Source organism: Haliotis asinina, chromosome 12 (genome assembly GCF_037392515.1).
Source record: "Haliotis asinina isolate JCU_RB_2024 chromosome 12, JCU_Hal_asi_v2, whole genome shotgun sequence".
In the NCBI taxonomy this organism is placed as follows: domain Eukaryota; kingdom Metazoa; phylum Mollusca; class Gastropoda; order Lepetellida; family Haliotidae; genus Haliotis; species Haliotis asinina.
The window spans coordinates 610623-754801 of NC_090291.1; the positions used below are offsets into that span (position 1 = coordinate 610623).

The 144179-nt window shown below is 41.2% G+C and overlaps 5 protein-coding genes across 5 annotated transcripts in view; 1 reads left to right on the plus strand and 4 right to left on the minus strand.

Moving 5' to 3' along the window:
• Positions 1-20194: 20194 nt before the first annotated feature.
• On the minus strand, positions 20195-39676 carry LOC137257595 (sodium- and chloride-dependent glycine transporter 2-like). The gene is made up of 13 exons (XM_067794912.1): positions 39472-39676; positions 34185-34316; positions 33205-33532; positions 32593-32725; positions 30113-30247; positions 29795-29898; positions 26490-26614; positions 26235-26347; positions 24642-24773; positions 23897-23996; positions 23224-23324; positions 20910-21077; positions 20195-20320 (listed from the first exon to the last, which is right to left on the minus strand). The coding sequence occupies exons 1-13, from the start codon at positions 39674-39676 to the stop codon at positions 20195-20197; spliced, it is 1902 nt and encodes a 633-aa protein (XP_067651013.1).
• A 4165-nt stretch (positions 39677-43841) lies between these two features.
• On the minus strand, positions 43842-92835 carry LOC137257596 (pseudouridylate synthase RPUSD2-like). Its single transcript, XM_067794914.1, has 11 exons — positions 92345-92835; positions 91907-92027; positions 86421-86542; positions 63986-64086; positions 59037-59203; positions 49258-49399; positions 48483-48619; positions 47890-47943; positions 45898-45989; positions 44994-45365; positions 43842-44648 (listed from the first exon to the last, which is right to left on the minus strand). Exons 1-11 carry the CDS (start codon positions 92657-92659, stop codon positions 44583-44585), a joined length of 1689 nt encoding a protein of 562 aa, XP_067651015.1. The 5' UTR covers positions 92660-92835; the 3' UTR covers positions 43842-44582.
• An 8147-nt stretch (positions 92836-100982) lies between these two features.
• LOC137257782 (E3 ubiquitin-protein ligase RNF166-like) lies at positions 100983-113738 on the minus strand. The gene is made up of 6 exons (XM_067795214.1): positions 113550-113738; positions 110789-110945; positions 108031-108134; positions 107199-107313; positions 106161-106268; positions 100983-104998 (listed from the first exon to the last, which is right to left on the minus strand). The coding sequence occupies exons 1-6, from the start codon at positions 113648-113650 to the stop codon at positions 104933-104935; spliced, it is 651 nt and encodes a 216-aa protein (XP_067651315.1). The 5' UTR covers positions 113651-113738; the 3' UTR covers positions 100983-104932.
• A 6354-nt stretch (positions 113739-120092) lies between these two features.
• Positions 120093-128865, plus strand: LOC137257783 (twisted gastrulation protein homolog 1-A-like). The gene is made up of 4 exons (XM_067795215.1): positions 120093-120220; positions 120446-120664; positions 123607-123816; positions 125117-128865. The coding sequence occupies exons 2-4, from the start codon at positions 120448-120450 to the stop codon at positions 125443-125445; spliced, it is 756 nt and encodes a 251-aa protein (XP_067651316.1). The 5' UTR covers positions 120093-120220; positions 120446-120447; the 3' UTR covers positions 125446-128865.
• A 13451-nt stretch (positions 128866-142316) lies between these two features.
• LOC137258717 (uncharacterized) overlaps positions 142317-144179 on the minus strand; it is a 3974-nt gene continuing 2111 nt past the window's right edge. The window contains exon 2 of the mRNA XM_067796410.1: positions 142317-144179. This exon is cut by the window's right edge and continues 587 nt beyond it. Within this exon, the coding sequence (XP_067652511.1) occupies positions 143639-144179 (541 nt within the window). The 3' untranslated portion in view covers positions 142317-143638.

Here is a 144179-nt window from a genome sequence, read left to right on the forward strand (position 1 = left end):
ATCGTGTCGGCGTATCGCAATGTCGTTTCGTGCTATCGCTTTGTCGTGATGTCGCCTTGATTTTGCTGGGCGATAAAGCGATGGCCCGAATCAGCCACCATACAACACTATATAGCGATATAGCGATATTGCGATACGGCCAGAAAACGAAATAGCGAAAACACGACACGATATAGCGATAACACGACACGAAATGGCGATATCACGACACGAAATGGCGATTACAAGACACGAAATAGCGATAACTAGACACGAAATGGCGATAAAACTGGGCGACATTGCGATATGGCGATAACGCGAAAAGGCGACAATGCGATATAGAGACACGATATGGCGATACAGCGACATTGCGACATAGCGATACAGCGACATTGCGATATTGCTTCCTTTCTATTTATGAAATATGGAAAAGTATGGTGACTGATTCGGGCCATCGCTTTATCGCCCTGTAAAATCAAGGCGACATTGCGACAAAGCGAAAGCACGACACGACATTGCGATACGCCGACACGATATAGCGATATTGCGATAAGGCCAGAAAACGAAATAGCGAAAACCCGACACGATATAGCGATAACACGACACGAAATGGCGATATCACGACACGAAATGGCGATAACAAGACACGAAATGGCGATATCAGGACACGATATGGCGATAAAACTGGGCGACATTGCGATATGGCGATAACGCGAAAAGGCGACATTGCGATATAGAGACACGATATGGCGATACAGCGACATTGCGACATAGCGATACAGCGACATTGCGATATTGTGATATTGCTTCCTTTCCATTGATTCAGTTTTAGGATCTGATAGGTGGAGTATGTGAGATAAACGCATTTGTAAAACCATCCAGTTTACAGAAATAGCTATAGCTCATCCAAAAGCACGATGAGTGATGACATATTTCAAACTGTGATAGTTGTGCAGGCCATGGTCATGCTAATTTTGTACTCTATAGGATTTCACCAGAACGGACTTGGCATCATACGTGCCTTTTTTCTTCTTCTTTACGAAATGATCATAAAGAAAAGTTGTAGAAGACTTTTTATTCTTGTATCTATAAATAAGAAAATATTACATTGTACGCTGAATTAATTTCAGTAAGTATAGTAAGTCACTCTCAGAATTTAAAGAATTTAAAGCAAAATACACTGACCCAAAAAAGAAACGCATAGCTGAAATCTCATTTTTAAAGTAGATTTTTTCGGAAAATATGGAATGGATTGACAATTAATGTAAATATTAAGTGTTTTTATAGTCAATACAACCAAAACAGACAAACAAACACAACCTCTGGTGATTATTCGCCACACCACAGCACCTTGAAAACGCTTTGTATAATCTGCACGTGGGAAAATCTGAAAGCATTATGCACGTGCAAATGCAGGATCTCAATCTTGATTATGATGGCTATAAGAGGGGACAGGTCCTGTTGCGATTCATTCTTCGAATTTCTTTCTATGCGACGCGAAAAATGCCAAGGTTAAATGAAGAAAATAGAAATAGAGCCATTGGACGTCTGGAAGCTGGGGAAAGTCAGTCATCAGTTGCCAGACGTCTGAATGTGAGGCAGAGCACGATTTCCCGTCTCTGGCAACGATACACGCAACACAACTCGACCAGAGACCGTCCAAGGAGTGGGAGACCAAGGGTGACAACTCCAGCACAAGACCGCTACATCCGGGTGCTTCATCTGCGTAATCGGGCCGTCACTGCTACGTATACCGCTGATCACGTTCCTGGGCTGCGTAGAGTCTCTCCACAAACCATCAGGAATCGCCTAAGAGAGCATGGAATTCGACCTATGCGACCTCATGCAGGACCTGTTCTGCATCCCCATCACCGTCGTGCACGTCTTCAGTGGTGCAGGAACGTTCGGGCATGGAACCTCTTGAATTGGAGGAGGATCTGGTTCAGCGATGAGTCACGTTTTCTGCTGTACAGACATGATGGAAGGATGCGTGTTTACAGACGTCGAAATGAGAGATATGCTCGACAGTGCGTTCGTGAGGTCAACAGACACGGTGGTGGAGGTGTAATGATGTGGGGAGGCATATCTATGAACGGCAGGACACAGTGGGTGCATGTGCAAGGGAATCTCAATGCTGTACGCTACCGGGATGAAATTCTGAACCGTCATGTTGTTCCTACAATTGACGCTAGAAGGGAAATTTTCCAGCACGACAATGCAAGACCGCACACAGCACGCATTACCACGGATTTCCTTGCCAACAACAACATTACAGTTCTTCCATGGCCCTCAAAATCGCCGGATTTGAACCCAATTGAACATTTATGGGACCAATTGGGTAAACGGTTACGACGTCGACAGCCGCAGCCACAGACACGTCTACAGTTGGTGAATGCGTTGCGAGATGAGTGGAGAAGAATCCCACAAAGGCGGATACGACGTCTTATACAGTCAATGCCCAGGCGATGCAGAGCAGTGATTGATGCCCGTGGTGGTCACACCAGATACTGACTTTCTCACTATGCCATGGAAAATAGAGACGCTTAATACCACTGTGAATGATTGTATATGTCTTGACACACATTTGTTAATACCCGTGTGAATTATCATTGCTCAAGTTCCATTACTTTTTGTGCAATTTAAGTTAATAAATCATCTCTCATAACATTGGATTTTCACCTATGCGTTTCTTTTTTGGGCCAGTGTATATTTGACGCCGAATACAGTATTGTGGACCCACTGATGACCTTCAGCGTTTGAGGAGACAGCCCAATTGAACAGTCCGAGATACAATATTACACATGATTAGATTAAACAATTTGATACAAAATTGGATGGAACTGACTTTAGTTTAGGTTTGTTGAGGCTAGAGCAATAGACTTTTACTGGAAAGGTACATGTACGGGGATGTAAATGTTTTTGGGGTGAAACATCTAGTTAACAAAATACAATGTATATGATTAATGCACATGGGTTTCAATCTATCTCTACAGATATTTATAGATTAAGAAAGTGTAGGTCTTGTAGTTGTTATAGCATGATCCCTCTGGTAAACGATTTGGAAACAAACAGATAAAAACATGTTTGTTTGTTTGTTTGTTTGTTTGTTTGCTTGCTTTCTGACCATGTCAATGTTGTATTTGAATGGTGGGGTGGTTATTACTATTTAAGCCGTACCTCTTATCTCTTATCTCTTACCATCTGTGTAACTGCGGCGTCATATTACCACTAACTAAAGAATAATGGAACAACGTCGACACAATGTTCCATATATAAGGACAAAACATATTACACTAAATGTAGAAATGTTTGAGATATTTACCGATTTTCTCTAAATAGACATTAGCAGGGTTGGGTGTTACCAAAATGTTCGTATAGCGATGTTTTGTGATATACGTTGGCGTACTGCAATATGTATTGCAATACATTGTGAAAGTGGAACACATGGTTTAAGGTCATGAAATTACTGTTTCATTTCTTTTGAAGCAATGCCACTAGCCAGTTAGGAATCAGGTGTGATTGTAGGAGAGATCAAATGAACATGTTTCTGAATGCTTTGCTCTAATGTTTGGAACTCGAGAAAAAGCGTCTGCAACAGGGTCCACCATTTCGGTTTGTTTATCCCCACAACAAGTGCTCTACCAATCTATTTTCTTTAGTTCACATGGTTTAAAATTCATGCTAGTACAATCACATGACCAATAAACATTTTCGAAACTAAAAATATGCGGTTTAAACAGTATTTATTAAAAAAAGAAAAGACATCAGAAAGACAACAGAGAATCCACAAAAAGGAATGGCAAACAGATCGAACAAGGCCTGTATTGATGCCTCTCCCAAGAGAAAACAGCTTAAACGAATTAAACACGATTAAGAGATTGTAAAAGGATGTATAATTCAATGAGGCAATTTTCAAAACCAAGAAAACGAGTTTATGTGTTATTTAACCATACGTTTGGTGTTGAATTATGAAATGATAAATGGATGTAAGAAGTAATTCTGCATGAATATTGGATACGTTATCTTTGCCACAGATTATTTCTTCAACAGAGAATCTATTGCGGTAGAAGTACTGGTTATATTATGTCTGATGTGACGAAATACAGGGCAAAAAATGAAGTACGGGGTATCTTCTGTTAAAAAGCCACATTGGTATGAACTGTTTTCTTTTATATGTCTTTCGAAATGGTGTAAGTTTAAAACATTACACCCAGTCTCAGTTTGGACATGATATTTTGGAAAAAAACGCGTGGCAATAATTAAAGTATTTATAGCTCTGAAAATGAGAGTGTAATAAGTAAGATATGATTTAAATTTAGACAATAACTTTGCCGATTTACATATTCGTCCAGATTATTGTAGCCTTGTATGACTAATGGAAGAAGAGAGTGTTATAGTGTTAAACTCGTCCAGTTGTTTTTGTTCTGGCTGTCTTGAGCATCTTTGGCATTATGAAGGAAATAGTGAGTATTTTTACCGACTTCTTGTGGAGCTGATCTTGTTAAGTACTCTGGCGTTAAACATGTACCATCTTATAAAAATAAACAATTTATGATTCTTTCTCCTTTGAAAGAGAGATGGCATACATGTTTCTTCGTCATTTGTTTAATGACTGATACCCATGATGGCCTCGCTTAAGGTACGATGAGCATCAAGGTGTAATCTTTCTAGTACTGATCCTTGTTCTTGGGATCAGTTGTCCCAAATGAAGTCACAGTATTCAAAGACAGGAAGGAGGAATGATATATACAGTCTATCTGTTTAGTTTATTAGTTCATATTTAGTGAGTGAGTGAGTTTAGTTTTACGCCGCACTCAGCAATATTCCAGCTATATGGCGGCGGTCTGTAAGTAATCGAGTCTAGACCAGACAATCCAGTGATCAGCAACATGAGCATCGATCTGTGCAATTGGGAACCGATGACATGTGCCAACCAAGTCAGCTAGCCTGACCACCCGATCCCGTTAGTCGCCTCTTACGACAAGCTGAGTCGCCTTTTATGGCAAGCATGGGTTCCTGAAGGCCTATTCTACCCCGTGACCTTCACGGGGTTAGTTCATATTTAAGACTCCAAAAGCAATATATTATAGGACTAGTTTCTTTACTTGATATTCGATTTGCACATTGTATATACCATTGCTTTGAAATCGTAGCCCTAAATGTTTATGATAGTCATCCATCATTAAATCTGTTTTCGCTCTAGGTATTGCCTTTCAGTGAATAACGTTGTCACTGGTTTGGGGGGAGGGGGACTATACGACACCTGGAATTCATTTCTTCATTCGGACAGATTAGCAAGATCACTGTTCAATACTCGTGGTGCATCGGTGGGGTTACGTATGATTATGTAAAGGGAGGCATCATCAGCAAATAAAAGTATGTTGCTTGATACCAATAAGTGATTCATTTATCTAAACAAGGAACATAAGAGGACTCAACACGGAGTGTATTAATATATAATGATATAAAGGAAATACGATAAAGGTTCTGATTTTAAATAAATAAATAAATAAATAAATAAATAAATAAATAAATAAATAAATAAATAAATAAATAAATAAATAAATAAATAAACATGAGATATTACTAGAATGCGCACGTAAACCACGTTCTTCATCCAGTATATACCAGTCGACGGCAGGATGATGTTCTGTGAACGAGCCTAGCACATTGAGATATACTAGTATAATTGCACTTTGTGCATTATGAACTGATAAAAATCATGACATTACTACTAAACATTAACTTGACACGGCAAGACGTAGACTTTCGGAAAACGGGATATCAGCTTCATTAATCCTTTCGTGCACATTACCATGGCCACACATAATTTTAACTGTTTGTTTCCAAATCGTCTTCCACAGGCATCATGCAATAACAACTACAAGACCCAGACTTTCTTAATCTATAAATATCTGTAGAGATAGACTGAAACCCATGAACATTAATCATGCAAATTATGTTTTATTAACTAGATGTTTAATCCCATACTCCACATATTAGATTCTAAAAGTGAATAAACGTATCCATTTTTCCACATTTCACAAATGGAAAGGGAGCAATATCGTCATATCGCAATATCGCTGTGTCGCTATATCGCAATGTCGCTGTATCGCTTTATCGCAACATCGCTGTATCGTCATATCGTGTCTCTATATCGCAATGTCGCCTTTTCGCGTTATCGCAATATCGCTGTATCGCCATATCGTGTCTCTATATCGCAATGTCGCCTTTTCGCGGTATCGCCATATCGCAATGTCGTCCAGTTTTATCGCCATTTCGTGTCGTGATATCGCCATTTCGTGTCTAGTTATCGCCATTTCGTGTCTAGTTATCGCCATTTCGTGTCTTGTTATCGCCATTTCGTGTCGTGTTATCGCCATTTCGTGTCGTGTTATCGCTATATCGTGTCGGGTTTTCGCTATTTCGTTTTCTGGCCGTATCGCAATATCGCTATATCGTGTCGGCGTATCGCAATGTCGTGTCGTGCTATCGCTTTGTCGCAATGTCGCCTTGATTTTACAGGGCGATAAAGCGATGGCCCGAATCAGCCACCAAACAACACGAAATGACGATAACAAGACACGATATAGCGATAACAAAACACGAAATTGCAACAACTCGACACGAAATTGCGATAACTAGACACGAAATGGCGATATCACGACACGAAATGGCGATAACGCGAAAAGGCAACGTTGCGATATAGAGACACGATATAGCGATACAGCGATATTGCGATAAAGCGATACAGCGACATTGCGATACAGCGATATAGCGATACAGCGACAATGCGATTTGGGGATGCATCGACATTGCGATATGGCGATATTGTTCCCTTTCCATTTGTGAAATGTGAAAAAGTGGATAAGTTTATTCAGTTTTAGAATCTAATATGTGGAGTATGGGATTAAACATATAGTTAATAAAACATAATTTACATGATTAATGTTCATGGGTTTCAGTCTACAGTATCTCTACAGGTATTTATAGATTAAGAAAGTCTGGGTCTTGTAGTTGTTATTGCATGATGCCTGTGGAAGACGATTTGGAAACAAACAGTTAAAATCATGTGTGGCCATGGTAATGTGCACAAAAGGATTAATGAAGCTGATTTCCCGTTTTCCGAAAGTCTACGTCTTGCCGTGTCAAGTTAATGTTTAGTAGTAATGTCATGATTTTTATCAGTTCATAATGCACAAAGTGCAATTTTGAAATATACTCGTATAGTCCCCCCAAACCAGTGACAACGTTATTCACTGAAAGGCAATACCTAGAGCGAAAACAGATTTAATGATGGATGACTATCATAAACATTTAGGGCTACGATTTCAAAGCAATGGTATATGGAATATGCAAATCAAATATCAAGTAAAGAAACTAGTCCTATAATATATTGCTTTTGGAGTCTTAAATATGAACTAATAAACTAATCAGAAAGACTGCATATATCATTCCTCCTTCCTGTCTTTGAATACTGTGACTTCATTTGGGACAACTGATCCCAAGAACAAGGATCAGAAAGATTACACCTTGATGCTCATCGTACCTTAAGTGAGGCCATCATGGGTATCAGACATTAAACAAATGACGAAGAAACATGTATGCCACCTCTCTTTCAAAGGAGAAAGAATCATAAATTGTTTATTTTTTATAAGATGGTACATGTTTAACGCCAGAGTACTTAACAAGATAAGCTCCACAAGAAGTGGGCAAAAATACTCACTATTGCCTTCATAATGCCAAGGATGCTCAAGACAGCCAGAACAAAAACAACTAGACGAGTTTAACACTATAACACCCTCTTCTTCCATTAGTCATACAAGGCTACAATAATCTGGACGAATATGTAAATCGGCAGAGTTTTTGTCTAAATTTAAATTATATCTTATTACACTCTCATTTTCAGAGCTATAAATACTTTAATCATTACCACGCGCTTTTTCCAAAATATCATGTCCAAACTGAGACTGGGTGTAATGTTTTAAACTTACACCATTTCGAAAGACATATAAAAGAAAACAGTTCATACCAATGTGGCTTTTTAACAGAAGATACCCCGTACTTCATTTTTGCCCTGTATTTCGTCATATCAGACATAATATAACCAGTACTTCTACCGCAATAGATTCTCTGTTGAAGAAATAATCTGTGGCAAAGATAACGCATCCAATATTCATGCAGAATTACTTCTTACATCCATTTATCATTTCATAATTAACTCCAAACTTATGGTTAAACAACACATAAACTCGTTTTCTTGGTTTTGAAAATTGCCTCATTGAATTATACATCCTTTTACAATCTCTTAATCGTGTTTAATTCGGTTAAGTTGTTTTCTCTTGGGACAGGCATCAATACAGGCCTTGTTCGGTCTATTTTCCATTCCTTTTTGTGGGTTCTCTGTTGTCTTTCTGATGTCTTTTCTTTATTTTGAATAAATACTGTTTAAACCGCATATTTTTAGTTTCGAAAATGTTTGTTGGTCATATGATTGTACTAGCATGAATTTTAAACCATGTGAATTTAAGAAAATAGATTTGTAGGGCACTTGTTGTGAGGATAAACAATCCGAAATGGTGGACCCTGCTGCAGACGCTTTTTCTCGAGTTTCAAACATGAGAGCAAAGCAACCAGAAACATGTTCATTTGATCTCTCCTACGATCACACCTGATTCCTAACTGGCTAGTGGCATTGTTTCAAAAGAAATGAAACAGTAATTTCATGACCTTAAACCATGTGTTCCACTTTCACAACGTATTGCTAAACATATTGCAGTACGCCAACGTATATCACAAAACATCGCAATACGAAAATTTTGGGAACACCCAACCCTGCTAATGACCATTTAGAGAAAATCGGTAAATATCTGAAACATTTCTACATTTAGTGTAATATGTTTTGTCCTTATATATGGAACATTGTGTCGACGTTGTTCCATTATTCTTTAGTTAGTGGTAATATGACGCCGCAGTTACACAGATGGTAAGAGATAAGAGATAAGAGGTACGTTTGAAATAGTAATAACCACCCCACCATTCAGATACAACACTGACATGGTCAGAAAGCAAACATACATGTTTTTATCTGTTTGTTTCCAAACCGTTTCCCAGAGGGATCATGCTAAACAACTACAAGACCTACACTTTCTTAATCTATAAATATCTGTTGACTGAAACCCATATGCATTAATCATATACATTGTGTTTTATTAACTAGATGTTTCATCCCAAAAACATTTAAATCCCCGTACATGTACCTTTCCAGTAAAATTCTATTGCTCTAGCCTCAACGAACCTAAAATAAAGTCAGTTCCACCCAATTTTGTTTCAGATTGTTTAATCTAATCATGTGTAATATTGTACTACTGTAATACTGGTGAAATCCTATAGCCTACAAAGTTAGCATGACCATGGCCTGCACAACTACCACAGTTTGAAATATGTCATCACTCATCGTGCTTTTGGATGAGCTATAGCTATTTCTGTAAACTGGATGGTTTTACAAATGCGTTTATCTCACATACTCCACATATCAGAATCAGCTTATCCGCTTTTCCATATTTCATAAATGGAAAGGAAGCAATATCGCAATATCGCAATGTCGCTGTATCGCCATATCGTGTCTCTATATCGCAATATCGCCCAGTTTTATCGCCATTTCGTGCCGTGATATTGCCATTTCGTGTCTAGTTATCGCCATTTCGTGTCGTGTTATCGCTATATCGTGTCGGGTTTTCGCTATTTCGTTTTCTGGCCATATGGCAATATTGCTATATCGTGTCGGCGTATCGCAATGTCGTGTCGTGCTATCGCTTTGTCGCAATGTCGTCTTGATTTTACAGGGCGATAAAGCGATGGCCTGAATCAGCCACCATAGCTATATGCAACCAAAATCGTACATCGTTCCATAGATGCGCCGTCTGCAAAACGGAACACTGTACGAAGGATCGAGAAAGAAACCATCTGTGCACCGAAGACACATTGGGAATCTATACACGTGGACCACCCAATATTCGGAATATTCGTAGCAAAAGTGGATGTCTCGGAAATATTTTATCTTACTTGGTCAAATATCTTGTGTATCTTTACTTACCTGCACTACTAACAAATCCTGTCAACATCTTGTCTTCGTGTTAATGCAATGAGCATAAATACAAGTGCGAATTACTAGGGAAGCTGTATAAGTCACTAAATAATCGGCTGTAGTTTCCTATCATCTATGTGTATTATTATGTGTGAAATTATGATTTATGATCCTCAGTTTTCTGTTGGTGAAATATGTAGGTTAGAATACACTATCGTGTCAGGAATAGGTTAGTGATGTCAGGAATAGGTTAGTGATGTCAGGAATAGGTTAGTGATGTCAGGAACGGGTGTCGCATGTTAGATTTCTCGACCGACACAACACCAAAACATCTCATTTCATCACTAATTGAAGCATTCAGATAAGATAAGCATCGCTCTACATATTTGGGTTGTAATTACTTGTACCAACCAAGACAACGAGCATGTCCACCCGATCATGTCAGTCACCTTGAGCAGGCATGGTGGTTTTTATAGATATTTTTTTTTCTGGAACAGACAATAACACAATATCTGTGGAAATCACCGTCTACAGGACACAATCCAGGCAGTATGGAATCGTGTTAATAAGAAGTCTTCAAGAAGGTGACACCAATTAAACGTAAAAAAGGGTCACCTTAATATATACCATTCAAAACAGTAGTGGATGTTTTGCGAGCATACCACTGGCCAATGTCAATGCATCTAAGAAAAATGAGTATTTATGAAACATTTCTAACGGAACGGAACAAATTGTCACATTTTCCCTTCATTTCTCTTCATCATCTATTTCATTCTTAACTTCAGCATTTGCATAATATCAGTCTTGTAAATCAAGTATCGAATATAGTATTCCCAGAAATTATTGAGAATCATGTTGCGTCATGTAACTCATTACGTTTATTAACTTCTGGCGTTTTACTTACATAAACATGTTAAAACATCATCCTTTTACAGTCTCAGTCTTGTTTTAGTACTTTGTTAGACCTTCTCGCTCAGCAATGCATGCCTGAATACGCCTAGGCACACTACCCATCAAAGTTTGTAGGTATTCGTGTGACAGGGTATCCCAATATTGGACCACCTCGGCCTTCATATCTTCAATATTTCTCAGTCCCTTTTGGTTTATTCTGTCCTTCATGACTCCCCACACATTCTCAATTGGGTTTAGGCCTGGGCTGTAACTGGGCCAATCTAAAACTTGAACATTTTCGCCCGACAACCACTATTTGTGTAGCGCGAAGTGTGTTTTGGGTCATTATCATGCTGGAAAATCCAATCATCTTCATACAATGTTTGTGCTGTCGGAAGAAGGTGACCATTTAGAATGTCAACGTATCTTTCTTTTGTCAAGTTTCCCGTGAAAACACACAACGGCGTCACTCCGCGAGCCGATATGCCACCCCACATGTGAAACTTCGGGCTATGTTTTGGTCGCTGGTAGATAGGTTTGACAGTATCTTTGGTCCACATTTTCACACAGTTAGGGAAAAGCCAAACAGAACTTTCATCCGAAAAGAAAACATTATCCCAATCTTGATTTTCATGAGTCCGACACCAGTTTAAACGTTTTTCCTTTTGTGCATCTTTCATCAACGGCGAGTTAATTCCACGTTTTTCACCCAATTAAGTCTCTCTAATTCCTGCCTAACTGTTTCATTGCATACCTGAGGACTTCCTCTGCTAATCATTTCATTTCTGATGTTCTCAACACTTTTCAATTTGCCCTTACTCACAATCTGCCCAAGTCTTCGGCGATCCACAACACTGAATTTCCTAGGCCGACCTGCCCCTGCTTTGTGCTCTATCCCGGTTCCTGTTTGAATATTCTTCAAAGTTCTGTATACTGTAGACAGAGGAATACCATGTCTACAAGCTAACACTTTAGCATCAGCCTCACCCCTTTCAAAATCATCTAGAATGAGCTTTCTTTTCTCTCTTGCTGTAAATTCTGCCATGTCAACACAGGAAGCCATCTGCTCAGACAAGGGACATAACTCTTGACGTAATGAGCTGCCTTCTAAGCCTTCAAGAGTTGTCTCCCTTATTTAGTATGCTGAGTGCATAGTGAAAGCCCTTTTTCCAATCTTAGCATCATTAGAAAAAAACAAAGATTTTCTCAATAATTTCTGGGAACACTGTTTACCTCTAGTTCAACAAATGAAATCAAAACATCTTTATCAGTATTTAGAATGGGCAATAAATGAGTTAAGTTATCATTTTAAGATTATAGCTCACAACATCTTCATTACTGCACATAGGTATATTTTCAAAGTATTTAACATGCAATTCTTACATGTACTGAACATCTATATAGAAAAAACCCTCATTCTATACCGGACATTTATATAGAAAATGATATCCATTCTATACTGCATATTTATATAGAAAATGATATCCATTCTATAATGGACATGTGTATAGAAAACGGTTTTCATTTTCAGCATAATTTGATTATTTTTACATGATTGACGTTGAATATCATCTCGTCAAACTTGTTTTCATAAATGGGTTGCTAACCAATATTATCGGTAATAGTATTTTAGTGGCACGCCTTTAAGGTAGTGCTTTTAGAGGTGTCTCCCTTTGGTGTGTTTTTGACTGTTGGTAAACACGAGGCCGATCGCGAAGGTTCCATACTTCGCTGGAATGCTAAAGAATCAATAGCTGTGTATATAAAGGCTTGCTGTTGTGTAGACGGCACACACACATGGATTTACAAAGTAATACAGGAGTTGTGTCATCATTCGGCCTGTCTACATCTGTGTGCCTCTTTGTCAAGCCTGACCTACATTCAAGATCGCCTGCTGTAGGAGATTTAGAAGAACTGTTTCTCACCGAAACCAAGACTTTGGTGAGTTGATATTATATTTGTGACACATTATTTTAGATTTGTCTCAGTGGCATAGTAAAAGAAACCTCTATTGTGAATCACTGTATCTTGCTATTTGGTCAATACATAATATTAAATATTTTAGACATGTCAGTGTTATATTTTGCTGGTTTTGAGGGGATTTCGAACACCTCTTGTCACGGCAAATGACAAACCGTAACAAACAGTGTCATGAGTTCAGCTTTCAGTCACTTTCTTTTCCGAGAGTTACCTCCCTTTGAGAATGTGTGACTGAGAGTGTCTGGCCGAGAAAATTCTACGTTAACGGCAATGGTCGTATTGTGCTCGAATGTTCAGGAATCAGTGCCTTTGTATATAAAGACTGGTTGTGTTGACTGACGACACGGTCACACATAGGTTAACTGGAGTACACTAAACTGCCTGCCTTTGTCAACGTTCGACCTACATAACCGCCGCCTGACCGGTCGTCTTGTTACATTCCAAATCAACCCTTTGCTGAGTTCATATTATATTTGTGACCCATTACTTAAGACATGATTCAGTTGCATTGTACATGAAACCTCTATTGTGTACCTTTGTATCTTTGTCTTGTATGCTGAATACATATTACAGAACATGTCAAACCTCTCAGTGTTATATTTTATATTTTGAGGGGATTTCTTATACCTTTTGTCACGGCAAATTATTAACCATAACACTTGGCTTCGTCACGTGTAGGGCGAGAACAACGGTTTTTTCTTCAATTTGCCTAAATGCACAAAGTGATTTTATCGTGCGCGGGACAACTGGGTCGTTGTTGAATTGTTACATGATTCAGTAACTCCCAGAACCATCGATAGTGACCAGAACATCTGGTAACGTTATTCTGCACGTTCAGTAGTGTCCCCCTGTATTAAAGAAGCACTGATCCAACAATTACCTATCTGCCAAGAACCATCGATAGTGACCAGAATATCTGGTAACGTTATTCCGCACGTTCAGTAGTGTCCCCTTGTATTAAAGAAGCACTGATCCAACAATTACCTATCTGCCAAGAACCATCGATAGTGACCAGAACATCTGGTAACGTTATTCCGCACGTTCAGTAGTGTCCCCTTGTATTAAAGAAGCACTGATCCAACAATTACCTATCTGCCAAGAACCATCGATAGTGACCAGAACATCTGGTAACGTTATTCCGCACGTTCAGTAGTGTCCCCTTGTATTAAAGAAGCACTGATCCAACAATTACCTATCTGCCAAGAACCATCGATAGTGACCAGAACATCTGGTAACGTTATTCTGCACGTTCAGTAGTGTCCCCTTGTATTAAAGAAGCACTGATCCAACAATTACCTATCTGCCAAGAACCATCGATAGTGACCAGAACATCTGGTAACGTTATTCTGCACGTTCAGTAGTGTCCCCTTGTATTAAAGAAGCACTCATCCAACAATTACCTATCTGCCAAGAACCATCGATAGTGACCAGAACATCTGGTAACGTTATTCTGCACGTTCAGTAGTGTCCCCTTGTATTAAAGAAGCACTGATCCAACAATTACCTATCTGCCAAGAACCATCGATAGTGACCAGAACATCTGGTAACGTTATTCTGCACGTTCAGTAGTGTCCCCTTGTATTAAAGAAGCACTCATCCAACAATTACCTATCTGCCAAGAACCATCGATAGTGACCAGAACATCTGGTAACGTTATTCTGCACGTTCAGTAGTGTCCCCTTGTATTAAAGAAGCACTCATCCAACAATTACCTATCTGCCAAGAACCATCGATAGTGACCAGAACATCTGGTAACGTTATTCTGCACGTTCAGTAGTGTCCCCTTGTATTAAAGAAGCACTCATCCAACAATTACCTATCTGCCAAGAACCATCGATAGTGACCAGAACATCTGGTAACGTTATTCTGCACGTTCAGTAGTGTCCCCTTGTATTAAAGAAGCACTCATCCAACAATTACCTATCTGCCAAGAACCATCGATAGTGACCAGAACATCTGGTAACGTTATTCTGCACGTTCAGTAGTGTCCCCTTGTATTAAAGAAGCACTGATCCAACAATTACCTATCTGCCAAGAACCATCGATAGTGACCAGAACATCTGGTAACGTTATTCTGCACGTTCAGTAGTGTCCCCTTGTATTAAAGAAGCACTGATCCAACAATTACCTATCTGCCAAGAACCATCGATAGTGACCAGAACATCTGGTAACGTTATTCTGCACGTTCAGTAGTGTCCCCTTGTATTAAAGAAGCACTCATCCAACAACTACCTATCTGCCAAGAACCATCGATAGTGACCAGAACATCTGGTAACGTTATTCTGCACGTTCAGTAGTGTCCCCTTGTATTAAAGAAGCACTCATCCAACAATTACCTATCTGCCAAGAACCATCGATAGTGACCAGAACATCTGGTAACGTTATTCCGCACGTTCAGTAGTGTCCCCTTGTATTAAAGAAGCACTCATCCAACAATTACCTATCTGCCAAGAACCATCGATAGTGACCAGAACATCTGGTGACGTTATTCTGCACGTTCAGTAGTGTCCCCTTGTATTAAAGAAGCACTGATCCAACAATTACCTATCTGCCAAGAACCATCGATAGTGACCAGAACATCTGGTAACGTTATTCCGCACGTTCAGTAGTGTCCCCTTGTATTAAAGAAGCACTCATCCAACAATTACCTATCTGCCAAGAACCATCGATAGTGACCAGAACATCTGGTAACGTTATTCTGCACGTTCAGTAGTGTCCCCTTGTATTAAAGAAGCACTGATCCAACAATTACCTATCTGCCAAGAACCATCGATAGTGACCAGAACATCTGGTAACGTTGTTCTGCACGTTCAGTAGTGTCCCCTTGTATTAAAGAAGCACTGATCCAACAATTACCTATCTGCCAAGAACCATCGATAGTGACCAGAACATCTGGTAACGTTATTCTGCACGTTCAGTAGTGTCCCCTTGTATTAAAGAAGCACTGATCCAACAATTACCTATCTGCCAAGAACCATCGATAGTGACCAGAAAATCTGGTAACGTTATTCTGCACGTTCAGTAGTGTCCCCTTGTATTAAAGAAGCACTCATCCAACAATTACCTATCTGCCAAGAACCATCGATAGTGACCAGAACATCTGGTAACGTTATTCTGCACGTTCAGTAGTGTCCCCTTGTATTAAAGAAGCACTCATCCAACAATTACCTATCTGCCAAGAACCATCGATAGTGACCAGAACATCTGGTAACGTTATTCTGCACGTTCAGTAGTGTCCCCTTGTATTAAAGAAGCACTCATCCAACAATTACCTATCTGCCAAGAACCATCGATAGTGACCAGAACATCTGGTAACGTTATTCCGCACGTTCAGTAGTGTCCCCTTGTATTAAAGAAGCACTGATCCAACAATTACCTATCTGCCAAGAACCATCGATAGTGACCAGAACATCTGGTAACGTTATTCCGCACATTCAGTAGTGTCCCCTTGTATTAAAGAAGCACTCATCCAACAACTACCTATCTGCCAAGAACCATCGATAGTGACCAGAACATCTGGTAACGTTATTCTGCACGTTCAGTAGTGTCCCCTTGTATTAAAGAAGCACTCATCCAACAATTACCTATCTGCCAAGAACCATCGATAGTGACCAGAACATCTGGTAACGTTATTCTGCACGTTCAGTAGTGTCCCCTTGTATTAAAGAAGCACTGATCCAACAATTACCTATCTGCCAAGAACCATCGATAGTGACCAGAACATCTGGTAACGTTATTCTGCACGTTCAGTAGTGTCCCCTTGTATTAAAGAAGCACTCATCCAACAATTACCTATCTGCCAAGAACCATCGATAGTGACCAGAACATCTGGTAACGTTATTCCGCACGTTCAGTAGTGTCCCCTTGTATTAAAGAAGCACTGATCCAACAATTACCTATCTGCCAAGAACCATCGATAGTGACCAGAACATCTGGTAACGTTATTCTGCACGTTCAGTAGTGTCCCCTTGTATTAAAGAAGCACTCATCCAACAATTACCTATCTGCCAAGAACCATCGATAGTGACCAGAACATCTGGTAACGTTGTTCTGCACGTTCAGTAGTGTCCCCTTGTATTAAAGAAGCACTCATCCAACAATTACCTATCTGCCAAGAACCATCGATAGTGACCAGAACATCTGGTAACGTTATTCTGCACGTTCAGTAGTGTCCCCTTGTATTAAAGAAGCACTCATCCAACAATTACCTATCTGCCAAGAACCATCGATAGTGACCAGAACATCTGGTAACGTTATTCTGCACGTTCAGTAGTGTCCCCTTGTATTAAAGAAGCACTCATCCAACAATTACCTATCTGCCAAGAACCATCGATAGTGACCAGAACATCTGGTAACGTTGTTCTGCACGTTCAGTAGTGTCCCCTTGTATTAAAGAAGCACTGATCCAACAATTACCTATCTGCCAAGAACCATCGATAGTGACCAGAACATCTGGTAACGTTATTCTGCACGTTCAGTAGTGTCCCCTTGTATTAAAGAAGCACTGATCCAACAATTACCTATCTGCCAAGAACCATCGATAGTGACCAGAACATCTGGTAACGTTATTCTGCACGTTCAGTAGTGTCCCCTTGTATTAAAGAAGCACTCATCCAAAAATTACCTATCTGCCAAGCAATCAGCCCCTGCTCACAAATACGGGGACTGTGCAACCGTCCACTCTGGCAGAACGTCTTCAAACAAATCAATGGGGCAATAAAAACGGCGGAGGACGACCAGATGCCGTTATGTGAATTTATCCCCGGTATTTTCTTCATATGATTAACCACCAATACGTTGAATGATTGCTCATTGTTGTCTAACCGAATTACTTTCAAAAGAATGGTGGACATCATGCCATTAGTTACATGTGTGTCATTCTGAATGACCAGTGTTACAGTACTATCAATGGAGAATATCTGAAACAGTCACGTGACCAGTCACGAAACGTTATTACTACTTTTAATGGTACTTAGAAGCTGGTATGGTAAACATGAAAGACATTTTTATGGTTAGACAACTTCTTTATTGAAACTGTTGCGACGCTTCCTAAAATGTATACGGTCCGTTTTAGCGAGTTTATATCGTGACTGTAATACTAAGACATGTCATATATTGCCTACGTGAATCATCTCTCCAACACAGGCCCTAAGTGCGACCTTCAGTATGCTGTCTGTCCTATCTAACCTGATGGCGCGGATTGATTACGTTACGATGCTACAACAAATAGATAAAAACAAAATATACTCTTCAAAAATTGGATAGGATGTGTAAACGTTAACGTTAACAAACGTTTCAAGGACAGACATCTTATGAACGCATCACCATTTCCCTTTATTACCACCCCTAAACACAACGCATGATATGTAGGTACACATCGTAGTAGCCCCATACACGTGCATGGGGTCCCATTCTTGATTTTGACGTTGTTTCAAGGTGGAGAAATCATTTAGTGCATGAATTTTGACATTCATCTTGCATCACACATTTGTTAGTGTTTGTTTCTAGTCGTTTATTTTAAAATGTAAATCGTGTACATGCAAGTTACATGCCATCCACCAATCATCTTCCAAAAGCGACTACATATCAACATTGATTGACTCCAATAAATCTCCTAAATAATTTTAATCGTAAATAAAAAAAATAAAGATCCCCAACCTTTCCTTGAAGAGTATATACAAATGACAATTAAAACCGACTAACGTGACAGTAGCGATCTCAGGCTGCTACCTTGTTCGAGGAATGGATCCGTCAATATCCGCATAAAGGAACGATATGCGGTAATCTGTAACTGACAAAGAAACCTGTTCTGTGTTGCGTGTCCAATGACACGCTAATATGCAAGACAAAATGTATATCGTCACGTCAGGTGATGTGATTTTTTTATGGAGAGACTTCTTTATTGCAATCGACGCAACGCTTCTGTGCCGATGCTAAGTGCTAGATCACGGCGTTAGCTATGTGACCTATCTTCTCTGTGAATTGATAAAAGTGACCCTATCTATAATAATATTACATATCTGGTGAAAACATAAATGTAATAATATAAGACAATACACGTCTTACGCGGTGTCAAATATTCGGAAGACAAACATCGTTCAGCAGATGAAGTGTGATTTCATGTGTTCACACGCAGCCGAATAAGGGATATAAATGACCATTCACTGATTAGGTGTTTGCAGGATTGAGGAATGTTCTGACCACGTTTTGTGTTCTGGCTCAGTCTGTCAATTTCTACTGAGGCTATTACCCGCTAACTTCCCTGCACTCTATGTCCATTTAGTGTAATCCCGGCCTGTAGCTGCCCACTGTTCATCATCAACACCATGTAACTGTTGAGCGATGGACTCCATTCAGCGCTAATTACTGTTCAGTGTTGGTTTCCATTTGTCCTGTGCCACTCACAATTTCAACGCCAGTTAATTGTTGGCTTCCACTTTTTAGTCTGCATCTTTGTTATCGTATTACGTTTGGTATTCTTACCCGTGCATATATATGCTCTCTGCCCTCCACTCACACGATGAAAGTGAAGAAATCAGAATACTCCTCTCCAACGTCACACAACCCCTACCCGCTATTTACTGGGTTACGTCTCATTATGACTTATAAAGGACACGTTCACATGAAAATTATCCTTTTATACTTGCCTTTTATTATCAAGAAAAGTGTTTGACAAGTACGTTTATAACCAAACCAGTACAATTACCATATGTAACTGATTTAGTTTTTGCATTATAGCGATTCATACTTTCCACATTAACTCAGAGTTCTATGTCCACAATGAACACACAATGGGTTATGTCCTTTGAAAATGACGCCATTGCTGTCAAAATGATAAGCGAATGACGTCGTTAGACCCGATTAGACCTAATTGACTTGGTTCATGTATTGGTGCGGTTCTAGATCGGTTTTAAACCACGTTTCGCTTGGTTGTAATTTGGCACTGATGCACGGTGTGGAGACGTGACGGAATTGTATAAACTTCAACCTTGGAGTACTCATCAGTATGTATTTCCGCTACCATTTGTATATCCTGAAGGGATTCCTCCAGGACGGTTCCTCAGCTATCTTGGAATACTAATCAGTATGTATTTCCCCTACCATTTGTATATCCTGAAGGGATTCCTCCAGGACGGTTCCTCAGCTATCTTGGAATACTAATCAGTATGTATTTCCGCTACCATTTGTATATCCTGAAGGAGTTCCTCCAGAACGATCCCTCAACAGGTTTGGAATACTCATCAGTATGTATTTCCCCTACCATTTGTATATCCTGAAGGAGTTCCTCCAGGACAATTCCTCAACAGTCTTGGAATACTCAGCACGGTGCCTCCTAGAGACTGGCCCCCAAGTGGAGTCAGGATTCAGGCAGGTGCGCAGTCGCTGCCAAAAAAAAGAATATGCAATAGGAGTGACCTGAACCAAAATGACTGGCAGTGATTATGAACACATATATACACATCCAAAATGAGTGTTATTTTCGTGCACCTACCATTCAGAATTTAAGCAGTTAAGCTGATCAGTTGGAAGCAACATTCAAGGAGACGGCCTTTGTGCGGCCATATTGGTACTGCTGTTATATTAGTTATAGGACAGTTATTACAAGCCATAGTATACACATTTGGCATTTATACCCTGTATGAGTTTCAAATGTTGCTTGTGACAGCGGTGTGCATTCCTAAAGAACTCTAGTTGGATGACAATTGAAGGGCTGTTTGCTATGCCGGTTAAGGAGAAGTGGAAGATGGCATATTATGCCATGGGGACTCACAATACTCTGGCTACCTTCGTGGACCCTAGCTGGATTTATCCCCTCCCTTCGGCCATTGGCTATGGTGTTGACAGTTAGCCATAATAAGACAAGAAATACGCTGCGATTATAAAAAAGTGTGTAGAGCTTAAAGACTTTGAAAGTTTCATTGAATTTAACTCAAGCAGCAGTTACTGTGTAATAATCAATTTAATGCCTCACCCCAACAAACGTTCCCTTTGCCTTTAGTAATTCTTGTGCCATACAAATTGGTACTGGTACTATTGTAGCCAGGCCAATGACGAACCCAATAGCAAGGCCATATGCTGGGTACACGTAGTCGCCAAAGGTTGGAGCGTCGTAGTGAACGACCGTCAATACAAGGGTTACCTGAAACACAACTGATAACGTTTACTTAGTTTTGGGCATTGGGTAAGTTCAAATAAATTCTACTTTGTCAAATATTTCAGAGCTAAATGATTGAAAAGTCTTTTATGACTGATTGATAGACACGATTTATTATCCACGGAGGATAAATGAGATTGGTTTGCATTCACAAGAGATCTGTATGGCATCTAACGGGCATAAAATATTACACTGACAATATTAAAACACAAGAGAAATATTCAAATTAAAATAAAACTTTGATAATGTAAATATTATTCTTCTAACTACACTTTCACTTTCTGTTACTTAGGTTTCTGTCTGTGTACAGGAACAAGGTGAATAGCGTTATTGTCACATTGACCTAAAGGTAGGGACAAGGTGAATAGCGTTATTGTCACATTGACCTAAAGGTAGGAACAAGGTGAATAGCGTTATTGTCACATTGACCTAAAGGTAGGGACAAGGTGAATAGGGTTATTGTCACATTGACCTAAAGGTAGGGACAAGGTGAATAGCGTTATTGTCACATTGGCCTAAAGGTAGGGACAAGGTGAATAGCGTTATTGTCACATTGACCTAAAGGTAAGGACAAGGTGAATAGCGTTATTGTCACATTGACCTAAAGGTAAGGACAAGGTGAATAGCGTTATTGTCACATTGGCTTAAAGGTGGTTTTACGTCAGAGTGGAACGTCTCCTTTATGTTCTCAGCTGATCAACTGTTTTATTCTTGCGAGATATGCATGTGAGGTACTGAAAATAGTTAGATAACGCTTGTCTAAAGACATTCACTGAAATATTCATTGAATCAGCTGATATGATTTCAAGGTAGCTTTTGGGTGTACATAGACAACTGTTACAAACGCCTGACCTACTCCCTTGGTAAAACAACAGCCTCAAAGAAATAGCAGCTCAATGTCCACAGTACACAATCTATCCTTCATATCTTAATTAATGCAGTACTTTTCACAAATAGAGATATAGACCACCGCTAGTCTTTTACCAGTCATGCAGTGGCGGAGGCGTTAAACGGTCACCACTTTAGTCGAATAACGACGCCCTGATGGATTGGTGAATATGAATAGAAGAAAAACGATTGGATGGGATGGACGGCTGGATGATGGTACGGTGTGGTATGGTGTGGTATGGGAAGGGATAGGATGGGTGTTTTATTGATAATCAATACAAATATTCAAGATACCATAAAAATGGGACGGGTGGTTGAATGATGGGATTGAATGGCATGGAACGGAATGCGGTGTGATGAGATATAAATGAATGATATGGTATGAGATTGGATGGGTCTCCTATTAATAATTAAAGGGCACATGCAACCAAAAAATCAAACATATAAGTAAAACACAATTATCATGTGTTCATGATATATAAGGTGCATTGATGGTTGTCGAAAAACAATGAAACAGAATTATAAGCGTATAATCAAAAGTGCAATATTTTGTACTACGGTTTTCCTCCCTCGAAACGAAGCAGCCGCGATACCGAACCCAGTCAGTGCCGCTGAGTGTACAGTCAAGTTTAACGTGGCCTTCTCATTGGCCACTGGTTCATTTGCCGATACGCTTATCCGGCTCTTTGTCTATGGTTTATAAGTCCGATAAGCGTTAATTTCAAATTGCAAATGGTCATCAATTGAAGTTTTGCATTGCATATTGTCATCAGGCAGGCAGGCAGGCAAACATATCAGTGTCAATAAACCAGACATTGTGTTTTCTTTCTGTCAAAGTCTGCTTATCACAATCAGCATGTTTTTGTAACGAGTAAATTATTTACTTGTTTATGTACATAACCAAGATTAGACTACTGATCACGACCCATAGTATGCAGGCATATTGCTTCAAGCTCCGTGAACCTACTCCCTGTGCATGCGTTATGAGCGCAGCGCGGCATGGTTGTTGAAACCTCTGCGCTGGGGGATATTAGTGAATCGTATGAACTCCGATTTCGCGGGCTTTTTTTCATCGCGTCTTTTCAACTTTATAGATTGAATTGACATTTTTGATGAGATGTTTCGGAAAGTGCACACCAAAAGGCATCAGAATCTGCAAAGTTGTGCTTTACGTTGCATGTGACCCTCAACACAAACATTAAAATGACCGTAAAATGAATAGGAAATAAATCCATCAACTTACAGTCATGAGAAATGGAGATATAAAACACCAGAATATTTTCATGTACACAGGGGGTCTCCGTCCAAGCATTATCTCAATGTCTCTACTGAACCTGTCCGCACCTGATATTACCATAAAAGTAAAATATGAGGGTAGGTGAGTGAAGGAATAGGTAGGTATAATCCATAATCCATAAGCTGACTGCATCTGTGGACAAAAACACATCGGCAAAAATGCAAGACCAGTCAACACCACACGTATACATACAAATCGGACTAGAACTCTATGAACATGCACAGAACAACCCACTCATCAAATCAGCTAGACAGACTAGAAAATACTGGCAGCCAGCCAACCGAACTTCACCAAACGAAAATTAACCGAAGCCATCCACATCAAACGATCTACCCCTGATTAATAGAGATGAAGGTTACTTTATCCCCTCTGTGTACAATGAACAACTCACCAACCAATCCCTATTTTCTGTATTTACAACACACATGTCTGTCACATGAGACTCGGCCGAAAAAAGTCTAGAATTGTGAGAGGAAGGAATATGACACCCGTATAAAATACAACGAGTTGACATCGACTAAACTTTTCCTGTCAGATTCACTTTTCTGCGACTTAAAACATGAGTGTATATATACTGAAGTGTGTCCGTGAGTGTATTTGATATGTCCGACTGTCATACCGTATATCCAGCCGAGGATGGCGCACTCCATGATTGCCACAACAAGCAGACTGAAGGTTGCTACATACCAGTCGATCAACACGAACACGTAGATACCACCCTTTAAAATACATATACAGCAAACAAATGAGTTGAGTTAATTGTATCATCTTAACAAGAAACAAAATAACAACAAAAGTAACATTCCAACTCGCATACTCCCCGCCCCCTAAACTCCTCCCTACACCCTCGCCCGCACAAAGTATACAAGTAAACATCGAAAAGAATATCAAGGAAGAGTGTACCGTCAAAAAGTTTTAATTGGAAAATGTATGATTGCCATCAGTCGTTATATACAAGTATCCGTGTGCAATATTCTTTTTTATACTGAACAGTAAAAGAAACACAACTCTTTTGTCAAAGCGTTTAAAACAGAAGACATAAGAGTGGACGCTTACTTTTCTGAGATTTATTTTTTCCTAACTTGCGTTTCTTGTACTGGTCAGTATGTTACACAAACAGGAATAATTGTGGGCTAACCAAATATGGGGACGCCGAATCCACGGTGATAGGTTTCTGGAAGCTAAGGTGACAGCACTACATGTAAGTGACATTGTTTACGGCATCTCGTGCGTTCACTATAGTCTTGTATACATACAGTCATGGCAATATCAAAGTTACCATCCTACATACTATTCTCTTATGAAGGATTTCTTAGAAGGAAAAGCTGAAATATTTGAAGAGTTGTAGCAATACAGCTCAATACCTTTGTAGCTAGAACGAGGCCAACGATGAAACAGAAGATACATGCTATTCCGGTCACCAAGCTTCGTCTTTTATTAAGATGGTGTGGAAATGTGTCTATGAGTGCTGTCACTGCAGTTTCAAAAGTGGCGAACTGAAAATACAAACACACAACACATGGAACAAATGGCAATATTCGGCACCGCGGAGGACTCAAGACACATGTCAACCAAGTGTCCTAAGAGAGGACGAAGTCGCCGCTAGGTTGGGTAAGTCTACTGGCATTCACGTTCAAAACACAGACATTCCCGCAATATGTGCGAGGCAAGGAACAGCGCACTAACGCTGTCGAAATAAACGGACAGGACATGGTTACATAAAAAAATACACACTTACGAGAGCAAACGAAATCGGCTGCTTCTTACGGGTGTTTTTACTAATTGTTGAACTGATTAAATTTGCACATGGTTAAGCGCATGTTTCCCCCAGCACATACAGTCATGTACTGCTCTTGGGGATATCTGTGTCTGTGACGGCATTGTGACAAAGTCAGTACCTGGTGATACAGCCACGAACATCGATCACTGCTCTGCACCGCCTGGGCATGAAGTGAATGAGTTGTCGAATATGGCATTGGAGAATCCTTCTCCTCTCATCCTGCAATGCATGTCTCAGCTGTTGGAGCGTCTGTAGTTGAGGCAGTCGGCATCGCCCACGTCTGTCTAACACATCCCCAAAATGTTCAATATGGTTGAGATCCGACGATCTGGATGGCCATGGCAGCACCTTCACATTGTTCCTGGCAACATAGTACGTGGTGACACGTGCAGTATGCGCTCTGGCGTTGTCTTGGTGGAAAATCTCTCTTCTGGCGTCAGTGGCAGAAATAAGGTGACTCTGGGGGATTTCATCACAGTAGCGTACATATGTACGTGCACCAGATCTCTTTCATCGCCGTATCTATCAACTTCAGGAATACCGTTTCTCAGTGATCACATGTAGAGTGGTGGAGTCTGCAGCAGTGCTACAGACGGGAGGTAGTACACTGCCTCACGTTGAAGTTCCTGGCTACTGATGAATGACTTTCTCCAGCCTCTAGACGCCCACTGGCTTTGTTTCTACAGTCTTCGTTCAGTCTTGGCATCTTGAGGGTCACAAATACGGAGCAGCTTAGTGTAATTCGCAATGGGACTGTCACAGTTTTATACCCATCGGTATGAAGTTTTAGTACCCGTATATTTGCACGTGCAACATGCTTACAGCGATTTCCCTAAGTTTTAAATCAAGGTGTTGTATTTTGGCGACAGTTCCCCAAATGTTGCGTTCGTGTGCAATTAATTAGTGTACGGGATGTATTCACAGTTAGCAAATGACATTTATACTGATTTCAGGCATTTTTATTAAAACATTCTACTCTGAAAAACAGATTAGCAAAACGTTTCTTATTTTGCCCAGTATATATTATTTTGATAGAAACAAAACAGTGTCATATAATTTGAAAAGGAGAGTTCGAGTACATCTGCATTTGCACTGCAGAAAGGGCTGTGTGGAAGAGCAATTATGCGGTTATTTGAGGACAGACTAGGACAAGACAGAGTACGTGAATTCAGATTACCTCGGAGTCGACCCCAACTGTGACAAGCATGATGAAGAAGATGACCGCCCACAACTGTGGCAACGGAAGCTGTGCAAGGGCGTCTGGGTAGGTCACGAAGCCAAGGCCAGGACCTGAAGAAACATATACACTCGCAAACTGCCATGAGGAACATACATCTGTTCAATAGAATAAAAAAGATGATACCGAATCTCTTTCTTTCGTGTTCTTGCCTTGAAGGTGCAGTTCATGGTGTGCTATGGTTAATACTCTGACCTGCTTTGACGACTTCTGACTCGTGCACCCCCTTGTTCTCTGCCATGAATCCAAGAACGGAGAATATGGCGAAGCCTGCGTAGAAACTGGTGCCCTCGCTGAGGAACGTGATGATAACAGTATCCCTAGAGATCGATTCAGACAAACGTAACGAATATTGTCGAAAACAGATAACAACAGTTTTTTCTTCATTTATGTCTACAATTTATGTAATTAATGAAATATCTGTCAAACTAAGTTTGGCCTAACAACAGCCTCAATGGTAGGGAAAGAGGAAACGTAAAATAAGGACTTCACTGAGGTAACATTAGTGCACAAATGAGCACTGTTGTTTCAAGGCGACTTACAGTGGACGTCCGACGTCTGAATTATCCGACAGCTTTCTTCTACATCATTTAAATATTGAATTATCCGACATCTGTACATTCCGAATTCCGACATCATTTTCAGGTCTCAATGACACTATCAACCTGGACAATCCACCTGTCAATGGCCAACTGACAACTAACATCCGGTAACTGGTAATTTCTTTGGCCTCAGCCCTTGCTGATTGGGAGTTAGATGTAAGGGCATGTGAGGAGTCATTTTCTGTCAAGCATTGGATCAATGAGCTGAGAAAAAGGATAAATTAATTTGGTGAGATCAATTTAAATTTTACCAATTAGAAGTTGGTGTCAACTTGAATTGTCACTGTCAGCATTAAATAGCTAGCCACACTGTAGACATTGTGATAGCGCCACATGTACCATGTATAAATATTTTACACTGAAGATAATAAATTCATTGTACATATAAGTACAGAATTTGTTTTCTTTTCACGTTATTTAGCAACAACAAAACCATGAAGCATTGACCTCATTATGTAAGTCAGTTACAATGTATATATGATACAAATGTATTGTTTGGAAAGTATTTAAGCAAGGGGGCATTGGATTACCCAACTCTTCATAACAATCTAGAAAGGAAGCACCAAAGATGCAAATAATTTTCGAGGAAATTAAATAATAAACGTTATTCGCAAAATCTTTACTTATATTCTGAACAAACGTCTAGAATTTGTCATGGAACTCAACAACCGTGTAGGAGAAAGCTAAGGAGGAGTCAGGAAACATCACTCCACAACTTTCATGTTAGAATGCCTCTTATATCACCAAGAAGAAAGGGAACCTCTATATACTGTGCTTTCATTAACTTCAGCGAAGCGTTCGACCTGGTTAACAGGAACTTTCTTCTGTATGAACTACTGCAAAATGGAACTCATGGAAAATTCTTTAATTTTTTAAAGAGTATGTACAATGACACAAAAGCAACAGTATTTGTAGAATGGGGTGTTCGAGAGGGGTGTTCGAGAGGGGTGTTCGTTGTGTCCAGGCGATTTTCACGATCTTTATTGAATTACACAAACAGGAAAATGAAAAGTTTGAAGATCGAATTTATGCATCAAAGGAAATGTTGAATATAAGTGCACTGTTATTTGCTGACGATCTCATGCTTGTTTCTGGCTCTGTGTTACAACGAAGACTGGATGCACTATCTGATTACTCCTCAAGGTGAGGAATAGAAAGGCAATTTTATGGTTTTCAAAATGTGTGGACATCTCTCTAAATCCAAGTGGCATTTTGAAGGGAAACCTTTAAGAGTTTTTAATGTTTATAAGTACCTCGGACGTATGGCCACGTATGAGCGTATCTGGACTAAAGCATGTAGAACATGAACGAGCCAAGCCAGTAAAGCGCTGTTTCAACTTAAAGCTCTTGTTAGACGGCTGAATACACCCGTCAATGAAGATCTCTATATATTTGACCTGAAAAATGTGCCTATTCTTACACATGGAACGGAAACATGGATCTTCGATCAGTGTGATGATATTCATCTTGTGCAAAGAAAATTCTACAAATACGAATTAGGACAAGGTTATAAATCTTCAAACTGTGTAGCACATGGAGAATGTGGGAGAAACTCTCTATGGAGTGTTTATAAATGCGAAAGTGTAAAGTATTGGCCACGTTTAATAACATTGCCCCCGAACACATGTTATAACACCCAACAGTATAACACCCAACAGTACAACACCCAACAGTATAACACCTAGAAGTTTGTAATGAGGAACAATTTATGAACATCTTCAAACAACGTTTATTGGATACCTCAGCCGAAACGACGATCCGTCGTCATACCTGACTGAGCGACCCAAATGCAGTCTATAGTCTGGTCTATTGTTTTCAACAGCTATACGTGTGCGGCGTAAAGGTAAACTCTCAAAGTCTTACGATTACCTACCAAACAGTAGCGGGTGTTATAATGATAAAAAGCATCCCACAAACGACTGGAAAACATGACAAATTAAATTCAACATGGTGGATTCTGTTGCGACAGTTTTCGTGTTGCGTTTGTTGTGGCAAAGGTCAGCCACTTACCAAATTGGCTTCTTTCGTTTAACCACTTAGTCCGATGTAACAACACCATATGGAGTTCTGTATGTTTAATTTTCTTCCATCTTATACTCTGTTATTTATTTTGTATATCCATGCTTGCAATCATCAGTCTGGCTTCATGTACGTGACTTGTATATATATCCTGTATAACTGTCAGTCAGTATTCACCAGAAGAAGGTGAAAGGAATAGTCCAGAAACGCTGTGTAAACAATAAAGAATAAGTTCACATCCATAACATTTTGTCTCAACCCTACATGCAGGTTTATGTTTCAAGAGAAAAAACAGGGATTGGCAGACGACCCCGATGGGCGTATATCAATGCCTCTCCCGAAAATGTACATGGTTACGGAAGTTATTTACAAGCGATCAATTGTCAGTGAAGTAGTAGAATTTGTTGGTACAACACAATGCTGGCACATGCTATATAATTGTTGAACTTTATAAATAATGACATTAAATCCTTAAATCCTTGAAAACTGGATGAAATAGTGAGCCGAAGAGATCAATTTTTTTTAGATTAGTTTCAATTACCATGTAATACTGAATTTATGTCGTATCCATGTTGATAAAAGTACACTGAGAACCGTCACACATTATACAACAGACAGGTGAAGAAGTAGTGAATATTGTCTTCTGTCGACAGACCGCACTGGCAGACCCGCTTTGAAGAGATGTTTCTCTCGAACGTAAGTCGCTATAACCCGACCCTGAGTTGTACATGCATTACGTGACATTGTCTGTTACCGATATAGGTGTAAAAGAAATACGAGATGCCTTTACGAGCAGATATTAAACGTTTGAAATGGGCGTGGTTAATACAGATGTAGATGTATTTATGTGACAGCAAATGTTACATGTTCGTAACAGACCTGTAGCAGTTGTTGGAGAACTTGTTGTAGCTCGCCATGGTGTGGAGTCCGCCCCAGGTGACGCCGAGAGAGTAGAACATCTGCAGCATCGCCTCCAACCACACCTGGGGAATAGACGTTTCATATTTACTCCGCATTTGGCAATGTCCCTAGAAATATCACTTCGGGGAACACTAGAAGTGGGCTTCATGAATTGTACACATGTGGGGAATGGATCCAGGGGCTTTGGCGTGTGATGAGGACGACGACGACGATGACGATGATGATGATGGTGGTGATGATGATGATGGTGATGAAGAAGAAGAAGAAGAAGCACACCTGGACGTCAGTAAGTCGGCTGAAGTCTGGCTTAATGTAGTAGATGATCCCTTGCACAGCTCCCGGAAGCGTGACTGCCCGGATGAGGATCAGTGTGAGGAGTAAATAAGGTAGGATTGCAGTCACATACACCACCTGGGAAAAAGTCACGCAGAGTGACCATTGAGAAACAGCTCTCGGAATCGTTGCGAACCTATTATGTTTATATAAACCGATGCACTGCCCGTCAGCTTCGAGAATGCAAGGTAAGATTCAAGCTATGTCACTGGATATGATGAGTCACATTCGTCTTCAGATTCAAGTGTAAACTGTACTAGGTTCAAGTGTAAACTGTACTAGGTTCAAGTGTAAACTGTACTAGGTTCAAGTGTAAACTGTACTAGGTTCAAGTGTAAACTGTACTAGGTTCAAGTGGGAACATAAGAGTCATGTGAAAAGAACAAATTATTTGGTACTGGTACTGTCCACTGGTATTGCGGATGGAATGGCAGGATGAATGAGTATATTGCCATAGGTTAAACACTTGTATCTGAAGTGATTCCTGAGAAATCGAGTGTCGATAAAGGTGTAAATGACTAATGCCAAATATATGAGTAATAACTGCATTGAAAGGTTAATGCAGTCAGGTTAAATGTCTCTCTTTACAACGGCCCTGTGCACACAGACATGATTGTGTGACGCGACAACGGATTGACGCAAATTGTCACATGCAGGTGCTCACTGACATTCATAAAGTCTCGCGAGGACCTACTTCCGGATCCCGGCTCCCTTTGCGATATGTGAGACAGGGCCTAGCTAACTTCCGGTACCAAATTACTGGTGACAAGGGTATATACAAGAACCAGTTCTAGTTCCAAATTGGGCGAACGACATAAATGACCTTACTAGACCGGACCAAGTGTACGTTGTTTGTCACAGGGACCTATAACATAGCTATGGAAAGTAAGTGAGAGAGTGAGTAAGTATGGGTTTACGCCACTTTTAGCAATAATTATTATATCAGCACTGTAACGGCAGGGGACACCGGAAATGGGCTTCACGCGAGACGCGAAAACGTTTCCGCTAGGCTACACCGCCGCCCCGCCCATCAGTAGTTAACGCCACATACAGTATGGTTCATAATTATTGAGAATAGCTAAAGCATTTCATATTATTAAACGAGAACAAATCAGATAAAATTGAATGTATTGTGAAAGTGAACTGACCTTTTCATGTTGTGTAGGTAACAATTTAATATTTTGTCAAGTCTCCTTGAGCTTCACGGCACAGTCTAAGACGGGTAGGCGTACTTCCTATCAGAGAGGTTAGTGTCTCGTGAGTTATGCTGTCCCAGTATCGGACCACTTCTCTCTTCATGTCTCCAATTTTTGTCAACCCCTTTTGATTCACACATTCCTTCATCATCCCCCAAAATGTTCTCAATGGGATTTAAGTCAGGACTATATGCAGGAAATGGTAATGCAGTCACATTTTTCTCCTGAAACCACTGCTTGGCATGTTTTGCGGTGTGTTTAGGATCATTATCTTGCTGCAAAATCCAGTCATTTCCATAAAACACATGTGCACTTGGAAGGAGAAAATTATCTAATATGTTAGTGTAGCGTTGACTTGTCAGATTTCCCTCAAACACACACAGCGGGGTCGTTCCTAATAAGGATATCCCTCCCCATACATGAAACTTTGGGCTGTATTTAGGTCGTCGATACAACGGTGCTGACGCAGACTGTGTCCATATTTTCACATTATTGGGATATACCTATATTGAGCTTTCATCAGTAAAAATCACATTTTCCCAGTCAAAGTTTTCATGTGCCAAACACCACTCAACACGCCTGTCTTTATGTTCTTGTTTCATGAGAAGAGAAGGAATTCCAGTCTTTTTCTCCCATCCAAGATCAATCAAATTTCTTCTAACTGTAGATTTTGATACAACTGTTGATCCCCTTTCTATCATTTCATACCTGATGTTGGAGATGCTTGCCCTTTGCTTTTTAGACGCTAAAATTCCCAGCCGGACGCGATCTGAGAAGTCCAATTTTCTGGGTCTCCCTGCTCCTTTCTGGTGCCCAAAATCCTTTCCCTCTTTAAAATTCTTCCTAATCCTATACACAGTAGAAAGAGGAGTTCCTGTTCTCTCTGCCAATGTATTTACATCATCAATTCCTTGATTACACAACTCAAAAATCAACCTTCTTTTATCTTCAGCAGACATTGTTGACAGTGCTGAGGAAAATGACGTCTGCTACAAATTCAGGGGAGGTAACTCTAATTGTACTATACTCAGTAGGCCAAGATGAGTTACCTCCCTTATACCATTACTTAGTTTTAAGTATCAGTGAATCAGTCGAGGTGTTAGGATAGCTCAAAGTAAGAAGAAAAATTCTCAATAATTATGAACCAGACTATATATTTACGTCCCAGTCGAAATCTCAACATTTGAACTTTCTGCTTCAACCCATTCGTGTGAACCTTAGTCTAACCTTTCCGACAGATTTGACACCTCTTATCAAACAGAGAAATATAAGGAGCCATGCAGCAAACAATGCGAGAGCCATATGCCACTGTATTCCGCCCATGTCGTGCAGTCCTGCAGAAACACGCAATGTGTTGTACCTGAAACAATATACTGATATGATTCAGGATGACCGCAGCTGGAAAACAAAGGGTATTATCACGTGCACGTTGTACATGTAGAAAGTTCAGAGCCTTGCAGTCTGTTGTGAGAGGACAAAACAGCATCCGTCGTATGTTGCAAGTGAAACATAAAACACATAAACGCTTACTTTAAAGAGATTTCACTTTTTCGAAACGTGGGTTTCCTTTGTGGTTCGGGTTATGTTACGTATTTCTATCTCAGCTACTCTTGTAAACACATACAGTAATTTAGGAAGACAGTCTCGGATTTCAGTTTCAATACATTTTCTCAGTTTGTTCCGACAACCAGACACTTGATATGCAGTCTGCTTTGAAAAAATGTTATGTTAACAAATTAGTAAGCTTTTACAAAAGCGAAGGAAAACGTGTTGTGGCAGCAGAATTCACGGATTGCTCTATTGCTCTGGCATTACAATTCTAATGGTTTCAGAACTTACATCCAGAACTCCTCTGCTGCTGAACTTGAAACATTGGAGCTGCTGCTGCTGCTGCTGCTGCTAGGGTGTGTGCTGATGGTCCAGTACGTCGTCAGAGCATCAACCTGGCTGACGTTGTATACAACGCTGGTATTGGCCGTCGTCGTGTTGACGGAGACAGCTTCTGAGTCCCAGGTGGTACATGCGGGTGTGTTCCACCAGTTAGAGCAGGTAGTCCAGGGCAGGACAGGGTAGAAGGACATTGCCAGGTAGTACAGGACCCAGGCTATGATCAGGTTGAAGTAGAACGAACATATGAAGGAGGCGATGCTCATCACATAGCCCAACCCTGGAAATGGTATCACGTCACTTTATCATTGATCACTTGCGCAATGGAGATGATTTTACAGATATGATTTTACAAATGTTTTCCTGCGTACTTGAGAAGGTGAAATATCATTTTACTATTGATTCCATACGTAGTTGAAATTGTAACATCACCGTTACCATTGATTCCATACGTACTTGAAATTGTAACATCACCAATACCATCGATTTCATGCCTACTGCAGAAGGTAAAATATCAGTTTACCACCGATTGATTCTGTACTCGAGATAGTTAAAGTTCCACCGAGCAACGGTGGCCTGTGACGTAGACAAAGAAAACATGTAGATGTAAAGTATCAAGTCCATACACGTAATGGTGACTATATGTCGTACAATAATATCACAATTGTCGTGTTTTGAAGATACTAACTCGTGGGGGTGTATATTGTAGTTCCATAAACTATAAATATAAGACCATATGTCATTACCTATTATCAGATATATTCGGATACTTTCATATAAGATCTTTCCAGAACAAACTCATTTCCCTGTACACGTATAAGAGATTTATACCTTCAGAGTCTATTATAAGATATCAATTATGGCATAAGCAAATTGTAAACAAGTCAATATATGCATGTAATGACAAATATCCAATAGATTCATCAACTTACCTTTGAACAGTGGGCAAATGCTCCACACATGTAATGCCCCGCGTCCAGAAAACTGACCAATGGCTATCTCCAAGAAGAACAGTGGCAGGCCTACCAGGACTAGGCAGACCAGATATGGGATCAGGAATGCTCCTATTGAAGACAAATTTTGTGTGAGGTTTTAGTAATCTGTTCCATACACAAACACACTAAACTCGCTCCATTTTAGCATCGAATACATAGGTTGATGGCTCAAGATATCATTACAGCATTGATCATAACACAACGGAGAATAGGGAGAATTAATAGCCTGCATGGTACTCCTACACCATATGAACCTCCACAAAATTAGGTTCACCATATAATATCTGCTAGTGCGTGAGTGAGTGAGTGTGGTTTACGTCGCTTTTAGCAGTATTTCAGCAATATCACAGATGGGGACATTAGAAAAACTCTCCACGCATTTTGCTCATGCGTGGAATCGAACCCAGGTCATCGGCATGTAATTTACACACTTGATAAGTCCTTTCCTTACAAAGCAAGTCTACTTATCTTCCCGGGTTAATTAATTGATTCTGTAAACAATAACCTTCTTAATTCCTTAATCTTGATAGTTGATGGATAAACCTCTGTATTTAGAATTAATTAGAAGTCTATGTAATATGTCAGTTCTTGATGTTGATAATGTCTGTGTCAATTCTTGTTGATAACAACCTTTAATCCTTTGTTTAGATGTAGTATTTATGAAGTTTGGAATATCGCCGACATCTTGTAACGAATCCTAACGAATCCTAAACCATCCTGGAAAAGACGCTCTCTTATATGAGTGTTCTATGTTCTATTAAGTCCAGGTTAAACATCATGGTACAAATCTGTTGTCTGCTTGACGACAGTATCTTACACCAGTATTTAAGACATTTTGTGTGATAGACGACGTGTAATGCCACAGTCGCCAAGAGCCGCAGCGTTAGAGACGTGATTTCCGGATGAAAGAATGAATTTACAGAAACGTGAATGGAAATTTCTGATGATATATCTTCTTTCACACACCCATATTTCTGATCCATACAAAACTTATCAGTATGATCTGAACGTCGAATATCTTACAAGCGATATTTGTTGTTATGTTTTTCAGTTGTCCCTGGAGTGTTTTCACGCTGAACATTGCTTTGCTTTCCTTGGGTCTTAGTACATCTAAAGCCTTGCTCCATGATAATTTCGATTAAAACATCAGACCTAGATGATTATAATAAGTAGAGATCTTTATATCGACTTCGCCATGTTTCCGTTTTTCTGTTTCTTTAATGATGCCTCCATTTCTGAAAATTATCATCTCTGTTTTTTTCTAAGTTTACTTCCAGGCCCCATTTGAGACAAAACGTCTTTGATATTTCAATCTTCAGTTGCATTCCTGTTACTATATCATCAAATATACATAAATAATCGGCAAAGAATAATTAAAGAATTTCTGAAAAGTCTTGTGGAACAAATATCCCTCTCAGTTCCGAGTCTTGTATCATGTGTTCCAGTTCCACAATGTATAACGAGAAAAAGATAGCAGCCTTGTCTCACTCCACTCACAGTGTCCAAATAGTCAGTACTAGATGAATTAGTCGTCTTAATTACCGATTTTACCTTGGGATACTTTTGTAAGAATCCTATAAAATATGCAAGAATTGTCCGTGAATAACTTTCTTTAGTATCATTAACCATAACACCTTTCTGTTCACACAGTCAATGCCTTGTTTACAAAGTTTACAAATAGACAGTAGAATCGCACTTATCGAAAGGTATTTCTGTGCTCAATCCTGGAGACAGAACATATTATCCACTTTACTGAAACAGCCTGTGATCCTTGAATCTTCTCATACAATCTTCTCAAAAACTGGAATCTTCTCAGACACTTCTGAACGCCTTTGTAACCGTTTATTTAATATGTGCGTATTCATTACTCCTTACACGTCTATTCTTACACGTCTGGCAATGATTCTGCCAAATCAGTATCCGAACCAGTAATCGGCAATTTACCTAAAGCTTAGTGTTTATTTTGTTTCATCATTCGACACTGTTCGTCATACCACGTCCTGGTTACAAATTGTTTGGATCGATAGGTTCTTTTTATTCCACATATAGCGTCTGACGACGTTCCCATTTAGCATAACGTATTTGAAGCAGCGTTGATATTCGTGTTAACATCTCTTGTGCATAGTACAATGTCATAATCTTCCATATACTCATGAACTACACCAAGAAACATGTCAATTGATTCCTCCATCCATATATAACTATCAACATTTCATCATTTCGAATTTTCACCATTTCCATAATTTAAATCTGGTTTTTCATAGAAAATTGTATTGTAAATGATCGGATTCACTGTGTGTTGAAACAATCAAGATCGAATTTTAACATATTCGAAATGCAAGGACACAGATCGATGAAATTAGTTCCCTCCCATGAATAACACGTAAGATCACCCAGGGGTCACTGATGTTTCTCCCATTTATCATGTTAAACACAATGTTTTACATAGTTCAGTATGATCAATTTGCATATGAATTCACGTAATCGTTGCTGTTTCTCGATATATGAATATATTGTCGACGTAGTTCATATCCTAAAGTGATGATGTATAGTTTGAACTGTCACTTTCCATGTAATCTTGTATATGTCCACATCTGGCATTGAAATCTCGAAAAATGATCATTGACGTGTACAGTGGATAAGAAGCAGTGTTCCTGCAAATCAGTCACTACTTGAAGCCTACTATCACTCTCCCTGATGAACTGAAGGAATGCATGAACAGAAATCCAAGGAGTATATGCTGTGATGTGCCCATAAAACCTTTATCCACGAGATGAAATATGCAATCAGAGAACTATAAATATGTATCAGACATAGTTATGTCGTAGAATGTTCTTCTGACGGGATATTTTGTTCAAGAACCCGTGTCCAATATTTTTCATAGTAAGCCGGAGATCCGGGACAAAGGGACATCTAACCTCGCCCTGAAATGCGAATATAGTTATCCAGCCCGGGTTTCGGGTTTCATACAAGATGACAGAACTATGTGAATGCTGTGTGGGTGGTGCTATAAAAAATGTATCAGCACGAGGCAGAAGAAAGTTACTCAAACCAGTTAGACAGGTCTTGGTCTGGTAGCTTCACTAGCTCAAACGATGTTGGTAATTAAAGTGTGATAAATGGGATCGCCAGGTTTCGTATTGGTGTCAATGGAGAGTCACCCGAAAGGAAACACTTCCTACTGTGCCCCCGGACACATCTCCAAAGTTTCCCTTTGTAAAAGCAGGGATACTCTACAACAGGGATATACAGGTCACTCGCTTGCTTTCTTTACCATTTGTACGTGTGCCTCGTCATTCTCCAACGCACACAGTGACTTGGCTCGTTCCTAGCGCAACTTTAGTTGTGTTTAACAGAACTTCAGCCAGTTTATTGTATCAGTCGGAATTTTACAATGAATGAATGAATGAATTATAGTAATAATTAAGAGCACAAATTGTGTGAATCAATGAAAGAAATAAAGAAAAAGAATAAAAGAAAGAAGTACACATGTGAATGAATGAAAGAATAAATGTTACACCGCGGTCTTCCCCCCCCCCAAACATGTTAAAGAACGCAAAAGTATCGCAAGGAAACGTGTTAACATCAGCTGTCCTTTTTAAAAAATCTACTTTGAGACATTTTGCTTACATTAATGATGAATTCAGATATCTTATTGCATGTGGGGAATGGAAAGGACATTAACAAAATGTTACCCGACATTGTCACACTGTCCTCAAAAATAAAGTGTAAAACTGTCAGAAAGCGTTCTAAAACACCTTTCCACTTTTGTCAAATAATAAGATCCACAAGAAAGAAAGAAGTTATGGAACTATAACCCTCAAGCATCAATAGCGAATCAGATCAGATCGGCGATATGTCATAATTTTCACACACCTCAAATACATTTTGTTTTAGGTTATAAAACTATCACTATTACTTGCAAACACATTTCACCTGATAGTATACTCCCCTCATAATAATTAAAGGTGTATGTGAAAGATGTTTTTGAAGTAATAACTAGAAACACTCTCAACAGTTGGGCGAAATGTCATTTTTCACACACCTCAATTACACTCTAACAATTTTTAAGGTCATAGAACTGTCACTATTACTTACAAATACAACCTGTCTTACAATTACTCAGAGACAGGAACATGCATCCTTGAAGCCTTGTTTGTTATGACCGATTATCAAAACATTAACGTTTCAACATTATGTCCATAACAAAATATGAATTATGAAACGATGTGACTTTATACCCATGGTCATGATGAAACCTGTAAACTGATCTCAGCTGTATGTTTTATGGGTCAGATTTGAAAGTAGGGAATCGTTTTGAGAATTTAATGATCGTTCACAGTCTGAATTGTATATGCTTAATATATTGACCGACCATAGCGGATTTTAAAATTTCATTAATATCATTGCTAAAACATACAGTACATTAATAACAGACAACAGAGTACATCATTGCTAAAACATACAGTACATTAATAACAGACAACAGAATACATCATTGCTAAAACATACAGTGCATTAATAACAGACAGCAGAATACATTATTGCTAAAACATACAGTGCATTAATAACAGACAGCAGAATACATTATTGCTAAAACATACAGTGCATTAATAACAGACAACAGAATACATTAGGGTGAAAGACAACAAAGACTATCCCTGATCCACTTGAAATGTATAAACATGGAAACATGACTATTCACAGCTCTACAAAAGGAAACTGAGGTTTAGATCACCTGCTGCTAAAAAGGTCAATTTTAAGCCACCACACTCGAGGACATGTGCACTGAACAATGAAGGAAAGGATAATTGAATGAATAACTGATTGAATGAACACAATCAATCAACCCTTAACCCGTGGCCCATTAACAGGTAGACTTACTTCTATGGTGTTGTGCATTTTCGACATAGCATCTGGATATGTATTTCTGCCATTTGTGAAAGTGTCACTACTGCAACTAGAAACTGATTATGTCACCGTGTATATTCAGAACAACGTTGGAGATTTAGATAAACAGACACTTCCTCTCACGATTAAAAGATAGTTGCTTTAGAGACAATTGCTGTAAGAATAATGCCATGTAACAGTACTGAAATATTCAACTAGCTCTCCATACTTTGTCATCTATGGTCATCCGGGATGAAGTTCTACGAGTTCGTGAGTCAAGACTCAACATAAAGAACTACATTCTGTCCTCAGATATATCAATGTGTGTTCTTACCTCCGCCATTTCTGTTACAGAAGTAGGGGAATCTCCACAAATTCCCCACACCAACACTATACCCAGCCAAAGACAGAAAAAAGTCCATCTGGTTGGACCAGCTGCTTCTTTCATTTTCGGCTTCGGTCGGGGTGTCGTCGCAGCTGTTCTTGGCGTTCATGTGCAACATAGGGATCTCCCCCTCAGTATCGAACGTCTGATCCATTTTGCCTTGTGTTGTTGTCTGCGGAGTGGATGACGTACTCATTCCATGTTTGGACTGGGTTAGTAACGCCTAGTTGAACAGGTGACCCAGTTGCAGCTATGGGCAGCGTTTGCGTACCTGAGAATGTACCTGAGCCTTTATGACTGGGCCTCCAAATCTGAGGCACGACGCATCCATGTCTATAGTATAACACCACTACATATCACTTGGTACACTGTTTGTGAAATCGTGTATTGAGGGCCACATCATGGGTGCACCGGAACTAACAAGGTAAGAAAAACTCTCATGCTATTATAGTTCATTCCGTATTGCTGTTCAAACAGCCTTACAATGCTATTTCACCATACAGGTATGTTCAAATACTGCCTCAGTGCATAGATATATTTCTGAAAGCACGTAATGCCAAGCACTACATAAAGCAGTTATAAATTATGAAAGTACGTACGCCTTGTCGTATACCGCCAGTTTCCTATTTTCTCTACCTAAACCTGGCTACCCCGGGTTATCAACGAGGAAGACCTTTTCATTGTAAGGTGATCACACTCGAGTGTCCGCGGTGAGATTTTTCCCAACGCATGCCTCAGACTCTTATAATGAAACGTAATCCAAACAGCTTTTACCAGCACACTCCCTGACCATACCACACCAGCTTTCATGGCAAAACTAAAGACTTTGTCTGGGCGATATTTTACATATTGTTTTCTTTTCTGGAAACCGGAGTAGTCCCTGTAGTCAGCGATTGGCGACGTTTATGCGATGCGAAGACACAGACCTAACCTGTTATAAAAGAACGACAGTGTCACTGATGATAACTATGACAGTTGCAACTGAGGTGTGAGCTGGAGTCCAAAACATTGACACTAATTTCTAAATATCCTAAAAAAATCTAAGATACCAATTTTCCATTTCAAGATAAAGTTTGTTCAAGGTAATACATTTTATGACTTAGCAATGTTACTGCATTTACATTCTACATACAGTACCTTGATATACACCGCGGAGCCTTCCTACACATTTTCTATACAACCATGGAGCCTATATAGAGTATCCCTGATACAACTAAATGAAAATCGTTCCTTCTGTGACGTCACTGCAGGGCTCTGGCGACAGAGTTACATAACCTGTCTATGGTTTCGTTTGCGGGCGAGAGAGCAGATGGCTTTTGAGCAGCTTTTGAGTGCTTGATATTAATTAACCGCAAGTTTTTTGTTTTTGTATTGTTTTTTTGTTTTAAAAAATGGTGTTCCGTTTATGACTAACCAGAAGTCTTTCATATGCAGTGATAAAAAGAGTAAAAAATGAGTTTATTCGTTCTTTAACTCCCATTTAACTCTGCACTAAGGCCCTGGACCATACTCCATAATGCATGGCTGAAACAGCTGGCATTCGTGGCATGGAATAAAAAATCAAAAGTTTCTATCATCAGAATGAGTAAAGAATAACTGACAAAATAGATGCTATGTATAAGTTGACTGAAATCCGTCAGAAACACAACAGGTTTCGTACATAGGTATGTTTCGTTCATAATGAAACAGGCCACCAAGAAGAGATGAGAGGGTGGCACGATTAATCCATAACACCGGTACAGCTTAACCGGTGAAGCAAATGTAGCTCTACGTTCGCACCATGAAAGAGTTGAACAAGGTTTATTCGTTTGTTGTTTAAAAATCGCACTCAGATTTATGTCCCTTGTATGACTGCAGTCTGTAAATATCCCAGTCTGTTACTAGTCCAGTTGTGAACACTATGAGTGTCTTCTCAAATGGGCTGTCAAACTAGCAACAGCCCTGCCGGGCCACTGGTTGAACAAGGAACTCTCTTGTCAACTGTATTTCAACAAGGAACTCTCCTGTCAAGTGTAGTGAAGCAAGAAACACTCTTCTCAAGTGTGGTTGAACATTGAACTCTCTTGTCAAGTGTATTTGAACAAGGTCCCCTCTTGTCAAGTGTAGTTGAAGAAGGAAGTCTAATTTTGTGGGGAACTGTAGTCCGTTTGGCTAAAGGCGGAACGATGACTTGCAATCTAACTCGAAAACTAATAAACATAAAATACTCAATGAAACCCTGATCATAATGGAAACTTGATGCCAACTCTGTGGGATTTTTGCGAATATTGTTTTCAAAAAGTAAAAAAAAAGTTGTTTAACAAAATATCATTAAAATATTGACACATTTCACTATTTGTTACCAGGAAGGAGTGCAGAGAAAGGGACAGCCAGATGTGCGACACAGGAAAGGTTAAGAAAGAGTAGCTTTGTTGGCACTTGTGCACCAGGTTCTTGAACATCCGTCTGTCTCTCCCTCCCTGCACCTGTCTCCCCACTCCCTCGCAACTAACAGTGAAATGTGTCAATATTTTAAGGATAGTTTGTCAAGCAACTCTTCTGCTTTTAGGACAAAAAGTCTGAAAACAAGAGTTTTTTTATGGATGACAACTTCTTCATTGTGAAGGGTCACTACGTTTTGAAGCATGTTCTTACTTCTCCATCTGGAAAAAAACACACACAGCTGGTATAATGTTTTGATCATATCAGGATTTCATTAAGTATTTTATGTCATTGATTTTGCACATAACACACAGGGTTGGTGTGTGTGCGTGTGTGTGTGCGTGCGTGCGTGCGTGCGTGGTGTGGATGTGGGGGTATTGTGGTCTTCACTCTATACATCAATTCTAGGGGAATGGATCACTGACACTGTCCACTCTTCTTCATAACAATCACCCCCACCCACCCATAAACGGGTCCCTATTAACGTAGTTTACTGTCTATGATAACGACATTCCCGGCGTTTATATATTTTCTGAGATTCTAACTGATTTTAACAAATTAACGTCTTTAACATATATATTTGGGATACCACTTTCTTCATGACAGTCGATTGCTGATTGTGCGTGCTGTTTGTGAGATGCCTTACTTTAAGGGTTCGAATCCTGGATGAAATTCAGCGAATGAGTTATGCACAAAATACCATGGCACGCGTTGTGGTCCAAAGGTAAATCACTCCCAAATTATTAGTTAACTTAACATCATTTCAACAGCGTATCAGAAATATTACTGTGATTTGGCTCTGGGTTAAGAAACATTCAAAACGATGGAGTGAGTTTACTTTTACGCAGATTGAGCAATATTCCAGCAACAACGATTAACATGTTACATGAAAGCGCAATGGCAGTAACGCAAACCACAATATTGTCTTTTAGAAGTGATAACTTTGAGGTTTCTCTTACAGGTTGATGAATGTTTACACGTAACTGCCCCGGAATCAACAATTTGCATTAATTTCCGAGTCCATTTTGCCTATCAAATACACCATCATATTTAACACTAACTTTAACAGATAATACTATTGTACGTAAACATGTCAATTCATGTCTCAACATTATTCTATCAAGAAATGTTAAATGGACAGAGGGCCTTGAGTGAGAGATCATTTGCTCCAGCTGCAGCCTTTAGTCTCTGAATATATACAACTTTGATAGAAACAAACGAATCCATTTATACTGTAAAGGGGTACAGCAAGTAAGAGAGAATCAGAACCCTAGGACTTGCTTTGTTTAGTGGTTTATTATAATAATGGGCTTGCAGGTGATATGAGTGCATGGACTGTGAGACAAACAAAAAGTAGTCCTACTTCCACAATCTTCCAATCTATGCCCCCATGATGTTTCTTATTAGGGTTCTGCAGATAGATGTGTGTGTCTGTGTGTGTGTCTCTCTCTCTCTGTATGGATGTGTGCGTGTCCCTGTCCATGTCAGTGTCACCTTGTCCTGAGCAGGTGGCTTGTTTATAATGCTTTCAGAAATTAAGGATTTGTCATCATTATGTACCTGGGTAATTATTTTGTACTTTTGTTGGTTGAACATCTTCTGTTAGGTGTAAGGGGGGAGGGGGCTAGGAGTGTTGAGTGTGCAGTGAGAGGTCATGAAAATGACAATGCCAAGGCAGGGTGTGCGTTGTTTCAAATATAAAATTAGCATGGCTTCAGGACATGCCAGGTATTGCAGGGAGAGTGATGTCAGGAGAAACTCTACATATACACCAGCATGGACAACAACAAACCCACCTCTCAGAAACACACGAAAAATGTCCCCGTTAGGGATAAATGTTGGGATTAAGATAACCAAACCAGTTATTATGAGTCTTTCTTTCATTACCATAACAATGCTAGAGAATGAATATGTTGTTTGTTTATTTCACTTCATTTGGTGCAGATTATATACATGTGGAGGCTTACATGCCAATCTTACATCAGACACACAGAGACACATCATGTCCATCTTACATCAGACACACACATACAACATGTCAATCTTACATCAGACACACAGACATACCATGCCCATCTTACATCAGACTCACAGAGACACACCATGCCCATCTTACATCAGACACACAGACACACACACACTTGCAACAGACAGACACATCACATCTGGACACATGCCATGTCTGTCTGACATCAGAAACAAGAAGATGCAGATACACACATCCTTCACACACAAGTTGTGTCATACAATGTCAATGACATATGACACATGACGTCTTACACATCACATCCATCTTATGCACACCACATCCATATGACATCAGGAACAAGCAAATGTACACACACACACGCACACACCAAATCAGTTTGGTATTAGACATAAGCAGACGAACATAAACCACATACATCACTGACAAATGGACACATACCATGTCTTGCAGACATCAGCTGCATGAAGTAGATGCACACCAACACACATCATAGTCACTGGGCACAAGTAGATACACACATATCACATCTAACATCAGATAAAAATTAGACACACACACACAATGTCTGTCTGACATCATACCCACATAGACACACATATCTATCTGAAACAAGACACAAACAGATGCACACAACCTAAAAGTGATGGTATCAGTGATCCTGCCAGTCTTCCTTAGCCCAGTCTGGTAATGGTGTGCTGTATTCCCAGCCAGGACCCTGGAACAAAAACAACATGGAAAACTGAGTCAGAACGGATAATCTGCTCATACACAAAATATTCTTAGAATGCTACTTGCAAAAATTCCATTTTCCTCTACATCAAGCCACTCAATCCCTCTACATCATGACCCTCAATCCCCTACTCGTAACTGGACTTCCCTTTGAAATAGAATTGTCATTACTTGTGAAATCTTCTCGGTGCACCTTTCACCAAAGGATGGGTGACAAAATCATAGCAACATGTCCTTCATCATGGAGGGAGATATCAGCTTTGAAGTGTTGCAAAGTCTGCAACGCTGGGTCTTGTACTATTTCTGAAGATGCCTAATGTAAACCACTCACAGCATACTTGAGAGCGTGCAGGTACATGACCAGCTCCTCTTCCCGGGGGTCAACATACTTCAGCCGACAACTGGAACAGTTTGGATCTGGGATCCACTTCTTCCTGTCAAAGGGTGGAATGTCAGGACAAGGGGCCTCATCAGTTCTTGATCTCTTGACCGGAGGTTCCTTAACCTGTTCACCAACAGCCTCGCTCCCAGCAACACCACTACAGCCTGCCCCTTCAGTGCCTGACTTGCAGGTACTACAGTCCGCAGTCTCTCCTTCCAGCTTGGAGGCATCAGCTATTTCCTTCAGTCTCTCTTCAAACAGAGGATTTGCACCATCTGTCCAGTGGCCTATGTTGTGAAGCTCCAGCATTCTATCCGATACCTGAACATGATTCAAAACCGTACAAGCACCTTAAGATGATTCACAAGCACAAAGGCACCTGACAATGAGTCGCTAACAAATGAACACCTGATGATGATTCACTAACATCACTGACTTTCTTGCTGATATCTCATGACAAATATTAGTTAATTTCTCATGAAAAATTACATTATGGTACTTGCATGAGACTATAAGACAAGTGGCTAATCTTTGTTCTGTTGGACGAAACAACAACAGCACTAGCATGATTCTAAGCCTATGGACAGTCGATTGGAGCTGGTAGGGGTAGAGGTTAAGATTCATTAAATGACAATTGGAACCCTCGTGAAAATAGGTGCCAATGAACTATGCAACCCCTCCATCCCACCATTCACAAACCCCCTGAACACCCGCCTTTTAAGACATCTGGAGTTTATGACCTCCTTCGACATGAGATTGCTTTGTATAGTGTCACCCTAAGATAGACCTATAACCAGCTGATCCTCACAGCAAAGGGATGCAACTCCGCACAGCCCCTGATATCCACACTGACCTCCTGATCTGTCCGCTCCATCATGCCTCCCTTGTTCTTGTTAGGACCCCAGGCCTCGCTGTTGTAGAACGGGTCATTTATGATAGGATGACCTGGACACGACAATATGGGGAACATAACTGTCAAGATCACAAATGTTTCTGTTGATTATATTGTTTGTGATACTTTAAAGGTCACATGCAATAAAAAAATCAAACATAATTAAAACACAATTATCACTTATTCATGACATCTATTATACATTGCTGCTTGTTAAAAAACAAATAAACAAAATTATAAGCATAAAGCAGGACTTGAAAGAGTTTGCACCAGTTTCCGTCAAATCTATTCATCCGAAAAAATTGATGTAGTTTGTTTGCAACCCACAGACATAAAAACCTGTCATGTGCACAAGTATCACATCTGCCTAATTACATAATGTAGCAGAGACAGGACTCTCTTAGTTTGTTTATGGTGTATAGCCTGATAGGTGTTAAGTTCAAACTGCATGTGGTCAATGATTGAAGCTGTCTATTGTATATTGCCTTTAGCAGACAGGCAGGCAGACATACAGGTGTCAATAAACCAGACATTCAGCTTACTCTGTGACAGAGGCTACTTACTACAATCAACAAGCTTGTTTATGTAACGAGTAGACTATTCACTTGTTTGTGTACACAACCAAGATTAGACTACTGCTCACGACCTCATACTCCGAGCATGCATACTGTTTCAAGCTCAGCGAACCTATTCACTGCGCATGCGTTATGGGCGCAGCGCAGCGCAGCACAGCTGTTGAAACCAGTTTGCCCCCAGCGCTGTGGGGAATTTAGTGAATCGTTTGAACTCCGATTTCGCAGGCTTTTTTGTCATCACGTTTTTTTCAACTTTATAGACTGAATTGGCACTTTTCATGATTTGTTTCGGTAAGTGCATACCTAAAGGTATCAGATTCTGCAAAGCTGTGTTTTACGTTGCATGTGACCTTTAAATAGATGTAGTATTGTATTATTACAGTGTTTATTATACTTTGCATGGTTGTTGTTAGATTATATATATATATATATCTGGTAATACTATAGAGTTGTATTAAGGGAAGCAGAACCAAGTATGGCCAGATAGCTGGGGAGCGGATTGAAGGTGTAGAGTAGCTTGGGTATGGGAGGTCAGGAGAAATAGTGAGAGGGGGTAGTAATCTATACAGTCAGCCAGAATCTCCATTCTGTTCACCTGCATGGATTCAAGCACTAATATTGTGTCATATCTCATGCTGGCTGGAGTAAGTGTTTATTCCTCTTATTATTACTACTTTCTACATGAAGGAGTACATATAGAGAGAGGTTTTTCAATGGATGGACTATTTCTAGACATATGTATGGATAAATACCTTTTATAACCACGTAATGAATATAAAGTTACTGTTCCACCTACCGTTCCATTTTCAAAAATGTAAATGGGAGTAAAGTGTTAGCTAATGACACATGCCTTTAGAAGTAACCGTAGTTACATGTATTGTATTGTAGTGTAGTGTCCTGGAACTGGCCGCTTATCCCTAAAGTAAAGGAGAGATGAAGGAGACAAGGGTCTGTGCTGGTGCACAAGGAGACAAGGGACAACTGCTTGCCCAGCCCACTTACTCTGTGTACCTCTCTGACAAGAGACAGGTGGCAGCACTACCCAACTACCCATGCTCAGGCTATGACTACACTATATGTTTTAGAAAGTGGGCTACTACAAGATGTGCTATTACTTGGGATTACACTTTCTCAGAAAAGAACAGATTATAGTACTCTTGGGGTAGGGGGTACGATCGTGGTGTTTAATCCAATTCTCATGGAAAGGCTGCCAACAAAACATGACTCATTACTACTGCATCTCTCTAACTTATCTGAGCAGGAATATCTTCCACGTAACTATGCCTGGGTTGACTAGAAGTTGAATATTTTTTGTCACATCACACTATTTTGAAGATGTTGAAACAGATGCACTGTCTGTACGTGTCATGTGACCTACCTTCGAACTGAAGGTGTACTCGGATCTGATGGGTCCGGCCTGTGTGAGGCACACCTGCAACATTCATTTGACTGTTCCACATTCATCATACAGAAGTGATAGCAATAGCATTCTACCTATACAGCACTCAGATGAGCTCATGATGCTCAAGGTCATTTATCATTACCAGTTTGGTGAGTGGATTAGTGGACTTGAGAAGATTCGGGTTAGAATTGAACTTCAGCAACCAATGCTTGTCATAAGAAACGACTGATGTTGACATATGTCACCGTATCCAAATTGCACAGATCGATGCTCATGCTGTTGGTTGTTGGATTGTCTGGTCTGGAATATTGCTGAGTGCAGCATTACACAAAAAAACCAACCAACAACAGTGGATGAGAGTGAAATTCCCCACATGGAGGCTAACACTCCACAGTACCTGCTGATTCTACCATGTACTCATTCATGGCTCACCCTACTCTTCTGTCCCAGTACCAACCACAGAGTCATATATTACTCTGTTCGTCATTTTACAGACTGAGTCATCATTTCTAGACAAGTGCACAGTAGTGAGTATATCAGATAGGAGATTGATGGAGAAGGTTTCATACATCTAACTACACTGGATGTGCCGTTGTAACTGAGCCTCTCAAATGTTGTGTGACACGGCTTGCCATCAGGTCTCACTCGGAATAGTCCCAGCTTCTGGGAGATGACACCAATAGGTTCGCGGCACTCAATCTTCCCACTGAAACCAACCAGATGCAGCAACCATGGAAGACCAGACTACATTTAGCAAGTTAAGATGAGATTTGGAAAGTAGACATGCAATCTATACAGATGGACAGTCAAAGCATCCTGTTGGGTAAGTAACTTCATACTGTCATATACAGAACAATCACTAGTAAGTGAGTTTTAGTTTCACACCACTTTGGGCAATATTCCAGCAATATCATGGCAAGGGACACCTGAAATGAGCTTCACACAAGTTACCTATGTAGGGAATTGAACACGAGTCTTCATCATGACGAGCAAACACTTTGACCACTAGACTACCCTACCGCCCTTAACAATCATGACATACTCATATTCTGCATATCCTCCACCAATGTCTGGTGAAGTCGTTACAACAGACACTCCTGAGCAGACTGAATTTTGCTTAAAATTTAAACAAGAACTATCTGAAGTTTCTTGAGTTTAGCTCCGAATGAGTCAACTCTGACCTTATTCAAACTTAAGTCTAATTTGTTAGAAAAGAAATATCCCAGAATAGCAAAAAGGCAACAGTTCATGGCTAGATTGATACGTCCAAAGTTTGATGAAGAAATATGGATTGGACTTTGAGTATGACTGACTAACTGAGTTTACTTTTACTAAATCACCTACTCTGGAAACTTGCCAACCACTCTACAGACATACTCCTTCTGAACTTCTCTCTTCAACACCTGATCCTCCAACAGCTTTGTCTTCTGGGATGTTTTCCCCATAATAAGCACCCCAGACGTCAGTCTGTCCAGCCGATAGATGTCTGCAACACAAACAGGATGAGTGAGCGAGGCCTGTATTTGGAGCTGACCAGCCATTAGGTCTGGGATGGGTGATTGGGTAATCGAACCTGGATCAGGTACTGCTGGATTTGAGTCCTGCCTCTTATTATCCAGTACCCAGAAAGGGAGACAAATTTGTAACGACAAGGGCAGATAATAACTTGTCTTTTTCATAATAGATTGGTCGCTACTAGGCTTTCTATTGGCCCATGTCACCCAAAAACTGTAAAACCAACAACTGCCACCCTTTCCAGAATAATCTCTGTCAAATTGAGATTGAATATTCAGAAAGCTGAACGACTCAGTGTATTTCATATATTTTAACATACTCAAGCATTATAGTTGTGAGTCAGGAAAAGGAAACATTGTATTTACTTCTCTTTTGGGTTCCTTTTGTTTGCTTGTTGTTTATTATCCCATTATCCCAATTTTCTAGCCACATCATGGTCGTCTGTAAACAATGAAGTCAGGACCAGACAGTCAAGTGATTGACATCATGAGAATTAACCCACACAACTGAAATACTATGTCATGTGACAACCACGACAGTGAGCATGATCATCTGATCCTGTTAGTCGCCTCTTTCGACAAGCATCGTCACAACTGAAATACTATGTCATGTGACAACCACGACAGTGAGAATGATCATCTGATCCTGTTAGTCGCCTCTTTCGACAAGCATCGTCACAATTGAAATACTATGACATGTGACAACCACGGCAGTGAGAATGATCACCTGATCCTTTAAGTCAACTCTAACAACAAGCTAAATCAAATCTGGGTATTCAAAGGTTCTTCTCATGTTAAAGCAGAATATAAGAGAATTGCAATAATTTGCTGGGTGAAAGATAAAGTCATCAGAAACATATATCCAAAGATTTAACTACAAATTGTGCATATTTATGCCTTAATTGTGAAAACAGTTTCCGCTATCTCAGCTTCGGCAATTCTGCATATACCGCTGGGAGTCACACGATCTCACCTATCATGACATCAAATGTGTCTAGAGTCCAAAGACCAAGCGCTACAGTTTCTGTCATTTCTCAAAATGGTATGATAGCATATTCTGTTGCCTGAGGATGCACAGACCCATCAAACAATTAAAAATAGCCACCATTTTATTTGTTTTACAAGTGAAAAGGCAGACTTAGGCAAAAGATATGTTTCGATCGTTCTGAGTCATGTGCACTTACTTTCAAGACAAGTCAGCATTGGAATGCACTCACCACAGTCACACCTAAGACTATGTTAAAGTACAATGAATTATTAAAATCTAAATATTTTAGATATTTAAATACTTACCTTACCATAGGTCTTATGCATATTACCTCTAGCTTCGATAAACGAGATCAGACAGTCGTTGATTCGCCATCCCCTCGATGGCTACCTCATGTAATCTACGAATGTAGTCACGGAAGTGACGTGATCTCTCCACTCGCACGAGAGTGCAGAATCCAAAATTCACTTTTACCGTCAACCGGAAGGTCCGAAGAGTCCAAAGTGGGGAGGAGCATCCAGCGTTGGGAGGGAGTCATCGCCCTATGGTAAGGTAAGTATTTAAATATCTAAAATATTTAGATTTTAATAAATTTTTAACTTACCTTACCATAGGTCTTATGCATATGGCTTCGACAGATGGATGGTGGTGTGGACTCCGGAGGACCATCCCTCAGCAAACAGTGCACATGCATCAGGAGAACTCGGGAAAGCCAATGTCAACGGTCTCAGGATAATACCTGGAACAGGACAAAGAGCAACCCAATAGAACTCCAAAGAAAAACCGACGCACCCTGGGGGTGAGGTTAATCTTAAGACCAAAGGTAAGTAGAAGTGTAGTTACCTAATGGGCGGATGGTCGGGTAAGTTGCTGAGCAACCACCAATGGACCAAATGACTGTAACCCCTCCACGTCTTCAACTGCCAAGTCCCTCAAGTAGTGGGATGCGAAGACAGTTGATGACCTCCAGAAACAGCCCTCCATGATCTGCGGTACTGTGCAGTTCCGATGGAGGGCCATCGTAGACGCCAAGGCCCTGATCTCGTGCGGGTTACTTGCTACCGGTTGAGGCAGGTGCTTGTCGTCATAGGCCGCCAGGATAGTCGATCTGAGCCAGAGGGCAATAGTATTTCTGTTTACTTCGCCTTTGCAGGACACGGCAAAGGGAATGAATAACCTTTTGCGGGATCGTCTCCTAGAGGCTGACCTTTTAATATAGCATCTGAGAGCCCTGACTGGACATAGCAGCTCCTCCTCCAAGTCATGATGACCCAGGATCGTAGACAAAGGAGGGATGGAAAATAGTCTGTTAGGCTGCCCGGGAAGCTGGTTCTTAGCCACAAAATCCCAAAGCAAACCCAAATGAACACGTCCGTGTCTTGACTGTTCAAATCGGATCTGAGTAACGTCAAGAGCATGGATCTCGCTGACTCTAGCCGCTGTTGCCAATGATAGTAAGAAAACCGTCTTCTTGGAAAGCTGTTCAAAGGAGGCTTCTTCTAATGGCTCGTACGGCGGCCCTCTGAGATGTTGAAGGACAACATTAAGATCCCAAGCTGGAGGACGGAACTTGGCCTTCTGGTCTTCCAGCTTGAAAGCTTTGAGAAGCGCAATAAGTTCCGGTATCTTGGAGATCTGTGTATCTGACTTGATAGCAAGGACAGAATTCAAAGCTGACAAATAGGTGCCTAAGGTACTGCCTTTGAGATGTCTAGAGTTCCGTAGGTAGAGAAGGAACTGTGCCACAAACTGAGGAGATGCTGCCATGGGATCTTGAGATCTTCGTGCGCAAAAATTCTCAAAAGAGCGCCATTTGTCGTCATATAAAGAACGGGTAGAAACTCTATGCGCGCGAGCTATAACGTTCGCCACGTGCGCAGAGTAGCCCTTAGCCTTTAATGCTCTCTGCAGATGACCCATGCGTGAAGATGGAATCGCAGTGGATCCGGATGCAGCTGTCGACTGTGTGGATGTCGAAGCAGATGCAACCACTCTGGAAGTTTGTAAGGGTCTCCGCTGGCGAGCAGTCGAAGATCGGGAAACCACGATCTGGCTGGCCACCAAGGTGCGACCAAAAGCAGTCGGAGGTTCCACGTCAGTCTGATCTTGGCAATTACATCCGAGAGAAGGATTGGAGGAGGGAATGCATATGCGTCCAGGCCTTCCCATGATAGAGACATCGCGTCGACTGCCCACGCCTGAGGATCCGGCACGGGAGATACGTACGTTGGTAACTGGTGATTGAAACTGGTGGCAAAAAGATCTACCAGTGGTCTCCCGAGTTGCCAGCAAATCTGGCGAAATGCGTCCGGATGAAGCATCCACTCCGTCGGGGATGGTTTGCCGGGGCGCGACAGGGCGTCTGCCAGAATGTTTTTGCAGCCGGGAATGTGACGAGCCGCGATCATGATGCCGTTGCTGTCTACCAGATCCGCTAACAGGAACATCTGGTCCAGAAGTTGTTTGGACCTGGTTGTACCCTGATTGTGAATCACCCACACGACCGTGGAATTGTCGGACGCTACCAGGAGTCTGGAGTTTGTTAGAACCGGTAGCCAGTGGCGGACCGCTAGGATGACTGCTTGCATCTCCAGGTTGTTGATATGCCACTCACTTTCGGCGTCTGACCACAGCCCTGAGGTTGTCTGGCTGTTCCAGTGAGCGCCCCATCCCAAGAGGGATGCGTCTACAAACAATTCGTGGTCGTGGTTGAAGCTTGTCAAACAAACACCGGCGCAGACGTTCCACTCTACCGTCCACCACCTGAGGTACTGATGCAGGTGCGGGGGTAGAAGAAATGATGACTGGAGGTCGTTCTCTCGAATGAATGGTAATAGGAACCTCTGTAGTGGGCGCAGCATAAGCCGTCCTCTGAGGGTGAGGTCCTGCGCCGACGTCAACAAGCCCAACAGAGACTGCCATTCTCTGAGGGTGAGAGGTAGGGACAGAGCTCGATCCGTAAAGGCGAGAATCTTCTGCCATCGATCGGGAGGGACCCTGACCAGATTGAGCCGAGTCAGGAACAACCCCCCAATGAAAGTTAACTCCTGCGTTGGTTCCAGTTGCGACTTCTCGATATTGATAATCCATCCCAACTGCTGAAGTAGGCGTGTGGAGAAGTCCAGTTGTTTGCGTAGCAACTGAGGATTGCAGTGATTTAGAAAACAATCGTCGATGTAAGGATCGAAGTCTATCCCCCGGAGGTGCAGAAACCGGGTGACAGGCAGAGTGACCCGAGTGAAAAGCCACGGGGCCGTAGAAATTCCAAACGGCAGCACTCGCCACTGGTAGTGTACTCCGTTGAATATGAAACGCAGGAATTTCCTGTGGCGTGGGAATACAGGAACGTGCAGGTAAGCATCCTGTAAATCTAGGCTGGCCATCCAAGCTCCGGGTGACAACTTGGCTCGGATCTGATCCAGTGACGTCATTCGGAAATGCGGGGGCTCGGCTAAATACAGGTTGTTGAAAGACGCCATGTTGTGAATCATCCGCATTTTGGTGGAACCTTTCTTGGGTATCAGGAAGATGGGTGAATAGAACCCCGGGGAGTGATGGGGTTCTGACACTATCTCTATAGCATGTTTTGTTAATAAAATGTTGATGTTTTCTAGTATAAGTACCTGTTGATCTATTGAGTACACTCGTGACAGGGGAGTGGTAGTCAACGGCGGAGCTCTGGCTAGTGGTAGCTTGTAGCCGACTCTCAGGATCTTGCAAACAAACGGGTCTTCCAGGAATGTCCAGTTGGCCCAGAAGATCCCTAGTCTCCCACCTACAGGGGTCGGATGAACTGGTACGACTGGGGGTGGGAGGTCCCAGTCGTAGTAGTCCATGGCTTCAGCGGCCGGAGTAGGGACGCTTGCCCCTACCTCGACCGGACGTAGCTGGGGCATCCCTGCAGCGTTCTTGCGGCTTGCGCTGGACATCTGAGTCCTTGGTACGACCTCGTCCCCTCCCAAACGAGGAACGGATAGACTCTCTCCTGGGTACATATCTTTTCTTGGCATTACCCCTGGCTCGGCCACGAAATGCAGAGCCCAAGGCCTCGAAAGTTGACAGCGCCACTTCCGTGTTAGTAAGTTCGGCATGTTGTTTATACACCGTCGGTATCTTTTCATCAAAGAGGAACTTAGACGTAAATGGTGCACGAAGTAGTTGACGTTTAAATTCCTCTTGCCAAGAACAAGCATCTAAAAATCCAGATCGGCGCATAGTTGTAGTCATGGCTAGCGCCGCGCGTAAATGTCCAAGTAGGTCATGGAGTACTCTGCCTTGCCAAGCAAAAATGGTAGTTAAATGATCCACCCTCGAGGCATTATCCTCTGACAAATCCAAGGCTGCAGCGGAGGTGGCTGACGCAAGCGCCGAGATAGGTTTGAGCATACGTTTCAGTTCTGTATCAATAGCTGCTAGCTTTGAATCCTGAACTCTGTAAGATGACGGAGTTGAGCTTGACAACCTCTTAATTGAATCGTCTAGCACCGCCCCGTTGTCGGCAAAATCCAGACTGTGTACTTTATAATCTGATTTCTTAGACTTCGACGCTTTGATGGTTGGATTTAAGGATAACTTCGCAAAGTCCGAGTCTAACAAAGCAACCGCATCCGCCACCATAGGGTGTGGTGGAATAAGTAACTCAGGAGACAAGTGAATCGACGCCGGGTTGCTTGAATCCGAAGAAGGGGAAGGACAGTCCGGTAATCTGTCGGCAATCCACTCAAAGACAGCAGTTAAGGGAAGATAGGTGCCATCACTATCACCAACATTGCCAGGTTCCTCCTCATAGTCTGGACAAAAGAACTGTTCCTCGTGATCCTCCCAGGAAATAGAGGTTGATTCTCGTCGCTGACTCGAGTTGGAAGCAGAGTTCTTAGTGTTAAATTCCTTGCAGGAAGTCCGCAGTGGTTCCGGCGATCGCGAACGCTGGGATCTAGAGAGACGTCGTGGTGATCTTGACCGAGATCGCACTCTACGTCTGCTTCTGGTACGTGAGTCTTCCTCTAAGGAGCGCCTTGGAGAGCGGGAAACAGACCGGGAGCGCCGGCGTCTGCTACGGTGTGGAGAACGAGAGCGCCGACCCTTCGGGGACCTAGAACGAGATCTGCGCCGGGAGCGCTCAGCCTCTAAACGACGAGCGCGCTCTTCATCCAACTGGCGCTGTAACATTTCTTCTTTAGTCAGCGTATGAGACACTCTGGGGATTCGATAAGAAGTAGTTATAGGAGCAAGGTCCGGCAACAACATTGGCGCTGGCGTTGGTACAGGCGCTGGCGTCAGAATAGGCGCTGGCGTCGGAATAAGCGCTGACGAAAACACCGGTGCTGATGTAAACAAAGGCGCCGGGACAGGCAGTGGCGCCGGGACAGGCAGAGGCGCTGGTACAGGCAACGGCGCTGGCGTAAGTCTAGGCGCTGTCGTTGGTAAAGGTGTAGACAACGAGGTAGGGAGTACAGCAGCGCCCGGTGTCAAGAGAGATCGCAGAAGCTTCTGAACTTCAGGATGGGATAAGGCATCCGGGTGAGATAAATCTACAAAGGCGTCCGAACGCGTAGGCTCTGGAGAGGAGCGTGCCGGCGTAATAGATGAGCGCCCCACACTAGGCGTTGATACTGGTACTGAAGGCGGTGGTAGATCCTGGTCGTCAGGTAAGGATCCAAAGGAAGACGCTGGCGACGACATTCTTCTCTTACGTTGCGTAAAGCGTTTCCTCCGAACCGCCAAAAAGGTCTTGAAATCGGCGAGAGATAACGCTTGACAGTGTAGGCACCGATTATCGATGGAGCAAACAGCGGACGCACAATCCGGACACCAGGGATGTGGGTCCTTGGCTGACTTCTGCCCCTTGCAGACAGTACAATAGTGTCGAGTCATACACAGAAACTGTAACAGACAAGAAACCAAGACTTGACGACATGTTGATACAATACTAGGAGAAAAACCCCCTACATAAAAATGTAGAAAGTAGTTGCACCCCTACGTAAAAAATAGACACACCCGTAAGTGCGGGGCAGCGAAAAAACAACAACCACAATGGCTGCCTTCGCTACGCTGAAATTCATGGCAGAAAAAGGTATGATAAATACCGAAAACACAAGTGAAAATGACCAAGCATGGGCAGAAACATGACGGGCAAACAACCAACAAGATGAATTACCCCCATGGACGTCATACCGTTCTCACCTACGACACGGACAAGCCATGCCTGAGTGAGAAAAGAACAACACGAGGTAGCAAGGTAAGCACATTAAATGCTTGTATGACTTGACTTTGATACATAATGAGGGGATACAAACCATACCTACCAAGGAGTAGCAACTTTATTGAAACTACACACAGTAGGAAAAAACTGAAAACCAACACGTCCGTTCGCACGAACGCTAAAGGTAAAAGTGAATTTTGGATTCTGCGCTCTCGCGCGAGTGGAGAGATCACGTCACTTCCGTGACTACATTCGTAGATTACATGAGGTAGCCATCGAGGGGATGGCGAATCAACGACTGTCTGATCTCGTTTAGCGAAGCTAGAGGTAATATGCATAAGACCTATGGTAAGGTAAGTTAAAATAACAGTTTTTGTATGACAGTGTAAATGGGGCAAGATTGACGTGCAAGGTCCGTGAGTGGATGGGGTCAACGTGTGTGTGCGTGCGTGTATGCATGCGTGTAATATCATTATTTATGTATTTTATTTGTTTTAGCCGTCTGATTGTTGAAGGAATGGAGGGGTGTCATGCAATAAGGTATTATGTTCAGTAGCTGTGTGTGCTTGAGGGTTGTTTGTGCCACTGTGTGTTGTCTACAGGTGTGCTATTTTAATATCATCATTGTTTTTGTCCTTGTGTTATTGTGTCTCATATGCCTAAAGAGGCCGGACTCTGTACCACGGTGTGACACGTTGTAATAAAGAATTTTCTTCTTCAGAATTAGAATCAGCAACTTTACCCATCAAGCATAAAACATGCTTATTGTTTTGAATGCTATTATAAACAAATACCTCACAAACCGTGTATTTTACAAGATGATTTGTACGACAAAACAAATTGAAGCTAACTATTATGGATACATAGAAAAGGTACAAACTACATACCTGAAATTATTTTGAAATGTTTGCAAGTGTGCATCAAATGAGGCGAAATTGAGTGGGTGTGGCAGATATGTGCACATTTCTACTCAAATACATGTATGAGTTACCATAAGAATGGAATCATACCGCCATCACCACCAGTGTTATTTTTTCCTCAAAAACAACTTGATGAAGATGGCAAACATACATGGGTTTCAGAAGTGTGTCACCTACTTTTCACAACTGTTTTTCCAAATGTGTAGATAGAGCAAGATGCAGGAAAAATACAAATGTTTAGCAGCACTTTTGCACAAAGAATCCATGATATATATTCCCAAGTTTGGCATGACTCTCCTTGTACATCCGCACTGTTAAAGAATTATGCGACTTTCAAAACATTATTACAGTCTGGAATATACCTTCCAGCACTAAGTGATAACAACTCGTACATTCTGTAAATTATGTATTGCACTGCATTTGTTTAAAGTTTACCTACTGAGAAAAAAAAGAAACATTGTTACAAATGAAAACATACCTGCATGTACTATACATGTATATGTATGCATGTGGTAATCTAGGAGTTCTCCAAGATGCATACCATGTATTATTTGTTTTGTGAAAGTGATGCGGATCTCCGAACAAAACACTTACATAGCATCACTTTCCAAAGTCTATTCTGTTCTTGGTACAAAAAGTACCAAAACCATAACTTATGTTGCAATTTTCATAAAACATGTGTTTTCCTTTTCATGCAGATGTACATACATTCCTCCTGTCACGTGTTATGGCTATGTCGTCACAATCAGTTGTACTTTGGGTCACATGGCCAAAATATTGAATGTCCTGCTGATCGTGATGTGAAATCAGCTCGTACTGGTACAGTCTAAGATCCATGGTCACTGTCAAGTTGTCAAACATAACAAACAGGAGGCCACCGTCAACAGTCACATTTGACGTCATGTTATGTGATACTGCCTCTGCTCATTACCTGTCGGGCGTTTCCATAAAGGGCAGAAATCTGAGGTCATTTTTCATGTTTTTATTGTGATTTTTTGTGAAATTCTGATAACAGAAAGTGACTTTTAGGATGTGTTTTTCCATAAATCAAAAAATAGTTTTACGTTATATTCTCCTTTAAGACAACCAAGCTTTATAACCTGATATATTCACTTTTTGCAGGGCTCCAGAGAAGGTTCGTATCGGCGTATGTATAGATAATATGCACAATACAGTAGGAAATACTTTAGAAAACATAGCACATACACAACACAGCAATGGTGTATGGTCTTAGAGTCATTTACAGACATATTTATCGGAAAAAGTATTGTTTTATTGTTTACTGACAAGAGTAGCAATGTTGTGGTGCATACATGAAATGAAACACAAGATTAATGCTACATGATTAAATTCCATTCAGTACTACATATGTGCCCTTGAGCTCTTCCAGTACTCTTGTATTGAAAACATAAGGAGCATGTACTTCTGACATTGAAAACTTATCTGGAGCCCTGCCTTCATGATAAGGCAATCTCGTTTGTCTAACCTGATACACTCACTTCTCAGGTTGGAGCAGCCCATCTGTTTGCCCAGGATGAAGACAACAGAGTTGTGTCTGTACTTGCCACAAGGGTGGCATGGAACTGAGGATGGCTTGTTGATGACGATCAAGTCATCATTCTCTGCAATTACCTCAATGGGACAGCCAACCACAGGGTTCTCATGTCTAGAAGGGAAGTATCAGTATATGTGATATCAGAACATTCACTGGATTAAGGCATACAACTACTGACAAAATACTTCTGTCGATAGAAATCGAGGTCTTAAAATGTGTGCCAGTGAACTGCAGGTTAAGTAGATTTCTTTGAGTTCCCTCCCTTTGCAAACATCAGTTTCTGTGTGTCTTCCTGTTCATGTGTTGTAGGATGTGTCCATGGAAACAAGCATGATTTATGTGGTCTTCATGAGTCTGATGTCACTGATTTAACATCAGAAATGTCAGATAAGGCTGTATTTAAGGATACAAATGAGGATACATGACCTATAGTCTTGATATTAACAACTTCATGGTCTGGATACTATCATATACAGACAGACTTACAATACCATACTCATAATCTGGATATAACCCTGTATCTAGAACTTGTATACTATAAGGGTAATACTATTTTTCAGGGCATTATCATTTGCAGAAGCCCGAGGTCTTTCATTAACTGCCCAACGAAGGAGGGCATTTGAAAAGACCAAGGGTTTCTGCAAATGATAATGCCCTGAAAAATAGCGTTACCGTTATTATAGCTAAAATGAATAGAATTTTCAATAAAATAAGAAAAAAAACAGTGGGATCGGTTTAGAGGCATTTACTGCCATCAACAAAATGACGGAGGTCACTGACACACATTTTACAAATATAGCCACGTCATAGAACAATACAAATGACGTCACTATTGAGAGTGGGTGATTGAACTTCAACAGCTGAGCTACTTATGATGTCACCTAACAACGAGCTTGATAATGGCCCATTGTCAAGCATTTTGCGGGCATTAGCAAGTTACAGTGGCCCGCTCATTTCTGATAATGTGCGGTCGTCTTAATGATAATTCTATAATTCCATATACAGACAGACTGTACAATACCATACTCATAATCCACATATAACCCTTTATCATTGAAAGCTGTGTTCCACAGGAGATATCACTTGTGGCAGATCAGATGATATCTCCTAAGAAACATCGGTTTGACAGTACATTTTGCACAATGCCCTGACAATGCTATACGTCATGACCTTGATGACGTCATAATGCTATGACATCATAGCACTGAAAATCTAATGCCAGTGCTGTGTTCAGAGATGTACATTTTTCAATGAAAACTAATGAAGAATGATTTTGGATGTTAAATAGAATCTCACCATCGTGTCTACTGATTATATCAACAATCATTGATAAAGGTAAACATTTCCTTGGCAAGCCTTGGATATATTTGGTAGTAGTAGACACTTGGGCGAGATTCTCTATGTATCTAGAGCTTGTATACTGCCATATACAGGGATACTGTGCAATACCATACTCATAATCTGGATATAACCCTGTATAGTGAACCTGGATACTGCCATATACAGAGAGACGTATAACACATGTACCAGACGTTTAATAGTTTAATACCATACTCATAATATGGATATAACCCAGAGACGTATAATAGTTTAATACCATACTCATAATATGGATATAACCCTGTATCGTGAACCTGGATACTGCCATATACAGAGAGACATATAATAGTTTAATGCAATACTCATAATCTGGATATAACTTCGTATAGTGAACCTGGATACTGCCATATACAAAGAGACGTATAATAGTTTAATACCATACTCATAATCTGGATATAACCCTGTATAGTGAACCTGGATACTGCCATATACAGAGAGACATATAAAAGTTTAATGCCATACTCATAATCTGGATATAACTTCGCATAGTGAACCTGGATATTGCCATATACACAGAGACGTATAACACATGTACCAGACGTTTAATAGTTTAATACCATACTCATAATTTGGATATAACCCAGAGACGTATAATAGTTTAATACCATCCTCATAATATGGATATAGCCCTGTATAGTGAACCTGGATACTGCCATATACAGAGAGACATATAATAGTTTAATGCCATACTCATAATCTGGATACAACTTCGTATAGAGAACCTGGATACTGCCATATACAGAGAGACATATAATAGTTTAATGCCATACTCATAATCTGGATATAACTTCGTATAGTGAACCTGGATACTGCCATATACACAGAGACGTATAATAGTTTAATACCATACTCATAATCTGGATATAACCCTGTATAGTGAACATGGATACTGCCATATACACAGAGACGTATAATAGTTTAATACCATACTCATAATCTGGATATAACCCGGTATAGAGAACCTGGATACTGCCATATACAGAGAGACATATAATAGTTTAATGCCATACTCATAATCTGGATATAACTTCGTATAGTGAACCTGGATACTGCCATATACAGAGAGACGTATAACACATGTACCAGACGTTCAATAGTTTAATACCATACTCATAATATGGATATAACCCAGAGACGTATAATAGTTTAATACCATACTCATAATATGGATATAACCTTGTATAGTGAACCTGGATACTGCCATATACAGAGAGACATATAATAGTTTAATGCCATACTCATAATCTGGATATAACTTCGTATAGTGAACCTGGATACTGCCATATACAGAGAGACGTATAACACATGTACCAGACGTTTAATAGTTTAATGTCATACTCATACTCTGGATATAACCTTGTATAGTGAACCTGGATACTGCCATATACACAGAGATGTATAACACATGTACCAGACGTTTAATAGTTTAATGTCATACTCATACTCTGGATATAACCTTGTATAGTGAACCTGGATACTGCCATATACACAGAGACGTATAATAGTTTAATGCCATACTCATAATCTGGATATAACTTCGTATAGTGAACCTGGATACTGCCATATACACAGAGACGTATAATAGTTTAATACCATACTCATAATCTGGATATAACCCTGTATAGTGAACCTGGATACTGCCATATACAGAGAGACATATAATAGTTTAATGCCATACTCAAAATTTGGATATAACTTCGTATAGTGAACCTGGATACTGCCATATACAAAGAGACGTATAATAGTTTAATACCATACTCATAATCTGGATATAACCCTGTATAGTGAACCTGGATACTGCCATATACAGAGAGACGTATAACACATGTACCAGACGTTTAATAGTTTAATGCCATACTCATACTCTGGATATAACCTTGTATAGTGAACCTGGATACTGCAATATACAGAGAGACGTATAACACATGTACCAGACGTATAATAGTTTAATGCCATACTCATACTCCGGATATAACCTTGTATAGTGAACCTGGATACTGCCATATACAGAGAGACGTATAACACATGTACCAGACGTTTAATAGTTTAATGCCATACTCATAATCTGGATATAACCTTGTATAGTGAACCTGGATACTGCCATATACACAGAGAAGTATAATAGTTTAATGTCATACTCATACTCCGGATATAACCTTGTATAGTAAACCTGGATACTGCCATATACAGAGAGACGTATAAGAGTTTAATGCCATACTCATAATCTGGATATAACCTTGTATAGTGAACCTGGATACTGCCATATACACAGAGAAGTATAATAGTTTAATGTCATACTCATACTCCGGATATAACCTTGTATAGTGAACCTGGATACTGCCATATACAGAGAGACGTATAAGAGTTTAATGCCATACTCATAATCTGGATATAACCTTGTATAGTGAACCTGGATACTGCCATATACACAGAGAAGTATAATAGTTTAATGTCATACTCATACTCCGGATATAACCTTGTATAGTGAACCTGGATACTGCAATATACAGAGAGACGTATAACACATGTACCAGACGTATAAGAGTTTAATGCCATACTCATACTCTGGATATAACCTTGTATAGTGAACCTGGATACTGCCATATACAGAGAGACGTATAACACATGTACCAGAAGTTCAATAGTTTAATGCCATACTCATAATCTGGATATAACCTTCTATAGTGAACCTGGATACTGCCATATACACAGAGAAGTATAATAGTTTAATGTCATACTCATACTCCGGATATAACCTTGTATAGTGAACCTGGATACTGCCATATACAGAGAGACGTATAACACATGTACCAGACGTTTAATAGTTTAATGCCATACTCATACTCTGGATATAACCCTGTATAGTGAACCTGGATACTGCCATATACAGAGAGACATATAACACATGTACCAGACGTCTAATAGTTTAATGCCATACTCATAATCTGGATATAACCTTGTATAGTGAACCTGGATACTGCCATATACAAAGAGACGCATAAGAGTTTAATGTCATACTCATAATCTGGATATAACCTCGTATAGTGAACCTGGATACTGCCATATACAGAGAGACATATAAAAGTTTAATGCCATACTCATAATCCGGATATAACCTTGTGTAGTGAACCTGGATACTGCCATATACAGAGAGACTGCATAATTGTATTATATTAATACCATGCTCATATTCTGGATATAACCCTATATTACCCTTAAGATAAATTTGTAGAATTCTGACTGGTTAATAGCTAAAGCATACAAAACCATGTAGGCAGATTTGCAAGGGTATATGAACTGTACATCCCATCAAATCTGTCACGTGACACAGTACACGGGTTGTACGAATGGCCTTGACCTTAGATCAAATGTGGCTGTCAAATAGCTGATTGCCTTGAATTTTAGAGTTGAAAGAGAGCCTGGGCACTACCACATAGTCAGGATACTAGTTACTACCCTGTACATCTTGTACCCTATTCTCTGCTGGTTATGACGACTAGATATGGCACATACCTGTGTACCTTGTGTGCTATCAGTTCACTGTCACGCAGAATGTAATCCCCTTGCACCCTGTTCCCATTGACAGTCAGGTTACCACTGCTGATTGCATTGATCTGCAAACATACAACATCAACACATGTAACACATAGACATTCTAGACACCTAGTGACATCACTAGAATATCATAGTTTAATATTCTGCTGTGCTGGATGAGACCGTGAGTCTCTACAAATATAGTGTCAATCTAACGACAGTCACCATATCATTATGTCTATGTACAGATAAACGTAACCAATGGAGACCTGTAGCGAATCAGTTTAAAGTTAAAACTGAACATGTCTGATTCATTAAAAGCCTAAAATTTAAGCCCCTTGTCAGTCTAATCAAAGTAATCATAATTGGTGTTGGGAATTGGATACCGAAAACACTATCAGCTATAGAAGGACTTTCATACATTTGTAGTGTAGTCACCAGCTTGAAGGATTCCCTCTAGGTTTTTTCTACTGAATATTAATGTAAATGTTATTTACACAACAAATTTCATCAGTATATTGCATTACATTCACAACAGATGTAAAATTTATTCAAAGACAAGTTCCACTTCCATCAATATTCACTGTAGTGATGAACACTATGAATACAAAGCACATAGCTTCGTGCTGTTGAGTGCATGTTTGTTCAAGAATATTCGTCATATTTAGTGGTTCGTATACTTTATTCAAGTGTGTTATACGAATCATGTGTTCATTACATGCGTATGTCAGGGTAGAGATTGCGATGTGGTAGAATCAGATTTTCAACCAGTAGAGATTGCGATCGGAGTCTCTACCAGTAGAGATTGCGATTGGAGTCTCTACCTGTAGAGATTGCGATTGGAGTCTCTACCTGTAGAGATTGTGATCAGAGTCTCTACCAGTAGATCAGAGTCTCTACCAGCAGAGATTGCATTCGGAGTCTCTACCAGTAGAGCTTTAGATCAGAGTCTCTACCAGTAGATCAGAGTCTCTACCAGTAGAGATTGAGATCAGTGTCTCCACCAGTAGAGATTGCGATTGGTGTCTCTACCTGTAGAGATTGTGATCAGAGTCTCTACCAGTAGAGCTTGAGATCAGAGTCTCTACCAGTAGAGATTGAGATCAGAGTCTCTACCAGTAGAGATTGAGATCAGAGTCTCCACCAGTAGAGATTGCGATTGGAGTCTACCTGTAGAGATTGTGATCAGTGTCTCTACCAGTAGAGATTGCGATCAGAGTCTCCACCAGTAGAGATTGCGATTGGAGTCTCTACCTGTAGAGATTGTGATCAGTGTCTCTACCAGTAGAGATTGTGATCAGTGTCTCTACCAGTAGAGATTGAGATCAGAGTCTCCACCAGTAGAGATTGCGATTGGACTCTCCACCAGTAGAGACTGCGATTGGAGTCTCTACCTGTAGAGATTGTGATCAGTGTCTCTACCAGTAGAGATTGCGATCAGAGTCTCCACCAGTAGAGATTGTGTTTGGAGTCTCCACCAGTAGAGATTGTGATCAGAGTCTCTACCTGTAGAGATTGCGATCAGAGTCTCTAACAGTAGAGATTTCGATCAGTGTCTCTACCAGTAGATCAGAGTCTCTACCAGCAGAGATTGCAATCGGAGTCTCCACTGAATTGTCAAATGTCAGATGGTAGAAATGCTGATTTATCTGAGGGACAACTACAAAGGCACTTTACTTGCAGTAGTATAGGGAATGACAGTTCTAAAACACTTTCAAGAAAAGTCTCTACAAAGCCTTATTTACTAAATAAGGCTTTGGTTGGGCCCTTAGCTCTTGCTACTATTACCCCTACTACTTAACGTGTGTTGGAGGTAACACTGTGCCGTACGGTACGATCAATAATTCTTCTCTTACAAACCCCCTACCCGGCCCATCCCTCAAGTAGTATAAGTTAGGTTCGTCGGCTTTCATATCCACTTTATCTATGTTGTAAGTTTTGACTGACCATATAGGATCGGTGGCTCGCTTACGGCTATCACCCTCGTGTTCCCCCGGCTGGTATAGATACATTACCCCTACTACTTAACGTGTGTTGGAGGTAACACTGTGCCTATGTCACGTTTATATCGATGAAACAGTTTAATGTGAACCGCCTACGATCACTTTGGTGTTCGTAATAAAGGCTTGCTGGGCTTTTTGTATCCCCTGTTCTATGTACTTTTTTTTCTCGTCCTCGCTGATAGCAGACTTACGAGACTTGGACCGAATATCTTGTTTCATTCCGTTATATTTTTTGAGTTCAGAGAGGATTGAACGAAACTCCTCTTCTGAGATCTTACTATCAGAGAGTGCCGTGGAAATACGCTCACTCACTGTGTTCAGCTTTGCTTCGGCCAGAACCCTGATCTCGTCGTGTTTCAATGCCTTACGATGCAGTCTGCGTGATACTAACTTAAGCGCCAACCCTGCCAACCCTGCCACCCCAGCTGTTATTTCAATACCTAGCACTATAGGTGCGGCCACGATGGTAGCTAACAACCCAACGCCTGCCGCCCCTAGTCCCATGCTGGTTGCCGTAAGGGTAGTGTCAGCCCCGTCCACGATATTGAAAGCTCTATTGTACTTCTTACATAGTGCTTTCCGCGTGTCACGGTCTTGTTCTAGTTGACGTTTCACATCACATAACTGCCTCAAGCGGAACCCATCTACGGTTTCCAGCGTCTTCGCTACTTCCTCTACGACTGGGTACAGACCCATCCTATAATATATATTTTGAAAGATATTTTAATTGGGTTTCAGTTAATAGTCCTTCAATGTATTTGAAGTCTACAAGGGTTAGATTATTACCAATGATAATAGGTGAGAGGCTAATAGACTTTCCTGTTGTAATAAAAACCCCACTGAGGTTTATTAAGCGGTTTATAGAACCCCAGGTGGTATCCTGTTGTATAATAATACGACAATATTGGTGTATGTGTTCTTTAGACCAGTGTATTGACACCCCGGGTAAAATTTGGTGTACTCTTGAGGTGTTTTCATTGTCTAACCCAAAGAAGACTTCTATGATGAGTGTGAAAGGGACTAATATTCTTTCAGGATTACTAAATGTTAATTTATTGTTTGACCTAGTATTTAACCCATTTTTTTTCCTGTCCCAAATAGTTATCATGCGTAATCCCCTCTCCGGAATGAAATCCCCGGGCCAGATACCGTTGTTCCTAATCTTAGTGGTATACCCCGTATCTGCGTCTAATGTGATATAAGGTGAGGCGAGTGTTAAGTTGATCAGCCATTTGGGCTCTTTTAAATCTGATAACGACACCAGTCTGTACACGTTGTCTTTGAAGTGCAGGATGTATAATTCATCTTCCTCACCAGGCTGATCGAATCCCTCCGTATCTCCTAGGTCGTTAAGCGTAGTGTTGGGACGATGACTGGTCATTATTATACTATTACGATATAATTTCCAACTGGTTTTTTGATAATAATTCAGGGGTGAACTTCATACCCATGAAGTGTATGTTGTCCGGCAGGAAGATCTTGGTTAGTGATATCTTGTTTTCCACGATCACGTTGACCCCCTCCAGACTGGTGTCGGCTCCAACACCCACCCGCACGTAAACGTTGCAAACTTGATACTGGTGTCGTTTCACCCACCCGAGTTTGATCCCATTCACGATCTCGACATCATTCCCCGATGGTTCCCCTAGGTAGACTTTGATGATCAGTGTTGAGTTTGCTGGTAGACTCTCTAGTATCTTGACCACGCCTTCGAATTCAGACACCAACTGCAATGTCACGTTTTGTATGGTCAGTTTACTCGATAGCATGTGGGCTGCTATAGTGTTGACTGGGCTGACGACTACGCTACGTCTCTGAATTGGGACGTAAGCCACGAGCAGGGTTCCATTGTTCACGACTTTGTTTAGGTGGTTGTCTTTGTTATCCGTGAACACGTAAGGGGAGACGAGTCTAATATTGAGAAACCAGTCGTTATCGGGTAACAACACCCACTTGTCATCTTCGGTGAAGACGAGCATATATGGCTTGTTTCGGGCGACGGTAGTGCTCTCAACATAGTCTAAGTCGAACAGTTTACCCCCGAACGATGGGTATATTATCCAATTATTATTACCGGTGTTGACAAGGGCGTACTTAGTGTTGACTGTTGCTCTTGTGGTATCTACTATATCACTTAGGGTTCCACCGGAGGGGATTTCAACGCGTTTGTAAATGTTGTTTTTCAGTTGCAAGGCGTACGATTTACCATCTACTCCGGGAGCGTCGAAACCGCGCGTGTCTCCAAGGTCGGAGAGCCCGATATTGACGCATTTTTTCACTCCGGGCCCTTGTGCGCTGGTCATTTTACATGAAGCGTTAAGCTGAGGTATCCTATATTTACAGGATTATGATTTATATCTAACACCGATATTGCCAGCTCAGGTATGTTGCCCTGGGTTAATCTCTTATACTGCCGTGGTGAAAACGACTCGGTTCTACCGTCGTTGTATTTCTCAGTTTTCACCGGCACTGCTCTCAGTATAGTGGAAGGGTGACCTCCTTGAATGTTGTACGTTGTGCTCACCTGACCGAGATGAATGTACAGCTCTCGGTACGGTACTAGGTCGGGTAACTTCGTGCCTGTGACGGTTGTTGTTGGTTTTATCTCGTCAGGAGACATACCGAGTATCCTCGCTAATGGTCGGCCGAGCCTCAATGAGGTTCTTCCGTTGTTGATTAACACCACTGTACCGTTTGAGTCGTTCATCTTGAGTTCGGCTCCCAGGGGTTTGAAGACCTCGTCGTTTAGAGAGCACACGCTGTAGTAGCCGTCAGTTATCTGACTGCGAGTTCCACTGACGAACAGCTTATTGTTGCTGGCGTTGATGTTAGTCCATTGCGGTAGGTAGGTGATATCGCAGAGTGCGACTTCGAGTTGACCTGACGTGTTATCGATCGCGTGCGTCAGCTGAACGGCCTCACCGCTCGTTATTCCTGGAAGTGTTATGTACATATTATAATATATAATTTATATATTATAATATGGATTTAGCACACTTGAAAATCATGGTGGAAGGTAGTACGGGGTTTAAAACAACCTTTATTAATATCTTTGAAAACTATATCGTGTCCGTTAATAACGCGCAGGCGGTGGTAAACTGGAATCAAAACCCAATGCAGTTTTGGCAGAACCAACTCAACTTTGCTGTGTGGTGTGCGACGACAGGGTCGGGTGTGACACCAGACTACGGTATAGACGAACTGAGTAAGGCGGTTATTTTGTTTCATATTTATTATCAAACGAGACGAATATTGAAGGAAATAAGTGCTCCTCTTCCCCAAGATAAAGCGTGGAGTATGACGAATAACCCCTATGATAAACGCGCTTATGAACGTGTTTGTGGGGAGTTTGAGATTCCAACGAATAAAGACTTTCGCCTTCCTGGTGTGAACCATGGTCTCGGTATAGTTCTCGTGTACTTCTACAGGTCCGGAACATATCAGGCCGGTTCTAAAGATGGTTCATACAACCCACACCGTCATACATTTACAGGCCCCACAACGAATGAACAGATCCATGTCAGCTGTATAAAGCAAACCAATCCTGATGCAGCCACAGCCTGGACTAAAATGATCTCAAAAACATCGAAAGAATTCACTCGTGCTGGTACAATACGCTTGAACGACTCGATTCGAACGTACGTGTGGGCGCTGTTGGGTGCGCAGTCGATGACGTGTTCCAACATCCTAGGTAAGGGAACTGCTTACGACGCTCAGAAATAGTTCGTTTCCAATGTTGAGGATGCTATCAATTCTCCAGTTGATCTCCCGCGGGCTATCGACCGTTACCAAAACGTGTTAGAATACGCCAGATCGAAAGTCAATTACGTGTTCGGCGTGGGGCTGTACATGGCTCCGAGTGATATGCAACTGAGAGTAAAAAAAGTGGTGGGTTATAACAACAAAAGTCATAGCCACGGCGGATCAAAAGTTGGGTATCAACCCCGATATTAACACCCCCTATATCCCACACATCCCACCACGTGAAACGGGTATAGTTGCGCCGCCCCCGGAGCCTAAAGTTCAACCAACACCACAGGAGGTGACCCCCCATATTCAGGCCTCCTATCAGCAGCATATTGATAATAAAACGGCCCTGGTGGTTGGTGGGGTAACTTTGGGACTTATTTGGTTAAAGATTTCTTAGCCGCTACGTACACCAGACCCGCCACGGCGACGATGGCTGCCCACATGTTTTGACTGAGCCACATGGCAGTTTTAGCCAGAGCGCCCAACAACCACGAGACGATGCTACCCAGGATGCCGGGAAGGGCTTCGGCGGCTTTACCAGCCAGTTTAGCTAGGCCTTCCCCGAGTTTTTTTATCCAGTCTTTAATACCACCACCTGTGGGAGTTCCCCCGCCGCCAGGTGTGGGGGGTGTGGGGGTTCCCCCCACCCGTGACACCACCAAGGTTGATATGATGAAACCCAATGCAGTCAGAATGCTGGCGATGGTGATCCCTTGCTCCCGGAACAATATCCGAATCCTGTTGGCTAAAGTTGTATCCTCGTTCAGTATTCTATCGATTGTTTCCCGAATGCGACTGATCTGGGATCGAAGCTGTTCACGATTCGAGGAAGCGGATTCCAATCGCGTACGTCTCTCGTCTTCTAAATCACGTAGTCGTTCATTGATACGACGCTTCATATCATCGTTTTCAGTTTCGTTGAGTTTGTTTTTTTCCTTAGCGATGTGCTTGTCGATTTCGTTCAGTTTCCCCATGTTGTTCACGAGTTCTCCACGCACGCGTTTCACGGCTTCGTCTAAGCCGCGCAGTTCCCTTACCGGAAAGTCAAACCCCGGTAACGGTTTGTCCCAGTAGGTGCTCAACAGTTTTTCTATGCTGTCCGAGGCTTCTGTAGCACGCTGTGGTGTCATTTCATCTCTAGTGGTGAGGTGGGATCTGGTAGCTTGCAGATCTTCAACAACGGCCTTAGGTATTGCACCAACGTAGATGTTCACGGATAAATTCGACACCATGGCGTCTGGCTAGAGTTGACAAGGCCAGTGGTTTTTTATTGCGCTTGTTAACGAGGTCAACCTCTGGTTTAGACTTAAGACGTAGAACACCCTTTGTATCAATAAAAAAATTATCAAGGTATCGGCCCTGTGGTTCAACGTAGTATTTATCACTAGCGCCCGGCATCTCCGTCATATCTATGTCTTCATCCATTAGTATTAAAATATATTTTATTTATATATAACAATGTACGGTAGAAAATTAGATCCTTTCAGAAGATTGAGAGAGCCATTAGGCGCCAGAGCCGTGCGCCAGTCGGTGACCATCACCAACAATCCCAGCAAGATAGACCAGAATCAAACTCTGCTGGTTAGATTTCCAAACCTTGGTGAGAATGACCTCATTGTACCAGGCACTGTTCGACTGGCGTTCAATATCACGTTGACCTCCGACAACGACAAACGCGAGCTAGTGTGGAACGTGGGTCGAGCTATCATCAAGAAAACGACCGTCAAGATCAGCGGTAACGAGGTGCTGAGTATCGACGACAGCGACGTGTTTCACTGCTACGGGGATCTCTGGAAAAGCGAGGGAGAACGAGTCAATGATGTGTACCAGGGCATCAGCAAATCAACCCGGTCGCGCATAGGGTATGCCTTCACACAAGACCAGCTAGACAAGCTATCGGACGGTGAAAAAGCCATCGCTCGAGCATACGGGAATCGATTCTGCGTGCCGCTCGACTTCGAGTTGCTCACGGGACACGCGCCGTTTTACCAGGCCGTGCTGGGTGATAGGCTCGAATACGAGCTCACGTTTAACGACTATAGCAAAGTAGTGCGTACGCCAAACGGTGATGAGGCTAGTTATGCTATAGACAACATCTCTCTGGAGTTCGACATGGTCACTAGCCCGGAGCTGGCCAGGCAGGTTCGAAGCCAGTACTCTGGGAAGATGGCTATCATGTACGATCGCGTACTGAGGCATAGATCAGTCGTGCGAGATAAGAGCGACACTGTGTGGAATATCAACCTGAACGTGCCGGCGCGATCGATGAAAGGTATCCTGGTCATCCCCGTGGAGGATTACGAGCCATTCCGGAGAGACAGCGAGAAGTTTTTCAACCCCGAGATTGAAAAGGTGGAAGTGACCATCGAGGGCGTGCCAAACCAGCTGTTCAGTCATGGTATGAGACCACACCAGCAGTGGGATGAGATAAAAAAGCTACCAGTGGGGGATTATATAACAAAGGACCTGGACCTCGGCTCCGTGCAGATTGGTGAATACCTGACCACCAAGTACGCCCTATGGTTGGACATGCGATCCACGGATGATGATAAACTGCACGGTAGCGGGCGTTGTATAGATAACGGCAGCGAAGGGATAACCATCCAGATTACTAAGAAGGCTCAACCCGTTGGTAAGTTGAAATTATATCTGTACGTTATTATGGACGCGCAACTTAATATAGACAATGGGAGATTCGTGCAAGCCATCTACTGATGGGGGGTACCCCCCCACACCCCCCAACAATAAACAAGACCCCCACACCCCCCAGGGGTACCCCCAACTCCCCACTGACCCACACTGCGCCATAGTGTGCGGGCAGACTGGCTGTGGGAAGACCGTTTTCGTGTTGGATATGTTGGAGGGTTACTACAAGGATGTGTTCGATAACATCGTTATCATGTGCCCTACTCTGAGCATGAATAAAACGTACGCGCGACCTTGGGTGATGACGGACCCGGACGTACACAAAATCGACCCTGGAACACGCCTGCAGGACTGGTTGAAAGCTCTTCACGAGAAATTTAAAGGGGAACCGACGCTGTTCATACTGGACGACTGCAGCACTAATCGCGAGATAACAAAAAAGAGAGACATGCTATCGTACCTGGCCTTCTCCGGCCAGCATGCAAATCACAGCGTCTGGGTGCTAACGCAGAAGTTCAACTCGGTGTTGAAAGACCTCAGGGAGCAGACGCGATGGGTGGCCTTATTTCACTGCAAGGACAGGGATTCGTTCGAGGAGTGTTTGAGAGAGAACGATGTGATGAGCAAATTAGAACGGGAACGGGTGAAGAAACAGCTCGCTGAAACTAAACACGCTAAGCTCGTGCTCAAGACCGACCAACCAGTAGCATATATAGTATGCTAAGCAAAGCTAAGCAAAGCTAAGCAAAGCTAAGCTAAAGCTAAGCTAAAGCTAAGCATATAGCTATGATATTTGAAGTATTTGTCGTGTGCAACTTAACCTTCATTTCTCTGTGTTTTGTCTGCATCGGGTATTATATAGTTAAAACTAAATCTTACTTGTTATATCATAAGATGGAGTGTGAGGAATTGCTCGAACAGTTAGTACCTGGGGGTACCCCCACTGGGGGTGTGGGGGATTCCCCCAAGCGAGAGAAACTGGTGGCGTTGGCTGTTGGCGGCAAAGCCAAACATTACTTTGGAGACTACACTCCGGATAAAATTCACAAAATGTCAGCCGAAGAAATCGATAAGCTGTACGCTAGATACGAGTCCCGGCTCGGAGCAGAAATGACAAAGACAATAGGATCGGCTATGACCCAGATATACACCGGTATTGTATCACACTTCCTTCCCATTCCACCAGAGCGCCGACTTTACCTGTGGGAGGACCTCGAGAAAGACCCTTTTATCGAACACGCCGTGAGCTCTATCAGCTGCGGGCTGTACCACAAATATGGTATGTTGTTGGCTCCAGTGACGGCGACGATTATCACAGCAAAACATTGTCAGTTTGAGAGAAAGAATAATAATAATAGTATAGATGGATGCTGCTCCCGAGGTGATACCCCCCACAGTGAGGGAAACCCCTCCCGAGGTGAGGGAAGTGACCCCTTCACAAACAGTAACCAGGCAGAAGAATCCTAAGAGAGTAGCTGCCGGTAAAAAACGGTGGTGTAACCAACATAAAGTGGCCAACCCAACCCGACTGTTGTTGGCTGTAGGTGTAACTGTTGCCTTGGCTATCTCGTGGTTATACGTGGGGGTACCCTCCCACAGTGAGCCACCACCCAACAGTGAGCCCCCCACCCCCACGGTAGACCCGCATATCATGTTATAATTTTAATATTTTATATCATATACATAATGTCTGAGGGGAAAACGTTCGTCAACGACGCATACCACGCCACAGTGGTCGCCAGTCTAGCCGTAGGGTACGCTCGGTTGACTAAAATGGTGCTTAAACAACCAACTATCAAGCTAGATTTCAACCTGCAGGATATGGGTATGCTCATAATGAAACTTGGTATGGCGATGGCCACAAAAGACATCCTAGTAAAACAAGGAATAATACCTGATAATATAATGAAATAAATATAGGGATGGCCACGATAGCTATGATGGTCGGTGGGGCGTTAGTGAATGCCCTGGCATTTTCCGGGAGTAATTTCCTCTTCTCGAAACTACGAGATGACCACGCGGCTGAAATACAGGAAGAAAGGAAGCTGCACGATCTCGCTACTGAGAACTTACAAAAGGCACAGGCCGAGTACGCTAAAAAACGCCTCCAGAGGATCGATTTTATTAACGAACAACTCCAGCGTGAAAACCATGCCGTTCAAACATTCAACGATGTCGATGAAGCAATGAAAGAATACTACCTACTAACTGGTAAACAATTGGAACCGCTCAATAAACCCACACTCGCTCAGTACTACACACCATCCAAGGGACAAATGAATCGTGAACTGGGCTTCATAGTGTTGGGTATAGCAGCTACTGCGTTGGTTGCGAAGCAATTAAATTAAAATACCTATATAAGTAAACATGAGACCCGCTCCATACCGATGCGAATACATACTTATGGGGAAGACCGAGGCCTGTGGTAGGAAATGCAGGAATCAGGGGTTCTGTTGTTTCCATATGGGAAGTCCTAACTACACGTGTTCTGTGTGTGGTATCGGGGTTAAAGGACACTACTGTCTATGTAAAGCTCACGGAGCGAACGTAGTCAGACATCAACTCATCTACGAGAATAAAAAGGGTTACATAAAAAAACGTAGGCGACTGCTCAAGATAGACTCCAGTGCGTGAAAGGGTTACCTCCCTTTACTGTGAACCAATTAGACATTGGTTCTCTTAGGTGTAAACACTATGACTACTGTGCGCGAGCTGAAGCGGGTCGCAAAACAGAGAGGTGTGATCGGGTATTCTCGAATGCGAAAGTCAGCATTGTTGAGATTACTAGGTTTAGAAGCCCCTCCTACGGTAACACAATTAAAAGCTCAAGCAAAACAGCTTGGATACACGGGTTATTCAAACCTGGGGAGAGCCGGGTTAACCGCATTGTTATCACATGCCCCCGTAGCACGTCCCACTGTAAAACAACTGAAAGGCGAGGCACACGATTTGGGTTTAGCTGGGTATTCCCGTATGAGAAAACCACAACTTTTAGAATTATTACGACAGAATAGAGCTATTGACCTACAGTTCGTGCGCACTGAGCGCGCTGTAGGCAACTATTTGAGAGGTTGGCGCATGCACGTTGATAGAAACATAGACATTACAGATATCAAGCCTCTGATAGCTGATAAGGTCAACCAGGAACTAAATAACCTAGGAAGTATCAAGTTTCAGATCACAGTGAAAATGTCGCTCGATAAGCAGGTTGGGAGTACCACTGAGTATGTTCAGCCTTACTTCCGAGGTCAACAAGAGGTCGTCACACATACAGAGACCATTGACGCATCAATCGATACCAGTTTTCAGCAGATACGAGAATACCTAGAACGCTACACACACTTGGGGTCCGGGTGGGTTGTAGATAAAATCGATAATGTCTATCTAGACATAGCTAACTACGTGCCGTTCAGAGGCGGGTCATACCTAGCCTTGCCTCCCTACTATAGGAACAAACATGCCATAGTAAACGTTAAGAATAGAGGAAACGATTGCCTGAGGTTAGCTATCAGGTCAGCCTTATTTCCAGCTGACACTAATCCGAACAGGCCTTCTAATTATCCCCAGGATGATGGGCTCAACTGGGATGGTATAGATGAACCCACCCCCATATCCCAGATCACTAAAGTAGAAAAACAGAATAATATGGCTATAAATGTCTTTGGGCACGAAGGTAACAAAACAATAGTACACAGGGTCAGCCCGGTGAAGGATCGCCAAGTTATCAATATATTCATGATCCAACGAGGTGAAAAGTATCACTACACGTGGATAAAACATCTCAGCCGGTTGTTGCACGACCAGTCGAAACACGATGGGGAAAAACACTTTTGTGTACGATGCCTACACGGTTTCAGTCGAGCTGATTTATTAGAATCCCACCGGGATGATTGTCAAGGTGTGGGGCAGACGGCCATACGAGTCGACATGCCTAAGGAAGATAACAAAATCCTAAAATTCAGTAACCACAAGAACCAAATGTCTGTGCCTTATATCTTATACGCCGACTTCGAAGCCTTAGTTGTGGGTGGGGATTCCCCCAGTGGTAGCTTCACCCACAAGACACAAGAGCATAAAGCCTGTTCGTTTGGATACATTGTCGTCCGTTGTGACGGGGAAACGAAAGCTCCGGTAGTGTATAGGGGCCCTGACGCAGCTGAAAGGTTTCTAAAGTGTTTGCAGGAGGAAGAAAAAATTATTAGGAATGCATTGTATAAAATCGCTCCCATGCGTCTGACCCAAGACGACAAGCTAGCTCACAAGCGTAGCACTAAATGTCACGTGTGTGACTCACCACTTAACGGTGATTCGGTGAGAGATCACTGCCACATAACTGGTAAGTATAGAGGCGCCGCTCACAGCGCGTGCAACCTCAAGCTTAAAATCAACCCTAAGACAATAAACATCCCCGTTGTCTTTCACAACTTGAGAGGGTACGACTCACACTTGATCATGCAGGCCATCGCGAAAATCGATGGTAATATAACGTGCATCACCAACAACATGGAGAGATACATCTCCTTCAGCTTAAACGGACTTAGGTTCATTGACTCGTTTCAGTTCCTCCTGTCGTCACTCGACAGTCTGGTCAAGGCCAACAATACCTTCCCTATCACCGATCGATACACAGACGCCGAGACTAGACCCCTGCTTATGAGGAAGGGTGTGTACCCCTATGAGTACATGAATAGTTGGGCCAAGTTCACCGAGACCAGACTACCCCCTATTGACTGTTTTTATAGCAAGCTGAATGAGGCGTCCGTCTCACGAGATGATTACTCGCACGCGACTAACGTATGGAATAAACTGGGTTGTAAGAACCTGGGTGATTATCACGACCTGTACTTGAGGACAGATGTACTGCTGTTAGCCGACGTGTTTGAAACGTTTAGGCGGACGTGTTTCAAGCAGTATAAACTCGACCTCGCATGGTATTACACCAGCCCAGGTCTGTCGTGGGACGCCTTGCTTAAAAAGACCGGAGTTAATTTGGAATTGCTCACAGATTACGACATGCACCTATTCATTGAGAAAGGCTTGTGAGGTGGGATTTCCATGGCATCCAAACGATACGCTAAAGCAAATAATCAATACGTGAAAGGTTACGATCCTAACAAGCCAACCAATCACATTCTCTACCTCGACGCAAACAACCTGTACGGCTGGGCCATGAGTCAGTATCTACCTACAGGGGGATTCGAATGGGTACCCCACGTTGATGTTATGGGGGTTGCACCAGATTCGAACAAAGGTTATATCCTCGAGGTTGACTTAGAGTATACCAAGGAATTACACACATCTCACAACAGCTACCCCCTGGCCCCCGAACGTATGAGGGTTAACCCAGACTGGATGTCTGAGTACCAACATAACTTGTCAGGTGGGCGTGTGACAGACGTTGAAAAACTCGTGCCTAACTTAATGAATAAGACCAAGTACATCGTTCACTATCGCAACCTACAGCTGTACCTGTCGTTGGGTATGAGGCTGACCAAAATACACAGGGTGCTCATGTTCGACCAGAGCCCATGGATGGAGCCCTACATCAGAATGAACACAGACCTACGAAAAAAAGCCACCAGTGATTTTGAGAAAAATCTCTACAAGCTCATGAACAACTCGGTGTTTGGTAAGACCATGGAGAACCTGAGGAAACGCGTGACCGTGAAGCTGGTTCGGTTGAGTGAGGAAGACAAGCTCAGGAGATTGATAGCCAGTCCGGCATTCAACCGTAGTAAGATATTCACAGACAACCTGGTTGCCCTACACATGAAGAAAAGCCACATAAAATTCAACCGGCCTGTTTACGTGGGGATGAGCATCCTCGATTTATCCAAACACCTGATGTACGACTTTTACTACAACGAGCTCAAGAAACAGTACGGCGACAGGTGTGAAGTGCTGTACACTGACACGGATTCCCTGCTGATGGAGATTCGAACCGAGGACGTGTACGAGGACATGAAAAAACACCTCGATTTATACGACACCAGCGACTACCCTAAGACCCATGCCATACACAGTACGGTAAATAAAAAGGTCCTAGGTAAGATGAAGGACGAGTGTGCTGGCACGCCCATAGCCGAGTACATAGGTTTGAGACCTAAGATGTACTCCATACTGAAAGCCGACAATAGTGAGATCCGGAAGGCTAAGGGGGTTAAGAAGTATGTGGTGAAACAACACATCAAACACGCCAGATTCAAGGAAGCCCTGTTCAAGACCCGTACCTTTAGGCATAAAATGAACACACTTAGAAGTGATGGACATAAGATATACGGACTGACTATAAACAAGACGTCCCTGTCGCCTATGGACACGAAACGTTGGATAGCTATTGATGGGATAAACACATACGCGTATGGACATGAAAAGATTTGAAGCTATTTACTACAGCCCGCGTGGGTACTGGAAAGGAGCTAGCGCAGTAGATAAGCTAGCTAAAATAGCGCGAGTACCCCCGGAGGAAGCCAAAGCGTGGCTTGAAAAACAAGCCCTGTGGCAGATCAATTTGCCGGCACCACGCTACTTGCCTAGAAGGAGGTTCGGTATTAACATACCTAATAGCGTTCACCAGGCAGACCTACTGTTCCTACCCCACGACAAGAGGTACAAGTATGCCTTAACCGTAGTGGACGTAGCCAGTCGTTACAAGGAAGCCGAACCCTTGACCACGAAAGATTCGGCCCAGGTAGCCAGAGGATTCGAAGGCATATACAAACGCAGTCCGCTGACGTGGCCAACAGAGCTGCAAGTTGACCCCGGACGGGAGTTCATGGGTGCCGTGTCACAACTGCTAGCCAAACACGATACAAAGGTCAGGCGTGGCACGGCCGGAGCCCATCGCAGCCAAGCCATAGTTGAGAGATTTAATAGGACTTTGGCTGAGCGCTTGTTCGGCCATCAGTATGCTAGGGAGATGGTCACCCCTGGAAAACGATCGACTGAATGGGTCACGAGGTTACCCAAGGTGGTGTCGGCAATCAACCATGAAGTCACCCGTCTCACCGGTAAGAAACCGGCAGACGCTATCAAACTAAAATCAATAGTTGCAGAGTCGGCCGCTCCATTGCGTGGGAAGGAGAAACAGATACCAGATAGGGCCCTAGTGAGGTATCTATACCAGCCGGGGGAACACGAGGGTGATAGCCGTAAGCGGGCCACCGATCCTATATGGTCAGTCAAAACTTACAACATAGATAAAGTGGATATGAAAGCCGACGAACCTAACTTGTACTACTTGAGGGATGGGCCGGGTAGGGGGTTTGTAAGAGAAGAATTATTGATCGTACCGTACGGCACAGTGTTACCTCCAACACACGTTAAGTAGTAGGGGTAATAGTAGCAAGAGCTAAGGGCCCAACCAAAGCCTTATTTAGTAAATAAGGCTTTGTAGAGACTTTTCTTGAAAGTGTTTTAGAACTGTCATTCCCTATACTACTGCCGGCACCACGCTACGTGCCTAGAAGGAGGTTCGGTATTAACATACCTAATAGCGTTCACCAGGCAGACCTACTGTTCCTACCCCACGACAAGAGGTACAAGTATGCCTTAACCGTAGTGGACGTAGCCAGTCGTTACAAGGAAGCCGAACCCTTGACCACGAAAGATTCGGCCCAGGTAGCCAGAGGATTCGAACGCATATACAAACGCAGTCCGCTGATGTGGCCAACAGAGCTGCAAGTTGACCCCGGACAGGAGTTCATGGGTGCCGTGTCACAACTGCTAGCCAAACACGATACAAAGGTCAGGCGTGGCACGGCCGGAGCCCATCGCAGCCAAGCCATAGTTGAGAGATTTAATAGGACTTTGGCTGAGCGCTTGTTCGGCCATCAGTATGCTAGGGAGATGGTCACCCCTGGAAAACGATCGACTGAATGGGTCACGAGGTTACCCAAGGTGGTGTCGGCAATCAACCATGAAGTCACCCGTCTCACCGGTAAGAAACCGGCAGACGCTATCAAACTAAAATCAATAGTTGCAGAGTCGGCCGCTCCATTGCGTGGGAAGGAGAAACAGATACCAGATAGGGCCCTAGTGAGGTATCTATACCAGCCGGGGGAACACGAGGGTGATAGCCGTAAGCGGGCCACCGATCCTATATGGTCAGTCAAAACTTACAACATAGATAAAGTGGATATGAAAGCCGACGAACCTAACTTGTACTACTTGAGGGATGGGCCGGGTAGGGGGTTTGTAAGAGAAGAATTATTGATCGTACCGTACGGCACAGTGTTACCTCCAACACACGTTAAGTAGTAGGGGTAATAGTAGCAAGAGCTAAGGGCCCAACCAAAGCCTTATTTAGTAAATAAGGCTTTGTAGAGACTTTTCTTGAAAGTGTTTTAGAACTGTCATTCCCTATACTACTGCCGGCACCACGCTACGTGCCTAGAAGGAGGTTCGGTATTAACATACCTAATAGCGTTCACCAGGCAGACCTACTGTTCCTACCCCACGACAAGAGGTACAAGTATGCCTTAACCGTAGTGGACGTAGCCAGTCGTTACAAGGAAGCCGAACCCTTGACCACGAAAGATTCGGCCCAGGTAGCCAGAGGATTCGAACGCATATACAAACGCAGTCCGCTGATGTGGCCAACAGAGCTGCAAGTTGACCCCGGACAGGAGTTCATGGGTGCCGTGTCACAACTGCTAGCCAAACACGATACAAAGGTCAGGCGTGGCACGGCCGGAGCCCATCGCAGCCAAGCCATAGTTGAGAGATTTAATAGGACTTTGGCTGAGCGCTTGTTCGGCCATCAGTATGCTAGGGAGATGGTCACCCCTGGAAAACGATCGACTGAATGGGTCACGAGGTTACCCAAGGTGGTGTCGGCAATCAACCATGAAGTCACCCGTCTCACCGGTAAGAAACCGGCAGACGCTATCAAACTAAAATCAATAGTTGCAGAGTCGGCCGCTCCATTGCGTGGGAAGGAGAAACAGATACCAGATAGGGCCCTAGTGAGGTATCTATACCAGCCGGGGGAACACGAGGGTGATAGCCGTAAGCGGGCCACCGATCCTATATGGTCAGTCAAAACTTACAACATAGATAAAGTGGATATGAAAGCCGACGAACCTAACTTGTACTACTTGAGGGATGGGCCGGGTAGGGGGTTTGTAAGAGAAGAATTATTGATCGTACCGTACGGCACAGTGTTACCTCCAACACACGTTAAGTAGTAGGGGTAATAGTAGCAAGAGCTAAGGGCCCAACCAAAGCCTTATTTAGTAAATAAGGCTTTGTAGAGTCTTTTCTTGAAAGTGTTTTAGAACTGTCATTCCCTATACTACTCTTGCTGAACAATAACATGCATTTTACTCAGTCCATTTGAGCCAGAATTGGACTGATGAATTGCAAATTCTATCATTGTACATATTGCCACATAAATATAAATAGTACACATGTTTATCATTTACTGATACCAAACAGCGCCCTTATATTTGAACATTTTCCAGACTCCATCGGAAAAGTTGTTTAAGAAACTATCATCCTTGAAAAGTTGTTATCTGTCGTGGCAAGGTGAAACCGCAGAAATGGAACAGCCAGTCATGGCAGGGGACATCTCAAAATCTATTCCAGGAGACCTGTCAGTTTCTCATCTGTCGTTGTGTCACAGTCACGACTTAAAGGGATGACAAGTGGTTCTGACTCATATGGACTGCAGACTGTTTCCAGTTATAAATACATTTATTACAGTATACACATCTTACTTACAAAACAGGTAACAATGAAGAAAGCAATGAAAAAAGTAAATCACTATATTTTTCCTAAATCAACTAAATCAAACAACAGCCTAAAAAACTGATTTTTCCTACATTCAACACCAGCATGTAAAGAAGGTGTGACATATCGCTTTATGTTTACATTCTACAATATATGAAAATATATTTTGTTTTTCTAAATATTCACTGCCATGCATAAGTGTAGAATAGTAATCGCTACCCTGCAACTTTGAGCTTCTGCTGGCAGGGATTGTGATTGTACAGGTCATTTTAAAACCTCTACTTGTGGAATCATAAATTCTACCAGTAGAGACTCTGATTGCAATCTCTACTGATAGAATCTCTGATTCTACCAGATCGCAATCTCTACCCTGACACGTTTTTTTACATTCGAAAATTATATCTCATTCTTCTTTCAATCAATTTTAGATTATTTCTGATCAATGGATCACCACTAATCATGATAAACATAAAAGTGCCTTAAACAGTGTAGTATTTATTCAATATTGGTAATATTTAATACCTACATAATGAATACAGTGTTAACAATATGTAATTTTCTGAATAAATTGATATTTCATACTTATCCAGATTCATGCTTATTGCTTATCTGTTCTTCCCTGGTGATGGTAGTGGAACACCTGAAATCCCTTGAAGTTCCCTTCTAAAAGAAGCAGACGTAAAATACACTCACCCAATTCTAGCCTCCACTTTCCTGCGCAAATGGTCAGCTGACCGACCATGCATGTTACTCTCTCCTCATAAATTGCCCGACACAAGAATTATTGAAATTCAGCGTGCCTGTGAGGGGTGGCTGGGAGGGCTTTCGTCAGGAGTCAGGATAAGTATAAAATATCAATTCTATTGAGAAAATTACATATTTTTCCTTATCCTGACTCATGCTTATTGCTTACAGAATCCGATGGAAATAGCGCCAACCTCATGCGGTTGAAGTCTAAAGCATGACATTCATGCAGCTGTAGCCAAGGCAAGTAAAAACAGCGTCTTCTGAGTTAGCAGTTCAAATGAGGTATTATGTTGTTGATGATGTTATGATGTTAAGATCCCATGCTAAATCTATGTTGTTTATCTTTCAACGTGAAGGAGCGTAGTAAGGCGAGTAGCTTGGGTACTTTAGTACGCTTGGTCCACGTTTCCATGAGGACGACTGAGCTGAGAGCTGCAAAGTATGTAGATAATGTAGAGCCTTTCAGACCTCTGGAATGTCGTAGGTGACATGAATATTCTGCTATCTGCGGACATGTTGCCTTCATCGCCGTGAAGCCTTTCTTCTTGGCGTATGTCTCAGACAGCTTCCACTTGTCATCATAAAGGGTGCAAGTGGATTTTCATAAGGCTAAAGTAACTGCTTTTGTTGCTCTTGTCGAGTATCCTCTGTGTTTTAAACAGATTTTGATACAGTCCATGCGTGAAGTCGGAATACAGATGGGTTGCCAAATGCCTGTTTCGTGTGGGGATGGACGGGAAGATTTTTCCAATCTGGTACCTGCAGCACTGGTTGTCCTAACACCTCTATGAGTGTTGGAAACAAATGCATCATTGGCCAGTAGAGTGCAACCAAAGTCAGTTGTAGCCCCTTCGTCTGATTTTCTCGATGACTTTTGGTAGCAGCACGGGAGGGGGAAATACGAATGAGTTTAGTCCTTCCCATGGGATGCTGAGGGTGTCTGTTGAAAAGGCTAACGGATATGGTACCGGTGATACCAAGGTTGTTGTCTGTTTGTTGAACAAACGGTATTAAACTTCTTATCTCTCACTCTCTGGACTCTGAAGAACGGGACTTGTTAGTGTAATGCTGACTTGTCTGCTTGAGCACCGTTGTCAAGGTGTCGATGGACTTGATCATCATAACCTCGAGCGTCTTGAGCAACCATCCTTGCAACTTCCTTGAACTTCCCATTAAAGAGAGTAGGCGCTGACCACTGAGCTTGATATAGAGGCTTGGTAATGATCTCACTCAGTGATGCTGCAGACAGGAGACCTTGTTGACGAAGTAGATTCAGTCCCGCGATAGTAGAGGTTAAAGGTCACATGCAACGTAAAACACAACTTTGCAGATTCTGGGACCTTTCGGTATGCACTTACCGGAACAAATCATAAAAAATGCCAATTCAACCTATAACGTTGAAAAAAACGCGATGAAAGAAAAGCCCGCGAAATCGGAGTTCAAACGTTTCACTAAATTCCCCCCAGCGCTGGGGGGAAAACTGGTTTCAACTGCTGTGCTGCGCTGCGTCCATAACGCATGCGCAGTGAATAGGTTCGTGGAGCTTGAAACAGTATGCACGTCCAGCGTCTTAGGTCGTGAGCAGTAGTCTAATCCTGGTTGTGTACACAAACAAGTAAATAATCTACTCGTTACGTAAAAAAAACTCGTTGATTGTGGTAAGCAGTCTCTGTCACAGAGAAAGCTCATTGTCTGGTATATTCACACCTATATGACTGCCTGCCTGTCTGCTAAAGACAACATGCAATACACAGCTTCAGTGACTGACCACGTGCAATTTAAACTTAGCACCTATCAGACTATACGACATAAAGAAAACAAGTTGATTTATGACTCGTGCACTCGAGTTCCGTGTCTGTCACATTATGTAATTAGGTACGTGTGATACACATGACATGTTTTTGTGTCTGTGGGTTGCAAACAAACTACATTCATTTTTTTCGGATGACTGGATCTGACGGAAACTTGTGCAAACTCAAGTCCTGCTTTGTACTTGGACAGATTCCAGCCACGCACTAGTTTACCATCTCTACTGACATGATATTTGATTGGATCGAACTCAAATTCAGAGAACATGTATTTTCCAAACCCAACATCTGTATGTACATTCTTCATGGATAACGACTTCTTTTAGTGTATGCGATTTTGTTTGACAACACTATATGAATCCATACTGAAACGACGCATCAAGTACACAAAAAGAAGTTGTTATCCATAAAGAATCTTACTTTCTTGTGACTGGCTATACTTCTAAAATGCCCATCAAACAGATCATCTTTCTGTGCACACAATGAACCCTCAGCATATCAGCAAATGAAACAGCCAATCGGAAGCCGTCGTTACACTTGACTCCTGTCCATATCCACCCGCTATGACTGGGTTCGGTCTCCCGAAGGCTTCGTTTTGGGGGAAGTAAGCCCAAGTACAAAATATTGCACTTTTGAATCGCGATTGTACGCTTATAATTTTGTTTATTTGTTTTTTTAAAAGCAGCAATGTATCTTATATGTCATGAATAAGTGATAAATGTGTTTTAATTATGTTTGATTTTTTGCTTGCATGTGACCTTTAAGTCATCAGCCATAAATTGCTGAACCTTCTCCTGAGTTACCAGCTTGCGATGAGAGTCTCATTGACAGCTCTTGCTCGAGCTAATCTGAAGGTGCAGCTCGTAGTGGTGTCGAGCTGAGCAAGTCTCTTGTCGCCTACCTTGTAGGATTTGTTGCTGGCTAGACTGATGATTTTATAAGTTTCATTGATGTCCGGTGCTCTGATGAAGGGCTTCATGTGATGAAGAGGGAAGTGACAAACGTTGAACAATGGCACATGTTGTTGTTATAACTTGGCTGCCAACTTAAACGCTGTAGATAACATCACAGGAATCATAGATATCGGAGTGTATCAATGTAGTCATTCTTCATCTTGTAAGTATTTACTTCACTGGAGTCCTTGGATGGTGAGACTAAGTCTAGTCCATTTGTGATCCACGATGATGATGACGAGAACAGTCTTCTCTCTTCTTCAAAACGCTGCTCCATCAAACTCATCATCTGCATTGTAAACTGTTGCATGAAGGCGCCTGCTGCGTTGCCTGTACAGAGGGCTGAAATGTAAAGTTGTCTGCAGACTAACGTTGCTGATGAAGTCTGCGTTGTATGGCGATCTTTATCAGGGTTTAGAGGTGTTGATGTTGCTGTCAGGGCTGATCTAGATGATGCCGCCCGATGACTACGTTGGTTGATATCTACCTCATTTCAACCAACGGTAGCTTGTCGAAGATAAGTCGTTCATGTAGAGGAACGATTTCTTCTCCAAACAATTTCTTCTTTGAATAATGATACAGGTGGGTGAGTGTATTTTACTTTCGCTTCTCTCAGAAGGGAACTTCAAGGGATATCAGGTATTCCACTACCTTCGCCAGGGAAGAGGAGATAAGCAATAGGCATGAGTCAGGATAAGGAAAAATAAATATTTATAGATATACGCATATAGGAATGTACAATGCTATCTGTTACTGTAGTGACAAGTGGACTCACGTAATCCTCCTCTGAATATGCCTTGAACTCTGACCTGATGACATCCAGGATGGTCCGACCCAGCCAGCGCTGTTTCACATACGAGGTGAACGTGTAGTAGTATGGGTACACCTTCCTCAAACCTTTATACAACAAGCACACTTGGATGTTTCAAAACAGACTCATACTATTCACAACAGTCTGATAATATTTATAACAAGCTAAACAAATATTGGTTCTAAGATCTTCATTCATCAAAGAACATGGTAGCACTCCAGAACCACAAATTCAGTATGATTGAAAACATGATCAATTAGCATACCTTCATTACAATATTAATGATCTGAAAACCAACCATTTCTGCTGAAGCATTCATGTGACCATCTTACATTTCTTTAAAGGTCAAATGCAACGTAAAAAACTACTTCACGGATTCTTATACCTTTTGATATGCATTTACCAAAACAAATCATCAAAAATGCCAATGCAAGCTATAAAATTGAAACAAAATGCAATGAAAGAAAGCCTACAAAATCAGAGTTCAAATGATTCACTACTTTGCGCCAGTACTGGGGGGAAAACTGATTTCAACCGCTGTGCTGTGCTGCGCTCATCACGCACACACAGTGAATAGGTTCGCAGAGCTTGACACAGTAAGCATGCCAGGAGTATGAGATCGTGAGCAGTAGTCTAATCTTGGTTGTGTACACAAATAAGTAAATAATCTCCTCGTTACACAAAAAGACATGTTGATTGTGATAGCCAGACCCTGTCACAGAGAAAACTCAATGTCTGATTTATTGCGGTCTAAGTAAACTTAGTCTCAGTGTATTTCGTTACACTCCACCACTGAGTCTAACAAAACCTAGTAGAAGAAAATGTTCAGGTCACTGACACAGATCTCTCCACAAACAAAAATCTGCATATAACACAATTATACCTGCAGTATATGGGCTTTGGGGTTTCTGTTGACATGGTTACCATTAACTAATGTTTCTGTAACATGACATCCTTGAATATTGCCAAAAACACCATTGTCAGTGACTGTTTACTCATCATTGTCATGGTAGTATGTATGCCGTGTGCATCACCTGGAAGCGAGCGTACGCTAAACAGCATTCGGAATCGTTCAGGTTTCAACCTTTTTGAGATAAAAAGTTCAAAAGGTATGTGCTAATGTCCACTTTCGCGATTTGGTAAGCTGTGTTCTGATTGGTCAATCTCAAAGGTTACCTGAGTTTTTGTTAGACTCAGCAGTGGAGTGTAACAAAAAGTACTGAGGATAAGTTTACTTAGACTGAGGTTTGTTGACACCTATGAGTCTGCCTGCTGGTCTGCTATTGACAATATGCAATGCAAAATTCAATCACTGACCACATGCAATTTGAAATTTACACCTATCGGGCTTTTAAGCCATGCACAAAGAGCCGGCTAAGCATATCGATAAATGAACACCCATCGGCTTTGGGTTCAGTATCTCAGCTACTACGTTTTGAGGGACGTGAACCCAAGTACAAAATACTACACTTTTGATCTGCGATTATACGCTTACAATTTTGTTTATTTGTTTTTTCTTGATCAGAAATACATTTTATGTACGAAGAATAAGTGATTACTGTGTTTTAATTATGTTTGACTTTTTGACTGCAAGTGACCTTTAACTTAAATGTAATTTTCTGAATAAAACTAATATTTCATGCTTATCCTGACTCATGTTTAGTTTGCTTATCTCCTCCCCCTATGCTAAGATAGTGGAACACTTGAAATCACATTGAAGTTCCCATCGTGAAGTGGACTTACAATCACACTCACCCAGGAGAAGCTGCCCTTTGCCCTTGGCACCATTATCGGTCAAATGACCAGCCATGCTTGTCACTCTCTCTGCCTACATTTCTTTAACTTAATGCAGCAAGAATCAGAATATCCAAATATTGCATCAAATTTAAGGAATGAATGCAGTGTAATCAAGCAAACCCTTACTTCTCATTACCACAATATTTAGACGTTCCAGCCCTTTTTCCAATGAAAAAGTCCAAAGAAAAATAAGTATAGATTTCCCTGAGGTTCTGAATCTCCCATCATACTTTTCACTAGTTCAGTCTTATGACATCCTTGTTACTACCCTTCACTATTCTATATGTTATCATGTGACATTTAACACAACATAGTGAATGTATAACTTCCATTAAAGGCACAATGTTATTACACTTCTCTAAAAAATCATTATACACTTTCCTCAATAATACCATCAGCCTTCAAGTTTACATGCAACCAAAAAATCAAACATAATTAAAACACAATTATCACTTACTCATGACATATCACATACATTGCTGCTTGTAAAAAAACAAATAAACTAAATTATAAGCATGCAATCACAATTCAAAAGTGCAACATTTTTGTACATTTTCCGATTGACTTACTTCACTCGAAAACGAACCTCTCAGGAGACCGAACCCAGTCATAGCGGGTGAGTGCACTCAAGTGTAGCGATGGTTTCCGATTGGCTGATTCATTTGCTGATATGCTGAGGGCTCATTGTGTGTACAGAAAGATGATCTGTTTGATGGGCATTTTAGAAGTGTGGCGAGTCACAAGAAAGTAAGCTTCTTTATGGATAACAACTTCTGTTATAGTACTTGATGCACCATTTTAGTATGGATTCATGTACCGTTGTCAAACAAAATCATATACACTAGAAGAAGTTGTTATCCATAAAGAATGTGTATGGAGAGGTTGGGTTTTGTAATGTAAATACATGTTCTCTGAATTTGCGTTCGATTGAATCAAAAATCAACTCAGTAGAGATGGTGAACTATGGCGTGGCTGGAAACTGTCATTCGTCCAAGTACAAAGCAGGACTTGAAAATGAGAAGAGTTTGCACCAGTTTCCATCAGATCCTGTCATCCAAGAAGAATGGATGTAGCTTGTTTGCAACCCACAGACATAAAAACATGTCATGTATACAGGTATCACATCTGCCTAATCATAGGACGTTGCAGAGACAGGACTCAGGTGCACGAGTCATAAATCATTGGTTTAGCCTGATAGGTGTTAAGTCCAAATTGCATCTGGTCAATGATTGAAGCTGTGTATTGCATACTGTCTTTAGCAGACAGGCAGGCAGGCAGGCATATAGGTGTCAATAAACCAAACATTGAGCTTTCTCTGTGACAGAGGCTGCTTGCTACCATCAAGATTTTTATGTAACTAGTAGATTATTTACTTGTTTGTGTACACAACCAACATTAGACTACTGCTCCTGACCCCATACTCAGGGCATGCATACTGTTTGAAGCCCTGTGTACCTATTCACTGTGCATGTGTTATGGGTGCAGCGCTGCACAGCTGTTGAAGCCACTTGAAGTGTTGAATGTTTGGAAGCTGTTTGCCTCACCATTTCAATTATCCATTGTGCCTATTATTTAAAGGGGCACTGATGTGCAGCCAATGATGTTTCTCGCCAACAGTCTAATTACGAAATCAAACTGCAAATTGGTCAGCGCCCGCTCCTTCGACCGTGACGGACAAAGGAACTGGGCTCCTGTCCATATTAGCAGAATTTCTTCACCCAAAAGAGTCAGGAGGACGGATGCCCATCATATGCCATTATTTAAAAATATCCATGGTATTCCTTGTCTGATCGTAACAAAATATCCCAGCAGTGTAGTTTGTTTCGGATGCTTGGATGGTATAGTTACTCAATTTGATCCTATTTCTGTGTTTTTAACCTCGATATTTAATCATGTTACATGAAAATATGATGTCTACAGGCACGTAGCAAGCCATTTGTTTTCCTCCGGAAGATTGCAAAGCTTTATATTTAAGTAATTTTGAGTGTTGGTTCAGTTGTGATAGCAAATATCATACGTAAAAATTTGGTAGCTATGGTAGCTACAATGGTTTACTATTTATGATAATAAAAACACACAGTTGATTTATTTGTATTCGTAAACAATAAACGATTACTTTGCCTTCGGTAGAGAAATCTGAAAATTTTCTAACGTAAAAAAAACCCTTATTTCACCTATTTACCCAAGTACACAGCAAATGCCTGTATGTATTCCTTATGTAACGAAATTCCGTTGGTATCCTCAAAACACTTTCGGCCCATAAGTGTTTTCAGGCTGCATGCGACACAGAGATTACATCTTCCTTGCTGTAACTCGCGTTTGATGGTGTAAACCTACACGTGTTATTTGTCATCATTCTCTGGATGGTCAATTAATGAATTCATAACAGGTATAATTAGTAGTAACACCACTTCGGTTACTCAACAAAGGTTCCCATTTGGCATTTCTCCTGTCTGGAGTAAATACTCAACATTATAAATTAAGGTCTGTAATGGCAAATATATTGTATGTTATGTAATATGTGCATGTAAGTGATGCAAGAGGGTTTATCAGCTGAGTTACAAAAACAAACATCGATCAAAGGATTAACCGATAACACACTGATTGATTAATTACTTTTATCTTCTGGCAGATTTGTCAAAAGGCAGTGTGTGTAGATGACTACACCCTGTCGTAAAGTGTGAGTGCAAAAACAACATCCTCCCTTCAAAGAATTAACCACCCTTGCGTTGATTGATTGATTGCTCATTATTGGTTAACTAAATTACTTAGAATAGCGGACATCATACAGTTAGTTGCCAGGTGTGCTATCTTGGGAGACCAATGAGAGGTTTATCTGGTTTTCACCAACGAAAGACGTCAAACGACGTGTTACTTTTTCGCAAATTAGACAGTTGTAAGACATGCGACACAGAGCAGGATTATTTACCAGCTGCAGATGAATGGAATACAATTTCTTTTACGTGGATATTGATGGATACATTCCTGAACAAGGTAGTAGCCTGACATTGTTGCTATAAAATTAGTCTATTTTACATTCATTATTTGCATTTTGTTTTAATCTATTTGTTGTAGCATTCAGCAGAATCTGTATGACAGAAAACACACACTAGATCGTGCATGTGTGTGAAATAGGATCCACATTGACAATCTATACGATGTATAAATGTTGCTGTTATGTTAGAAATGTACTATAAGTATAAGCAGATCGCGTGTTCTTTTATTAATTTTCAGAATCATATAAATATGACAATAAACTAATTAGGGTTATGAGACAAAATATAGAGACATACATTGGCTTCGTTATTTTTCCGTCCTAATTGTTTTTTACCATTTCTACCACTGGCAGATGATTAACCTTCAAAGTGTTTCATTTGTTTTCATAATACATTTGTAATGAAGTAAAAATGACTTCACCTAAGTTGATCTGTCTATAATTAAACTATCAATTGCGCTTACGGACTGCGCAGCAGAGGTCACGAACCAGTCACGAATTCTGGGATATCATCCGGGTACTCACGGGAGAAAAACAATAACAAAAGTTTACACCAGTCCACGGAAATTGCTCCGCATCAGTGCCCATTTAAGTCATGTGTTGTCAAAATAAGACAAAATGTTTGTGTGTGAAGCACTTGTGTCCATGCAACATCTACCATTCTCGTAGTAATATTCAGTTTCTTCATACAGGTCAGCAGCAAATCCTGGCTCAGGGGCATTCAGCTTTTTCGACTTTGGCTTCTTGTCACGGTTCTTCCATTTCTCCATTCTCTCAAACTGAAAAGGCCATTGGCATGAGTGTGTTCTACATAATGCATAATGTACTCACTGGCAACACTAAAGAATTACACACTTTACTGGTATCAACTGTAGTCTAGACTCACATAGGTGAGAGTTCTCCAGTTCCCCTGTCCCAAATGACATATATTCATTGATATACACTAGCATTATTGACAAAACAACCCAAATTAAGTACAATATAAGGCTTGAACTAGTGTCACCTCTGTTAATCGGAGAAAGAAAGAATACGAGGGAGCGAAAGGAACTCTTTCCTTCACACATTGTGTGGTTTCATGTCTATGCAGCATGTTTACCTTCTTCAGTCCTCTTTTCGACAATGTTGCTTTGTATTCTTCAAGTGAGTGACTCGGGCCTTGGAATTTATACTTTTTATTCTTATCTCGATCATGATGATGTGGGTGATTACTTCGCCCGGAAGTGGAATCTGTGTCCTTAGTATCCATGTCTTGCCTAATCGCCTCCTCTGTAAGACCTCTAACACTGTATGTTACTTGAACATCCGTTCTGAGTACGGTGTACAGTTTTTGTAATCCGCTGTTTTTAGTAGTAAAGTCAAAAGTCCATGGTAAAGGTGGCTTAACTAGGGAGAAAAGACCTTTCAACCTCATTCACGAACTCTGGAAGTGTGCAAGAGTAAAACACAGTTTTGTTTGTTAATCTGGAAAGCTGTCATGACTGAAATACGGGAAAGGCTCAGTTTACACACTGTTCGGTATGGAGGTCGCCATCTTTTCTGAAGGGAAGTAACCGCGTCCCATCACCATATTAGCTCCCTTGACTGTGTAATCCTTGTATTGGGATGTATAAAAATGACGAGGCACGGCACGCCGTGGAAAGATAAAAGAAAGTGGATATTCTGTAGGTGTCATTATAGAACTTATGAGCTGTGTTCGCATAAACAAGATTGGGGTTTTGTTCATTTGAAAAATGACTAAGGCTTGCAACAGCAGTCAGAGATATTATAACCTAAACTCTGCTGATATGTATGCAAAAAAAAATGACTTTTAGGTGGTTTAGAAAGCCCTTTTCGTACAGAATATATTTGAACATTTTTGGAGAGAATATCATTATCTGAGATATCTATAGAAAGTTTCAAGTTGATAGTTTAAACATGAAGAAAGCACTTTGAAGGGCATGAGGAAAGCAATCTTCGTTTATCGGCAGAACATATCTTTTCATGTAGACAAATACTGATTTTATTTAAAATATATTGCCAATTTTCCTATGAATGACAGAGTTAATAGGTATCACAAGCAGTACCCTCTGTGAAAAGAGGAAGTCATTCAGATCAAAACTGAAGAAGTTATTGTACAAAATGTAAACCTGATGTTCAGTGAAGTGATCGCAAGAGTGCAGTGAACACATAATTCAGTGATCGGAAATTTGGAATATGCAGTGATCGGAAATTTCTGTACACTTTTTATTAAAATTAAAATTAAAATTAAAATATGAAATAAGTGGGGTTTTTGATGTATCAAAGTATATTTTCAGTCAGTTTCAGACTTAGCAGCATGAATGAGGGGGTTAGGTGAGGATATTGCCCTCCTATCGATGGCTTTTCTGCAGTTGTCAGTCACTGTGTGCAGAAACACGGAGATTTGAAAATAGAGACAATGACCATAACAAAGGCAATAATTCATATTTACCAAGCGTACACGTATGACAATGTATATGAAGCCAACTTGAGGGTACTAAAAGCAAAAACACAAAATCTCTACCCATAGTACCTTAAGCCACAGCTAGTCCCCTATGCAAACTGCGAACCAGAGACACATGGATGGGTCGCCAAAGTGTGAAGATTCATCAGTGATGTCATTTGGCGGAAATATGCGCCATACTCCGACTTTCCTTTAACACAGTCACAACTACTCACAAAAATTTGTTGTGGACCAACTGATCAGTGGTCACCACAAAGACAAACATGTAGACGGTGAAGGTTTCCACAATGTGGATTACATACAGTCAATCCGTATATCATGTGAGACGTGGAAAGACAACAATTTGTACTCTTTTGTACTACATGTATTTAAATATTCTCTAAATAATTTTCACAAGACATATTCAGGGATATTTGTAATTCCAAATATATTAATAGAATTACACGTCATTAGTATCATCAATACCAGTATTGTGAATTTAGTTTTACGCCGCCCTTAGCGATATTCCAGCAATTTCCCGTTGGGGTACACCTTTTACCCATATGGGAAATTGAACCCGGGTGTTCGGCATGAGCGAATGCTTGTAGGATATCCAACCGCCACAGTAATGGTGTTGAAGGAAGGCCAAATTCACCTCTAAGCCTGCTAGCATCATCAATGAAGGGCCAAGCTATTAGTAACAATTCGTAAAAGTTGTAAAATCTTCATTTTTGTTTCAAACAAATACAACTGTTTTTTCACAAGCCTTCTTAACAGTATGGAAAAACACATTTACTTCTTTAACGTCCGATACATTCTGTTTCAAATGGCACACATTTTATTCAAAATGTCAACATGGAAATCCATTTGTTGACACTTGCTGAAAGGTGTCAGACCTTGACTAATGCTTAGTCTCTGAATAGATAATCATAAATTTTGATGGCAACCAACAAACCTATTATAAATTGAAAAGGAGCCCCAAGGAGACCAGGGATTCTGAACCTGGGGAAATCTAGGCTTGCTTCATTTAGGACTTTAGCATTGCAGGGAGGCTAGGATGTAGGGAACATAATGTGGTTCGGGGACTGTGAGAGTGTCAGACCATAGGCCTGGTCACATTCAGCAGTTGGTTGCTATCCGCTTTTATGTCAGTCAGGTGCTGTTGGAGACTGTGACAGAGATTTCAAGAATTCAAACCAGTCAACAGTCTTAGATGATAGGCACATGATTAACGCTGAGGTATGACACCGATTCCTTAACGCAGCAGTTCTTCCAACAGAACACTCCACCTCCCCAGGATAACAAACCCATGTAGCAACTTTTTAGCAAATTTCACGCAAAAGAAGTTGTTAACTGGCCATGGATCGATGTATTTTAAGCTGGGACTTTAATTTCTGATTCTGTGCCAATAAAGCATAGATCCAAATAATATATTTCAGTCATCTTTACTTCCACATGGTCCATGTGCATGTTTGAAAAGACTGTATGATACTGATCACTGCAAGAAAAAATATGATCAATGCAAGCATACACAGTGGGTGTACAATCATTGGACCCCGATCACTTCATGATCACATTTAGATAGATAAAATGAATATTATGCATTCAATAGGGCAAAGACGTCACATATATGTGGAAAAGTCTATCCTTAACCATAACGGCCCATTGAAATGCTGCAAAAATCAATTAAACCATTACGAAATAAACTTAGTATTTGTCTACATGAAAAGATACATTCTGTTGATAATAGACGATTGCTCCTTTCATGTTTAACTTACCAACTTGAAACTTTCTATGTATAACCACCACATCCGGTGCATTCGTGAAATGCTAATATTTCAACCATACTGTTCATGTTTCACAAATGATAACTGGATTTTTAACACAGATCTAGCATTTGCCACCAAAACAAGCACGCAGTCACTGCAAATGCAGGCAGACAGTCACCCCATCACTGCACTCTGCAGGACAGTGGTTCCAGGGGGTGTGTATGGCAAAGTGGAAGGAAAGTATTGAAAGGTTTTGAAGTTCTCCTCCAGAAGGAGCACCACCACCAAAATCAGTTTAAGTCAAATTTGTTCCCATGGAAATGCAAAAAAACATTTTATGAACAATCCCATCAGTACCAAAAGGCACCAATACACCACCAGATCAATCTGTGCCAAGTTTGATGAAGAAATAGTGAACAGTTTGTAGTGAGATTTGTGAATGTTGTCAACAACTCATTCGGAAACAGATACTAATGCTGGTCATTTTGTAATGCCATCTGAATATGCTGATGTTGAGAAATCAACCCCAAATTTGCCCAGTTTTATTTTGAGAATTCCAAACTTACAGGTTTAACTAGGAAACAATGTTTGGTATGGACCATGTCTAATGATAACTGTTTCATATCAGTAATGCTATGTAATCAATCATGTCAAGACATGCCGAGTCGGCTCAAGTCCTGCCTGCTCCTGTCATGCAGACACCTGTGATGTATCCTTATGTTATGGTTTTGCAGACACTTAACAACCATTCGTTGCTATCTTTTGACTATAAATCCTCTTACTAACTTCTGAAGATGACAAGTCACAATATAAGATTTTTTAGTGGTGTAACACACTTCGTCTTAGGTTCTGTAAATACGGTCCATGAACATATGGCAGCACTTTATGTGTGTACTGCTTGTATGTGCAAAACAATTTAAGAAAAAATTAAAAACTGAATAAAATAGTCATGGCTGTTTAATTAAATTGTCCTGTCTGAGTGTCAGCTTCTTCTCTAAATCTGTTCACCTCACTTGGAGGATAATAACTTGCAGAGATAAATGATGTAAAGTTATCCAAAGACTTGATCTAATATTATACCAGAAGCCGTATTCCTCCTCATGAAATTGACATCCTAAACTGTCCTCCTTACTTGCAACACTTCTGAATACCATGTAGAGATCAAAATCTTATCATCACATAATGATAGCATTTAAAAGTCAATGACAAAACTAGACACACAATGCTAATCTGAAAAGATTTATTTCAGTCATCTTGTCCAAGACATAATTTACACTACAATCTTCATTCAGCACCTTCAAGCATCAGAAAATCATGAAACTGTTGAAGCTGTTTGGGACATGGAATTCGAAGCAGGTTTATCTTCATGCCTGCAACACTTTGATCACTGGCACCATATTGAAACTGTTCTGTGTAACATTTCCTTTATATGCTTATATACAAGCATTCATGGACCTGACATTCACTATTGTTTGTGACATGCCATATCTACTGGGACTGGGAAAGGTGACTGGTTGGGCAGGGTCCTGGCTTTCACCTGACAACCCACAAGGATCTTTCATGTAAAATATTGCTAAATGACAATAACATTCAAAATCCTTGGTTTCACATCAAGTCGTTATAGTTCACATTAGTTTCTGACCATGTTGTCATTCCTCCCGACATTTACATTCTAGTATTTTATACTATACTCTCCCCTGAAAAAGTTTTCCCTTAGAAGTATTTCCCCCCAAACTTTGGACTTCATGATTTATGCTACAAGCATTATGCATTAGGATTCAGATATTAAGGAAATATACACATAGCATACTAATTTCATCATAATCAGTAGTAGCTTAGAGGAAGACACCAGTTTAAAGCAAGAACTAATTTCATAGATCTACAACTCCACAAGGGTTTAAAATTACAAGTTGTTTAAAGATGTTTGTACATAAATCCTAGCCTGAGATATTCAAAATGCCACGGTTTAGACAGTTTAATGAGCTTCTTTGAAGAAAACATACCATTAGTAAACAGTGTGACATTTTTTAATTAAGGTCATTAAGCCATGGCCCAGTGAAGCACATCTATTGTAATCCAAGCTATTATAATTGACACATCAAAACTGGCTTGGATAGAACTAGCCCAAGCATACAGTAAATGTGCCAGCAGGATTAATGCCACTTAAGATAGGATTAAGAGCACTCCCCTCTGCCTGGTTATTCCAGTAGGTCACACCCCACTCTGTATATTCAGTATTTCATTGGCTATAATAGGGCACACCCATTTTGTATCTTTTAACGAGCCACAACCTTTTTATTGTTTCAAGTTTAGTTAAATAGTCTCCAACTGCATTTGTCCATCAGAGGGGTTTAGACTTCCAACTCAGACCAACTCTAGCCCTCAGCCCAGAGGGTTGTACCGACTCTCTGTGGCCAGCCTTGTTGTTCTATTTCTTGTTCATAAAATTGTAATTAGCTTCTTGTGACTTCGGACTCTTTGCTGAGTTAATTCCCCCAAGTAGACCAGCACGCCAGTTAGATAAGGGATTTCAGTGGTACGCTCATTTGGACCCGAGACCCTTATCATAATACAATACTACAATCCGTTTCCAGTTGAAACTGTTAGTACATGCTAATTTGATAAACAAACAAGTGACACCTACAACTTTATTAGCCTTAATTAGCTTACACTACCGCAACCTTTGATTCATGCCGAATTGTGTGTGTAAACATGTGGAGACAGTCACAGTTCAGGTGGATACTTGTCAGAGACAGATAGATGGTTATCAACTTGACATGCAAATATTGAGTTAGGAGGGTACTATTGCTTGTCGGGACCATGAAATCATATCAAGATATCTGAAATATCGAGACATTCATATCGAGTTAAAAAGGGTCAAATAATGATCAATAATGAAGGATTTTGTTGGGACAGAGAAATCATATCAAGACAACTTATCAAGATATCAACTTATCAGAGTTCAACACAATGATGTTTGACTTCACACAAAGATTATACAGTTCTTAAGTAAAAACATCCATTAATTTCATGACCCTGCTCAAAACTAGCATAAGTGTGAAATGTTTTCTACCATCATCCAGTCATGGTGTATCACACTTAAAGGAACTCTTCGAATGAGTTCCCACAGATACTTGATTGGCATTTTAGAAGATGCTATTTGATGAACTTGAAGAATTTTCTGGATTTCATCTCATTTTATTCTTAATTATTCAGAATAAAAAGATGATGAAATCCAGATAATTCTCTTGGTTCCAATAACCTAATAAAATGGCTGGTCCCTGAGCTGTTATTGTCAATAATATAAACAACAAAGGATTCTTATCGATCAAATCAGGTCATTAACATGCTATTGCTGTTCTCTCTTAACTGACCAGACTTGACCATGTGCCCAATGTCAATATGACTATACTAACTAGACTCTATATGCACAGTAGATACGTACATACACAGCTGACCTGAATAGGGGTAAACAGGCATGGCTTTCTATCTGAATATATTAGATATTCATTTAAATAAATATACACATATTATTGGAATCAGTTTTATTTATTTTCGAAAGACATCAAGAGTTGAATAGTATAGTAGAGTATTGAGTGAGTGAGTGAGTCTGATTTTATGCTACTTTTGGCAACATTCCAGCAATATCATTACAGGGGACACCAGGGCATCACAGTGTAACCATGTAGAGAATTGAACCCAGGCCTTCGTCATGACAAGCGAACACTTTAACCACCAGCCTAACCCACAGCTGCGGAGAGTATAATGAGTTGATAAGGTGTTAGTGTGTGAAAATCAGTATGGTTAGTATGACAAGCAACAATCCTTCAAAACATGATGACGGTACACATCGTAACAACCCACATGTAGTTCAGCTGTAGAGTTGTGGCCCCTTAGTTGCTGCGATAAGCTTTCCAGGGTATCCTGGATCCAACCGTAGGTATCACCTCTGTGGTGATCCAAGGTTGCACCTGTGATGATCTGGGTTAGAACTGGTCTTCAGTAAATCATGCTGACTGTAAGAGTGAGTGAGTGAAGGAGTTTAGTTTTAGTTGCACTCAGCAATATCCCAGCTACATGGCCGACCAGATAATCCAGTGATAAACAGAATGAGCATCGATCTGAACAATTGGGAACTGATGACGTGTCAACCAAGTCAAAGAGCCTGACCATATGATCCCATTAGTCGTCTCTTATGGCAAGCATGGGTTACTGAAGGTCTAACCTAGACCTTCACAGGCCGCTTGTCATAGGAGGTCATTGTATCCCAATTGTGTACATTGCCGTTGATCACTGGATTGACTGGTCCAGACTCGATTATTTACAGGCTGCTGCCATACAGCTTGAACACTGCTGAGCGCTGCATAAAACTAAACTCGCTCATCTATGGTTGCATAATTTAGGTTGTCCTGTTCTACCATCGTTTTCAGTGGACATGAAACACCAGACTGCTGCACTTGGGCTGCCTAAGTGAGGATAGGCTGTTCATCACTTGGTCTAATGCCTGCCTAAGTGAGGATTGGCTGTTCTTCACTTGGTCTAATGTCTGCCTAAGTGAGGCTGTTCTTCACTTGGTCTAATGCCTGCCTAAGTGAGGATAGGCTGTTCTTCACTTGGTCTAATGTCTGACCTGTAATTTGCGAAAGCATTTTCGGGATCTGTCACCCTAAGGTGTCTTACCAAGACAGCAGCTGTTAGTCCTTAAAATATTCTCGTCAAAGAGGTGTTAAACTATTCTTGTTCATTCATTTAACCTAAAAATTGGCCCAGAGATGAAGTAAATGTTTGGTAAGGCAATCAAGTGATTATTTTTATGAACAACAATCCTAAATTTAAGAGGACACCGTCATATATCTCTGTCACTCTGCCACTTTCATTTTGTAAGTTGTTTAAACCAGGATTGTTTAGGTCACACCTATAAGACAGATGTAAAAAACAGAGTTTTTGTTTTGTTTGTTTTTAACTGACACATCCAGCAATCTCATTGTTAAATGATGGCAGTGTGCAAATAATCAAAGTCTGTACCACATAATCCAGGGAATGACATCATAAGGATCGATATACAGAACTGTGATCTGATCTACCAAAATCAGCATGTCTGACAATCTGATCCTGTTAGTCACTTCTTATGACAAACAAACATGAGTTGACGATGACCAATTCTAACCTGGATCTTCACAGGACCATTAAGAAAACTACCTCATGAGACTGATGTAAGGACAATACACGATATGGCTGACCTGGCAACGATCCTGGTGCCAGTGAGCTCCACCATGCTTCAGTCAGGGGTGTTCAAGCATTATCAATAAGAATTCTAAAACCAAGCGTTTCATTACATGTTCTACACTCACACTGAGGTAAGTCGAACATTGTAAGAATCTAATGAGAACATCTGATGACACTATCCTCTTCCTGGCTAATGGATGAACAGTGACTTAGTTATTGGTGAAAACACAACCCACAGGTGATGAAGTAAACACAATTAGTCAGGTCTCTGAACCCTGTTATTGAAGCAAAGAAAAAAATACCCCAAAAATGGTTTTATTGTCAAGTATTTACCTCGGTGACAAGAACAAATGCTCTAACCATAAGACTACCCAGCCTTCCACATTGCCTGAAAGTCAAAAAAAACCTCTAAATGATGGATGCAGAAAGAATGTCTACCAACATACACAAGGTTTATGTCGGTGATGTACAGCACACAGCATCAAGCTAATAGATACAATTAGCACTGGTTGGGTAGTCTAGTGGTTAAAGTGTTCACTCGTCATGCTGAAAACATGATTCGAGTTCCCACATGGATACAATATACGAATCCCATTTGTGGTGATCTCTGCCATGACATTGCTGAAATATTGCTAAACGTGGCGTAAAACAAACCTCTCTCATGTAGATACAATTATCTGCGTCATATACACACTAGTATCGTTTCTGTTCCATTGAAACACAAATTTCAATGGATTCTTAGGAAACTAAAAACAATTAATTACACAAATGTATGGACATAAATGTATGTAAAGCAAACATAAAGGACCTATGGGCATACATTAAGTACATGATTGTGACAAACCTTCCTACACTAATGATTTCATTCAAATCTTGTAGCTCCTTGAAACATAACATTGAAATGATAAGTTGTTTCAAAGGCATTTAGAAGTTGGTGAAATCAAACTAAAAATGCTTTATGGTTCAACTTCTTTATTAAACAAGGTCACAACGTTTCGAGACCATTCCTAGTCTCTTCTTCAGGTGAAGGAGAGACTAGGAACTGTCTCGAAATGTTGTGACCTTATATAATAAAGAAGTTGAACCATAAAGCATTTTTAGATTGAAATGATAAACAACAATAATGATGATTTAGCATAATATTTGCATTGATTTGAAAGTCTGATAAATAATGATTACAAGATACACAACTTGTGTCATTCAGTCTGTGATATATTTGACATAGCTGGGCAATTTCAGTGGTCCATGATAACGTATTTAGATAACTGTCCCATAAGTCCTTGAGGCAGTTCACATCTATACAGCTTATACATTTTCCACCTCTACATGAGCAATGGAAACACTACCTGCTGTTGGTTCTCCAGTCAGGACATAGGGCTGGGACAGGTAACCCAGATACCCCAGAAGGGTGGACAAGGATCAATACCCGGACACGCTATGGTCATGTGACTAATAGATTAAACAAGGTAATATGTTATTCTTTCATGATTTAAAGGGTGTATCATCCTCAAAGGTTTTGACATAATTTACAGTCCCTTCTTTTGAATATAACACATTGTTAAAAAACTGAAAAGCTCAAAATTGTAACCTCCAAGCTGAAGAATATGTTGCCATTTCTTGTAAATTTTATGTCAGGAATTAACAAAACTGGTATCAGGCTAGGGTGGGGAAATGGGAGGTGTGGTACCCAAGTAGAAAATTCGGACCTGTCCCAGCCCTAGAAAGACAGGTAACTATTTGGGAAGAAACAGGACATAGTACTACATATACAGGTCCAGCACACACATCAAATTCATCCACGGCACAGCCAGAAGTTGGGCAACAGAGCCATCCAGTTCCAGAATCACTATTTTGTGCAGGATGTTCACATAGCCAGTTCCATGTAACACTGCATAGAAAGGATTAAAAGCAGAATGGATTCCAGTTGAACAGCAGAACACATACATGGAAGTCAGACAACTGGTAATCTGGAATAGATACTATACTGATCCACAATAAAAACGCATGTAATTTTTTCAGATCGTTTTTTTAAACTTAAGTCAGAAGTATTAATGATGCACTGAACATGTGAAATTTGTTCAAAGGATGCACTTCATGCATCCGCAGGAAACAGAAACACTCATGAAAATGCATTTTTTTATCATTTGTTGAAACACCACAATTCAATCCTGACAATGAAAATACATATGCACTTCGTAAGGTGTATCCCGTATAATGCAGTCTATAGAGAGCTCAATAGCCAGTCTTAAACAAGCTGTGACTGAATCTGCAAGCACATGCCCTTGGACTCCTTGAAGCTGGTATTTCACTTATGTTGTTTAATGTCAACCAGTCCACCATTACCTGTCTTGACAGTTGTTACCAGGTGACATGGAGCGTTGCAGGCCAACAAGGACGACTTCCAGTTATGATGACAAGGGAAGATTGACAGATGAGACTGGTGCACCTTAGAGATCACTTCAGAACAGCAACTGTAAGAGCAGCAGCAACAATTAGTACCCATGTAAGCAGGATCCACTCATCGACAGTCACTCAGCTCCCGAGACATGCCGGACTAAACTGTCAACGTATATTGTGGTCCTGTGCTTCACCCCTGACACCGCCAAGCCCTATGTCAGTTCACACAGCAGTATGCACAATAACAACCAGTTTTCATCCATAGGCTTCTCATTTCAGATGAGTCACGGTTTTGTCTGTCATTCGTGGATGGAAGACAGTGTGTTTACAGATGTTGTGGGGAATATTATGGAGGCCCTTGTGTCAGACAGAGAAATTGATATGGTGGTGGTAGTGTAATGGTTTGGGGGCCATTAACACAAGTGTCAGGAGTGATCTGTTTGTCCTCCAAGGTAATTTGACTGCACAGCATTACGTGGATGAAGTCTTGAGGCCCGTACTGGTTCCTTTGCTGCACTGTCACAAAAGTCCATCTTCATGCCACCAGGGTGACACAAGCATTCATTCAGCAAACTGATTTCAACCCTAATGAGCATATGTGGGATGAACTGGGGAGATGTGTTTATCAACGTCAGCCACTGCCAGCCAGCGTCTCAGATCTCATACTTGCCTGGCAGCAGAAATGGAGGAACATGCCCATGGCCTACACTGTTCGCATCTGTGACTCATTGCCCTATCGGCTCGGGTGTATGGAGGACACACAAGATACAGTGTTTGAAGGGGTGACCTTGATGGACCCTTATTACTGATGCCCGAGTTTTTCAAAACCATAAATATTGCATATTACCCATGTATTAAACTGAAAATGCTTTTACACCTAAAACTCAGATTTTTGTCACTTTATTCCATATCACAATTAGTTATGCGCTTTCAGTGTGGGTCATTATGTGTCTTCCTCGATATCTCCAGGTTATACGTTCCAATAAATCGCCATTATACCCTGGATGCTTCTATGGCTCAGGCCAATAATTTTATTACCTCCCTTTGTTGGCCCCACTTTCTCCAAGTAGCCAAGCCACTGTTACGACAGAGCTTGCCAGTGTCAACAAAGCGAGCAGTTGTAGCTGCAAATATCTGTTTGCAGTGAAAGTGAGATTTGGGGAGAAATCATACAGACAAACTGACAAGTTTGAAACTTATAAAACTGTATGCAAGAACTCCTTTTACCTCCTCCAGAGTACCTCTGCATCACTTGTATAGCCAAGTTTAATCCGTTTGATAATTTAAGGAGTGAAAGTGAGTTGTGGTTAACATCTGTGGGGATAAAAAGCCAGCCATGCGAGTTAATATAATCATTGGGCCTAGCTGCAGATACATCCAGGGTATAGTGGAAACTTATCGGAACATATACACTGGAGATGTTGAGATGAGTATATGTAAATAGAGTCAGAAGCACTTTCAGTGTGGTCACACAGTGAGTTTCAAGGGTCACAATTTCTGACAGATCTTCAAAAAGGAGTGAGGAGGTTCTGCTATAAACAATGTCAAAATAGTCATCCCCTGGGACAGAAATTCCCTTACGATATTCACATAGTCCTGCACACTAAGACTCCAGAAGACTTGAAGCAGTGTAAGAATTCCAAAATGGGGTTGAAAATACCAGTTCCTGAGACAGGAACTATCCCAAGATGTTCTGGTAGTCTGTAGTTCTGTACCGAGGGTCCAACAGCTTGTAGGAGAGTAAGAATGTCTACAAGGGGTTCAAAATACCAGTTCCTGAGACAGAAACTATCCCAAGATGTTCAAGATAGTCTGTAGTTCTGCACCAAGGGTCCAGCGGGTCCTTGTGGAGTCAGAAGCTCTGTAATGAGGCCTGGATTGCTTCCTGCAGCATGGACTCATCGTCATGTTCGTAGTCCTGCAAGTTTAGACAAAACACTTTGTTCAAGCATGCTGGTACATATCACTTGTGATATTCTAACATCGTTTAGTACACTGGACTCTATCAAGTGAAACATATGTTGTCTTTGGATTACACTTCATCAGTAAAGTACAGATTCTTGTACTTTAGTTGGGTTGAATCTATTCTAATATTTGAACCCACTCCCTTTGAGTAAGGCACAACATCGCCACCACACACAGTCACCCACCTAACATGCTCAGCCCCTGTACCAAATGCCATATTTGGGATTACACTTTCTTAGTAAAGGACAATTTCTAGAACTTTTTAGGTTGAGTGCCATCCAGGATTTGAACCCACACCCTCAGTGTCAGGAGGCACCTCATCACCAGCACACACAGTCAGCCACCTAACCTGCTCAGCCACTGCTGCCTACACAAAACTGGAAGTCTAGACATAGTGTACCAATCTGATTAGTGTAATTGTGTATTAATAACTCCATCAAGGCTGCAAACAAAGTGAAGCAACATCTTCAGTTTCCTAATTCCTTCATCTTGTCACTGACCAACACCATCATACAGATGCACAAACATAGCAATATTTATCAAGGTACTCTAAGGGAGGGAGTGCTAGTGAGTATGTTTTTCTTTCAATTTTCTGCAATACTCAAGCAAGCTTCACACACTGTACCATGTGGTGTTCGAAATCCATGATGAGTCAATGATTTAACCATAAGGCTACCCACTCCTCATATCAAGGTACTAATTTGCCATAATTGGCCTAATTTCTCAAAGTCATGGATTGTGACACATTCAACATCTGAATTAATTCGGAAGTAACTTTGCTAACAATTCTGTGACTCATGTCAGCATGAGGTTCATAATTTGAAAGTATATGTCACAGGTTCACCTCCATCTATCATGAGGAAATAACTCATGGAATTACATACACATTTGGTATTCAAACTTGTCTGTTTGCTTGTTGTTTTACGTTAAATTCTACAATATTCCAGCCAAATGATGACAGTCTGTAAACAATCAAACATGGCCATGACGCACCTGTCACAGGGTACACACAAAGAATCTAGGAAGCCTGACAACTTCATACAATGCACTCCATTGATGAACAAAGGCTGTTTGGAGACAATTTCTGCTATAAGTGCTAAAAATATTGTACTTACGACATAAGTATCATATTCAAACTTGTGCCTGAGGTTGAGATGTTGCAAGAAATTGGCACTGACGCGTGATTTATCTCCCCATGGCATTGAGGCACACACCGGACACACCTGCAGCAATGAAAGTGTCATTCAAGACAGTAACCATGGTAACAAGATCACCTGGTATTAAAAACAAAAGGAAACAAACTGTTGCAATAGTGCAGTAAAAGTTATAACAAATGGTTGAAATACTTTCATTTCATGGAAATAGAAGTGCAAGTAAAATCTTAAATTCCATTGATTTATTATGATCATAATGGATATTTATATAGTGCACATATTCATGCAACAAGTGCTTGCTCAAGGTGTTGGTATTTGTCTCCCTTGATGACGGGATGTCACTCTCAAAGTCACATCATATTCACTCCAAGGTTTTCACATGCAGTCACAGGTGGGCTCGATCCTGCCACTTCAACCTCACGGAATCACTACACTGGAGCTTTAGCCAGCTCGCTCACCACATCCCCAGAGAAATTGACACTTCTCAGTCAAACAGACTGACTCATCTCAGTTCCTTAGGACTCACAGGGCTTCTGGGGTGGAGCAAGGCCATAAGTATTTCGTGTGTAATTTGTGGTCTATGAACGTGATTTACAATAATTACCATCAGCAGCTAATTTGTTGTGGGCAGTGTCGATGATGTGACACACAGGTAGACATTCATTGACAGCATACTCACCACTTGTTGTGGGCAGTGTCGATGCTGTGACACATAGCTAGTCAGTCACTGACAGCATACTCACCACTTGTTGTGGGCAGTGTCGATGCTGTGACACATAGCTAGTCAGTCACTGACAGCATACTCACCACTTGTTGTGGGCAGTGTCGATGATGTGACACACAGGTAGACATTCATTGACAGCATACTCACCACTTGTTGTGGGCAGTGTCGATGATGTGACACACAGGTAGACATTCATTGACAGCATACTCACCACTTGTTGTGGGCAGTGTCGATGCTGTGACACATAGCTAGTCAGTCACTGACAGCATACTCACCACTTGTTGTGGGCAGTGTCGATGCTGCTCATTGCAATGTTTGACCAAGGCTAATGATTCCAAGTTCTTCTCCTCACAATACGGGCACTGGAACGTGGATCTGTTTGGGATATTGCTGAAACAAAGTAGGAAAGTGAGTGAGTGAGTGTGGTTTTATGCTGCTTTTACTAACATTTTTACCAAAACCCGGGTTGTGCCAAGCAAACACCTTTTTGACTGGACTACACCACTACCTCAGAGGTGGGAAACACATAATCTCAAACCCAGGTTATGATGAGTTAACACCTTTTCCACTGGGCTACATCACTGCTCCATAGTTGGAACACACAGTCTCAAACCCAGGTTATGACAAGTGAACACCTTGTCCACTTGGCTACACTACTGCCCCATAGTTGGTGAACACAGTCTCAGACAAGAGACTATTAGTCAACAAAGAAATACACTCAACAGGCTTTGGTACAATAACCAATACTCAAACATTTCTTCTATAAATACTGAAGGATGATAACAGCTAAAATTCCAAACAATTAACAACAGTTTGATAATTCTCCTCAGTCTGCTGAAAAAGAGTTAAATACCCTTTACAGTTTTCTAATGTTTTTTTAACTGACTTCTTGCTTTATTTCATAAGACATTTCTAAAGAGAAATATTTTGTGTTAGAAGTCAGTACACATAAATGGACAATCACCCTTCCCACCACCACACCCGAAAAAGATGAAAAATTAGTGTATATCTACCTCCAATATGATATATCAACTTAACTTAAGCAGTGAAATCTCAGAGACAAATGACAGTGACAGAAATGCTGACAACCACTTCTCTTGTCACTACCTGGGTACTGGTTGTGACGTCTGCCGGACAGGCCGGAACTGAGGAATACTGTGATCGGCACTGGTGCACTTCTCCATGTGGTCTCGCAGGTTATACACTGCCATCTGGTGAGCAAAACCAAACACTGAGTCAGAGGTGTGGTTTAATAAGCCTTTACAATTTCATGGCATGGCGCTGTGTGAGACATCTTGAGTAGGATTCCCTCATCAAACCCACTGAGAAATTGGACCCTTAGTGTCAGATTTGACAACTGTGTGCTTTAACTACAAGGCTACCAAAACACCCCTCAAAGACAAAATGCGACATGAGTTTGGTTTAACACCTCTTTGGACCCTGATATCATCACATGCCTCCTCTATGTGACAAGAAAACCTGAAGTGAAACAGGTCATCATAGGTATATACAAGCTCCGTGAAAGTCACGAACACACATCACCTCTGTAGTGTAGGTGGTTAAAATGTCCGCCCAGACAGCGGAAGGTCGTGGGTGTCATACTTGGCCTCATCTCACCACAAGATGTTGAAATAGCGCACTTGTTAGTGCACTTCACATTAGTGGGTACAAGAAGGACTGGTCATCTCAGAACCAGTATACTGTGTCTGTGTGGGGTATTCATGCTTAACTGCAGCATGGTATCTCAGTGAACCAGCACTAAAAAACAACCTCATGTCTGGGCTAGTACAAGCAGCCACACATACACAAGCATGCCCACTGTCATATGAGGGAAACATGCTCATATATTGCACTGAACACATTTGACCTCACCTGAAGAAGACAGGTATAGTGTTGACAAACACAGAAACATAACTGCCTTAGACACATGTGTCCCTTACCTTTTTCCAAACAATAATTAAAGCCATTGTCAATATTAAACCAGATATATGTGGTTTTACGGACAATTTACATCACTTATACGTATTTTTTCATCTTACCAAACACCTCAATTCTAATTTTGAACAGTTTGAAACAGGGTATTAGATTACCATGTATGATAAGGAGTACTGAAGATAGCTGAATATATTGCATGCATGTAAGGTTGCTGACTTGATTTAAGGTAATTAAAACCTGATTTCATCTGGCAAAACCAGATTGCACTGGCTGGAGATTGAAAGGGTTTTACAGGGATTTACCTTGAGTCCTGTATTTGAGGGTCCCTGAAACTCAACCTCTTAATTTTCAGGGGTCCTAGACTACAAAAAGGGGTTCCAGACACTTAAATATTATTAATGATTCTATGCTATAATATTGTTGCAGTTCAGGAACTACCACTGCATTGTGTATCATGATCAACACAGTATTTCAACTGCAAATGATATCATAACCTAGCTAGTAGCAGACTCAGTGATACCTTTTTGTTACTTGAAAAAACATAAAATAAAAAAGTGTTTTGACTTTTTCTGCATCCCTGTGGATGTGGTTATCTATTTCATTGCGTCCATTGTCAGTTTTTCTGCATATGGAACACAGGAATTTGCATCCTGTTAATCCCTGGTTTTATCAATCTTTAAATTACATATATTTATCATGTAGATCTCTCATGGAAAGATTCTTCATACATCAAACAGTAAACTACTGATCAGACTGACTCAACCACTATTGTACTATCTACCAACCTTCCTTCATTATTTGCAATTTGACTGAAAGCATGTGGTGTTTAAGACCAAATGGCAGTTTGCTGAATGTGTGTTTGTCATAAACTCAGATTACTGTTTTCAAACTTTTCAGTTCGCACTGACTTTCTATTTCACAAGCATTGTCACTAAGGTGACATAATCCCCTGCCACATTTTATCAAATCAAACTTAAAAAGAAATGAAAGTGAAGATCGTAGTTTAAGATGAAGTAAAATGTCAACAAAAACATTACTCTCAAACTCTCTTGATATCTTGCAATGTAGCTGTTCGAACACAAAAATATTCTGGAGAGTCACTTAGACCTTGACCAGCGTATGAAACTCCTCAAAAATACAGTCGCTGCGACATTGAAAATTAAATGAAGGCCACCAAAATCGACTGGGCCGTGCACATTCCCTAGATTAAGCTTGATGTTGAATATGAAGAAATCCAGTAAACGGTTCTTCAGAAATCTCGCTGACAAGCTTAACATGCAGTTTACATGCTGAAATCTTCAAAATGTCGCCGTGATCTTGAATTATCTGAAGGTCACTAAAATTGACTGGGCCCTGCACCTTCCCTCGCTTAAGCTTGGCTCTGAATATGAAGAAAATCAAGTGAACAGTTCTTGAGATATCTTGCTAACAAAATAAAAAGCTACAGTCGCCCTGTGACCTTGAGATGAAGCTCAAGGTCACTAACCCTGACTGATACCTTTCTTTCACTGTGATAAACCTAGATACTGAATAAGAAAAAAATCTAGTCAACGGTTCTTAAGATATTCTCATCTGTATGTACATATGCTGGACGGAGCCAAATACTACATTTCCCGCTTCACGCTAAACACACACCGGTTGGATAACATACATATCCATCCATTAGAAGGGTACCCCTGAAGATCCTGGTTTGAATTAATCACTCATACTGGTTGCAAGAGGCGACTAAAGGTATCGGATGATCGGGCTCACTGACTTGATTGACCATTCCATCCCAATTTACATAGATCAATGCTCGTGCTGTTGAGTACTAGATTTTCTGGTCGAGACTTGATTATTTACAGACCACCACCATATGGTTGGAATCTTGCTGAGTGCCGCATAAAAGAAGCTCACTCACTCACTCACTCTTCTGAATGGTTCACTGTACCTGCTGTCCACACCACTGGCAGTTGGCTCGGTTTGTTCGCATGTTATTCTCAATGTCCAATGCCTTTTCCATTTGGCTGGGGTCAAATGGTGACCGACACTGCGGACATGTTGGTGGATGCACATTCTGTAGTCCTATGGCACAGCACTGACAATATCTGAAACCATCACAGTACAAACGATCACTTTGTGAAGTCTGATACAGCAGAGATTTGTTCTACACACCATCAACATCCCTCAACTCAATGTTTCTCTATCTCTCATATTACCTACTTTGAAGCACTGAAGCATAAGATGCTAGCTTTTGAGTCATTGATTGGCTTTATGCCACTTTTAGCAATATTCCAGCAAAACCATGACAAGGGACACAAGAAATGGGCTTCACCCACTGTACACAAGTAGGGAATCAAACCAAGACCTTTGGTATGACAAGGGGATACTTTAACCACCAGGCTACAACACCACCACTGACAGGGTTTTACTTACTTACTTACTAACAACAGCCATAGCTGTCTTTGATATTTATTACTGAAGGGTACCTCTCAATGGGTTACCATAGAAACTGTGCTGTGTAATAAATGATATATGAAGTAGCCTTCAGACTTTCATTGCTTACTGGATGAAAATGTGTCTTGCATACAAAAGGACATACTGATCAGATGGATTCCGACTTTCAATGCCTATTGGTTTACCATAAAAATAGGTCTTCTTTACAAAACCAAATAACAAGCAGGATTCCGATTTACACAGCCATGTGATTTTTGTACAAGTGCATCTATGTTGTGGTACCCTTCTGCAGCACAAGAGGCTGATCGCTGACTAGGATTACACAGATCATTGTATCCCAGTTGAGTACATTAATGCTTGTCGTTTTGATAACAAGATTGTCTGGTCTAGACTCAATTATTTACAGTCCATATACTTGGAATATTGCCAAGTGCAGCATCAAACTAAACTCACTCACTAATTCACAGGGATTTGTAACTCACAAATCTAACATCAAAGTATATACTGTCAAAGACATGATACTGACACTATCCTTTGATACAGTGCTAAGACCTGAAGGATAGTGGTAAGAAGCTTTCAATGACTAGAGGCACCTTGTGCTCCTGTGATAAACTTGTTGATTATAAAGATCGTCAGAATCAAACTCAAACTAAGGGAGGAAATGCAGGCAAGTTTAGTGTCACCTTGACAACTCTGACAATGGGTGACTTCTGGCAGACTTGCTGCTGAATGGTGTAAACTAATCATGGACAGACATGGACTTTCCTATGATTTCCAAAACCTGGGAACATTTTGCATTGGTCTGGTACCATCTGGGTACAAACAATCAAAACCCTCTATATGTTCTTGAGCACCAATGGTAAATATTCATATCAAATCGATCATGCCTGTTCTTATTGACTACTTTAAACAAAGCCTGTTCTAGTTCAGCTAGCTAACATCGTGTGTCTTTGTTGGAACACGACGTTTAGCTAGCTGAACTAAGCCTAGTGTTACCTGAGGGTGTCGGGTGTTATACCCTTCTCCCTAGGCAATCTGTATTTCCTCCACTCTTTGTCTGGGGATGATGTAGTCAAGACGGTATACTCAAGGATAAGTCCAGTTTGGTGTTATAGTCCTTTTATTTTTGGTATTGTTTTTCACAAACAAAGGCCCTCAACTATTTCCTAGTTTCTGGTCTAAGCACAACATTAGTTTACAACGTCCTGGAAGAACTTGTTGGTTTCTTGCACAACTTCTGATACTATAAGTTCATCTGAGCCATTCTCTCGATATACAGAGAGAACCTCTCAAGTCAACGGTGGGGCCCAGAATCGCGCACCACTCACTGGACAACTAATAAAATAGAAGTCATGACAATTTAGGCTCCTCCCCCTGAAATAATGTCCTACGTCATACAAAAATGACTCATACTCAATCTTAATAATTAGTTACTTTCATTAGTCCCTTTCTGAGACTTTATTGGTACCATCAAATTCTTCCAGTACCAAATATCTTCGCTAATTAACTTTAAGCCATCCATCAACCAAACACTGACATATCTGACAGAATAACAAATAATATTTCAAACTGATAGGCGCCAGAAGATATTTAAACAAATTATTTTCTGCATGTCCCTTTTATTGACAAACTGACCACTAATATCCGAATGTCCATCCGCCTAATCATGTAGAATTACAAAGTCCTAGTTTATGTTACTTCAGAGGAATTGTTATTCCCCCAAGAAAAGTGAGTCCATAAAAGTTCGGTTACTTGGTCAATGCACTTTCCCTGTACATTGAACCTTCTTACTTGACTTTAAATTTTCCTTAAATATTTGTAAAATGTATTTTAAGAATTTCAACTCTAAATGTCCTGGTTATACTAGCCTACTTTCTCTTTCTTAAAAAACAACAACAACAACAAAAACAACTGTCCATGTCAAAATGTTGACAATATGTAGTGTTGTAAAACAGTACTTCACAACAAGTATAAACCGAATGTTGTGTGTGAAGTTGAATTGCTTCCGCCACTGGTCCTGGTAGTTGGAAAAAATCCGAGCCTTACCAGTCCACAATATACATCAAAATATCTAAGCCGAATTGACAACAGTTACTTGATATGCACCTATTCATTGAAAAATACTCGAAACGAATGAACACCGTTACAATTCGCGTATGATAACGGATACATGGAATGAACAAGGAAGATTATTGAGTGATCGAAAACTGAACACTTTCCCTTCAACATTGCCCGAAATAACACAGCAGACTCACACATGCTGAAAAGGACAGCCTATTCTGACTGGCGACTGTAACAACTCCAGACAAACTGGACACTTGAAAGATGCATCAGCGTCTGAAGAACACTGGGCCATTCTGGCATCGCACTGCACCACCTAATGGTGACTGGAATAACAACGGCACTGACGTATAACATTGATAATGTTTACAGTGTCCACACATAGTATATTCCTAACAACGTTGTCTAATGATGAATTATTCGGGCAGTTTCATTCGCCTCTTTTCATATATCTAAGAATCAAATAATCCAACATGTCACATGCATGTATTTTTACAACTTAAATAAAATTTTGACATTGTTTTTGTAAAGAAATATGGCATAAAGTACAAAGAAATTTCGTCTGATTATAACATTTTACAGGTATAGTTTATCATGTAACAATTAGGAGATAAACATCATGTGTTGGCCAATTTCCGGGTGTTATTGAGTATTTGAAGCACGGGAATGCATTTGGAACCCGTGCTTCAAATACTCAATAACACCCGGAAATTGGCCAACACATGATGTTTATCGACATTGTAAACACAAAAGTAAACCAAAGGGGTTTTAGTGTCTGCACTCGTTTACATCGAATACGGACACAGCAGTGAAGTGTCATCAGCTGGCCGTTTCAGCTGGTTCCCATGGTAGCGTCTGGAGTTGCTCATTTGTGACGTCATTCTAACTTTACGTCACAATATGATTTGAATGACGTCACCACTGTTGATGACACAACAAAACAATTGTTTACGTGTCAATACGCCGTGAATAGTCTTTCAGTTTCCGGGAATCTAATACCATTTAATCATGTTTTTCAACCAATCAGATTAAAGAACACAGTAACTTTTGGTTTACAATGAAATCAGTGACAGTAATGAAAGCTCACGGATGTTGTTATGTTTTGGTGTAAAGTTTTGTGAATTTCATCAGTTATTGAAGTCTTGACAATAATCTTTCCAGCTCTACGGATTTGTTTTACAATACACTAGTTCACGTGTTAACAGTACGACAGTATGGAATATTTTGTAGCATTCAATTTTAGAACAGCTGCCCCAAGTAAGCGTGGGTTATTGTACATTTGACTGCTGTGGGATTACCTTCTATATTCGGATATTCGGATCTTACCATTTTAAAAGAGCCCCACAACTTATCCAGGCTTAAAATATATCACTCACGCCGGAAACACCAACAATATATATATAGATATGATTTTAAAAAATGTTTCAAGAGATCAACATAATAACAAGAGTCTTCTCGGAAAACAGTCTCGCTCGTTGTCAGATTGTTGCGGCCAACTTTCAACCGAATGTCATATGTATTTCGGGGTTAAGATAAAAGTAAAGAGTACTGAACAACACATCTGCCCACATTTTTGTGATAAAACATATATGTATTTATTTTGTATTTCTTACCCTTGGGGCCATGTTTCAACTGGCAATAACTCGTAAAGATGTTTCAGGAATGTACAAATATCATGAAAATATGGTATTCACAACGATACATACATACATACATACATACATACATACATACATACATACATACATACATACATACATACATACATACATACATACATACATACATACATACATATTCATTTGTCCTTTTATATTTCACTTTTTGTTTTGGTTCAAAGTTACCTCCCTTGTCCCATAACCTGAGTTGGAACCCCGTTGAATAAGTTCGATAGATTATTTAGATCACGGGTCACTGTTAAATTTCTGTGATAAATTCTGTAACACCTTTTTGGAATTTAGGGATTTCATTTGTGGAAAAACCAACCATTGAACAACCACTACATAAAGGCAGTGTGCAAACTACATTTCCTAAATTATATTGTCTCAGGTAATTACAAACAAATTGTAAAGCGGTTTCAAGAATGGGTTACATCCCATTCTTCCTACAGTGCCCTTTCTGCCTACATCCAACTTTGCCTACAAAAAATATTGTAGGCGGTATGGGAAATGATTTTTTGCCTATAAAATAAACACATTTACCAGCCACTGATGGTTTTATTTTTTGTATAATTGTCCCCGACACACTGGCGTCGATGCTCTAGCAGGCGCATGCGCACGATGACGTCACTCCCGGTTCCAAAGTGCGCTCCCCGGGTAAGGGGAGATAACTCATGAACATTTGGTGAAAGGCAGCACAACCTCGACGCTAAATGTCCACATCGCTCTAGCAATAGGTCAGCAGTTCTTCATCAAAGACAGCCCTTTCAGTCACCCGTGCGTCGTACAGGCCAAGAATTTGCGTTTTGCAGGAAACATGCTGTCAGGATCGTAAGTAGACACCGGAGGATAAGGACCCACATAGCCTTGGTGAGCGTTGGTGTTGAAAAAGTGAGGAAAGTAACCTTTCTTGACTTCTGTCAATGCAAACGTTTTGTGAAACTTCTTCAGAGGTGTCATGAGGAAAATGAGTGAATACCCTGTTCATCAGCAAGATGAGATTCCCCCGTAGTATAATCTGGGGTGGTTTCAGGAGATGTTGATGAAAGTACTGTTTAAGCAAGTGCCCATCACATCCACGAAAGCTGTGTGCAATTACTAAAACGTCGTCGTCTGTGGCAAGGTCGTCTTCTTATTTCTCTTCTTTGTCTTCGTCTTCTTCTACATCAGTTGGTTCTTGTGATGTTTTTTTTTTGTTTCGAGGCATGCCCTGGTGGTTGGCGTGCCCCGTTACGTGTCTTGGAGGATTTCTTTTCTGCCAGTCACTCATGTCCTTAAAGGTCGCCAGTCTAAGAAATACCTTCATGGGGCTAGGGCCTTATCCTTCCTTACGCCATGGACATGCATATTTTACACAGTTGATCTGGGGTCTCGGAAATACATTTTCCACATCCCAGATGCACCACGCACAAGTTCGGAACATGAGTACCTTCATCTTGAGTGCATTCAAAATCGTAGAAGATGAACTGGTGCTGTTGTCGTTCTTTGTCTTCATTCTCTTTTCATCCTTTGTGGGTGATGCGAGGTGGGTACCATGGGCTCTTTGCAGATCTTACAGTCACGATTGGTGCCACGTACACTTGTGGTTTGACATGCCCGGAAGTGTTCTCACGTTGACTTTGGACATACATCGATGACAGTTAAGGGTGGTAGAACAGGTGTTGGGATGCTTGGCAGAAGCTGTTTGTTGGCATTGAAAACAATGCTGGTTTCGGAACCTGAAGACAGGAGATCCCTCCACTGTCCACACTGCCGCAGAGTTCCATGCATCGGCACGACTATCATCGAAATTCTCGCCTACAACGATCTTGAGGATGATCGTATCCTTGGCCACGGGTTTCATAGTAATAGGGATGACCTGTGAAAGCTGGCATGGATGTAATGACATCGTAATGTTGATGGTGGTGATACAAGTGAAAGATCATGGTGGGATGAGACATTTCACTCTTGTACAGGAGCCGATTCATCATGGGAGTACACTTTGTGTTGGGAGTAAGGCACCAAGCGTTGACAAAACTGCTCCCACGAGGCATGTCTTGTACACGGGCCTTCGGGGATCTTCAGATGATGAAACAAACCCTTGGCGGCTTTCAGCTGGGCTGGTGTGCGATAGTCACACGGGTATTTCCATTGCTTAGTTCATTCCTGGGTCACACAATCTGCTTTGTGTGCCTGGCGCCTGGCCACGGCGAGGGCACCGCAAAGCAGAGTTGATCATCATTCTTGATTTGGACAATGCATTGTTTCTTTCTCAGGAAGGCCTTTAAGCCAACAATGTGCCTGGGTCCTGCGTGTCCCTGGCCTAGGAGAGTCGAATCGTCTACATTGAGAAAGTAAATTTCCATGGCGTCATCAGTGTTCAAGTCGTGGTTGCTTTGTTGCACTTTTTCCATTTGGACCAAAATGTGTTCCCCTCGGAGGTCCTCCATATGCTTCGAAACTTGATTCTGACGTGTCTATCCAAGGCGGGGTGTTCCAGGCGCAATTCCTCTCAATCACCATCATGGCCATTCACGACCTTTCTCAGGTCCAGCAACACAGCATCAAACTGCTTTCTGAGAACCATGGGTCTTCAGCTTGTTGACGCTGCAACCAATTAACTGGACTGAACTTCATCTGAGAGCGATGACTGGCCAGCCGGAACTTCTTGGTTGTTGTTTGAGACGCTTCTGGCTCCAACTGTTAGAGCACGGGCGTCTCTTCAGGTTCATCCTCTTCCATGGGTGGTGACAAGACGGTTAGAGAACTGTTGAGACCCCATTCTCTCCCCACAGCGGTTACTCCTGTCATATCTTCCTACCTTACGTTACGTAGGAAGATATGACAGGAGTAACCTCTGTGGGAAGAGAATGTTGAGGCCCATGCTGAGTCTGGTTTATACAGACATCACCCTATGGCGTCACCTCATGGCGTCACAATACTCCGTCTTAAGAGTGCCATGAGGCAACACCCAATGAGGTGTGAGTGAAATCATTTGGTAGTCATAATTACAGCCCGCCATTTTACAAGGTTACGGTTCACTGCAAATGACTACCGCCGTTGTGTTTGCGTTAGACATTGCAAATACTATGACGTCATAGATCCCTGAAAACGATCCCCTCATAGACGACGTCACAGCTCATGTGACATTCCCAAAACTGGGTGTTTTCCGCGAACTGCTCATTCAAACATCATTTAAAGTAGGAGCCCGTCAATGTCAATGTAACCATTGACAAGCTTAGCTTTTTCTCCTTCCAGTCCACTGCCATGTTGGCACAACACTTCCTAATCTTGATGTATATCTCCTCTTTCCAAAACGTAATTATTTGCCATGAGCTGAAACTAAGAACATGATTGATTGAAACAGAGGAGAGGGGAAAAGGGCTTCACTCTAAGGGAACAGTTATTTTTGAAATAACATGTTGTATCATTACAGAGTGATGTTTATGCAGATATAATACCAATCCATGGAATTAAACACAATTCGAGATTCGTGTGTGAGGCTGGAGTTACTTTTGAGAGCCCTTGCCGAGCCGGAATGGACACAATTCAAGACACACGCATATCAGAGGCTTAAGTTGCCTTTCACAGTCAAGTCAGACCGAACAATTGTGACGGATATAATGCTGAGAGTGGGGAAAAACATCAGATCATTTACCAGTGGGCATGCTTTACGATGAGCAATGACCTTCAGAGGTGATATTTGCTTGGATATAGATGTGGAAACCTTTCCGAGTCGATAAAAATGTGAATCGAGACTAAGTATTAATTTATGCTTGTTGAAGTATACATGTATTTCGTTCAACGATTCCTAATGGTACCCGTTTGTGGTTTCTGGCAGATCATTTTTATCATGGGTGTAAGTTGGATTAATCAGTTATAGGCATGTTTTTCTTTAACTGATTTAGTAGCAGAGTCTATAGCTGTCCCGTCTCGGCCCGGAATGCTACTGCCTGCTTAGTTTATCGAGCATATATTAGTACCAGTTGTAATATCAGTGAGTTGAAATACTTAGTGCTGTGTACATATATAGATACCAAGTTGATTAATTAGGATTTTTACACTCAGTCAGTTAATCGTATTCAAGGAGTGAGTGAGTTTAGTTTCACCCAGCAATATTCCAGCTACATGGCAGCGGTCTGTAAATAATCGAGTCTGGACCAGACAATCCAGTGATCAACAACATGAGCATCGATCTGAGCAATTGGGAACCGATGACATGTGTCAACCAAGTCAACGAGCCTGACCATCCGATCCCGTAAGTCGCCTCTTACGACAAGCATAGACGCCTTTTATGGCAAGCATGGGTTGCTGAAGGCCTATTCTACCCCGGGACCTTCACGGGTCGTCTTCAAGAATGAATCGTCACCCTATATAATGTTTACAAACTAAATGCGAAGTTACCTAATGAATCCCGTTAATCCCTGTCACTGATAATCTTAATTACTGGTTCAATCAAAACATGTCACTTTTAAAGCCAATCAATCAGTGGCTGAAATATGTTTTGGGGTTTTGTGCAAAGATCGTCATTTGGGTTTTCGTCATAAGGAATATTTGTCCAAGGTCTTCTTGCCCTATGGGGCTCTTGTCCAGAGGGTTTTTTGTCCTATGTGTACAATCTTATTAGGCTACCCTACCGCCCGACTGAAAGAGAGAGACCACTTGGCTCCATGTGCCAGGGATAATCCACATAATCTCTATATAGCCCCCCACACAACGTGTGATACAACGTCACTATAAAGAGCAACTTCCCTGAAATATAAAAATAAACTTTATCATAAACAAACACCGAATAAGAATTTTCTGTTATTTACGTTTTTGAAATATTTGGCTAATTGTTGTTTGGGGTGATTTCACTAAAATGTGTCTGTTCCTTGGGCCCCTGAAAGGGACCCTTCTCGCTTGCACCTAAATACAATAAATATCATTTTATAGATATGTATTGTCGATACTGAATAAATATCACGAGCATAGAACTTTAAAGTGTGTCAGTAGGTGTATGTTCTAACGTTGGAAATAGTCATGACACAGACACAATATATAGGTGAGTTTGAAAAAAAAGATCGCCCCGCATCGGAGCGAGTGAGCATGGCAGGGATTATCCCCCTTTGAACCACCCGCCGATAGAGGGGGCAAAAAAGTTCACTCCATGATCGAAGAGAAAGAATGTAAAGTGACAGATCAATTTACATTTGGGACTTAGAAACCGTCACATCCGATCCATAGAGGTAATATACGTTATTAACGTCATGTGCAGTTTAAATGTCATAACAGCGTGTTCAGTACATGTGAACTGACCTCATACTTTCGATAACTCCTCCGAAAAAGTTAGTAGACTGAGCAGGTTTGCCGTCAAAACAATGCTTTCACATGGTGTCCTGACTTGACAACTGTCGCGCCTCATTTCCGGAACATTTTACGAGTTTACAGTCTTGTCTTTGTGTGTGTTCTAGCGATGAAGTGGACAAGCGCAGCATTGGCATTTTGTGGAGCGCTTGCTGTACTGTACCTGGGCGAAGCTTGCAATGAGGCGATTTGTGCAAGCCGGGTCAGCAAGTGCATGCTGATCAAATGTTGCGAGTGCAACATGTCGGATAAAAAGAACTGTACGTGTTGCCGAGACTGTCAGGTTTGTTTGGCAGACCTGTATACAGAGTGCTGTTCATGTGTGGGTAAGTCAAGCTTAGTTTTTGCAACTGCTATCTAAACGTTCTAGTCAAATTTAGATTCCTGTATAATACCCAGAAGGCATTTACGAAAAGCTTAACCAGGTCAGCTGTAACCCCAGTGAGAGGTCATAGCATGGGACTTATTTTGCGGTTGTTAGTGTTGTTGCTGTTAGAATAATGGATGCCTGCTTACATTTGGCATTTTATATTTACTTCCACTTGACTTATGTTTAACCTTAATTTCTGTTGCAAGAAATATAACACATGTTCAATACATGGGCAGTATCACAGGGGCTTGTAACGCTGAAAACTGCCATCAAGGTATATATCGTCCCTAATAGTAGTAATACAACATTAGGGACAATATATACCTTGATGGCAGTTTTCATCATTACAAGCCCCTGTGTTCAGTATGAATGCGGCAATCCTGATTGCCTTGTTGACCTGGAATTTGTAAGAACTCTCAGTTATGGTAGCGTTGTTATTTTCTTGCTATGGCATACCGTACGATTGAATGACACTGTCAAGTGTTGAGAACTGAAGACAAGTAGTAAATCTAATTTGCTTTACTATTAAAAATCATTTATCAACTTTGTTGTGATTAGTAATATCATCATGTTTTAAACCAAATCATCTGTAACTTCTATCAATTTGGATACAAGGAACAATAACTTAACGAAAAAAAAGTTGCCATCTTAAAACATGCCACACAGTTTGCTGCCGTGTGCAGGATGAAGCTGGACAATATGTCATACAAGGTTTACAATATCCAGAAGTTATTGCAAAGATGAATACTTTAATATTTCAACAATTAGACATAACATTCCAAAGAAACAAATAACCTTTTCATGAGCGACAAGATTGTTAAATGTAGTGTCAGTCTAAGTAAACTTAGTCTCAGTGTATTTTGTTACACTCCACCACTGAGTCTAACAAAACCTAGTAGAAGGTCACGTCAGGTAACCTTTGAGCGACCAATGACCATCCAATCAAACACGAGACGGTTAAATAGATTTAACCAATCAGATAACGGCTACTATTTAGGGGTCGGAGGAATTTTCAAAATATTCACGAATATTGCCCAAAACACCATTTTCAGCGACTGTTAACTCACCGTTGTCATGGTTGTATGTAAGCCGTGTGCATCACCCAGAAGCAAGTGTAAGCTAAATAGCATTCGGAATCATTCGGGTATGAACCTTTTCGAGATAAAAAGTTCAAAAGGTATGTGCGAATGTCCACTTTCGCGATTTGTTAAGCTGTGTTCTGATTGGTCAATCTCAAAGGTTACGTGATGCGACCTCTCATAAGGTTTTGTTAGACTCAGTAGTGGAGTGTAACAAAAAGTACTGAGACTAAGTTTACTCAGACTGATGTAATGTGCATGTGTAAGGAGACGATGCGGGGCATGGTGTTCCTGCTTTTCCAATGTTTCCATGTACCCCAGTGTTTTCGTGTGCTGCGATAGTAGAGTCCCATTATACTAGCTGCCATATGCATATTTAACACATCCAATAATATGGAACATGTGGTGGGAGCACAACTATATCAGTCAGAACCTAAAGTGGTGCCTTTAGCCATGTACAATTTTTTTGTGATTTATTACTTTCTCGGTTTCCGTGGAAACGTTTTGGACATAGTCTCAAAAGTGAGATGTGTGTTTCATTTCCAGAGCAGAACTCAATAATTTCTTAATATCTGTTAGTAAAACTTTCTAGATATGTGTGTGGTAGACCCCAAAGTGGTGCCTTTTGGTTTGTAAAGGTATTTGTGATGTATTATTATGCCCCCGGCATATGATGCTGGGGGATATAGTCGACGCCTCGTCTGTCCGTCCGTCCGTAATTATTTTGTTTCCGGAGCATAACTCAGAAACCGTTCAATATTTTTAAACCAAACTTGATAGATATAGTAACCTCAGCCTATGGTTGTGCCTTTTGCTATTTACAGATTTTTGGCATTTATATGTTTTTTGTTTTTCCATGGAACATTTTGGTGTTACTCTTGGGTGGGCTTTGTTTCCAGAGCAGAACTAAAAAACCATTCAATATTTTTCTGCAAAACTTGGTAGATATATCAGTCAGAAGCTGAAGTAGTGCCTTTTGCTATGTACAGGTTTTTGTGATTTATTATTTTCTCGGTTTCCATGGGAACGTTTCGGACATAATCTCAAAAGTGAGAGGTGTGTTTCATTTCCGGAGCAGAACTCAAAAACCATTCAATATTTTTCTGCAAAACGTGGTAGATATATCAGTCAGAAGCTGAAGTGGTGCCTTTTGCTATGTACAGGTTTTTGTGATTTCTTATTTTCTCGGTTTCCATGGGAACGTTTCGGACATAGTCTCAAAATGGAGGGATGGGCTTTGTTTCCAGAGCAGAACTCAAAAACCATTCAATATTTTTCTCCAAAACTTGGTAGATATATCAATCTGAACCTATAGTGGTGCCTTTTGGTATGTACAGGATCTTTTGATTTATTATTTTCTCGGTTTCCATGGAAACGTTTCAGAGGGGTGGGCTTCTTTCCCAGAGCCCAACTCGAAAACCATGTTACATTTTTCAACAGATCTTGGCAGATATATGAAATTGTGACTTTGCTGGTTACAGATATATGGCATTTATTATTTTCATGAATTCCATGGAAACAATTCAAACTTAGTCTATTCAAACTGACTCTTGTTTTTATTTACCTTTACCATCCCAAAATGGACTTAAACAGACCAGATATGGTGAATTTACCCAGATGTATGAAACAAGTTATTTAAACTTTTTCCAAACCATTGTGTGGGCAAGTTGTAAATTTAGTGTTAGTAAAGTTGAGTGGTCGGACGAGCCTTATTTAATACACTGTGCCCATCGACCTATAACCTCATCCCAATTCACATGGCCCTGCCTCCATTCAAACCATTATGGTGGCCAAACTCATAAATGTTGTTGTTTGTCAGGCCTCTGTCCCCCACCAGACCCCAACATGGATCTCTACAAGACCAGCTCCATTGAACGTCTGGGAGACCCTATTCCAGATCTGTTCAATGTCCTCACCGAGATACCAGACTTCCAGCAGCGTTGGGTGACTTACACGTACCCCCGTCACCAGCCAGAGGAATCATTCTTAAACAATGGCTCCAAAGACTTGAAGTACACCTTCACTATAGGTAAGGATAGGGGTGGTTTGAGCATTTGCGTTCATTTTAAGTGTATTTCTTATTTGTCAAACACATGAACATCTGGGGTAGGATAGGATTTTTTCAAACAATGCTTGCCACAATTGGTGATGATGCTTGTCATAAGAGGTGGCTAACACGATTGGGTCCGACTCGTTGACTTGGTTGACACCGGTCTTCGGTTCCCACTTGTGCAGATAGCTGCTCATGCTGCTGATCACTGGATTGTCTGCTTGAGACTTGATTATTTACAGACCGCAGCCTTATAGCTGGAATATTGCTGAGTGTGGTATAAAACTAAACTCACTCACTTACGTACTATACTATGTCAGAATGTGTCACCATTACTCTATTGTTGATTAGGTGTCATATACATCCTCTTTCAGGTGGCCGAAGCACAATGTTCAAGATGTTTGTTTATCCAGGATATATTACTGTGTTTACTGTCTCTCATGATAAAGTCAGTTAAGTAACATGTTTTGTGATGCAAACATTGGCCTGCCTCTTTGATATCTGCTGCAAGATGACAGTATCCGTGCTTACTCTGGATTCAAGCAGCATACACACACTCTTTTTGTCATCCAGATGATTTGCATGTCCACCTCATGCACAGTATTTATTTGAAAACGGAAGAGCATTGGCAGAGCCGAAGCTAGTGGCTGTGGTTTGTCAGATTGAAACAAAGCTTCACTGCCTATTGTAGAAGCCCATAACCATTATCTTTCTATGTCATGCTCAGGTGATGCTTGTGTGTAGAGTTGTGTCCCTTGGTCATTTAACAAGTTTCTGAAAATGTTCCCAATGTGTAAATTGAATAACTCAAAGTAAGGCTTCACCAACTGTTGTAGCAAAGCTGTTGATATTCTAGAACAATCTGGAGTCCCTTGTTGTAACCATGATGACATCTGTTTTAGTGAAGGTCAGGGTTACAATTGGCCTTCAGTAACCCATGCTTGTTGTAAGAGATGAGGAATGTGATCGGGTTGTCAGGCTTGCAGTCTTGATTGACACATGTCATTGTATACCATTACCAGTAGTATAGAAGCTGGATCACTGGATGTCTGGCCCAGTCTTGATTATTTACGGACTGCCATGTGGGATATTGCTGAGAGTGGCGTAAAAAAAATCAACCAGCTGATACTGGGATAGACCTTGTTTGACACATCCAACTCCCAGGTTCCGTTTCCTATTTGGGTGCATCATCATGGAAAGTCTCTTGTTACTAGTTATGATGTGAAAATCCTACAGGGCCGCACTGTCATCCACTCACATCAAAATATTTTATTTGCAGGAGAGGATGAAAAGAAATTTGCATCCAAACCTGAAGAGGATGAGAACAAGAACTGTACCGTGGCATTCTTCTCGCAGTGTATGTCTATACACAAGTGCAAAGCTTCCTGCAAGTCCATGGGTGCCGCCAAGTACCGCTGGTTCCATGAGTATGGGTGCTGTCAGTGTGTTGGTGACGTTTGTGTCAACTACGGCCTCCCCGAACCCCACTGTCTCAAGTGTCCACCTCCAGATGAGATTGCTGAATCTGACATCACAGTAGAATATGCAGAATCTGGGGTGAAGGTTGGCATGAATGAAGAGGTCAAGGTGGCAGTGGATGGCCTGTGAGGCTACAGATTATTACACAAGGATTATGTAGTGGCGACAGACATGCTTACTCAGCATGTTTACGTCCCAGCAATTAGCATTATATGCAGTACCAACTAGCTTTGAAAGAATCTGATGCCTCAGTTATATAGTGTGTAATGATATCTGGACCAAGCTTGTATGAGCGGTGGTTGTAAAGGTGGGCATCAGGTGCACACTCGACAAGCCAGCCATACTTGTGATGTATTATTCATGGAAGGTTTGTATTCAGTGCAGTGACAGTTGCGCAGATCACCATGTTTATTGTTTTGTAGTTTTGATGTTTCACATGTATTTTGATGCCATAAAAAATATGAACAGAACTGCTTAATCCATATTTCCTAGAAATTATCATTTCACAGTTACATCGACAGACCCTGGCAGAATTTAGTGCTATGACTTTCGGTAGGGGCACAATCTGTACTTGATACAGAATTACTATTCAATGTACATTTGTTTTCTGTGAACTATGTCACAATATGCTTATGCCGTCCTTTCATGTTGAAACCATGTTGTCATGGTTTCTAACATCTTCATGAACAACTGACTGTTAGAGTGTGGACATTAGTTAACAAATAGTGCTGTTAATAATATTTCAATTTACTCCCTTGTGAGTGTATGTGAAGATATAGAGTACAGATTAATGTGGAACTGAAATGAATGCCAAACACTTTTTACAACATCTCTGATATTCAAGTAGTTGTATCTGAAATGAATCAAGTTGGACCAACTGTTGAATCTGAAAGTGATCACTTTTGCACTTGTCTTGTCACGTTAAGGTGACATGTACACTTGTGTTATTTCTTGCATCTCATAAATGTAACAAAATTATCGGACCGAGCCGTAGATGCAACCAGGGTGTAGTGGCAATTTATCAGAATGTATAACCTGGATACATCAAGGATAGATTTCTGGAAGCTCCTCATCTAACTTACTTTAAGTGATGGAAGCGACCAAGGGGGAATGGAGTTTAACAAAGCAAATGCTGACAGAACTACACCAGTTTTCGCTGTCCCTTGTAATAGGGAATTTAGTGAAACAGTGAAATCTCATAAATGTAAGCCTTCATGTTTATGTCTTCTGTTTACAAACATGACCAAACTCCAGATTTGCGTTTCCTTTGCTGTTCAGTATATATGAGATCCATTCATGGTCCTAATCTCAGAACTTGGCGAGGTTCAGTAGTTTGAAAGAAAGTCTTTGTCTGATTTTATGAGAAACAGTGAAAGGCCTACTTGATGGCCATTAGATTAGGATGATTTGGCATGCTAAGGTAATGCATACCTTTCCGGTAGATGAGACAGCATGGACGAGAGGTGAAAACAGGTACAAATTGCATCCATTGTTATCCGTTCTATGTCAGGTTATGAACAGCAACTATAAGCCAGTGTTAAAATAAATATTTATGTTCTTTGGTTGTGGAAGAGGAAGTGCAGTTGTGTATATATTTTATGCCAGTTTGTATTTAATTGTGTGGTCAGTACATGTGAATGACAGTGTGGTGGATAGGTTTGGTTCTAAAGTTTGAATCAATTTGAAGTTATCTAAGACCTTGGTATTTATCATTGTATGAGCATATTTGCCATTAAGATCTCAAAACCTATAAAATAGTCTTGGGTAATGACATATCTTTGGGAACCACAGTCATGAATACCTCATATTTTATATTTTTATATTATTTTAATTTAACGTACAATTAAATTGAGTATTTTTTGCTTAAAAGTGGAGGTAAAAGTAATAAATGTTGTCAAATCTATGAACTTTTGCTGTAGTTGACCATTAAAATGTGTTCTATCTGTCATCAATGTATGCTACACTGTCATTGACCTGTTGACAAATTCCAGCATTACATTAATAGATTGAATTTAAAGCCCAGTTAGAATGTTTTAGTGGTGCCATATATTCTGTACATAGACATTAATAGCCAGGGACAGAATGAGAGGTAAAAACCTTGTCTGAGCAGGATGACAGCTAACAAGACTTATTTATGTCCCCTGGTCCCTAAGAACTTGTCAGTCTAGATGACTCAAGCATTGAATACTATCATAATTACATGTATAGATCTCGATATTTTTAGTTGATTATTTTGTAAACAACCAATCCATCTATTGTCAGTGTAGTTCAGCAGTATATATGAGATTTGATCAAACAATGGTGTCTATCCATCAGGAGAAATCAAAGTATTTAATGAGCTGGAAAATCAAAATTTGACTTATGTTGATGTCAAGTACACATTATGGGAGAGTTGTCCAGGGTTATCTAACGTTGCAGCTCTCCAGTCAAATCCTCAGCATGTTTGACGCTGTATTACTAACACTATCAGCACATGAAGAAGTGTTACGAAATCCTTGGAAACATGCATTTTGGTCTAGTCTGATGGCTGTTTGAGGAGAATCCAGTAACTTCTAATCAGGTTTATGCTTTGTGATAGAATTGTAACACAGGGTTCACACAGACATGAAAAAATATGAAGTTTGGACCTTCATTTAGACTCTTAAAAATGTCCGAAGTTTGTTACAGCCTTGAACAGGCCCTTTTTGCCTGTGATTTGTTTTAGAAGGCCCCATATTTAGCAAAATTTGACAACATATGATTCTACAGAAAACTATAAAAACTACCTTGCAGTGACACCTGGTGTTAATCTTCTTTGTCGCGTAAGATCATGCTAGTGTAGCAGTGTGGGTTGAGTTCCCGCTAGGGGTTGGTCCTGTATTTGACCAAGTTTGTCCGACTTCAATTACTTATGTGTTATATGTGTTTCTTGTATATATTGTTCCTTGAAATTGTTGATTGGGCCTTGAAAAAACAATATAGGACCTAATCTGTACGAACCTTAAGAACCATTACATTGTTTTATCTTTCAACTGTTAAAGGAATGATTAGAGTGAGACACTTTAAAGGTAAGGAGATACAAGTGATGGGGGATGAGATAAGACCTGTCTGTTCATGTGTAAAGGGACTGTAGGCCTGTTGCTTAAGGGTAGGTAACTTTGTAAGGCATCAGTTTTAATGTCAAGGTTGTATTAACCCTGATGTAAAATGTAAAATATGTGTCCTTAAAAACAATGTCACTTGACTATCACTTCTGAAAAGCTGAGAATATTAAGTTAAGAACAGCTTTTTGCTACTTTGTTATATGCTCTGTTATGTCATTTTGAAGGTATTGTATGTGTACTTAAGTATTTACACTATATATTTTGCCTGTTTATACATCAGTGATGTGTCTTTATACATCGTTGATGTGTCTGAAGTGCAGTAGTTTTTGGAAATCTATGCAAGTTAGTGTACATGGTCTTTTAGAGACCCTCAGTCGTCAAGGTCACAGCTGAATGGACTTATGATGATGTGTGATGGCCCCGATCAGTGATCTGGAGTAATAAAGATGATGATTTTAGAATAAAAGTTGTTTCGTTGATGTGTGTGTGCTTTTGGCAGTTACAGACGGAATATTTCATTGGTATGATTGATTGATTGTTCATATGTAACATGTGTTTGGGATTACACTTTCACAGTACATATTCTAGTAATTTTGTTGGGCTGAGTGACATCTGGGATTCGAACCCAAACCCTCAGAGTCGGGTTTCCAGTCGCCAGCACACATAGCCACCGAGTCTGGGGTCACTTTCAAAATGCATTGTGTATTCATGTTTGTTGCCTAATGATTCACTAATTAACTTTCAACCTCTGTGATGGAGGTCTATAAATAATCGAGTATGGGTCAGACAATCAAGTAACTGACACAATGAGCAACCATCTACGCAGTTTGGAGACAGTGGCACCAGCCATGTCAGCGAGCCTTCCCACCGGATCCCGTTAGTCGCCATGGGTTGCTGAGGACCAAGGATGAGTGTGGAGGGTGTTATGGACATCCGACAGCCATGGTTGCAAGATGGTTCCAAAGCTTACATAATCAAAGCTACTTGTTCCGCCCCTACGGTTTGAGTTGTCCCTTGGGTACAATGTGTAAAGCTAATTTCTGGTGTCCCCCGCCGTGATGCTGCTGGATTATTGCCAGAAGCAGCATAAAACCAAACTCGCTAACTCGCTTTATTCAATGAGGCATTTATCTAATACCAAACTGTCATTCTTACAGAAAAAAAAAATACTTCCGACTACTGCAGTTTTGAGGACTGGTCTTTGATAATTATCAAGTTACAGGTGAGCGATTGCATTATCGACATCGATCGCGTCTCGCCTCACCTTGGAAACAATCGGTCGAACATGCGTGTTTGTTAACACTGAACCAAACCACGTCAATACTTTATGACACGAGGGTGCTGCTTCCAACTGGCTTCTCGTGGTAGCTGTCTGAATCACGCACAGCACCTGTTGGGCATGGCAAGAACTCTTAATCTGTTGTGTCCAGCGCTTGGACTTAGTATATGATTCATGTGCTCACCCCTTTCAATAATCCTGGATGCGCCTCTTGATCCTGTTTATGAATAACCACCCTATATCGTACGATGCTCGTGTAGTTGGTCACTGAATTGTTTGGCCCAAATTCGATTATTTAAATGCCCGCCGTCATATTTGTCAGTGCGGCGTACAACTAAACTCACTTCCTTACCCACTATTACCTTCCAGACATCAGACAACAGTAGTATATTGAAGTCTTATATTGTTGGATCATAGATTTCGGACGACATGTCTCACACTGGCTGTGACGAGCGGTGTTGCGTCACTTGGTATGTATTCATCTACTTTAGTAATGAAATTGTTACAGTCACAGCTTTTTCAAGATTTACATCGTCGGATCATACTTTGGACGGCAATTCTCACTTGGGCTGGGACAAGGGGTATTGACACACACAGATATCATAAATTCTCGCTTCGTGGCGTGTGTTTACGATAAATAATCCTTATAGGTTACTGACATGTCGCGATAATAGCCACAACGTGAGTTCAGAATTGTGCATAATACAGGGATTTAGCAACGGGCTTCACACAAGATCACAATATCAAACGAGGGCGTAATTATTTATGCACTCCCAGCTATTTTCTTTAACTTCAGCTATCAACCTGGGCCTAGATTTTCGGAGCTCTCTTAGCGGATAGATACTCCTAAGGTACTGTTAATGTATGTTACTTACGATTATCGTAGCGCTAAGAGAACTTCGAAAATCTAGGTCCTGCTGGACCTTTCTGCCGTATTTAGTTCGCGCATGAGTTTGGATTGAACCGCTTTAAATATAGTTTTCCTGATTCATGCAGCGTTAGAAATAGATTCAAACTGTCACTGGCCAGAGGGACTAATGACCCAAAAATTGTTACTGGCCCTATTAACATATTACTGACCAGAATGATTAATGATAATTTACAGAGAATAAAACAGCGCATATGAGAACCGTTCGAGTGTTCATTTCACAAATTAATTGTTTAAGACCATTGACTCTGAGCTTCTGACATTGATGGGACACACTCTAAGATTACCCATACATTTTCAGATAAGAAGACAAAGTCATCAATATCCCCAGCAATGGCAAAATACTCTTCATGGATATGTCTGCAAGTTATGATTATGTCAAATGTTTTGGCGTGTATATAGCAAAGTGGAAATAAAGTATTAAAAAGTTTCTAAGTTCTAACCCAGAAAGGAATACTTCCATCGTATTCAGCCGAACTTGTTGCCATGGAATCGCAAAATATATTTTAACCAGACTTCCAAAACTTCCAAAAGGTACCAGTTCACCAGTAGATATGCGTATGTACCAAATTGGGTGTAGAAACAGGAAACGGTTTACGGTTCTGTTCCAGAAAAGAGTACTACCACCAATTTGAGTCAAAGTCAAACCTTTTGCCGTGGAAAGGCCAAAAATATTTAATTCAGAACTGCAAAACTACCACAAAACACCGGAACACCACCAGATCGATCTATGTGCCAAGTGTGGTGAAGAAATATTGAACGGTTTTAACGATATGCCCCGGAAAAGACAAAAGTGTATTAAATTATCTTCATCACAGGAAGGAGATAATACTTGTTTCCATCTGAGATGCTGCAACCACTATCGTAGCAGCTTTTCACAGTCAGGATCTTGAGCTGTTTGGACCTCACCATCCTCTACCTAATATGCATTTAAACCTATCTGGTCATCATTTCTGACTTCCTCAGCGATTTCTGAGGTTGGAGAACCCTCCTTAACCGTTTGAGTTCTACTTCTAACCAATGGTGAATCACAGGGGTCACACTCTGGCACTTGACCAGTGACGTTACTGCTCCCGACCTAGATAACTATATGTAATAATGTGAATTTGACTATTTATTAATGTTTTTGAAAACAATGATGTCGCTAAAATCAGGAAGTCGGGATTCAGGAAACATAATCGGCACCTACATTATCACTAGCCACGCTGGCCAGCTTCAATAACTTTTGATAGACCCGAACAAGAGTCAATAGCATTTTGTTAGCGGGCAGGCAGTTATTTCGAACACTGGATACATGTACATCATACCCCGTCTGTCTGATGTGGGAGGAGAGCCCCGAGGAATGCAAGTGAGATACCAGTATGGTGAAACCATCGTTTATAATGGGGTGTAGTTGACAATGAGATGCATCTGCTCACAGTGAAATGCGATGCATTGGTTCACTAACGAGGGGCGTTCAAAAACTAGCCAGCGCCACCTCGAAAAACACACAAAATAATGCAGCTGTTTGTATGTTGTATTTGTGTACATATTATCTGTCTGGTTTTGCTAGATGTTCCAGCCTCACATTCCCCTTTTTGTTTGAACTTTTCTTTTGGTACCCCGCAAAAACTTAAAGCATGCAATAAATACATTACAATCTCCAGGGAACACAATGTGCAAGAAACATTTTGTGGGGTTCTCTAGAATCAAACTAAAGTGCAATAAAAGGCTGTTTGATATTACAATCGCTTGTTAAAGTGACTCCCCTCTTCATGTGTACTGAAGAGCTTGTTTAGGAGACCCACTCCTTTCTGACGACGTAATCATCACGACACATCTTATCCTGCTGTTCAAACTGAACACTGCATGGTCACAAGTATCAACCCTCTAGTATACTGTCAGCAGTTCCAGCTTTCATATCAGGACACATTGTTTTTGAAAGACTAAAATAGGAGTGTTTTAAAAACCGCCCCCGTCTAATATACATCGAACGCTCCAAATCCTTAAATGGTAATAATGACGGGTAGTCCTCTAATACTATGTTGTACATATTTTGTATGATGATATCTGAGGGCATGCCATTATCCTAGAGATACCAAATGTCAGATCATTTTAATTTTGGTGTTGTAGTCAGATCATTTTAATTTTGGTGTTGTTAGAAATAGTACACCCCCATGTGTTGTGAAGACTAATATCTTGCTAAACGCATTACCACATTGGATATGGCTTTGCTAATGATTCTTTCAAAATAAAATTAAGCTTGACAAACACTGGATATCGATGAGGACTCCTTTGGCCGCCTCTTCTGCGCCGTTGTTTCAGTTGGGTGCCTTATATAAATGTTACTGCAGTGTAAATCCCATGATAAAAGTTTAAAATTAGCATTCCGCTCCACGTGTTGGAAACGAGGTGCAGGTGGTTCCACTGCATGCGGTGTACGTTTACGGAGTGGGTTATCACTTCTCATTTCCTTCCCTTGGCCATGACATAAACCCGGTAAATCCGAATGGTAAGACTATTCGCGTGGCCGAGAAGGTTGTAAAGCGCGATACGACACGCTAGGTTATGTACACACCTGAGTAAACACGGATAAGGTGTCCACACATGACACTTTCATCAGGCCTGTTGCATCAGGCATATCTGTCTCACCATACTAATATTGCAAACAAAATGCAAATGTACAGACATGGATCAGTTTCACTTGAAACGAGAATTGATACGTGTTACCGCTCATTCACAGGCGACGTTTCACAGGATCCCGGATTGTGGAGAACTGGTTAGGGTTGCACATAGATCATCAAGTCCACAGGTCACGGGGAAATGATCCACAGGAAACGTGCACGAACGCACGCACGCACACACACACACATTTCCTGTGTATGTTACTTAAGTGTACATAGAATCAGATCGGGCAAACGGATAAACATGTGCATTGTTGTCATTGACAGTATCAATTCAGTTCACTCACTGCACATGTGTTGACACAAGGGGGCGTCCAGGTCAGTACCTGGTGAAACCACCTCGCGCAGCCTTCACTGCTCGACACCGCCTTAAAAGGGATTGCACAAGTCGTCGGGATTTCGCTTGGGGAATTCTTCGTCATTCCTCCTTCCACGAGTTGTCAAGTTCTGCAAGTGTCCGAGGACAATAGTGACATTTACCTACACGTCGATCAAGTTCGTTCTATAAATGCTCGATCAGGTTCAAATCAGGCGATTTTAAAGGCCATTGACTTTTGCATTGGCAAGTTACGCACCTATTACACGAACTGATTGTGGTCGAGCCTTGTGTTGAAACAGCACCTTGTGGCGGTTAAAATGTGGGAGGTGGTGAGGTCGCAGAATGTTGTCGGTTTAGCGTTTTGTGGCAAGATTGCCCTGCACCTTCATTAGCTCTGATGTGCAGTTTGTTCAGCCTGACATGGGCTACACGGGTGGTCAACGCGCACACGCGGCCGATCGAGTTAACTTCATTAAAGTGGGGAGCAGATCATGTTAATAATGTTAACTTCGTGAGAGACACGCATACATGGATTCGTTAAAGACCGAACCGGAAACATTAAACTATCTGTAGTCTCTTTTTAAAAACAAAGTTAGGACATTGCTGGTCATTTCTCGACACTGACATGTTAAACGGCCATCTCGTATCGGCTGGTCGAACATGTTGACGATCAACTGATAAAGGTGCACCCTTTCACATTAATAGACCCAACAAGTTGTGACACGGTCACGAAATGCATTCAATTTGGTATTCACGTGATCAGGTCAAAATCAAAAGCTGTACCGTGTAGGACATGGCTCCCTACACCATGACGGTTACGCCACTAGACCTGTAGAACGCAGTTCGGCGAAAAGCGTTCGCGTCGATGTCGACAGACACCTTGTCTCCCATGTCGTCGTTGTAGGAGGAAACACGATTACTCGCTGAACCAAATGTGTCACCATCGTCCCAGGTTTCATGCCTATACCATGTTGCCCCATTGGACACGTCGTTGTCGACGAGTCGTGCAGCACAGATCCAACGTTTGGTCGATATGCTCGAATGTACATTTCTTTCAGGCGATTTCTGATGGTTTGGCCAGACATTCTATGCAGACCAGGCTCCTGTCTGGCAGTGTCCGTTGCTGTAGCAAATCGGTGAAGTAGGTGAAACACCCGGATGTACTGGTCCCGAGCAGAGTGGTGTTTCAGTTCTGGCACGATTTTTGATCGAATTGAAACTACTATATACATACCACAATCGTGATGTGGTGCGAAAGTGGACGTTGAAGTGTCTCCCAACGGCAAACTGAGACTCCCTGCTTCCAAATGTCCAAGAGCCGCCATATAGATGGAATATTGCTGAGTGCGGCGTAAAACTAAACTCACTCACCCAAATGTCCAAGGGCGATATTGCGGCCAGTTTACATCGTAATGAAAAAGAAAGAACTTGGTTCGGCATTTTATACCCGATGTCTCTATTCATTCATTACGTAGAAAGCTTTTTCTGCCTGCACTACATGTGCCGTTTTCAGTTTTTATGACTAACGTTTACAAACAGATTTGTGGGTGCGTTTGCGCGCAATACACATCAAACACGACACGATTAACGCATTCAAACGTATAACAGACGATTGTGGTCCAGATATATATCAAAATGAACTACTGAAAACGCGTCTTGGTTTTGAAGAGACCATAGACGCGCGCGTATAATGGCAGTGAATTCTGGACAGAAGTGTAGTTCGGTGACTGACAATACAAGTTTTCCAGTGTTCATTTGCTCTGTAGAAATGTGAACCAATCTATGTTTCTATTCGTCCCCATGGATATAAAATGGAGAATACTGGAGTTTGATTATAACTGTAAAGGTTTAGACATGGATGAGCTAGGTAACTCGTGTTGTGGAGCTTGTTGCTATAGGGTACTTGGGTGGGGGTGGGGGTGGGGGTGGGGGAGTAATCTGTGTAATGACTATTTTCAGTAGAAACGAACCCTTACACCAATATCAACTGCGTGTATAACGCTGATAGCCACGTGATATTTCAGGCTTTGTTCATGAGGGCGGAAGAAATGTGAGTAAATTGTGGAAATACACCTCCTTCGTGTGGTGTCGGGAAATTTAGGACAAGGAATCTTACACAACAGGGGATCGGTAAAAGAGTTTTCATGCGCAATAGAAAACAATGACCTCTTAGTATTTTTTGGAAGATCCTCTCATGTCCCTGTACACTGTGACCGTGACCATCTCGTTTACTGGAATATTGCGTCGTCAAACCATAAACACACACTCCCGCTTCACCCTTCCCGAAAGGTCCCCGAAAGGACAGACAAAAGTGTTCTAGATTTTATATGTCACAGAACACCCTGAATATTGGAATTCAGTTTTATGACCCCCAAGGAATGCCCCATTTTCGGCGACCCGTCACTATCTTCTGATCCAATACCCATCCATTACCGCAGTAAAATAGTACAGGTCCCCAAGCAAATATCCACTTAACCTAGTTGCACCAGTCAACAGGGTGATCAACGTGCTTGTCTGTTCTCAAGCGCTTGTGCAAATATACAATACATTCCCATGGCTAACCACAATATTCCGAGGTCGTGGGAATAAGAAACACAAGATCTGATTATTTGTGAAAAAAGGAAACAATAACGGTGACGTTCATAATACTCAGAACCGCCCCCCGCTCATTACTGAACCGCATCCACCCCAACACATATACACCCGCACCCGCACCCGCACCCGCATCCGCACACGTACCCGAACACGTACCCGAACACGCACACGCACACAATTTCCAACTGTGAAGATGATTTATGTAATTGATTGAACATCTATGTTGATGGTACATTGATCTCTGTATGTTATTGGCTTTAATGACAATTAACGAGAGAAGAGGAACATTGAATGTTCGCCCTGTAAAGCGTGAAAGCTGAAAGTATGAAAGCTAGGATGTGATTTCGAATTTTCTTTCTCTTCGTTAAAAAACGCATAATCTTACTGTGAAACTGTGACAGCCTGTACCCTTTTAATACTAACATGACACTTCACCTGAGGTGGCGAGGAATGCCACGTGTTCAGTAAACAATGAATAATAAAGAGTATTTTAGAGTCTGCATGGCTAATAAAGGCCCTCAACTCTAGTAGGGCTGTTTATCAGACTAATGCCGCTCTGACACTTCCACGAATTTTGCCTCCGCATTGTCGCGCAGTTCGTCTTGGCAATGCGTGGAATTTAGAGGGTACTTATGAACGTATGAACCTAGCTTGCTTACTGATCGCGTCCTTTACGCCTAAGTTACGCACCTGGCAGCAATGTACGACCAAAAATCATTGTTTACGTCTAGCGTGCGGCATGGTACACACGGCGGGCATTGTTTACGTCTAGCGTACGGCATGGTACACACGGCGGGCATTGTTTACGTCTAGCGTACGGCATGGTACACACGGCGGGCATTGTTTACGTCTAGCGTACGGCGTACGGCATGGTACACACGGCGGGCATTGTTTACGTCTAGCGTACGGCATGGTACACACGGCGGGCATTGTTTACGTCTAGCGTACGGCGTGGTACACACGACGGGCATTGTTTACGTCTAGCGTACGGCATGGTACACACGACGGGCATTGTTTACGTCTAGCGTACGGCATGGTACACACGACGCACTTTGTCCCATCATGGGCATGTATTGCCACAGCGCAGTCCTGGTTTTATTTGATCTCGCTTTGTCCCGCTTGACGCCACGCTATAAAAATAGCAAGCATGAACCTCAGCCTCATGCGTTGCTGTGGACCCACATTTAATATAAGAGAACAAGCTCTTAATGCACAATACAACAGGTGTCTATCCACAAGGAAGATCCGAAAGGTTAAAAACATTACGTAAGGATATCCCCTAACTTGTTCCAAGAGATTGTGGCTAACCCTTCATCTCGAGAAGAAGACCACATTCATCAATGAGAGAACTGCTGGAGGTAGGACCCAAGCTGGCAACCACTCGTCGCTTCCTAGCCATTGGTAAAAATATAGTTTTATAGTACAGCTTCAGGGTTGACGTTAGTACCATCTGCAAACTCATACCAGAGGCCTGCACAGCCATCGTTGAGGACCACAGGGAAGTAAACACCATAAACTGACGAGGAGTGGAAGGAGTTAATTTGCTGAAGGTTTTATTTGCAGATGGAACTTCAACAACTGTCTAGGGGCTGTAGATGGAAAGCGCATTGCTATGAAGAAGAAACCCAAAGCTGGATCACTCTGTTACAATTATATGGGCTTACACAGCATCGTACTCACTGCCCATGTGGATGCTGGAAACAGATTGTTGTATGTGGATTTAGGGACAGAGTGTTGTTCCTGGGCAAGAAAGAATGATCACATTCTGTCCCAGAGTGATCACACATGTGGACCACAGCAACACAGTCTCTAACATTTGTGAATTACTGCCATTACTAGTTTCTAAATTCATTAAGCAAAGAAAGGAATTACAGAAAGTACTTTCATTTCTTCTTTTTGAAAAAAACCCACACATTTACCTACAAAATATAGACGGTACGGCGAAAACATAACATATTTACAAGCGAAGGATTAAGTTAAAGTTAAAGATGTCCACACGAATTAAAGACATGAACATCCTCATGGTCGGAGGTCAAGGGAGGTGTCAATATCCTTGGAATAAGGTGACAGCCTTGACAGGTTATACTGTTCGCTGAATCTAGAGAAATATCCTTTTCCCTCTCGGCAACCTCTGCGTCTATCCGAAGAGGTATGTGTTTCTGTTCTTGGCCGGTCTCTGCTTCAAGTCTCCTATCCACTTCTGGTCCTGCTCCTCTTCTGGTTTTCTTCTTCTTGGCAGGCGTCTTGTTGATTGTTCTCTGTCGAGTTGAGGAATATGAGGACTGGCGACAGTTTTTATGTACGCCGAATGCGCCGAATGATTTGAGCGCCAACAATGCATGAAGCAGGTGTACTCAGTGAAGTATCAATTTCGTGACATGCACAAACTATTCGTGCCGTGCTCAAATCACGCGGAACTCGTTGTGCCATGATCACGTGAACAAGTCGTGACAATACACAAATCCTGCCCGCCCACTTCACGACAAGTCAAAAAGCATGAACTTTGGCGCACTCTGCCGCATCCACGTCGCACACAGATCGTGATCAAAGCGGGCCAGTGCGTGATACTGCGTGTTTTGACGCGCACCCCCGCAGTGTTCGAGGGTAAGTTCCGCAATGTCCACGACTAGTTTACTCTTTAGCACGCAAAGCTGCGTACCACCATTGCGGGGACAAAATACATTCAAGAGTCACAGTGGCTTAAAGGCTCTGAAGTCTGGTAAGGCTGTTTATCACGTGACCACCTACCACGTGACACCTGTCAAAATTAGTTTATGTGTCACGAGTGGTTTTTCTGTATTTTGTGTTATCATTGATTAAGTGATGCATGTGTAGTTATCATTGGGTCACAATGTTGAGTTTTGAATTCGAGTTGTGGGTCACATTAGCGGCAGGCCTTTTTAGATAGAGCTCTAGAGTTACCTGCCCTTGACAATCTATTGTTTTCTTCCTGTTCGAGAACGTTCTAAGAGAATGATAACAGACGTACTTTGCTCGAATGTTCTAGACTGTGTGTCGTATATATAAAGTCTGGTTGTTGTGTTGTGTGACGGAAAACCAAGCACGGACTTACACTCGGAATTATTATGGAGTTCTGCCTCCGAGTCCTATCACTGCCTGTTTGTCAACAACATCATCTGATGTACATCATCATTGTTTGACACTATCTGCCATATTACTCACTTTGTAAAGAGGCTCTCATTGTAACTCAACATTCTGGTGAGTTAATATCTTAGATTTGTGACCCATTACCGTAGACTTGTGACTCAGTTGCATTGTACTAGAAACCTGTCTTGTGATAGGCTTGCACCAAAGACGAGATGCTCTCTGACTGGTCAAAAATAAAACATCACTGTTATTTTCATTTCGTGGCGTGATATATAGTGTTGGTGCGAGCCTACCTAAGGTGAAGGACAAACATGATGGACTCGATCACTCGATACCGCTAATTCCCCAATAAAGTCGTGTATTGCAGGTGAAAGAATAACCTATTTCATTTAAGAGGTTGTAGAACAAGAGCGGAATATCTAGGGATTACGGAAAATTTATGTTTTTCGCCGATCGGGTGTTTTAAGTGAAAGACGTAGTGTCATAGACTAAATCATTTCAATAAGTTTCCTTAAAACTTCATTTATTCAAACGATCTATTTGTTTCAATCTTCAATATAAGTCCAAACTGCACCGACATTCTATCTCCTTTGTCGATGTAATTAGGGATACTCTACAACAGGGATAGGTCACGAGAACACGTGTTAACATCAGCTGTCCTTTCTAAAAAATCTACTTTGAGACTTTTTTGTTTACATTAATAATTAATCCAGATATCTGATTGCATGTGGGGAATGGAATGGACATTAACAAAATGTTAACTGACACTGTCACACTGCCCTCAAAAATAAAGTGTAAAACTGTCACAAAGTGTCCTAAAACACCTTTCCAGTTTTGTCAAATAATAAGATCCACAAGAAAGAAAGAAGTTATGGAACTATAACCCTCAAGCATCAATGGCGAATCAGTTCAGATCGGCAATCTGTCATATTTTTTTAGATCATAAAACTATCACTGTTACTTGCAAACACATTTCACCTGATAGTATATTCCCCTCATATGAATAAAAGGTGTATGTGAAAGATGTTTTTGAGGAAGTAACTAGGAATATCCAAACAACGGTGTATAGTATTTCAATGGCGGATCAGAACAGATCGGCGAAATGTCACATTTATCACCCTAACAATGTTTTAAGTCATAAAACTGTCACCATTACTTGCAAAAACCTTTCAACTAAAGGTATGTTCCTTCTAAAAATTAAACGAATGTGTGAAAGAAGTTTTTATCAGCAAAATTTAGTCTATCTTCACGGTGAATCGAGAATAGAAGCCAGTGAGCTATAACATACCGACTTGAAACTTTACTACAAATCTACTCTCCTAATACGGACACTAATACCAATTATTTGACTTAAACTGAAGTGACAAAAGAGCTAACCTATCTTCTACATGTAGGATTTCAGTTGTTACAACACTCAGCGACTTTAATCAGCTGTTGAAAATAAACCGGGCTCCACCACATTGGCTACACTGGTTACGTAACGACCCGAGACATACATTCAGCGGCATTTCGAGGAGTTTCTTCTCCCCCTCTATATAGTCTCCCTGATTAACCACAAGTATTTTTTTTTTTAAATGGTGTTCCGTTTATGACTAATCAGAAGTCTTTCATATGCAGTGATAAAAAGAGTACCCAGAAAAGCACGTTTACTCGTAACATCGGACAGAACGTAGAAAACGTACGAATAGCTCTGAAACATTAGATCAGACTATAGATGGCAGTTAGGTCGCTCAGCCAGATATGACGGCGGAATGTCGACTCACCTGGCATGAAATACATGCGCTGCTGACTGGCGCAAGGGGTCATCTCAAAGATATTTTGTACTTTTTCATGGGTGTTGAGTATTCTCGTCCATTGATTAACATCCTATGTGTCTTTCCTTCATGGAGTTTATGTTAAGACATTTAAATGAGTATGAGACCTGATATCCATACAAAATCATATTAAATTATCAATATATAAGGTGGCGTGATCACCCGAAGATCGATATTTTCTGTAAATTGTTATCATACGCCGTATATATCCCCAGTTTAATTCCTCTAAAGGACTATCACATCTTAGCTGATATTTCTATCAACAGCCCGACCCTAACCATCCTCTGCGAGACCCGTCCTGGCTTTGCTTTTGAGACGACCCCTCATGCCTGTTTCTTTTTCCTAGTGATAGTGAGACTCCATGGTAGCTACATCCTTAATAATTTCAGCATTTTAATGAAGCTAAGCCTATTTTATATATGGGCATTTAAAAAGTGCCCTTTGTAATACAATATCATCGCAGACTAATTTACATAAAGCCATGGTCTATTCCAAATAAGTCGCTTTGGACACTAAATATATCCACATTGCTGATTTGTGCACTAATCTCTCTTCTGTAAAGTCCCTTTTTTGAGTTTCCTATCTCCGTACCATTGAACTACATGAATTAACGTGAAAAAATCCAAAAAAACATTTCTATTTCCGACAGTAGTATAGTTTGATTGGAAGAACGCAAGCATCATTGGAGGCAGACGAACACGAGCCTGACAGGTTTACAAAGAGCTTGACAAGGTTACAAACAGCTTGGCAATGTAACAAAAATATTGACAATTAACAAAGTTTAACATGTAACAAAGAGCTTGACGATGTTACAAGGAACTTGACAATGTTACAAAGTGTTTGACAATGTTACAACGAGCTTGGCAATGTTGTACAACTGCTTTGTTGCTTCTTACGTCCACGTTTCATATACTTGATGTGGCATTGCTCTCCCTCTGTCAAAAGAGTGCTTGAGTGAGTGAGTGAGTTTTAGTTTTTCACCGATTTTAGTAATATTCCAGCAGCATGAAAGCGAGGCACACCAAAACTGGGCGTCACACATTGTACCCATGAGTACCCCTCGAACCCGGCTTCTGGGCGAGACGAACGAAAACTTAGGAACAATGTTGCGCCCCCACTCCTCTTTCCCTTGAAAGAAGCATTCCTTTTATGGCTTACAATATTGTGTCAACTCAATCGAACGGATAGATAGACACGAAACACATTTTCCCTCACATTTCTTTAAGATTTTATAATATATTTACTGTACAAAAAAAACAACCCAAAACGTCCACAAGGAGCTGAAGGGTGTAATGCGACATCAGGAAGACTTACCTCCCTTAGTGATGAACTGACATGAAAAATATATTCACGTGGAAATTAATCAAACACCCCAGGATAAAAATATGAAGAAATGATATACCCAAAAAGTGTGGGTGTGTACAGTGTTTTGTAATAGTCCATCAACATCGCGACTAGGGACATCAGACTTCTCACACTGGGGAATCTTCCACAACCCGGGTCTTCCTAAAGGCTACCCCACCGCTCCATTCCCATTAATAAGAAGACATCTTTCATGATAGTTCATGATAGTTATCAGGCCGTCCGTCACGAGTGTGATCATGACAACTGTGTCGCACCAGCACCATTATGTGTGCAGTATGATACCCTCGACTTTCTGAACATTTACTTTGACAGTAGCGGAAGTGACGTTATGTAAAATGGCAGTTGCGAGATAGTTGTTTTTTTTTTTATCGCGTCCTTTCTGCATGGACACTCTATTGACAGGTTTGCTTCGGACGTCGACTGCAGGCAGAACATCTTCTAATACAACATGCGTACATTAATCGTGTAACCTCCCTGATCCACAGTTTCTTAGTTACTACTCAGTCACTGCACACTTTAAACAGAGACATACTGACACAATGAACGTACCGTATATTGCAGTCATTACCACGTGAACGAGCCCCTCAAAACAGAGGGGCTTGAATAGTGTCTGCGTGTTCCCACGAGATCGTGTCACCGCTTTGTATGAGTGAGTTAGTGTTTATTCTAATATCAAGCCACCTGAAGCAACGCACTTGAAGAGACAAGATATAAAAGTCACAAACCGTACCAGGTATGGAATCGAGCTCTCCTATTCGATGTTTGGAGCGAATGTTTTTACCCATGATCAAACCTTTGAGATTGTTCATGTATGTCAGTACGGTTAACGTTTTCATGATAACTGAACGACTTTATGTTTCGCACTAAGAACTACAGTGAATTATACTGATGTGAATGTTTTACAGCTCTTACTGAAGTGAAATACCCACCCTACTATCTCAGACTCGTTCAGTGTGGATTGTGTCCAGTTCTGCCGCTGGATGATCAGATACGTGCCAATGTTATCACGTAGACGAACACATTTATGCTTTGTCAGCCCTTTTAACCGCAAACAAACGTATCCTATTATTAACGTACCAGAGAACAAAGTGGTCATACCATGTCAGCCTTAAACTCCTTATGTGATGCTATGCAAGGCTATTTAGCAGTAGGGGGTTCTGATTGAATTTCACCAAGGTCCTCTGATAAATTGGTGAGACGTCTCAGTGCATTTGGTGATGTTGGCAACGTTGAGGCAGTAGAGATTGTCTTGGCTTTGTCTCATGTACGCAGCAATCCTCCCAAAACCACTCTCGCTTATGATAAGAACATCACATGTAGACAGAATGATCTGGTCAAGCAAAGTCTTCTCAAGGCCATCACACACATGATCTCCACGTGTTCTGTCAACATGAACGATGTGACCCTTTAGTTCAAGGTTCACATCCGGGAATTTTGATCTCCCTATGTCTCTGACCTGTTCAGAATCAGTTGTCAAAAAGATGTGATATCTGTCGCTGTCGTTATATTTCGTGAGGAAGTTCCAAACAGCTTCCACATGTTCCAACGTATTAATTATTCTGTCTTGTGGAATTGTTGGACTATATCCCACCCGAATCTGTGAACAGACCAGAGTCTTCGATCTTGATATTTGAGACCTGAAAGTTCGCAAATGATTTCCTGTCTTCTGATTAAGTCTAAATAAACTGTTCCAAACCACTTTGTATACC

Coding starts and splice junctions, on each gene's coding strand:
- LOC137257595 (XM_067794912.1), bottom strand. CDS start 39,676: ATGGATCAGACGTTCGATACTGAGGGGGAGATCCCTATGTTGCACATG. Junction 34,317..39,471: donor CTGTAACAGAAATGGCGGAG/GTAAGAACACAC, acceptor TGTCTTCAATAG/GAGCATTCCTGATCCCATAT. Junction 26,348..26,489: donor GTCAGAAGTCGTCAAAGCAG/GTCAGAGTATTA, acceptor ATGTTTCTTCAG/GTCCTGGCCTTGGCTTCGTG.
- LOC137257596 (XM_067794914.1), bottom strand. CDS start 92,659: ATGAGGTTGAAAGGTCTTTTCTCCCTAGTTAAGCCACCTTTACCATGG. Junction 92,028..92,344: donor CGAAAAGAGGACTGAAGAAG/GTAAACATGCTG, acceptor TGGCCTTTTCAG/TTTGAGAGAATGGAGAAATG. Junction 49,400..59,036: donor GGGCTGCTCCAACCTGAGAA/GTGAGTGTATCA, acceptor TTTGTGTTGCAG/ACATCTATCGGCTGGACAGA.
- LOC137257782 (XM_067795214.1), bottom strand. CDS start 113,650: ATGGCCCAGTGTTCTTCAGACGCTGATGCATCTTTCAAGTGTCCAGTT. Junction 107,314..108,030: donor ACGTCACAACCAGTACCCAG/GTAGTGACAAGA, acceptor ACTTTGTTTCAG/CAATATCCCAAACAGATCCA. Junction 106,269..107,198: donor GACACTGCCCACAACAAGTG/GTGAGTATGCTG, acceptor TCATTGCTGCAG/GTGTGTCCGGTGTGTGCCTC.
- LOC137257783 (XM_067795215.1), top strand. CDS start 120,448: ATGAAGTGGACAAGCGCAGCATTGGCATTTTGTGGAGCGCTTGCTGTA. Junction 120,665..123,606: donor AGAGTGCTGTTCATGTGTGG/GTAAGTCAAGCT, acceptor GTTGTTTGTCAG/GCCTCTGTCCCCCACCAGAC. Junction 123,817..125,116: donor GAAGTACACCTTCACTATAG/GTAAGGATAGGG, acceptor TTTTATTTGCAG/GAGAGGATGAAAAGAAATTT.